Source organism: Leptopilina heterotoma, unplaced genomic scaffold (assembly GCF_015476425.1).
Source record: "Leptopilina heterotoma isolate Lh14 unplaced genomic scaffold, ASM1547642v1 Lhet_57, whole genome shotgun sequence".
Lineage (NCBI taxonomy): Eukaryota > Metazoa > Arthropoda > Insecta > Hymenoptera > Figitidae > Leptopilina > Leptopilina heterotoma.
The window spans coordinates 361,421-505,599 of NW_025111127.1; the positions used below are offsets into that span (position 1 = coordinate 361,421).

The following is a 144,179-nucleotide window of genomic DNA, read 5'->3' on the forward strand; positions in this document are numbered from 1 at the left end:
TCATTCGACTAAATGACGATTCAATGTTTTTAGCATTCGGCTTTTTTATCATTCGACGTTTTGAACATTCGACGTATTGGCAATTCGATTTTTTGAGCATTCGACAAATTGATAATTCTACATTTTGAACATTCGACATGTTGACGATTCGATGTTTTTAACATTCGATGAATTGATAATTCGACGTTTTGAACATTCGACGAATTGAGAATTCGATGTTTTTAGCATTCGATTAAATGAAGATTCGATGTTTTTAGCATTCGACTAAATGACGATTCGATGTTTTGAACATTCGACAACTTTACCATTCTACTACTAGATAATTCGAACAGATGGCGTTTCGACTTTTTGTCCATTCGACTACTTTACCATTCTACTACTTGGCAATTCGAACAGATGAGGATTCGACGTTTTGAACATTTGACAACTTTACCATTCTACTACTTGATAATTCGAACAGATGGCGTTTCGACTATTTGAGCATTCGACGAATTGAGAATTCGATGTTTTTAGCATTCGATTAAATGAAGATTCGATGTTTTTAGCATTTGACTAAATGACGATTCGATGTTTTGAACATTCGACAACTTTACCATTCTACTACTAGATATTTCGAACAGATGGCGTTTCGACTTTTTGTCCATTCGACTACTTTACCATTCTACTACTTGGCAATTCGTACAGATGAGGATTCGACGTTTTGAACATTCGACAACTTTACCATTCTACTACTTGATAATTCGAACAGATGGCGTTTCGACTTTTTGTCCATTCGACTACTTTACCATTCTACTACTTGGCAATTCGAACAGATGAGGATTCGACGTTTTGAACATTTGACAACTTTACCATTCTACTACTTGATAATTCGAACAGATGGCGTTTCGACTATTTGAGCATTCGTCGAATTGAGAATTCGATGTTTTTAGCATTCGATTAAATGAAGATTCGATGTTATTAGCATTCGACTAAATGACGATTCGATGTTTTGAACATTCGACAACTTTACCATTCTACTACTAGATAATTCGAACAGATGGCGTTTCGACTTTTTGTCCATTCGACTACTTTACCATTCTACTACTTGATAATTCGAACAGATGGCGTTTCGACTATTTGAGCATTCGACGAATTGAGAATTCGATGTTTTTAGCATTCGATTAAATGAAGATTCGATGTTATTAGCATTCGACTAAATGACGATTCGATGTTTTGAACATTCGACAACTTTACCATTCTACTACTAGATAATTCGAACAGATGGCGTTTCGACTTTTTGTCCATTCGACTACTTTACCATTCTACTACTTGGCAATTCGTACAGATGAGGATTCGACGTTTTGAACATTCGACAACTTTACCATTCTACTACTTGATAATTCGAACAGATGGCGTTTTGACTTTTTGTCCATTCGACTACTTTACCATTCTACTACTTGGCAATTCGAACAGATGAGGAATCGACGTTTTGAACATTTGACAACTTTACCATTCTACTACTTGATAATTCGAACAGATGGCGTTTTGACTTTTTGTCCATTCGACTACTTTACCATTCTACTACTTGGCAATTCGAACAGATGAGGAATCGACGTTTTGAACATTTGACAACTTTACCATTCTACTACTTGATAATTCGAACAGATGGCGTTTCGACTATTTGAGCATTCGACGAATTGAGAATTCGATGTTTTTAGCATTCGATTAAATGAGGATTCGATGTTTTGTCCATTCGATGTTTTTAGCATTCGTCGTTTTGTCCATTCGATTACTTGGCATTCGACTATTTGATCAGGGTGGAGTCCCATGGCACCGTTTTGCGTTGCGTTTTGTAACTAGGCCATGAGTGTAAAAGAGATATAGATATATGTTTGCTCTATTTGCACTCATTGCCTAGTTACAAAACGCAACGCAAAACGCTACCATGGGACTCCAGCCTCATTTGACGAGATGGGTGCGTATAATAAGGAGAGTCCAGGGGTGCTATTCTCGAAACAAGTTCCGTGCACGGATTTATGACTTTCGATTCACTTTCTCGAAAACCCTATTCTCCAACTGTCCACCAGGCGTTCGTATGCGGAACGATTCGATTGAAATACTTCGAGTGGTCAAGACCACTCGAAGTAACAGTTCCGTCTACGAATTTCAAAGTTTATCATGCGCAGTAGTGACATATCTACTTGATTGTGAGGAAAACAAACAGTTTGAAAAAAATAAAATTAGAAATATCAATTATTTTAAAAGTGCGAAAGTGTGTGATTGTATTGTATAAATACAGAAGCCAAAAATAATGGAAGATAAAATTTCGCTGTACTCCAAAGACAATAGCCTGCAAAATATGAATAAATTTATTTAAAAAGAACCACCAGTACACTTAAACTATTAATTATTATTGAAATACAATTTTTCTTTATATTAAAATATTTATTAAAATTTAAGAATGCAATAATAATATAAATATAATAAATATTTGGTAATTTTAAAAGGGACAATAGTTGTGATCACGCAAAATAAAATTATAGTAAATCATTATTTTGAGAAAAATAAACTTGACCTTATAAGAAACAAAATTAAAAAAATGAATGTTAAATTGATAAACATTCAGGTTGTTTTGTTTTTATCTTCGTTTATACTTATTAATAAAATTATTCTCTTATGAAAGAAACAAAAATAATATATTAGTATGTAATCAGTTTACAATAATTTTAATTTAAAGTAAAGAATAAAAATTTCATTGTAAGGAAAAAACTTTTAATTTGGAAACAGATTAAATAATTTTAACATTATTTAAAACAAATTAAATATCATTCAATGCAGGACGACTTTTTTTATTTAGTCAATTATTTTTATATTAAAAAAATTTAAACAATATTCACAAAATTATTTAAATATAAATTTATATTAATTTAAATTAATTATCCAATTTTATTGTTTTAAAACGAAAATAATAAACTTACCCTTTCGCATATTAACTCTTACTATCACTTTACTATGAACACTATCATTATCAATGTCACGCCAAAGTAATATCATTGGTACATTTATAAATCTACAAGAAAGTCACTATAAGTTGATGACGGCAACACTGTATAACATATTCGTATGCGAACGACAGTCGAATGCTATTTCGAGTGGTGCTTGAGAATAAGACTTTCGATTCGTACACGAAACTTGCCCATCGAATTTGCTCGTACACGAACGAGATTCGTGCGGTTTCAACAAGAAGACTATATACAGGAGGAACAACTCGAGTATTTCCGATGGTCCCGATTTTAACGGACGATTGGGCGTACTACCCCGAGGCGCACTAGTCTTCTGCACATCTCAACACATGCATAACTGTGTATATTTTATATATATTCCATCTGACAGCTGTAACAGCTGCAAGTTTTTATTATCTCCTCCATATTGAATAATAAGTGTAAATATTAAGTGAACTTAATATTTTTAATACAGAAATTTCTAAAAAAAGTGAGAAGTGTATTTAACACTATATAGTGTTTTTAATTATGATTCGTCTGGATGAACATGAAGAGTGTTAATTTAAATAATAAAAGTTGTAATGGGATTTTCATAACCATTTTTTATCTTACAATTAAAAAAGGGTATGTTATATTATAAATTATTATCTATCCTATTGTAATATATAATTTATTATATATTTATTATTGCTGCAATTATATTTATTTCTGTTATAGCATTGTATTTGAGGTTAACCATAACCTCCAAAGAGGAATTTTTCCAACTGAACTAAGTTTTCGGATTTAACGCTCTACGATATTTCAAAGATTTTAAAAGGGATATATAAATTATAAAAACTAATGAATAATTATAATTGTAAAGAGTATTTGTAATAAATGTTAGTTTTACGATTTATGAACAGAATAATTTAAAAAAAGCATTTAAAAAAATTTTTTACTTACGGATTACGTCAATGAATTTAATTTGTTTAATATTATATATTTTCATTAGTACTTACCTCATTTTCTGGAAATTTAAAAAGATGACGATAATTTTCTGTACAATTTTTATCGCCACTTGTACAATTATTTATGCAACACTGTCTCTTTTGGGGCATTTCATTTAGTGTTTTCAAAATCAACTGTCACAGAACTTGCACATAACCAAGAAAATTGTAAACAAAACAAACACACATTTATTTAAAGATACACAGATAGGGAGCGTTCACAAATTACGTAACGCTAATTTTTGAAAATTTTGACCCCCCCTCCCCCCATGTAACACACTGTTACATACATTAGCGCCATTTTTTCTGCTGTACATAACAAATAGCTAGACCCCCCCCCCTCCCCTTTATAATGTTACGTAATTTGTGAACGCTCCCATAGAGTTTATACAGTTATGCATGTGTTGCGATGTGCAGAAGACTACCCTGTAAAAAAAAAGTATTGGGAGATACGGGATTCCGTATTGCAAGTGCCAACCTGCCAATGCGGTATTCGCGAATTACCGCATTGGGTGTCGTGGTGAATACGGAAATCAAGGGGTCCCAATGCGGTGCCAGTTTTAAGCTTTAAAAAAACGAAAATACGTGACAGGAGGAAATAATTAGTGTCAGTGCAGAAATATGCGAGTTAAAGGAATGAGAAAATAATAATAGTGAGTGTAAAAATGAAATTTTAAGAAAAAAAGGTAAGTTGAACTGTCAAATATGAGTCCAATGCGGCGTAGGCTGCTTTCAATGCGGTACACAATCGGTACATAGTGCAAGTCGTCAGTAGAGGGCAGAAGCAAGCAGAGCGAATCGAGCGAACACAGTGGCCCAGCTGACATATGATTTGCATTACATTACTTTCCAATTTTTTATTTTATAACCACGTTTCTGCATGAATCTAAACAATATTTTCGATTATTGTAATTTAGAAGATGCTTACCAATTGTACGTTGGCAGATTTAGTGAAAAGTGTCTGTGTACGGAGACAAATGTGTTAGAAAATGTTTGTTTACCTATTTCACGCCATTCAAACCAGTCAAAGTTGCTTTTGCTGTGGCGCATTGAAATCAGCCTATGCCGCATTGGGCCCATATTTGACAGTTCAACTTACCTTTTTTTCTTAAAATTTCATTTTTACACTCACTATTATTATTTTCTCATTCCTTTAACTCGCATATTTCTCCACTGACACTAATTATTTCCTCCTGTCACGTATTTTCGTTTTTTTAAAGCTTAAAACTGGCACCGCATTGGGACCCCTTGATTTCCGTATTCACCACGACACCCAATGCGGTAATTCGCGAATACCGCATTGGCAGGTTGGCACTTGCAATACGGAATCCCGTACCTCCCAATACTTTTTTTTTACAGGGTAGTGCGCCTTGGGGTAGTACGCCCAGTCGTCCGTTAAAAACGGGACCACTGCTCTCTATGAACAAGCAGGCGAGTTGGTTCTCCTGTATATAGTCTTCTTGGGTTTCAAGAATAGCGCCCCAGAATAGAGTCGAAGTCGGTATGAACGCGCTGATATTAACGCGTTCATACTGACTTCAACTCTATTCTGGACTCTCCTTTACATGATGTATAATACGTGGTTTTATACATGTATAATACTACGTATATTACGTCCTAGGTTTTCTACATTATGTATATTATATTAAAGTGACCATATGGAAATAGTGTCAATGCGGGACGTCCTCTTATTTATATCATTTAGTAAAAAAAAAAGGTCATTTGCCACAAGAAAAAAGGAACAGAGAATTTGTAGGAGTAAATTTAAGGGGAATTGAGAAAGCGCGCGTCTTATGGCATTTACATATTTATATTATGCTTATTTTGTAACATTAAATCACATATTCTTCTGACAATTGAATTTTTCTTAAAATATCACGAAGTCTATCTCTCTCACTCTTATACGTTACTGTGCTAACATGTAGAGGCAGGATATTCTTAACTATTTTCCGGGATATGCAGGACATTTTATGTCAAATGCAGGACGTTTTGCGGGACGCTAGCCTTTGCGGGACAAAGGGATAAAATCCGGGACAGTCCCGCACAATCCGGGACGTATGGTCACTTTATGTATATTTAAATACATGTGATGACGTAACTCAGTAACTGAAAGGTGATATTTTGAAATTTCTTAGTTTTTAAATTAACAAAATTTTTATCATTTTGTTAATGGTAAAATAAAATGGTTATTAATTAAAATCTTTACATATTTAATTTCTTTTATTTAGAAATTTAATCATAGCCGTCACAGTAATATATGTATATTATGTATATATAAGCATACAACATAACCTATATTCACTAGTGTCATAGTAGTGCAAAACTTTTTTTATTAATTAAAATTTTGTTTTAAATTTAAATATAGGAATAATGGGAATATAAATAATAAATAACAAACATTTGAGGTTATGGTAAAGAGGGTAAATATGTTAAAATAAGTCTGCCATCATGATTATGTATTTTACCTAGTTTTATACAGTTTTATACGTATAATACGTCGAAAATGTATTATACGTATGTATATTTATCTAAGTACGTATAAAACCTCGAGTGACGCGTCAAAACCCATCCCTGTCGACGACTTGGCGATTAGGATATGCATGCGTCTCAAAGAGAGAGAGCCCAGTAAAAAAAGAAGTATTGAGTGGAGCGTTTAGGAATTGAGTGAAGCTCTGAGCCAATACGGATTCGAGTAAAAACCGTATTGGGACGTTTGACTCAATCTTTTTTTCATCCGCCGAATACGGTCTTATTTTAGCATTAAAATTAAAATCACATGAGCAGAGTACACATTATAAATTGAAAGCACAATTGTCCTGGAATGTAAAAATGCCGATCTAGATAAGAAACTGTGAATATTTTTTATTTTTTGTTAAAAATTGGTAAAAGCAAAGTTTGATAAGCGCAACTGAATTTACCATGTGAATAAATGAAGTGGTAAGTTTAAATGGACTAAAAGAAATCTACTGTTACCGACAGAAAGTTCCTAGAGAATTGTAAAACAATGAAATTTTATTGTTTTGTTCAAGATTTGTTGAATTTACCACAATTCTCTAGGAACTTTCTGTCGGTAGAAGTAGATTTCTTTTAGTTCATTTCGTCCATTTAAACTTCCCACTTCATTTATTCACATGGTAAATTCAGTTGCGCTTATCAAACTTTGCTTTTACCAATTTTTAACAAAAAAATAAAAAATATTCACTGTTTCTCATCGAAATCGGCATTTTTACATTCGAGGACAATTGTGCTTTCAATTTATAATGTGTACTCTGCTCATGTAATTTTAATTTTAATGCTAAATTAAGACCGTATTCGGCGGATGAAAAAAAGATTGAGTCAAACGTCCCAATACGGTTTTTACTCGAATCCGTATTGGCTCAGAGCTTCACTCAATTCCTAAACGCTCCACTCAATACTTCTTTTTTTACTGGGAGGGAGTGAGTTTTTCTCTTTCTATCTCTGAAAAGTGGCGTCGTCCGACAACAAGTTGCGGTACTACACGGAGAGAAAAATCAAGCGTTTTTAGTATGGAGACTTCCTATGGTAATTTTGTATAAACGCCCTGCTTAAGAGGCGTGTCCTTATACCTCAGTTGCATGAAACATATACTAAAATAGCATGGATCTCTTGCAATCGTAGTATACTGACGTCCCATGCGTTTAAAGGTAGAACTTTTATGCTGATAACGTAGAAATTGATACAAATACAGCAGAAATTTTACGCCTATTGCGCATGTGCATTCTTTTACTAAATAAGGTTAACTGTCCATACTAAAAACGCTTGATTTTTCTCTCCGTGTACAAGTTGTTATATCTTCGAACAAGTTATTCATATAATTATGATCGAACTTCACTTGTAAGTTCGTTTAATCATTAAATTCTGAAGGTTAGCCAATCAACATTCAGAATTCCCCTAGCCCAGCCAACCACGTTTCGTACTTTCAGAGCGCTCAGAGTGTCAACGTCGAAAACACCCCATATACAATAAAATTTAAAACAATCTTCAAAAATTTTTTTAATTTGTTTTTTGGTTAGATATTGTTAAATATAAAGGTTTTTATTATTGGTGGGTCAAACCATTTTATTTCGCCTAATGTATTTTTGACCTTTATAAAAAATTTCAATACTCAGGGAAAATATTCTTACATGTTCTGGGATGACGAAATGAACAATGATTTGTAAAAGATAATTACATTTCGTATAAAAAAAGATATTATAAATTGAGAGTACATGAAAAAAGGTTACATTGACAAACATTACAAAATATTTAAAAAAGGAGTAATCACTTTAAGAAATATAAAAAAAGCGATTGATGTTTATTTTCAAAGACTGAATTTGTGTTTTGAACTTGATAAAAGTATCAAAATAATTTATAATAAACTGTAAAATATGTTATTTAAGTTTCTGTATGAAATGTCAAATATCGATCATATTTAACAATTTTTTTTGGCAAAGTAATTTACCCACACAGCACATGATATTTCCTAAATATTTCCTGAATATTTCACTGAAAGATTGAAATATTTCAGTGCAAAGTTCTAGAAATATTTCTGCAAACAGGAAAATGTCCGCTTATGTGGGAATATTGACGCGAAAGTTGAGAAAATATTTCATTGAAATATTTTGGAAATATTCAACTGAAATGATGCGCACTGGTCGAACTCAGTTTCTATGGCCTGTAGAGCTGCGCAGTAGTTTTTGGCTTACTATTTTTGGCCGATTGGTTTGAGGTGTTTAACAAATTTTTCCATTTTGTGAAATATTTTCACAATATTGCAGAATCTTTATGTGTAATATTGCAGGAATATTTCAATGAAATATTTTCTCAACTTTCGCGTCAATATTCCCACATAAGCGGACATTTTCCTGTTTGCAGAAATATTTCTAGAACTTTGCACTGAAATATTTCAATCTTTCAGTTAAATATTCAGGAAATATTTAGGAAATATCATGTGCTGTGTGGGTAATTTTAACAAATTAGAATTATTTAAATAATAAGTATTTTAAATACACTTTAATATTATTTAAATACTTTTTTGATTATCAACTGAGAAATATAACAAAACTTACCTTAAAAATTAACCATTCTTCATTTTCTCGGGATTTTAAATGTTTGTAACTTCGTTGGAGAAAAACTGATTTATGCCAAATTTTTGGAGCAAGTAGATTGAAGCAATATCTTTCTGCTGCTAAAATTTCGCGATGGGTTTTGCACTAGTCTGCAAAAGAAATTGATTTAAAAAAGTGTTGATTTTGAAGGTTATTGACATAAGTATTATAGCTGACTTGAAGTTGGTTTGTTTTAAACTGACTTTAAAAAAATCGTTTTATTTTGAATTTGACTTTTATCACAAGTAGCAAACCAACTTCAAGTTAGTTATAATACTTGTCTGTAACCTTCAAAATAAACAATTTTTTTAAATCAATTTCATTTGAAGACTAGTGCAAAACCCATCGCGACATTTTAGCAGCAGGAAGATATTGCTTTAATCTACATGCTCCAAAAATTTGGCATAAATCGGTTTTTCTCCAACGAAGTTACAAACATTCAAAATATCTATAGAAAATGAAGAATGGTTAATTTTTAAGGTAAGTTTTGATATATTTCTAAGTTGATAATCAAAAAAGTATTTAAATAATATTAAAGTGTATTTAAAATACTTATTATTGAAATAATTCTGATTTACAAAAATTGAATTACTTTGCCAAACAAAATTGTTAAATATGATCGATATTTAACATTTCGTACAGAAACTTAAATAACATATTTTACAGTTTAGTATAAACTATTTGATACTTTTATCAAGTTTAAAACACAAATTCTGTCTTTAAAAATAAATATCAATCGCTTTTTTTATATTTCTTAAAGTGATTACTCCTTTTTTAAATATTTTGTAATGTAATTAAGGAAGATTTCGACTATATCAGCAATTAGTGACATCTATTAGACGTCAATTGAACTCTTTGGTTTAGAGTCAGGTGTTATTCTTAAGATAATTATTCCGATATGGTTGTCGGTAAATAATTATATTTTTGAATTTAATTTTTGATCTGAAAAAATAAGCTGCGTGAACGACTGCACTGTGCATCTGTGAGGACTCGAACCCCAGTTAATAGCTGCCTTTCGCGGGACTAACGCCTACCAATGCACCATGCCAACACAGCCTGGACGTTCACGTTTCTTATAATCTCAGATCAAGCCCATACACTAGTCGAAGAGCTGTATAGTTAATGTAGGAAATTATTTGCTGATGAAGAATTTTAATTAAGGAAGATTTCGACTATATCAGCAATTAGTGACATCTATTAGACGTCAATTGAACTCTTTGGTTTAGAGTCAGGTGTTATTCTTGAGATAATTATTCCGATATGGTTCGACTAGTGTATGGGCTTGATCTGAGATTATAAGAAACGTGAACGTCCAGGCTGTGTTGGCATGGTGCATTGGTAGGCGTTAGTCCCGCGAAAGGCAGCTATTAACTGGGGTTCGAGTCCTCACAGATGCACAGTGCAGTCGTTCACGCAGCTTATTTTTTCAGATCAAAAATTAAATTCAAAAATATAATTATTTACCGACAACCATATCGGAATAATTATCTCAAGAATAACACCTGACTCTAAACCAAAGAGTTCAATTGACGTCTAATAGATGTCACTAATTGCTGATATAGTCGAAATCTTCCTTAATTAAAATTCTTCATCAGCAAATAATTTCCTACATTAACTATACAGCTCTTCGACTAGTGTATGGGCTTGATCTGAGATTATAAGAAACGTGAACGTCCAGGCTGTGTTGGCATGGTGCATTGGTAGGCGTTAGTCCCGCGAAAGGCAGCTATTAACTGGGGTTCGAGTCCTCACAGATGCACAGTGCAGTCGTTCACGCAGCTTATTTTTTCAGATCAAAAATTAAATTCAAAAATATAATTATTTACCGACAACCATATCGGAATAATTATCTTAAGAATAACACCTGACTCTAAACCAAAGAGTTCAATTGACGTCTAATAGATGTCACTAATTGCTGATATAGTCGAAATCTTCCTTAATTAAAATTCTTCATCAGCAAATAATTTCCTACATTAACTATTTTGTAATGTCTGTCAATGTAACCTTTTTTCATGTACTCTCAATTTATAACATCTTTTTTTATACTAAATGTAATTATTTTTTACAAATCATTGTTCATTTCGTCATCCCAGAACATGTAAGAATATTTTCCCTGAGTATTGAAATTTTTTATAAAAGTCAAAAATACATTAGGCGAAATAAAATGGTTTGACCCTGGTACTTTTTCAATATCTTTAAGGGGATGTCCATGTCAATTGAATTTTTAAATTCAGTTCCAATTAGGATAATCGCATCGAGTTTAGAATCTCCTTAATTTTTAAATTATGGGCATATTAAAAATCTATATTTTATTACCTATTTAGTATATATGGGCAATTCCACGCAAGATTTACCTATGACCTTGAGAATTCGGTTAAACATATTTTTTTCTCAATCTATATGGAAAAAAAATAAATACGTGTTTTTTTATTTTTGTTTAATCGCCCAAATTTTCGAGTTATGAATTTTCGAAATTTTGGATTTGTAACTGTAGACATATTTTCAGTAGCTTATAAGTCTGAAAATATAGAGTTTAGAAAAAACTTGTCAAGCAATGAAAGTTTTAGTTTTCTTTTAACTTTTAAGAAATGTAAAATAAAAAATTTTTTTTTATAAACAAATTAATTTTTTTTAACGTTGGACCCTTTTTTTAAATTTATTTATACCTTATAATATACAGAAGATTTTCCAAAAAGTTTTGGAGTGGGCCGACGCGTTTAATGAGTTGTACAAAATTTTCAAAAATCACGTGCAAGGTGCTCGCGTTTTACGAAACGCCTCACAATGGAATTTTTTTACAATTTACTTCTCAAAAAATGTCTACAGACTAAAATTTTGAATCGATTCGAGTGTTTTTTGTTTTAAATAAAAGGAGAACAATTTCTGAAGATATCTCTCCATGCAAACCTAAGAATCTTCAATTGTTTATAATTTTTTTTAAAAACAAAAAGTTAACAAATTAATTGTGTAGTTTCCTTTAAAAATGAAAGATTATTTTCTTATTTTGCTACTACACATGTCCTAAATCAGATTCAATTAATATAATATACGACCACCAAATAAATAGTAAAACATAAAATAATTTATCTAAACTGTTATAAACAATATTAGTTAACAAATAGTTAACTTTGGTTCCTCTCCATAAAAAAACTTTGTTCTTTCATATTCATATTGTACTTTAGGTTCATTTAATGAATACATCTTCCTTTCGTTAAAAAACAATTTTTAATTGTTATAAACAATAATAGTTAACAAATAATGAACTTTGGTTCCTCTGCACCAAAAAGAATTTTTTTCATAGTTTTCATTGAAGTTTATTACAAAGAATATATGTTAAAAAATAGTGAACGTATGAAATAGTTTGTTCAATAACTATAAACAATTTAATTTATATAAATTTGTATTAAATGTTTTTTTTCCTTGTGTTTTTGAAAATTAAAATAAAAAAATTAATCAAAATAAAATAAATGCAATTAATATATATTTTACATTAAAATGTTTATTGTTTTATTTTGACACAAACATTCTTTGTAATAAACTTTAATGAAAACTATGAAAAAAATTCTTTTTGGTGCAGAGGAACCAAAGTTCATTATTTGTTAACTATTATTGTTTATAACAATTAAAAATTGTTTTTTAACGAAAGGGAGATGTATTCATTAAATGAACCTAAAGTAAAATATGAATATGAAAGAACAAAGTTTTTTTATGGAGAGGAACCAATGTTAACTATTTGTTAACTAATATTGTTTATAACAGTTTAGATAAATTATTTTATGTTTTACTATTTATTTGGTGGTCGTATATTATATTAATTGAATCTGATTTAGGACATGTGTAGTAGCAAAATAAGAAAATAATCTTTCATTTTTAAAGGAAACTACACAATTAATTTGTTAACTTTTTGTTTTAAAAAAAAATTATAAACAATTGAAGATTCTTAGGTTTGCATGGAGAGATATCTTCAGAAATTGTTCTCCTTTTATTTAAAACAAAAAACACTCGAATCGATTCAAAATTTTAGTCTGTAGACATTTTTTGAGAAGTAAATTGTAAAAAAATTCCATTGTGAGGCGTTTCGTAAAACGCGAGCACCTTGCACGTGATTTTTGAAAATTTTGTACAACTCATTAAACGCGTCGGCCCACTCCAAAACTTTTTGGAAAATCTTCTGTATATTATAAGGTATAAATAAATTTAAAAAAAAAGGGTCCAACGTTAAAAAAAATTAATTTGTTTATAAAAAAAAAATTTTTTTTTAATAAAAAATTTTTTAAAAAAATTTTTTTTACATTTCTTAAAAGTTGAAAGAAAACTAAAACTTTCATTCCTTGACAAGTTTTTTCTAAACTCAATATTTTCAGACTTATAAGCTACTGAAAATATGTCTACAGTTATATAAATCCAAAATTTCGAAAATTCATAACTCGACAATTTGGGCGAATAAACAAAAATAAAAAAACACGTATTTCTTTTTTTTCTATACAGATTGAGAAAAAAATATGTTTAACCGAATTCTCAAGGTCATAGGTAAATCTTGCGTGGAATTGTATCTGATCATCTGTTTTTATTCTGTGTTTCTTGAAAAATAAAAAGTTAAATATTATTGAGTTTTCAGTGAGTATTGTGTCTTACAAGTTGTGAAAAATTTTGCCATGCAGTTTTATACGAACAGTTCGGTTTGTAAGTTTAAGTGTGAAAAAGAGTGTCAATATTTAGGTTATATAATAAGAATACATTTTTTATAGGTTAGTTGATAAGTGTCAAAGTGGATACGAAGAATTATTGTGCACTATAAAAACTAAATTCTTAAAGTATTTACAACTTAAACGTGTTTTTTCTTACATTCGACTCATTTTTGGGGTTAAAAAATTAAGGAAATTTCCTTATAGGTCTTGAAATCAATTTTCAATTCAGAATTTTAGTCAATATATGGACTAATGGTAGGTTGTTTTTGTTAATCAAAAAGAGTGTTGTAACCTGTGTTCTTGTTAAAGTCAGTGAATAATAAAAAAATTTCAGAAAAACTGTAAACAAGTTGAAATTATTATTTCTTTTATACAAAAACCTACTATTTTTTTGACAGTCAATAAATAACTCTCAAAGAAGGTGCAAGGAATTTTCATTGACTTTTTTGAATCTCTCATATGCAGGACTCTATAACAAAGAGTATAACATTAATTCGCTATTTCAATAAAAATATTTATGGAATTTAATTCAATTTCATATTTTGTTTATTACGGATATTTTCCTTGCGAGTTTTTACGTTGAAGGAGGTTGTTTACAGGTATTCAGACATTCAGAAAAAATATTAAATTGACATTAAAGGATTTTTTAATATTATTGTTACTCGTATCTTCTGGAAGAACAAATATTAATTTTGAAGAAAAAAATTTGAAACTTACAAAAATTGTTTATTTAGTCATTTTGCATATGATCAAAGTTTTCTTCATATTAAAAGGTTAAACTTTTTAAAAACTGATTCGATTTAAGTCAGTGATGGTTTATTTTCTTCAAAAAATGATTCTCTATAACTTGACCGCTCAGATTTATAAACAAATAGGTACACCGTTTTAAAAATATGCCTATTTGTTTTTAAAAAGTGATTTAATTTTAAAACATTTTTTAAACAAATAAAAATATTTTTAAAACGGTGTATTTGTTTATAAATCTGAGCGGTCAAGTCATAGACAACCATTTTCTGAAAAAAATAAGCCATCATTGACTTAAATCGAATTAGTTTTGAAAAAGTTTAACGTTTTAATATGAAGAAAACTTTCTCTCTAAATTTTAATCAGTTAAAAATAACTGATTTAGAAGCAAAGTAAGTCACTAATTCAAATAGTAATATTTCTACGTACTGACAATTAGTTAAAAATAACTAAAGTTTCAGTAAATTTTTTTTTGACTGATTCAATAAGTCAAGTTTAACCAAATTTTCAGTTATTTTTTTACTGAAAACAGTGGCGGATCCAGAATTTACTCCAGGGGGGGGTCATTTATAGATTCGGCGAGCAACGACCATAATTAGCTGACCTTTTTTTTTTTTTTTATGTAAATTTTTCGCCCCAGGGGGGTCATGACCCCTATGACCCCCCCCCTGGATCCGCCACTGACTGAAAATCAGTTGTTTTTAACTGATTCAGAAGCAAAAAGTCAGTCACTGATTGTCAGTTAAAACCACTATGTTTAACTGATTCAAATTAAGAGAGTTATGATCATATGCAAAATGACTAAATAAACAATTTTTGTAAGTTTCAAACTTTTTTCTTGAAAATTAATATTTGTTCTTCCAGAAGATACGAATAACAATAATATTAAAAAATTCTTAAATGTCAATTCAGTATTTTTTCTGAAGGTCTGCATACCTGTAAACAACCTCCTTATTACAGGCAATTAATTAATGGGTGATTAAATTTAAAATGTCATTTTCATGTCCTGCCCAAAAATCTGGAATACTAGTTCATATATAAAAGTTTTTGAAGTCAATTAATTTTCTTAATCACTCCTTCTACTAAAATTAATAATTCTTAGTCGCTAGAAATTTTCTGAAAAAATTTGGCAGAAGAATTAGAAGCAAAATGTCAGTGGTGTCCCTTGTCCGCACTTAAGAAATCAGAACTTTACCTAATAATAAAAATTTTGATTCTCACATTTTTAGTACCAGAAAAATTATTTTGTACAGCTAAGAGTCTATATTTTTATATAGTAATTGTGCTAGCAGAATAATTTTGATCCAGTGCTCGAAAAAAAATCAAAATCGCCTGTCCGTAAGTTTCATATTTTTAAGTAATTATCGCAAATTTTCAATATCATGTCTGATATTTAAATAACCTAGTGCAGATAATTGCCTTATTAAGCGTTAATAGTATTGGCGATATGTAAAGCTTCTTAAAGAAAAAACATTACAACATTTTATCACATCTATAACTTGTACGGTTGGTGGCAGAAAGCAAGTAACACTTTGTCGAGCACACCATGTCAGTGGTGTCCCCATCAAAAAATTGTTCATAATATTAATATTTTTAAAATTTTATTGTATCTCGTTTTCAGTTATTACACGTACTTTAAAAACCGCACCGACTTGAACTTAAAAATAAAGTCTTTCTTTTTCGAAATTGAGAAATGAAGCAAAATGTCAGTGGTGTCCCATCAAAATTCTGTTTCTTGCATCTTATTATTTTATTTTTAATAAATTTGTGTTAAATTTACTCCTTATATGCAGTTAATGAAGATTTGATACTGGATTGTAATTTATAAGCTGATTTTATTCTCACTATTCAAAAAAAATTATCAGTGAAATCTTTCAAAAATGTCAGTGGTGTCCCTCAATGTTCATATGTCTTTTTAGTCTTCAAAAGTATATTAATTTATGGCAGAACTCATTACAAATATTTTTTAAGTCATGTTGAAACATTCATTATTGTAATTTGAAATATTTTAACTTTTTAAAGTTGTAAGAATTTATTTGAGAAAAGAATAAACGAAAACAGAAAATTTCTTATCATTTCTGCCTATCGTTTTTCACCTGGTGAAAATTAAAATTTGCTTCCACCTGCTCGACCACTATTATTTTTGTCCATCATATATTCTAGTCAACCAAAATAGAGTATCGTTAAGTTCAAAATCCAACATCGAAAAATCAAAGTTAGTACACGGAGAGAAATTTATAGTAGTGGGTAACATAATTGTGGTTAGGGTGACCATCTTTAATGCTACGTATACAGACAGCTATCTAGATAGTCACCGTTACCATCAATATCATCAGGAGTAACATCTTGGTAGTACGGGGTAGCATAACTATATTTTTTTTAGCATCTGTGATGGTTGGCAGTAGCATAATGATAGTATCGTGTAACATCATCTTTTTAACATCAAAATCTGACTATCCATTTCTCTCAGTGTAGGATCAAAAATGACATTTTAAATTTAATCACCCTAATATTCATAATATTTCATACAATTATACTGAATTTGGAACGCATGAACATTCCCCACATTGAACTTGCAACAATTTTTGTGTATCGAAATAAAAAACTTAATATATTTACTTATTAGAACTGCAATAATTCGAGTTTTCTTTTAAACAAATTTTTGTCACAAGAAATTAGTATTTGAAGAAATATTTATTAACTACTTTTTTCATTTGACTGTATTTTAATTTATAAAAATATCCATGTAGGGAAATATGAAAGAATAGAACATTTAGTTGTTCAGAGTTTTTTTTAGTATGTATTTTAAAAAATAAAAATTTTGCTTAAATTAAATTTTAAGTACATAAAAGTTTATTTAAAAGGATTATAACCTAAAAAATTTGTCAATTATCAGAATTTTTATATCGTAGTATTTCTATATTATCGAATTTTTATGTAACGTAAAATATATGTAATTGAGTTATAATCTCACAGAATTTATATTTAACATAATTTTGATGTACAACTATTTACATTTAGTTGAAATTATATTTAAAATAATTTTTATTTTATCAAATTTTTATTTAACCATATCTGTGGTTAACCGAATTTTCGTATGAGTGAATTTCCAAAGTTCCAAATTTATAAAACATAGAATTTTCAAAACGTCGAATTTCTAAAGCATTAAACTTTTAGAATGTCGAATTTTCATTTGTCCTAACTTTTTTGCCACAAGAGTTTCCTCTCTATAATTCTTATTGATATGGTTGATTTAAATTGTGTGGGAAATTTGAAATCATATGTTAAATCTAATTTCGCGCGCAATTTGAATCTACCTTACCGACTAACAACATAGATAGTAAACTCTATAGTGACAGAAAGTTAGGACAGATGAAAATTCGACATTCTAAAAGTTTAATGCTTTAGAAATTCGACGTTTTGAAAATTCTATGTTTTATAAATTTGGTACTTTGGAAATTCACTCATACGAAAATTCGGTTAACCACAGATATGGTTAAATAAAAATTTGATTAAATAAAAATTATTTTAAATATAATTTCAACTAAATGTAAATAGTTGTACATCAAAATTATGTTAAATATAAATTCTGTGAGATTATAACTCAATTACATATATTTTACGTTACATAAAAATTCGATAATATAGAAATACTACGATATAAAAATTCTGATAATTGACAAATTTTTTAGGTTATAATCCTTTTAAATAAACTCTTATGTACTTAAAATTTCATTCAAGCAAAATTTTTATTTTTTAAAATACATACTAAAAAAAACTCTGAACAACTAAATGTTCTATTCTTTCATATTTCCCTACATGGGTATTTTTATAAATTAAAATACAGTCAAATGAAAAAAGTAGTTAATAAATATTTCTTCAAATACTAATTTCTTGTGACAAAAATTTGTTTAAAAGAAAACTCGAATTATTGCAGTTCTAATAAGTAAATATATTAAGTTTTTTATTTCGATACACAAAAATTGTTGCAAGTTCAATGTGGGGAATATTCATGCGTCCCCTGAATTTTACATCAGTTTTTTAAAAATTTAGTATTTTTATATTAAAATTAATAATATATTTCATTTATTTAAAAATAAGAATAATTTAATTCATTTTATTTTTTCAGGTCTACCCTTTTGGCTGAATACACTGAGAGAAATGGATAGTCAGATTTTGATGTTAAAAAGATGATGTTACACGATACTATCATTATGCTACTGCCAACCATCACAGATGCTAAAAAAAATATAGTTATGCTACCCCGTACTACCAAGATGTTAGGCCGCAGTCCCATGGCAGCGTTTTGCGTTGCGTTGTAATGAGAGAGAATGCAGCAAACGTATATTTGCGTCTTTTTTTATCCCATTACGACGCAACGCAAAACGCTGTCATGGGACTCCACCCTTACTCCTGATGATATTGATGGTAACGGTGACTATCTAGATAGCTGTCTGTATACGTAGCATTAAAGATGGTCACCCTAACCACAATTATGTTACCCACTACTATAAATTTCTCTCCGTGTAAATAACAGTGTCATAAAGATTATTTTTTTAAACAGAATTTAATTATTAAAATAATATTTGATGTATTTGTCAACAATTATTATTTACAATTTTTTCAATAAACTATAAATACTTAGTTTTTTGCAGCATTATTCAAAGACGAATAAAAAAATAACTTAATTTTTTGCTAAAGTATCTTGTTTTCTTTCTGAGTGACAAATGCATTGATTAATATTTTAATTTTTAGTCCAAAAAATAATCTTTTAAACAATGTTATTTTTTTAATAACAATGTCAATTAATAAATAACCCTTTTTAAAATTTTCAAATCTCCCACCAAGTAGTGCATGCAATGTAGCCGATAGGGCACGATTAAGAACGATTAAAAAGTCAATCGTCCCCAATTGTAAGAACGCGATTAAGAAACACGATTGAGGACAATAGACAATTCTTTTTAATTGTTTTCAATTGTTTCCAATCGATTTTTTCTAGAAGGGATGACAATGCACACTTGACACTGCGCATTAGGCCTACTGCGCATACTCCCTACAGAATAACACTTCTTAACTCTCAATTGTTCTGAATCGTGTTAAATATACCCCAATTGGCGACAATTGAAAACGATTAGCTCTGAATCGTTCTTAATCGTGTTAAATATCTTACAATTGCCGACAATTGAAAACGATTAGCTCCCAATTGTTCTGAATCGTGTTAAACTGTATCCCAATTAGCGACAATTGTAAACGATTGGAGAGTTGATAACTTTTTATCGTTTTGAATCGTGGTCAATCGATCTTTTCTAGAAGGGTACTTAGTAACTAAATAAATCAAATGAATAAATAGAATTATTGGGGGTAACTTAAGCTGAATTCGGTTTGTATACCCGAAACCGAAATTTCAGCTTAAAAGTTATGCCTAATTATTTTTATTAACTATTATATATATCATGTAAAAATTTTTCTCAAGAATTTAACCCTGTACAATGATAACCTTACCAGCAGGCACGCATAAACTATAAACTAAGTAGAAATTCTTCTTTATTGCAGTAATTTTTCTGTACAAAAAATATATGTATGTGTATATACAATATAATTAGCTTTATGGAGTAAATGGAAAAAATTATTTTTTTTAGTAATAAAAAATTATTATTGAAAAAATGCTAGAAAGCCCCTGTTGTACTAGCAACCCACTCTCCACGGAAGAATTTAAAGTCATTACCGACTATAATTATAATTCAATAATTTCACTTGGTAAAATATCAATTTATTCAAAGCAAAATAAAAACATAAAGTCGATTGTCTCAGTTAAAAATCACCTCTTTATACATCATGCATATTTAACAAGTATTAAGTCATAAAATAATAATAAAAAATTACCCAAGAAATGAGAAATCACCTGTTGTTTTTATTCAAGGCTATTTCAGGTGTTTCTCGTGTGTCTTCGGATACCCGAGAATAGACTCGGTACAACTTCGTACAAAGTCGGTATCTCTTCGGATATATTCGCTTTTCGAAAAGCATGATTAAATGTAGAAGGCTTGTCAATTATAGTCTCAATCATCATTGGTGTGAATAATCTCTTTCATTCTACAAAGCCATGTATTGTACAGTAAAGTATGTTTTCTTTTTATATTACTAATTACTTTCATTTCCGTCAAACTATTTTCTTTCTAAATAATTCCTAACCTCTCTGTTCTAACCTCAAAATTTTTGACATATTTACAAAATATTCAAAATACATGTTCTTCTTTGAAAATTTATTTTTTTAAGTTAATAAACCTTAATTTATATTGATTGTGTATCAACTAATTAATCATAATGTTAACATTAGAATAACAAATATTTATATAGAAAGTGACCTCATTTTCAAGGTTCTGGAGTCGTTTAATATTTTTCAAATGTAACGTCATATTTTTATAGATTTTCTCACTGAAGTTAGGAAAAATTGTAAGAAATAATTATTGTTAAATATAGCATCAAAAGCAACCCACCTGTTCCTCTTAAATTGTGCAATTATCTTATCGAAAAATTATCTTTCAGTCACATAGTTATTATAGCTGGTTATGGGATTACTTGTACTCCTTAACTTAATCTTTGCTATATTAGACCAATAATAAGAATTGTTAATTGGTTTATAGCCAGATCGTGTTTTGTTTTGTTTATTATGATTCACTATAATAATTTATTGAATTTAAAAGTTTAATGACGTTAACAAAGATACTTAGAGTTAAAAATGTTGATAGTGTTTTTTTAATGACCACTTATTATTGTACCTTAATTAACAGTGCATTGTTTTCTAATGTGTGCTTCCATATTAACAGATTGTGATAAATCCAAAGAAATTTCCCATGAAATGTCAACTGACACAGTGCATGAAGGCTATCCTAAAAATGTGGCTGAAGATTCAGCCTTGTCACACGATTCTGAGTATGATGATTTTCTTGGTGTACCTGAATCCTTAGAAATAACAATTAACGAGGACGGCGAAACTATTAGTATTCGAAACAGTAACGTGGAACTTACTGACAACAAAGGTAAAATGATTATCAATCAATCTTTTAATAATATCAGGGCTCGAACCAGTAAAAGTATTTAACAACACGGACTTTAAGGACCAATAATGAAAAATTATAAACAGTCCGAATCAAATAAGAGAACATTTAACATCAAATTATAAATTAAATTTTTCGTAACTATAAAACATGAAGATATCGATAACTTCATGTGATGGATATCTTCCTGTTTTATAATAATTAAAGATGACCGAGTGATAAAATCATTATCAATTCAATTAATATTTTCAACAATTTCTAACTAAAATTCTTCTTAAAATCGATAAATTTTAATAATTTTCGAAAAAGTTCTTTGACAATTTTCAAATTCATTTGTTTACAATACTCAATTTTACGAAATTTCAATTATTCGTAAATTCTTCAATTAAATATAATATAAAAAAAAATTAATTCCACAGAATTGTTTGTTAAAAATATGAAAAATTCAAATTTTCAAAGATTTTAATCTGAAACCTTTTCAAAATTAAATTATTTCTAAAAATTTATGTTCTTATGCTTTTAATATTCAATTAAAATCTAAAATTTTAACTGAAAGCCATTTTTAAATCAATTTTTATGAGAAAATTCCACTAGAATTCAATTATTTAAATACAAAAAAAATTTATTGAATAATTGCATGTTTCTTAAAATTGAATTCTTTTGACGAATTTTAATAAAATTTTTAAGAATAATTTATTACATTTTTTCGAGGAGTTCGATTAAAATTGTATTAAAATTAATTGAAATTCTGCAATGAGTTTTATTATTTATCAAAATAATTTAATTCCTAATAAGAATTTTATTATTTACCAAATTAATTGAATCCCTGTAAAATTTTTATTATTTATGAAAATAATTGAACGATTGCGAAGAAATTTATAAAAAAAATTGTAAATAATGAAACTCCTGTGAAATTTTAATTATTTAATGAAAATAATTAAATGTTTGTGTAGAATTATATTAAATTGTTTTTTAAATACTTGAATTCTTTTGGAAAATTTTATTAGAATAGTAGATACCTATTAAAAATCATTGAATTGAGGAAAATTTTTGAAAATGATTGTAATTTTGACAAGAATTTTATTAAAATTTTTGAAAATAATTGAATTTTGGAGAAGAATTGAATTATTTCTAAAGATAATTGAAATTTTGACGAGAATTTTTAAAAAATTTTTAAAATAATTGAATTTTTGCGAAGAATTTTATTATTTTTGAAAATAATTGAATTTTTACAATCATTTGTAATTTCTCTAAAATTATCCAAATTATATCGTAGAATTCACGGACTTTACGGACCTTTTTTCAAAAAAACGGACTTTACGGACTTCAAGCTAAGTTACAGACTTTTACGGGATTTACGGACCTAGTTCGAGCCCTGTAATATTAATCTAACGAATTTGAAAATTATTTGCAGATCACTCTGGCGTTTTGCCTTTCACGATAATTCACGATCCGCCAATCAAGTTTAGGAGTCAAAATCGAAATGTGTTCATTCCAGGAGTGCAAATACAAGTAAAAGTCATAGATATTGAACGTTGTGTGACAACTCATCCTTTAAATCCAAATTTGTATACAATACAGTTTAAACATGGAACATTCGAGTGGACTGTAAAAAAACGATATAAACACATACAGTTCTTGCACAATCAACTCAAGATATTTAGAGCGAGTCTGAATATACCGTTTCCAACAAAAAGTCATAGAGAGAGAAGAAACAGTTTTAAAAATTTATCAACAGACAGAGCCCAACGACAAAGAAAAGTGGCATTGCCAAGGTTTCCTAATAAGCCAGATGTTTTAGTACCTTATGAACATATAAATCATAGAATGAAAGCCTTGGAAGAATACTTAGACAATTTGCTGACAATTGAAATTTACAAGCGACATCCAGAAACTGTAATTATTTATACAAATTTAAAACTAACATTTAATGTAAAATGTTTTATAATTTTAGACACAAAAATTTTTAAAATCAACGTCTTTAAAAATATAAATACTCATATTAGCAAATTAATTTTCAAATTAATTGCTACCTAATATTTTCGATAATTTTACATAACAATCAAATTTTAATAATAAATTTAAACTCTTCTGAATAAGTACCAATCAAAAAATTTATATATTTTAATTATTTATGTACTGTTTCATTAAATTCTAAGAACATTAAAAATTATTTCTACGAAGATTAGAATTTGTATAGAGAAAATAAAGTACAATTGCTATGAGTAAAATATAATGCACTAAGCATTATATAAATTTAATTTAGAAAATCATATTAAAATAATTTAAATATTGAATTAAATATTAAACACAACATTTATGGTTAGCTTAGCTTTTTGGAACTGTCTCATCTTTCATTCGTTGGAGACCTTGGCGGAAAAGGCAAAGAAGGTTTAGTTCAAAAACGGACTGGATCTGGAGCTAAAACTGGATGTAATCTTTTGGGTTTACTCGAAGGTATCTATGCAAATTAAAAGTTCTTCCTTTTTTCACAAATCTTCTGTTACTTCAGTTGAGAATATTTTTAAGAAAATTGATTAATATCTTCCCTAAAAACACTATTTTTATTTTATTATTATTTATATTTATATGTTTATATATATTTTATTATTTATACACATATATTAGTAAAATTTATTTGAAAATAATTGATTTTTCTCATGTATTTTATTACAATTTTTGAAAATTATCTTTTGAGGAAATTTAATTGAAAATTTTGAAAATAATTATTGAATTCCCAAAATTTAAAAAAAAAATCTTCAAATGTAAATTTAATGATAAAAATTAGCTTCTTAAAATTGAAGGGCTGAATGCTATAACGTGTTACGCACCATGTTGAGTAAATAGCGCGTAACACCTTTTATCATCCAGGCCCTCAATTTATATAAAAATATTTTTGAAGCAATTAATTTTTAGAACTTTTTCATTATAATTTTTTAAAATTCAATTATTTTTAATATTTTCAATTAAATATTTACGAAAATTCAAATATATAAGAATAACTAATAACATTAATGTTCTTTAAAACTATTTCTAACATTTTTAAGAAAACAATCATGTTCAAAGTTTTTAATTAAAATTCTTCAAAAAAATTAATTAGTTTTTTTAAATTATACAAAAATTCTTTTAAAAAATTTTTAATTATTTTCAAAAAATTACATTATAATATACCTATTTGAAACATTAATTTTTAGAATTGTTTTATCATAATTTTTTACGAATCAAATATCTTATTGACTTACGTATTAAAATTTCAGAGAAATCATGTTATTTTATAATTAAAATTCTTGAAAAATTTGATAATTTTCTATTATATTTTTCAAAAATTCAATGACTTTGGGGCTATTCAAGTATTACGTAAGCATATTTTTCAGGTTTTTAGACCCCCCCCTCCCCCATGTAAGATTTTTTATATGCATTAGCGCCATTTTTCTAATAGAAATAAGCAATAGCTAGACCCCCCCTCCCCCTTAAATGCTTTTGTAATACTTGAATGGTCCCTTTTAAAACATTTTATCAAATTTCAATTGTCAGGAAATTTTTCAATTATGTATAATAAAAAAACCTTAATATTTTTCAAAAATTATTTATAAACTAGCAACAATTCGCGCGGCTAACTTCTTGCTTACTTTTTTTAAAAAAAAGTACGCGGAGAGAAATCTGTTGCGAATAATGCATAAAGTAGAGGTTATGAATATATAGCATAAGCACTTACTAGCGAAAAGTATAAGAGGTCCGCCTGAATATCAGTCGACTCCGCCTAATATTCAGGCGGACTCGAGCAATAAATACCCAATCAGCACATAAGCTTGCCACAAACTTGCATTAAGCTTGCTGTGCAAGGTGTGCAAGCTTACAGAGCAAGCTCGTGACAAGTTTGTGGCAAGTAACAAAATGTCCTATTGCTGCAAGCTTGCACTGCAATCTTGCTACAAGATTATGATATATGCTTGCTGCAAGCTTGTGGGGCAAGTTTTCGACAAGCTTATTTGGCAAACTTGCTACAAGTTTGTAGTGTAAGTTTGCCAAATAAGCTTGTCGAAAACTTGCCCCACAAGCTTGCAGCAAGCATATATCATAATCTTGTAGCAAGATTGCAGTGCAAGCTTGCAGCAATAGGACATTTTGTTACTTGTCACGAGCTTGCTCTGTAAGCTTGCACACCTTGCACAGCAAGCTTAATGCAAGTTTGTGGCAAGCTTATGTGCTGATTAGGTAGGCTCTCTGTTAGGATTTTAGCATCAAAGAATCTATGGAAAAAGTATATGAAAAGTTTCGAGCATTAATACTAACAGATTTCTCTCCGTGTAGCATTTTTAAAAATAATAGAATTTAAAAATTTATATTTCAAATTTTTATTGAAAACAATAAAAAAATTTTCAATTTTGGAGAAATTACAAATAATTGCAGAAATTCAATTACTTTCAAAAGTAATAAAATTCTTCTCATAAAATTAAATTATATTCAAAATTTAAAAAAAATTCTCGTCAAAATTCCAATTATGTATATAAATTACAAAATTCTTCCCTAAAGTTCAATTCTTTTCAAAAATGTCAATAAAAATCTTGTCCTAATTTCAATTATTTTCAAAAAATTTTTTCATTTTAATGATTTTCAATATCTACAATTTTAATAAAATTTTCCAAAAAGAATTTAATTATTTAAAAAAAATTTTAATAAAATTGTACGCAAACATTTAATAATATTCATAAATAATTAAAATTTCACAGGAATTCAATTATTTATTATAGAAAATTTTTTTATAAATTTCTTTTCAAAAATTCAATTATTATCATAAAAAATAATTAAAAATTCTAGAAAATAATAATTAAATTAAATTGAAATGAAGAAAATAATTTTGAAGGAATTACAGTAACAATATTTTTATAATATAAAATAATGATTTTATCACTCGGTCAAGTATAATTTATTATTATAAAACATGAAGAAAGTGATCATTCCGAGTCTTCGACTCAGAGCAATTAAATCGATATCTTCATGTTTTATAACAAATATACTTTTATAAGTTGTTTTATTTCAAAAAGGTTTTAATTTGAAATTTTTGAATGTCTCAATTCCTGAGGAAAAATAAGAACAATTAAATATTTATTTAAAAAAGAATTTATTTATGTTTTCGAATAATTTTATAATTAAAGAAATTCGTAAATAAAAACGAAATTTGTCATAAAAAAATCATATAAAAACAAAATTTATTTTTAATTTTTTAATTTCAAATACTTTATTATGAATCATGAAACACTACATATTTTCGATTTGTAAAACAATATTTAAAAAAAAACACACAAAAACTAACTTCAGATTGTGAGGGACAGAAAAATGAAAAATTTGTCAAAAATTAATTTTAAGAATTTTTATTACAATTTGTTGAGAATATTTTGTCTTAGTAACTTTTTCAAAAAATCATCAGTTACAATTATTATAAAAAATTGAATTTTTGTATTTGAAAATTTGTAAAAATAATTTATTTAAAGATGAAGTTTAGTTAACTTTATTTCCCGTGAAAAACATAAGTATTTAAATTTTAAATATTTATTTTACAAAATTATTCGATTTTTAAAGAATTGAATTTAGAAATCAGTGAAAGTCAGAGAAATACAAAATAAAATTTTTGTTACAACACTAAATTAAATAAACGACTTTTTCGACTTTTTTTGCGCCTTAAAATCGATCCGAGGCCTAGAAATATTAATTACATTGTAATAATTTCAGGGACGTGTTGCGTAAGACTCAGTCAATTTTGCACCTCACTTTGTGGAAAATGGCATAAAAGGCATTTAATCGTGAAGGATACTTTCGTGACATATATAAGACCTGGAGATGGAAGAATAAAAGCCGTGATTTTAATGGACAATGGTTTTGAAGTTAGTTCAGGAATGTACTCAACGGGTTTGAGGAATGGATTACAAATTATGAATCTCAATAGGCATATTGTTATGAAATGTTGGACTAGAAGAAAAGCAAAAGAATGGTTGGATTACATCCAACGCCTTTCTGTCGAGGAAGGTTAATATCCAATGCATAAAATTAAATTTATAAAACTAGAAACTGAACTTCTGTTTCGTTTGAACCTTAAAAATATACTTTTCTCTAAAAATCGAAAATGAGTTAAAGCAATAATATTACGTATAAATTAATGAATTTCAGGTAAGTCTTTTATTCAAACAAATCCTCACAAGTCCTTCGCTCCAGTTCGATGTTCAGTACCTGCAACGTGGTTCGTTGATGGATCAAGTTATATGTCGGCAGTTGCAGACGCTCTAGAAGCAGCGACTGAAGAAATTTTTATAGCAGATTGGTGGCTTTCTCCTGAAATTTATCTTAAGAGACCTGCTAATGAAGGGGATTACTGGAGACTCGATAAAATTTTGGAAAGGAAAGCTGTAAGTCATTAAATTTATATGTATTTTCAATGAAAATAAGTTTGTTAATTCCACAAATTAATTGTTTTATTCTAATGTAATTAAAGCTGCAAGGTTTTAAACTTAAGGTAAGGTAAGATCTTAAGGTCTGGGTAAGATTTACTTGATAATTTAAAAAATGGGTCTTAAAATTTTCCTTCAAATTCTAATTTACTAATCGGATTCTTAAAAAATGTTGTACCATTTTGAAGGATAATCTTACGTTCCTAAATTGATAATAATCAGGGCTCGAACTAGGTCCGTAAATCCCGTAAAAGTCCGTAAATTGTACGATATAATTTTGATGATTTTAGAGAAATTACAAATGATTGTAGGAATTTAATTATTTTATTATTATTCAATTATTTTCAAAATTTTTTTTAAATTCTCGTCAAAATTTCAATTATTTTCCAAATTTTTTTCAATTCAATGGTTTTTAATAGGTACAGTTGAATCTCGGTTATCCGAGCCTCGATTATCCGAGATTCCGGATTATCCGAGGCACTAAACATGCTCGGATAATGCGGAATAACTCGGATAAAACGGATCGAGCGACTAAATTTGAAAAAAAATTTTTACAAAACCACTATTTGCGATCATTGCATTTAAAATTTCGTCCATTTTTGTCGTTTAATATTATTCTAACACTTTAAACACATGAAGAATAATTTAAAATTTTGAAATTTTCATTTGTTCCGTGTTTTCCGAGTTTTCGATTATCCGAGGCACCTCTTCCCCACATTACCTCGGATAATCGAGACTCTACTGTATCTACTATTCTAATAAAATTTTCCAAAAGAATTCAATTATTTAAAAAAAAATTTTATAAATTTCTGCACAAAGCTTTAATTATTTTTACAAAATAATAAAAATTTCTCAGAAAATCAATAACTTACAAATTTTATATAAATTTCTTAGCCATAATTCAATTATTTTCATAAATAATAAAATTTATGGCAGAATTATGATTATTTTTAATACAATTTTATTCAAATTCCTCAAAAAATGTAATTATTCATAAATATTTTATTAACATTCATCAAAAGAATTCAATTATTTAAAAATTTGTTGATAAAATTCTTTACGACAATTTATTTTTAAGAATTAATCAATTATTCAATAAATTATTTATTTTTGTATTTAAATAATTGAATTCTCGTAAAATTTCCTAATCAAAACTGATTTGAAAATTATTTTTTACTCTCTTCATATGAGAAGGTATTAGTTTTATGCAAATTTTGACTTTTGCTAATTTTATTAAATCTTCACGTTTTGGGGTCCCCTGAACCCAAAAAACATGGTTTGGTGATGGTGTCTGTCTGTATGTCTGTCTGTAGACACAAAATGTTGTTCCCATGATAACTTTTGAAAAACTTATCGGATCGTTTTTAAATTTAACTCTCTTAAAGTTAGTGTAAAAATGAAGGCTAAGTTCGTTAACCAGCCATTTTCGTTGAAAAATACAAAAACTACAGTAGTTTCAAAATTTTGAAAACTCAATTTTTTCAAATTTTTAACTTTATATTATATTAGGTTAGGAAAATACAAACAACTTTTCTCTACAACATTTTTTAATAGAAACTTTTTTTTTTTTTTTTTTTTTTTTTTTTTTTTTTTTTTTTTTTTTATTTATTAAGTTTTTGGGTCAGGCTAGCTTAACAGAGTTAAAAAATTTTTTTTGATTTTCTAAAATGTTATAACTAAAATATATTCATAAAAGTTTTAACATTTTAGAAAATCAATGAAATTTGTTTAACACAGTTGGTCTTGTCTGACCCTTTTTTACATTTTAATTTTTGGTCCTATCTTGTTGAAAATGGTTTTTTACATTCTTATCACATTAGAAGGTATAAAATAATATATTATAATATTCTATAAAATTTAAATATTTTTTTACAAAAATAAATTTCGTCTTTTCTGAAGGACGGTTGCCGTACTGCCAACAACACGCCGTAATGTGCAGAGGCGCGTCCTGCCGGAAGGCCCTTCCAAAAGTTTAGGCTCTTGGACGTTCTTTTAAAAAAATCATGCAGAATATTTATCTAATTGTTCATTTTTAAATCTTCAGTAAATTTAAAGTTTGTCTTATAAGAATTAAACTATCACATCCACTGTATCTGGATTTACATGTTTTTAATCATACATTTGATATCATATTTACAAATCACGTATATAGGGGGAACGGGACATAATGGCTAAGGGGCGTAATGAATAATTATAATATTTAATGAAAATAATAATTAAACCAAACAAATTTTTTTCTGTTAATTACTGTAAAAACTTCTTTAACGATTAATAATTATATTTTATATTATTGTATGTTATTATGTTTTTAATTATTTTGAATAATATGATTTGATATATTATATATTATTATAATAATCAATAATAAATTATAATAATTCATAATAAACAATCCTAAAAATTTTGAATATAAAATCTGTAAATAAATATTAAAATATAATTCTACAATTTTTATAAATTTATAATGTGCGTATTAAAAGTATTATTTACAATTAAATTATAATGAAATAAGCTAGAGAGTGATTATATTTTTTGATAAAACAAAATATTCATTTAAAGTTGGTATTTAATTGTTACAAATTATTTTAAATTTCTTACCAGATTTTCAAACTCCTCCATCGTAAAGGTGCGCGATACCAATGAAAATAAAAATAGTCACTTTCTCATTGAAAAGTAATGATACCTGTACAAACTGTTTTATTTTTTATAATTTTGTTATTTAATAATTGATTTGAAATCGCTAAGAAAAAAATAAAAAAAAATAAATAAAAATAATAAATAAAGAAAAATAAAAAATAAATAAAAAAAATAAATAAAAATAAAAAATACGTAAACAAAGTCAGTCAAAATTATTTCACGTGACGTTTACCGTCTGAGAGTTTGCGCATCTTTTCTGGGCATCATTTTCCGCGACTCGTCGACGAAAATTTCTATCAAAGTGTTACAATAATTCTACGACTATTTTCCGCTACTAGGTTTATAAAAAGTCCTCAACTTTTTTCAGAGAATTTCTGCTAAAAGCGAAGAGTATTTCAAAAAGTCCGTAAAGTTTTTTTTCATATCCGAGAGTCTTACTTTTTTTTCTACAATGAACAGACACTTCGTCGGTATCGTACACGTAGAAAATAAGAATGACAAAAATTTTTCGTATTTTTTTCCTGAAAGCTAATGAAATTATGAAAAGACGGACACCTGATCGAAGAATTTTTGTTGACTATTCTGTCAGATACAGAAAAAATACTGGATTTTGCATGCTTTTCGTAATATTTTAATTTCTCGAAAACTAATTAACTTTTTTTAGCGTTCTTGGTCTTGTTTTAATCTCTATTCAATGTAGAATCTAAATTAATTAATGGTATTGTGATATAAATTTTTCCAAAAAAATTTGAAACTGTGAAAGTCGGATAAAAAAATTTTGAAAAACAGATTGACACTTTTTCAACAAAAAAAAAATTTTTTTAAATTAAATAATTAAGTAATTAAAAAGCTTTTTTGAATTTTAGTATATCTATTAAATGAACATATTTTACATTGACCTTTTTGACACTTTAATATTCATGATAATTTTTTGAATTTTTTTAATCCGACTTTCCCAGTTTCAAATTTTTTTGGAAAAATTTATATCACAATACCATTAATTAATTTAGATTCTACATTGAATAGAGATTAAAACAAGACCAAGAACGCTAAAAAAAGTTAATTAGTTTTTGAGAAATTAAAAAATTACGAAAAGCATGCAAAATCCAGTATTTTTTCTATATCTGACAGAATAGTCAACTAATATTCTTCGATCAGGTGTCAGTCTTTTCATAATTTAATTAGCTTTCAGGAAAAAAATACAAAAATTTTTGTCATTCTTATTTTTTACGTTTTAAGCATTTTTTCACTCATGAAAAAAGGGGCGTCCTAATACTCACGGACGGTAGTGTAGGTTGCTCTTTATGCATATAGCGTGTTGCATTAGCCAACACGCCCTAGGGGTACTTGGGAAATATTTTGTAATTTTTATCAATACAGTAAGTGTGAATCAAAAATCTCAAATTGACCCTCAAAAAAAGTTTCAAGCTTAAAACGCGATTTTAGTTTCTTTTTTAAAGATATTTTAAAAAAATTAGAACGAACAAATGAAAATTTTGAAAAGTTACTTTCATATGTGAAATACAGTTTTTCTACTATATTTCTTACAATAGTGATTGAATAATAAATAATCAAACTTTGTAGAAACTTGCAGTACATCAAGTTGTTTTTTGAGCGAAATCATTTCGATTTACGATTTTTAAATAAATTACAATTCTTTTATACATGTGATAAATTAAAAATAATAAAATGGAAATAAGTGTAAAATAGTCCTTAACGCATACTCAAATACTCTTTAAAATTCTAGAATATGTTGAGCAGAAATATTTGAGATTTATAATTTTCAAAATATTGCACTTTTTCTCGCAAGCGGTAAAGAAATGTTTCATTTAATACATAAGGACGATGAAAAAGTAGATTTGTAGCGTGCGAAACTGCGAAAGCGTAGGGTAATATGCGTGTTAGTGTTAGTTATTTAGTTTGACGTAGGAAATTAGTGTTTAAATAGTGTTCGATTACATGTGATAAGTGTCGTGATTATGTATAAATGTACGAGTGTAATTAAATATAAGGCATAATAAGAATAAAATAAATAAGAACTGAAAGAACTTTTTTTTTATTGGTCGGCCGAATTTTTCATTTTCCGCGACTATCATTGAAAGTTTAGAATACTATAGAACAAGATTTCCGCGACTGTCGCCAAATCGTTCGCGAGCCGGCTGTGTTTTCATTTTCCGCGACTGACTCTGAAAGTTTCGAATCCTTTTTGTAAATTCTCTTCGAATGTAGTTTATTTTTCCTGCAACCTGTTAATATGATTTTTAAAACTCAGTGATTTTAAAAATTTAAATACTTTCCACTAAATCCGAGAGTCTTTTACAAAGTCGCGGAAAATTTCAGCAACTAATTTTTTCCGTGTAACATTTTTAGAGAATTAAGTAATTTATTTTAAAAAGTTCTCATCAAAATTTCAAATAATAAAATTCTTCGCAAAAATTCAATTGTTTTCAAAAATTTAAATAAAATTCTTGTCAAAATTTCAATTATCTTTAGAAATAATTCAATTCTTCTCGGAAATTCAATTATTTTCAAAAATTTTAATAAAATTCTTGGCAAATTTTCCTCAATTCAATGATTCTTAATAGGCATCTACTATTCTAATAAAATTTTTCAAAAGAATTCAATTATTTAAAAAACAATTGAATAAAATTCCACACAAACATTTAATTATTTTCAACAAATAATAAAAAATTTCACAGGAATTTCAATATTTACTATTTTTTTTATAAATTTCTTTGCAATCATTCAATTATTTTCATAAATAATAAAATTCTTATTATGAGTTCAATTATTTTGATAAATAATAAAACTCGCATTGCAGAATTTCAATTATTTTTAATACAATTTTAATCGAATTCCTCGAAAAAATGTAATTATTCTTAAAAATTTTATTGAAATTCGTCAATAGAATTCAATTATTTAAAAATTTATTACTAAAATTTTTATGAGAATTTAATTTTAAGAAACATGCAATTATTAGAATATTAGAATATTTTCACCCAATTTTGAACTTAGAATATTTTCGTCCAACTTCGGACTTAGAATATTTTCGTTCAACTTTGGACTTAGAATATTTTCGTCCGAGCTCCGATACTTAAACTTTTTTCCATCGATTTGTACTTTGAAAAATAAATTGTCTTTGAAATTTTACATGCTTTTGACTCGATTAAATTCATTTATTTGCATGCACAACACCCCCCCCCCCCCCCCCGCCGTCTTTAAACATAGCACAGTATTGAGTCGGGTATCCTCTCAATATTAGAGTACCCCGAGCTGGTTGCCTCTCGGAACTCTAATTATCGGAAAGTATCGAGCTGGTTGCCTCTCGATATCTTTTAACGTTGAGTTGGATATCCACCCAATATTATATTACACCGAGCTGGTTGCCTCTCGGCACACTAATTATCGGAAAGTATCGAGCTGGTTGCCTCTCGATATCTTTCAACATTGAGTTGGATATCCTCTCAATATTAGAGTACTCCGAGCTGGTTGCCTCTCGGAACTCTAATTATCGGAAAGTATCGAGCTGGTTGCCTCTCGATATCTTTCAACATTGAGTTGGATATCCTCTCAATATTAGAGTACTCCGAGCTGGTTGCCTCTCGGAACTCTAATTATCGGAAAGTATCGAGCTGGTTGCCTCTCGATATCTTTTAACGTTGAGTTAGATATCCTCTCAATATTAGAGTACACACACACAAACATACAACGTGAATACCGAACTGCGCCGTTATGGTTATTCAATTCGAGCCTTTTATTTTTTATTTAATTTGTGTTAATTCAAATTTTATTTAAAAATTTAAACTGGCCTTTGATCCAGTTACTCCCCTCTCTACAGTGACCGGTATCAATTATTTGAAGTTTTTGTTTTCTAATATATGGGTGATTCTTCATTCAGTGGTCACTTTTGCTTCCCCACTGTTCCCTATTTAATAACTTGAAAAATTGTTATCTAATCTACTTCAAACTTTTGCATAATTAATCTTCAATATGTTTTTTAGTAATATCATAATCGAAAAAAATTTTTAATTTAAAACAAAAGTTGTAATTCAATTGCAAATGTTCAAAAAATGCACATTTGTCGTTTCTCCACACATGAATCATGAAGTTTAATATGTTTTATTTTGCACAAACTTTATTTTAAACGTTTTTTTATTTATTCTATTCGAAAGTTCATCTCAAAAACTAAGTTTTTGTGTGTCGTTTTCTAATTTCCATTAACAAATCTGTGTAAAAATATTTTTTCAATATTTTCCCCACTCTTTTTTTATTTGGAACTGGAGTTTACAATTTCATTGATTTTCATTAATTTTGTTCCCTTTTTCAGTGCGATTTTATTTGCCATTAATATTATTAAGTTAATAAGTTGTATTTATGTTAAATTTGCAAAAAGAAATATAATTTTTAGATTTAAAACTACAAAAGTTACTATTATTTTATAGCGTATTTTAATGGTATGTAAACTCCAGTTCCGCCAAAATTACCGAATTCTAAATGTATAAAAAAAAATAAAAATAATAGTGATTTAGAGTAAGCAAATCTCTTTAATAATCTGCAAAAATTATTTATTTTTATGAATTTTTACGGTTTTAATTAATTTTTTTCTTTGATTTTTAAACTCCAGTTCCTAATTTCGTTTCGCGTAATGGAAGTGTTTTGTTTTTTTGAATGAATATTATTAACCTCGATTAACCTGTATCAAAACATGTAATTCCAATAACAGGTATGAGTAAAAATATTATTTATTTATTAATTAAAGCAGTTTAAAGTAACTATTTGCTTATTTACACTATTTATAATTATTAACAGTCGAAAATTAACTTTTTCAAATAAATTATTTAACCTTTAAATTACAAATTTTTAAATTGTTTGTATATAAAACTAAAGAAAGAATTAAGCTCAAATATCTATAAAATAATCATTCTCAAGCTTTATTAAAAAGATCTAAATAAAAAATTTTAACATATTCAAAAGTTACCACTTTGTGGAGAATCACCCATACATTTAATTGAAGAATTTACGAATAATTGAATATTGTAAAGAAATGAATTTGAAAATTGTCAAAGAACTTTTTCGAAAATTATTAAAAATAATCGATTTTAAGAAGAATTTTAGTTAAAAATTGTTGAAAATAATAATTGAATTCATAATGATTTTATCACTCGGTCATCTTTAATTATTATAAAACATAAAGAAATCGGTCACTCACAGAGTTATCGATATCTTTATGTTTTATAGTTATGAAAATTTTAATTTCTATTTTTAAGTAAAATGTTCTCTTATTTGATTCGGACTGTTTATATTTTTGTCAGTTGGTCCGTAATTTTTCATTTTTGGTCCTTAAAGTCCGTATTGTTAAATACTTTCACTGGTTCGATCCCTGTAATAATTGAAAATTAATTTTAAGGCTAAAAATATAAATTTGTTGCAGATTGCCGGTGTAAAAGTGTTTGTGATGATTTACAAAGAAGTAGAGTTGGCTTTAGGAATAAATAGTTTTTATAGCAAACAAAAACTAGTCGAAAAATGTCCGCAAAATATAAAAGTATTGAGATATCCCGATCATGCTCGAGTTGGCGTTTTCCTTTGGGCTCATCATGAGAAAATTGTGGTTGTCGATCAGTCGGTTGCCTTTCTAGGTGGAATTGATCTCTGTTATGGTAGATGGGACAATTCTGAGCATCGACTGACAGATCTTGGTAATAAACAAAGAATCAACCTTAATTTTATATTCAAATAAAAGTTTAGTAATCATTACATTATATTTCACCAAAGAGTCACTATTGTTTTTAAAATATTTTTAAACGATTCCAAAATTAAATTTTTAAACTATTAATTACATTTTTTTAAATAAAAATCTTGTCTTAAAATTAGGATCAACTCATCAGTCAACGATTTATATACCTTCAAAAGGAAAAGTGACCAGTACCAGTAGTAAACCGATCACAGTATACAAATCGAAAGAACATGTGTTACTACCTCTAGCAATTGCTACGAATACAATTGCTATGGCAACGACTAAATGCCTTTCAGTTTTGTAAGTGAAACTATTTCTTACTTTCTCAAGAATTCTTGACATTCGAATATCTAATTCATAAATCACTTTTAGGCCAGTAGTGAGTAAAGAAAAACAAAGTCCAGAGCCACTAAGTCAAATAAAAACATTAGATCCATTACTACTATCACTTCCCGACGAGAGTTTCAAATGTAATACACCTGATCCACAAAAAAAGAATCTGTTCGAAGTGGCAAGAACAAAAGTTGACAGAGTTAAATATAATATGAGAATGAAGAGAAAAGAATGGATCAATATGGTTTATAGTCCTCATGAATGTAGTAGCGACGAAGAACAAGACACAGTCGATAAGTAAAATAATTTATATTGTTTCAGCTTATTAAAAGATAAAAAGATGTTTCTAAAAATGTTAATGTTTAATTTTTAGATTTTCCTTAATTTGAATATTTCTGTTTTAGTGTCGTGATAAAACTTCCTATAGACGACGAAGAGGAATTGTTTTACGAAAGTCGAGATATTTATCCAGAACTGAATGGAATGTCAAAACTTTGGCTTGGAAAGGATTATACTAATTTTATTGTCAAGGATTTTAATAATCTGGATAGCCCTTACCAAGATTTAGTGGACAGAAGTACAACACCTCGAATGCCTTGGCACGATGTGGGAATAATGGTCCAGCAAGCGACAGCTAGAGATGTAGCTAGACATTTTATTCAAAGATGGAATGCTATAAAGGTGAGATTCACTTAGTTACAATTTACAGAACATTAAACTTTCAAATTTTATCCAAAAATTAGGTTGAATAACATATAAGTGTTTACATTAATTTCGTTCATTGAACAGGGTTGCCTCAGGCCAGGGAAATCAGGGAAAAGTCAGGGATTTTTATTTAAAGTACTGGGAAAAATTAAATAGGTATTTAGAATTTATAAGAAAATTCTGAATTTTTGTGTCTTTTTGATTGTCTCATAAACTACGAAATTACCACGAATTCTAAAAAAGCCTTAAATTTTTTCTATTTCTGACAATAATTTATTATAAATAACTTAATTTTATTGAAGAACTGACATAAAGTTATTACTTACCAATAAATCATTTAATAAAGTATTTTTTTAAAAAACTTTAATTTCAATTCTGTTGAATTTAAGTATCTTAATAAATATTAAAATTCTTTACAGAAGTTCAATTATTTTCAAAAATTTTTTTTTAAATTCTCGTCAACATTTTAATTATCTTTATAAATAGCAAAGTTCTTCGCCGAAATTTAATTATATTCAGGAATTTTTATAAAATTCATTGTATAATTCAATTATTTTCATAAATAACAATATTCATCACAAGAATTCAATTGTTTTCAAAATTAATCAAATTCATCGCAGAAATTCAATTATTTTCAAAGAATAAAAAAAAATTCTCGTCAACATTTCTTGAATCTTTATAATTGAATAGCAAAATTCTTCGACAAAATTCAATATTGTTTTCAGGAATTTTAATAAAATTCATTGCAAAATTCAATTGTTTTCATAAATAATAGTATTCGTCACAAGAATTCAATTATTTTTTATAGAAATAAAATTTCAATGATTATCAAAAATTTTAATAAAATTCATGGTAAAATTTCAATTATTTTCAAAAATTTTAATAAAATTCATGAGAAAATTTCAATTATTTTCAAACATTTTTCTTAATTCAATGAATTTTAAGAAACATTTAATTATTTAATAAATTATATATGTTTGTTTTTAATTAATTGAATTCTCGTAGAATTTTCTAATAAAAATTGATTTATAAATGAATTTCAGTTAAAGTTTTAGATAATAATTGCAATTTTTAGAAATAATTGAATTTTGTAAAAGTTTCAAATTAAAATCTTTGAAAATTTAAATTTTTCATACTTTTAATAAAAAATTCTATGGAACTAATTTTTTCAAAAAGCTTAATCGCAATTTTTTAAAGAATTATTTCAAGTTTTTATTTTCTAATATTTATATTGAATTGAAGAATTTCCGAATAATCGAAATTTCGTAAAACTAAATTGTAAACAAATGAATTTGAAAATTGGACTTTATCATAAATTATTAAAAATAATTGATTTAAAGAAGAATTTTATTTACAAATTTTAGAAAATAATAATTGAATTGAAACGATGAAAATAATTTTTAAAAAGTTACAGTAACAATATTTTAATATTATAATATAAAATAATAATTTTATCACTCGGTCACCTTCAATTGTTATAAAACATGAAGAAAAGGATCCTTTCTTCATGTTTTATAATAATATTCTTTCAAGTTATTGAATTTCAATAGGTTTGAATTTGAAATTTTTTAAATCTTTTTTCCTGTGAAAAAATAATAATGATTAAAAAAGAAGTTAAGTTATTGATATTTTCGAATAATTTTACAATTAAAAAATTCGTAAATAAGTGCGATAGAACAATTTTTTGAGTATCTAATCATTTTTAAAGTGAATCAGAATATTCTTTAGGGTCAAGGAAAAAGTCAAAATTTTGTCTGAAAATCAGGGAAAAGTCAGGGAAAAACAAAATTTTTTTGTGGCAACCATGTTGAATGATTCTAGATATTTTCACGTATTTCAGTTTTTCTAATTTAAAAATAAAATTCTCTTAATGAAGAAGATTTAGAAAAATGTATTTAAATTTTTAAATAGCACACAAAAATGTAATCATCTTTTGAAATTTTTTACCTAAACAATTTTTGTATTTTGTGGTGAATTTTCTTATTAAAATTACTTTTGGCGAAAATAATTATGTACATAGTACTTACACAATTTAAAAAACATTTTAAACCAGTGTAATTGCCGAAATGAGATTGAGAGAATTAAATAGCTTGACATTACAGATTGAAAAGGCGAAACTGAACCCAACCTATCCATTTCTTCTACCAAAAGCATATAAAAATTACGCAGGATACTCGATTAATTTCGATGAAAGTAAAATGCATAACGTAAAGTGCCAAGTTCTGCGATCCGTCAGTTCCTGGTCTGCAGGATTTTTGGACCCGGAAACGATAGAGCAAAGTATTCACGAAGCTTATATTCACGCAATCAGCAATGCTCAAAGGTACTGTATGAATTTCAAGTATTTAATTTTTTTCAATTCTCAATCATCACAATCATTATTTATTTGTACTGGGTATAAAATTTGTACAAATCCATAAAAGTAATAGAATAATAATAGAGTTTTACAAAAATTTCGAAACTCGAAAGTTATTTTTTTTGTTCTTTTTTTCTAGCTTCTTTTTGAAGCACAAATATTTTTTTTTTACTTCCTAGTCGAGAATTATTTTCACTCTTTAAGGCTTAAAATTTTTAATAATTGTTTGATTTTCATTCCTCATGAAGAGGATTTATATTGTTGGCGATTTTGATTATCCAAAAGAAGATTATATGTAATCATTTTTATTTAGAAAAAGATATACAAAGTTAAAAAAGTGTCCAGATGTATGTGTGTGTATGTCATAAAAGATTGTGTACAAAATATCTCAGACACGCTTTGACGAATTGCAATCATTAATACCTTAAATATGAAACAAGGATTTTCGAATATATCCACACAATTTCTTTTACCATGATTTAAAAATTTCAAAAATAAATGTCTTGACAAAAAAAATTAATTTTAATGTAAATTTAATTTTATTTGTTAAAAATAATTATATCTTTTATTGAAATGAATTGATTAATTAACCTATGTACATATAAAGTTCAAATTTTACTAAAATTTATAGATTTAATCTCTTTTTTTAGTATAAAAAAATCGTTTTTTATATTTTTTAATGAACTTTTTTCTATATAGAAAAGTTAATTTTTGTCAAAATTATATTGCTGACATGAAAACGCTGTTTGGCAATAATACGGAGAAATTTATTCTGAACTCTTTCATTCTCTTAAATTTGAGCGTTTTTATATGAAGCTTAAAAATCCCCGAAGCATATTTAAGATTAGATCTTACTAGTGCAAAAGAAATAGTTATAAAAACTGAAAATAGATACTAATTTGTAGTGGTTGTAATTGACAGTAATTTTATTTAATTATGTAATTAGAGACATAAAAATTTAATTTAACTGTATGTTACAGGTATATTTATATTGAAAATCAATTTTTCATAACACTTGCAAATGTCGATGGTACAATAGTAAAGAATCGTATTGGCGAAACGCTATTAAAAAGAATACTCAGAGCTCACAGAGAAGGTTCAGTGTTTAGAGTCTATGTGGTCATGCCACTGTTGCCAGGATTTGAAGGAGAAGTTGGAGGAGCTACTGGAACAGCTCTTCACGCTATAACTCATTGGAATTATGCTTCAATTTCCAGGTAACAATAATTTTTTTAATTGAAAGAAAAAATAGATTATTTTTGACGTTTAGTTGAATTAGCACTTGAAAAAATGCCATGCATTTTTATAATTATACAGCCGAACGAAAATGAAAAAAAATTCAAATTATACATACATTTTTAAATTGGATCGGTTCAAATATTAACGATTTAAATTCTACGAAATTAAAACCCTACACAGTAAACTGAATAATGTTATTATGGATGAAAAATGTACAATTTTTATCTCTACACAATTAATTTTTTAAATCAAATATAATTTAATTCTACTTTATTAAACCCAAAACACATCGATTTAATTGAGAATTACAGGGCTCGAATCAGTGAAACTATTTAAAAATACGGACTTTAAGGACCAAAAATGAAAAATTTTACTTAAAATTATAAATTAAATTTTTCATAACTATAAAACATGAATATATCGATAACTCCGAGTCTTCGACTCGGAGTGATCGATTTCTTCATGTTTTATAATAATTAAAGATGACCGAGGGATAAAATCATTATAAATTCAATTATTATTTTCAACAATTTTTAACTAAAATTCTTCTCAAAATCAATTATTTTTAATAATTTTCGAAAAAGTTCTTTAACAATTTTTAAATTCATTTGTTTACAATATTCAATTCTACGAAATTTCAATTATTCGTAAATTCTTCAATTAAATATATATTAGAAAATAAAAACTCAAATAATATAAAAAAATCCGCAATAAAACTTTCTAAAAAAAATTAATTCCACAGAATTGTTAGTTAAAAATATGAAAAATTCAAATTTTCAAAGATTTTAATCTGAAATCTTTTCAAAATTCAATTATTTCTAAAAATTTACGCTCTAATGCTTTTATTATTCAAATATAATCTAAAATTTTAACTGAAATCCATTTTTAAATCAATTTTTTAATAAGAAAATTCTACTAGAATTCAATTATTTAAATAGGGGAAGTGCGCCGGTTGTGGGCACCCTCCGGTTGTGGGCACCCCTACGTAAACTTCGACGGCAAGCAGACTTTACTGAACTAAGTATTGCAAGTCGTGTTCGTTGACAATACGGACTTTTCGTATTGATAACGAAACAAATATATGCATTTGTGTAATAGCTGTGAGCATAATAAAGAAAATTTGCATTAAATAAATAAAAAAGTAATTTTGTATTGTTTTCGAAGAGCAACATATGGGTGTAGATTCGTTCAGAAAAAAAAGGTTTAATTTTTTTTTTGCAGTGTTGTCATTATATTTTGTGATTTACCTTCGTGTTTAACCAAAATCCTGCATCACAAAATGTGTTGGTCTTTTTAAAAAATGACTGTCATTCCCGGTTGTGGGCACCTTTATGTTAAGGAGGCTCTACCATCTGACAATGATGAGGACTACTGTCTCATCTATCTAAACTTTCTGCCAAGGAAAGTGACAGCCGCAAACTCCATTAAATGCGATGAATATAGTCGTTCAATGCATTAGAAGTGCGTTATGGTATGCGTACTAGCTACTTCACATGCAAGCATTATGCTTTTGTTAGCGATGAGCATAGTGTGAAAACGTGTCATCATTTTTGTTCTTTATCCCGGCAAATTCTCTTAAAATAAAGAAACTTTCATTTCTTCTTTATTTGTGTTGGTTTCCTTTAATATTTTTCCATTTTTAGCGGATTTTTCAAGGGTGCCCACAACCGGGTACAAAATTTTTTTTGTCAAAAAATTCCTATTTCACTAAATTTCTAATAAAACTTTTTTATTTAAAGGAATCAATTTAATTCCTTCACTGACAGTCACCTTAGACCACTAGCTTTAAATTCGTACACATATATTTGAATAATATGCACATGGACAAATGTTATGAGGCAAAAACAAAAGGGTGCCCACAACCGGAACACTTCCCTTACAAAAAAAAACTATTTATTGAATAATTGCACGTTTCTTAAAATTGAATTCTCATAAAGAATTTTATTAATAAATTTTTAAATAATTGGATTTTTTTGACGAATTTTAATAAAATTTTTAAGAATAATTACATTTTTTCGAGGAATTCGATTAAAATTGTATTAATAATAATTGAAATTATGCAATGAGTTTTATTATTTATCAAAATAATTGCATTCCTAAGAAGAATTTTATTATTTACCAAAATAATTGACTCCCTGTAAAAATTTTATTATTTATGAAAATAATTTATGGTTTGCGAAGAAATTTATAAAAAAATTTGTAAATAATGAAATTCCTGTGAAATTTTTTGAAAATAATAAAATGTTTGTGTAGAATTTTATTAAATTGTTCTTTAAATAATTGAATTCTTTTGGAAAATTTTATTAGAATAGTAGATGCCTATTAAAAATCATTGAATTGAATTGGAAATCTTTGAAAATAATTGAATTTCCGAGAAGAATTGAATTATTTCTAAAGATAATTAAAATTTTGACAAGAATTTTATTAAAATTGTTGAAAACAATTGAATTTTTGCGAAGAATTTTATTATTTGAAAAGATAATAATTGAAATTTTGACGAGAACTTTTTAAAAACAATTAATTCTCCTGAATTGTTGGTTGAAAAGTATGAAAAACACACATTTTCCAAGATTTTAATTTGAAACCTTTTCAAAATTCGATTTTTTTTTAATATTCAATTATCTAAAAATTCAAAAAAAAATTAATTTTCAAAACAGTTTTGATTAGAAAATTCTACGAGAATACCTATTAAAAATCATTGAATTGAGGAAAATTTTTGAAAATAATTGAAATTTTGACAAATAAAGTTTTATTAAAATTTTTGAAAATAATTGAATTTCGGAGAAGAATTTAATTATTTCTAAAGATAATTGAAATTTTGACGAGAGTTTTTAAAAATTTTTAAACATAATTGAATGTTTGCGAGGAATTTTATTACTTTTGAAAATAATCGAATTCCTACAATCATTTGTAATTTCTCTAAAATCATCCAAATTATATCGTACAATTTACGGACTTTACGGACCTTTTTTAAAAAACGGATTTTTACGGACTTCAAGCAAAGTTACGGACTTTTACGGGATTTACGGACCTAGTTCGAGCCCTGACCATTAACATTTTCTCAAAATTTGAAGAAAATTGATTGAAAATCGATTTTTTCAAGAATAGTAGCAGGAGAACCTCTTCATTAAATGACCAATTTTTGAACTTTATATGTTCTGGAATGAAGAAATTACATATTGACATTTTAAAAATTAGAAAATTTAAAAAAAATTGCCCTTTTGTGTTTTTTTGGTATTCAGTTACAATAATGTATGCAAAAATAATAAAACTTTCCCATAATATTTTAAATCCAAAGGAAAATTGCAGAAGAAAAAATGTCTTAAATAATAAAACAAATTTCATATATGAATTTGTGATTTTACAGAGGAAAGGATGCACTTTTAAATCGACTAATTGCTGCCGGAATTGAAGACCCGAGTGAATACATTACATTCCATGGTCTGAGGACCCACGCCAAGTTAAACGGCTCTCTCGTAACAGAACTTATTTACGTTCACAGTAAATTAATGATTGTCGATGATAGGGTCGTGATATGTGGATCAGCGAATATTAATGACAGAAGCATGATTGCATCAAGGGATAGTGAAATCGCTGTTATTATTGAGGTGATTTCTTAATCAAACTTTTTTAATACCTTTTTTGCGGGATAAAATTAATACCGGTAGCAAATTCTAAAATCTGCATCAAATTTGAGAGAATTTTTTTTTTTTTTTGAAAAAACAAATATTTATAAATAAAAACATAAGAGATTCAAGTACAAATGCAGTTTTTCTTAACATTTATTTTTTGTTTACTTAAACAGTAAACAGGCTGAATATAAAATAACTGTGGATTTCTTTTTATAAAAAAATTATGTTTCGTAATTTCATAACAATTATTTTTGAATTTTTTTATTTGAAGGAATGTTTTTTAGAAAAAAAAAAGAGTTTTTTATTAATTCATTAACTTTTGCTTTAGGACCAAGATTTCACTGAAGGAAGAATGAACGAAATGTCATTTGATTGTGGAAGATTTGCTGGATCCCTAAGAAAGCAACTCTTTAAAGAACATCTTGGACTATTGAGGTCTAAGGATAAAATTAATATTGATGATATTGTCAAGAAGTCATTCTACAGAGATGTGTGGTGTGAGAGAAGTAAACGAAATACTGAGATATATGAAGAAGTCTTTCGTTGTATTCCAACGGATAATGTGGTTAATTTTTCAATGCTGAAAATATACCAAAATGAAACACCATTATGTTCCTGTGATTCTGAAATGGCAACGACTATGTTAACTGAAATTAGAGTAAGTATCTTATGCTTAAAAAACAATTTTATTATTTATTTTTCTCTTCAATTTACGTTATGAAAATAAAATAATTTTTTAAGGGACATTTGGTAGACATGCCGCTTAAATTCCTATGTAACGAAACGCTGAAACCAACTGCTGGTACAGTTGAAGGAATGATGCCAACTTCTTTGTGGACTTAAAAATAATTAAACAGTATTAAAACACTTAAAAGAAACATTTGTTTCTTTTTTTAGACAAATGAATATTGATTCCAAAAATGTTTTATTAATGTCATAAAATTTATTTTTTAAATGTTAAATGAATTAAAAGAAATTTATTATTTGTAAAAGAATGAAAAGTTGAAATATTAAAAAATATTTCAACTTTCGTTTTTTAAATTCCATTTAAATTAAGGGAAAGAAGAAACAGTATTTTGTTTTACTGTAAAATTTAGTCTAAAAATTTTAAGTTATTTTTTACTATTGCTCCATATAATTTTATAGAAACTAAAAGTAGGTAAATGAGTGATAAAAAAAAGTATAATTGATTTCCTATATATTACTATTTACTTAAAGTTCCGCATTTATTTATTAATTTTCGTTTCATCATCGAATGTAATTAATACTCAGGAAATTTTAATTATTGTCTAAATATTAAAGAGTAAATAATTTTATACATATTTTTACGATTTTTAATCTTTTATTTTTAAATTATTTTAAATTAATTGTAAATTAATGTCATCTTCTTGACTCTAGTTCTAATTGTATGACTTGTGAAAGATATACGATAATATATTTTTTAAATATAATTTATTTATTTTCTACATTAAACTTTATGTCGTTTTATTGAAAAAAGAAGCAACGCATAACCAAGAGGAATATTAATTGTGAAAAATATTTATTCAGTAAAAAAATATTGGAAATTATAAGAAATAAAATTCTATTCGTTTATAAAATTAATTTATTTTAAAATATATAAAAATTATTTTTTGCAACACTAACTTCTGAAGTAAATAATAATTAACGTTCTTATAAATGTTTTAAAACTACTTTAACCATGACAATGAAACAGGAACCAATAATGATGTCTTTTTGAACACTTTCCTTGGCATCCAACAAAAAAACAAGTAAATATGTATATTTCAAAATGTATTATTATTATTAAAAGAAATCATTTTAAAGTAAAATTATACTGTTTCAGGTATTTAGTTTTCTACCAGATGGCATTGGAAAAAGATTAAAATCACTATATAGCGAATGATTTAAGACTTTAAGAAACACTAAATCTATCGTTTCGTCTACTGGTATGTTACTCAATTATATTTATTTATAATAAAGTCTACACAAATTTTGAAAAGAAATTATGTCTTTATTTCGAAATAACATTAAAATTCAGACAGTAAAAAGAAAGTCTTACTTTAAGGCAAAAAAGAAGTCTTAAATTAAGATGCAGGATTTTTAAAACAGAGACTGTTTGCCATTAATTTGGAAATTTCGACGCCTCCCGTTCATATAATGCTTATTGAAAAACAAATGCAAGATCATTCTTATTCAGTTTTTAGTGCAAGACAATTCTTATTCGATTTTCCGTGCAATAAAATGCTTATTCAAAATTGTGTGCAAAACAATTGCCACTGACAGAACAATAAATGTAACCCTAAATCATCTTTTTAATATTAAATTGCAATTAAATATCTGAGAATTTCAGTGCGTATCTATTGTTATTAGAAAATTTAATACTTGATTATCTCTTACGTATTAAGAAATATTGTTTAAGCAATTGTAATTAAAAATTATATTCAATTGAAAATTTTATAAAACTCATAGTGTAAGCTAATTTCAGATTGTACTTTTTAGCATAGAATTTTGAATAAGCATTTTATTGCACGGAAAATCGAATAAGAATTGTCTTGCACTAAAAACTGAATAAGAATGATCTTGCATTTGTTTTTCAATAAGCATTATATGAACGGGAGGCGTCGATTTGTACAGAAAAATTTTGACCTGTTTTTGCTTCGACCATTCGCAACTAGGTCCGTAAATCCCGTAAAAGTCCGTTTTTTAAAAAAAGGTCCGTAAAGTCCGTAAATTGTACGATATAATTTGGATAATTTTAGAGAAATTACAAATGATTGTAGAAATTCAATTATTTTCAAAAGTAATAAAATTCTTCGCAAAAATTCAATTATTTTGAAAATTTAAAAAAAATTCTCGTCAAAACTTCAATTATCTTTAGAAATAATTAAATTCTTCTGCGAAATTCAATTATTCTCGAAAATTTTAATAAAATTCTTGTCAAAATTACAATTATTTTCAAAAATTTTCCTCAATTCAATAATTTTTAATAGGCATCTACTATTCTAATAAAATTTTTCAAAATAATTCAATTATTGAAAAGAAAATTTAATAAAATTCTACACAAAGCTTTAATTATTTTCACAAAATAATAAAAACTTCCCAAAAATTCAATTATTTACAAATTTTATATAAATTTCTTATCCATAATTCAATTATTTTCATAAATAATAAAATTTTAATAATAAAATTTTAGATAATAATTGAATATTAAAAGCATTGGAGCATGAAATACGTGTCGGGAAATTGCTTTCGGGAAAAACATTTGTCGGAAATATAGTTGTCGGGACAATAGCTGTCGGGAAACTGCAGTCGGAAAAACTACCGGTAATCTGAATTTTTAGAAAAATAAAACAAAATTCTTCGCATAAATTCAATTGTTTTCAAAAATTTTAATAAAATTCTGGTCAAACTTTCGATTATTTTTATAAATAATTAAATTCTTCTCCGACATTCAATTATTTCCAAAAACTTTAATAAAATTCTTGGCAAAATTTCAATTATTTTCAAAAATTTTCCTCAATTCAATGATTTTTAATAGGCATCTACTATTCTAATAAAATTTTCTTGAAGAATTCAATAATTTAAAAAACAATTTAATAAAATTCTACACAAACATTTAATGATTTTCAAAAAATAATAAAAATTGGATGATTGCGAAGAAATTCATCAAAAAATTTGTAAATATTTACAAAATTTTTTCATAAATTTCTTCGCAATCATTCAATTATTTTCATAAATAATAAAATTTTTACAGGGATTCAATTATTTTGGTAAATAATAAAATTCTTATTAGGAATTCAATTATTTTGATAAATAATAAAACTCATTGCAGAATTCCAATTATTTTTAATACAATTTTAATCGAATTCCTCGAAAAAATGTAATTATTTTTAAAAATTTTATTAAAATTCGTCAAAAGAATTCAATTATTTAAAAATTTATTAATAAAATTCTTTATGAGAATTCAATCTTAAGAAACATGCAAACATTACTAGAAATTTCTCATAAAAATTAATTTAAAAATGGATTTCAGTTAAAATTTTAGATTATAATTGAATATTAAAAGCATTAGAGCGTAAATTTTTAGAAATAATAGAATTTTGAAAAGGTTTCAGATTAAAATCTTTGAAAATTTGAATTTTTCATATTTTTAACTAACAATTCTATGGAATTAATTTTTTTTTAAGAAAGTTTAATTGCAGATTTGTTTTATATTATTTGAAGTTTTTATTTTCTAATATATATTTAATTGAAGAATTTGCGAATAATTGAAATTTCGTAGAATTGAATATTGTAAACAAATGAATTTGAAAATTGTTAAAGAACTTTTTCGAAAATTATTAAAAATAATTGATTTTGAGAAGAATTTTAGTTAAAAATTGTTGAAAATAATAATTGAATTTATAATGATTTTATCCCTCGGTCATCTTTAATTATTATAAAACATGAAGAAATCTTCATGTTTTATAGTTATAAAAAATTTAATTTATAGTTTTAAGTAAAATTTTTCATTTTTGGTCCGTCAAGTCCGTATTTTTAAATACTTTCACTGGTTCGAGACCTGCAATTTGTAAAAGTAATAGTTCGAATAAATGTAGATAGAATTATCAAGTAAAAGTTCTCTGGATTAAAAATTTGGTTTAGTAGAAATTCTAATGATAGATAACTCTTCTAAATAATATTTGTTTAAATAAAAAGTAGATTAAATGAAAATTCTGCGGAATAAAAATTTTCCTAATTAAAATTTCGTTTAGAAAAAAATTCTGTTTAATAGAATATTCGTTTATTTTAAAGTAAATTAAACAAAATTCTAAAATGAAATTAATCCTATGAATAATATATTTTTTCATTAATCTTATTATTATTAATTGTTTTTTAGTTACGCGGTTTTAGCTGTATTAACTGCATAAATTTTAATTCCTTCATCAATTATTCAAAAGTTTTATAAATATACAAATCATCAATACCTACGTAAAATCTAAAATGCTATTGAAAAAAAGTCTGCAATTTAATATAAATTTTAGACTATACTAGCGCCTCAGACGGCCTTCGGCCGTCTTCGTTGCTTCTATTCCATGTTCATTTTTGTTCAATTTTTAAAAGTTTTAATGTTAATTTTTTCAATTTAATAATTTTTTAAATAAAATTCTATTTTACTTAAAATATTTTTTTGCTCAAGTGTAAAATTTTCTATTAATTTAATTATATTTTTAATTACAAATTATATGTTATTTATTATTTATATTATTATTTATTTAGTAGTAAAAGAATAATTTCAGACTGCAGCTCCATCTCTTAAGTATATGTGAATTTTTAATGTACTACAATTTCATTTGGAAACATGAGTTCGCCCTTCTATTCATATTACCGATGCTTAATCTTTTCGATACTTTTCGAGTTACACTTTCGAGTGCATTCGATTCTTTTATCCCATGTCTTTTTTTAGAAAGGAATGTCTTTTTTTAGAAAGGATTCATATAAAACAATTAGGATAAAAAAAATATTTCGAAAATGATATTTTAAAATATAAAAAAAAGATTTTCTTTTAGTTCAAGTGTTGTGGAGCTGAAAAAAATATACTTTAATTGGAGTAAAAAGAAGAGTTTTCAGCCGAAAAATAATTCAACAATAGAGATAATCTTCTCGGATGCTTATTATGTAAACTTTCAAATTCTTGATGTCTGAAGTTCGAAGAAGACATTAATCACAGGTAAATAATGAATTAAAAAAGATTTTATTATTTTAGTAATACATAAAATTAATCACTACTTATTAATTTACTATTTTATATTACTCATGCATGCAAAGATAACACAATTGTACGTGAGAAGTTACAATTTGTTTTAATGTTTTTATGCGTATTCTATCTCCAAAAATAAACAACTAACAAAAATTTTAAGCCCTATCTCATAAAGAAAATTTGCAATCGTTAATTTCATGAAAAGTGGCATTTTTCAAAACGAAGATTGCAAAATCCATTTCAGCTTGAAAAAAATGTAAATTTTGGTCTAAAAAAATTGTAAAAGTACTAGTCGATGGGAAATTTTCCAAAGAATCTAATTCCATTGGAATTTTTGAGCTATCTCCAAACGCGTGCGCAGTAGATTGAAAAAACTGCTTATTTAAAAGAAGTAAATAAAAAAAACACCTATTTCGATTTGGCTCAAATTTTTTAACATTATGCGACCTAGAATATTGAAGTTATTGGCGTTTAAAAACTAGAAATTTTGAAAAAAATGACTTTCAGTGGTTTTTTGGTATTGAATAAGAAAGCAGAGTATTCATAAAATTAATACAAAAATTTGAGTTTTAACTTTGCAGCGGTTTTATATTTCTAAACTTCTGTTTGCAATTATTTCCGTTATGAGTTATAAAGAACTATAAAGAATTTTTCTTAGTTTAAAAAAATCTTAAATAGATTTAACCGTGGAGTCAGTATATTTAATTTTTCAAGGATTATAATAAAAAGGTTTCTTTTTCAAACCACAGGTTCATTAAAACAACCATTTCCATTAATATACTCATTAGATTTCTATAAAAAAGCATTTAAATTTCAATAAACGAAAATCGATGCTTCAAAAGACATGTAGATAGAAATTTTAAATTTTACTTGAAAAAAAAACAAACACAATAAATTTATCTGCAATGCAACTGAAAAGAAACCGGAAATTGTCAAATGCTAAAGAATATTAAATTATTTGTTTGCTTCTGCTTGAATAGAAGAATAGAGAACTAAATTAAATAAAAATCTGCTTTAACGACATAATGACATCGTCTTAAATGCTTGACTCTATAATTGAAGTTGAAAGGTACTTTTAATACTGTTGCATATTACGCTAAAAGAAATATTTTGAATAAAATAAAATAAAATTCTATTTCTTTAACTTGAGTCTATTCAATTTTTAAATATTTTCAAAATATTTTTCTTAGTTAAATAAATTTAAGACTTTAATTAAGTAGAAATTTATATTTTCTTCCTTATGAGACTTTATTACTTCCGTTTCTATTTGTAAGGAATAAAATATTCATTCGTTAAAATAGATATTATTATTATTGACAATATAATGAGACAATAATTTTTTTTATTTATTTATAATAATATCTTTTCAGAGTATTTATCGCAGTAAATGGCTAATTAGTTGACACTAATGAACTCATTGAATTGTAATTTATTAGCTGTTAATTTTTCAGAATGTTTTATTGTTCTGAAAATAATTTATCAAATAGTGAAAAAAAATTAAAAAAAAATTTTTTTTTTAAATTTTTAAAAATAATGTTTAACCGTTTTTGATGGTAAAAATTTTATTTATTATTTAAACGAATATTTTTTCTAATAAAATCTCTATAAAAATATAGGAAAATATTAATTGAATTATTTATTGAAAATACAAGAGCAATGGCTTTTGTATTTAGTACTCTTTGTATTTAAGCTCATGATGTCAACCAAGAGTTCTTATTAATTATTAATAATTACGAATAAAAGATAATAATTAGTTGTACGTAATAGGAATAAGTCTAAAGCTCAATGACATTCTTTTCACCTGAGAACAATAACGCAAAAGCAGTTGCCTTTTTTTGAAATAAATTTACTTCATAATTTGCCAATTAAACGCTTGGTACAATTAAACCAGTCATAAATAATAATAAAAAAAGAATAAATAATTAGAGAAAATATCGATGAAAACAAAATTGACTAATGAAGGAAAAATAAATTGTTATTGTAGACAAAATATCCAGAGAAAAGAAGAAATTTAATTAGATGGATAAGTCAATTCCCAACTGCTACTTATCAAAAAAATTTGATTCCATTATTGCCTACAAAATATCGTATCATAAAAGGATTACTTACATGACACGGACATTCTTTTCTACAAAGGTGTGTTAGTATTGTCGCAAGTACATGACGACATGAAACATTGCCATTAGCAGAAGGAACCGAGCCAGCGTCAACGACACACGTAGTGACTCGTTGATACGCGGAATTGGTTTGTCTTAAATTCAGGTAAAAATGAAAGAGAGATAGCAAAGCATTTTTTCACAAATTTTATCGATAGTTGAGAAAAATTAAAAGTGCCAAGAACTCGTTTTTCTACTATAATCGAACAAGAAAGAAAGTAAGTGAGACAGCCTCCAGTTTAGTTTTGCACAATCCTAAAGGCTCGCGAGTGTTCGAATCGGCGCCTCCATTGAAAAACGATAAAAATAAATAAACAAAATGTGGTTTTTAATTTTTGCGCTTGTGTGTTGTGAAGTGTCATCTGAATTACAACAGGATTTAAGTGATGTTAATTTTTCTACAACAGGAAGTCAAAGGAGAATAGTACCTGACAATTCTAGTATTACTTCGGTAATTTTCAATCAAACTTTCTCTAAAATTACTCAATTCAAAACAAAATAATCAATTAACTTATGATAAGACTTGATGGAAATTCCGAGATAAATAGTATATCAATATATTGTGCTGATAAAAAAAATGATTTGATAAGGAAGTAAATTCTTTATTTAAATTCAGTTAATTTTTATTTAGACAAACAAAATTTGAATTCACCTGTGCAATCAGAACTAAATGTTATTTCATTATCTCTATATGTCGTTGAAAATCTGACTCATGCTTAAGCGATGAAATTGGTTAAGTGTATCCTCAATTTTATTACAACGTAATGGGCATGCAGATTTACCTTAATAAAAAGATTAGCGCAATTTATTGAGGTAAATGAGTAACCTAATACTAGTACACTGCTTGATTAAACCAGTTTTACTAGATCTTAAGTTATGTGCTCAATTTAATTCAGTTCATAAAATTAACCAATTTTTCAATTAACAAACTTATATAGAAGAATAGAAAAAAATTGTTCAATAAAAATTTTAATTAATAAATATGTCATTCGGAAGTATTGCGTTAAAATTAATTAAATATTTAGTATTGTTATTAAATTATTATTTATTTTAAATTAATTTTTGTTTAAGTTTTTTAACGTTTGGTTTTTCATGAATACTGGAAAGAGGCTTGGAAAATACAAAAAAGTTGTGTAATACTGCGACGCAGAATAATTAAGAGTGATTAAAATCATGGTTACAAAGTATTTCCGCACGGATTCCCTCTATAGCAATTGAAAACCGATTTTTATTCTATTGTAATTTCATACAATAAAGAAAAAATATTATATTGTCATTAAATTATGAATACTTTTACATTCTAAAAAAATTGTTATTTCAAATTGTTAACAATTTAAAAAAAAAAAAAAAAAAAAAAAATTTCTTGTAGCATATAAATTTTTAATCTCACCTGTTAATTTGTCGAAACATTTACTAAGAATGTGATAGATAATAATGTGATAAGTCATAAACTACTTGAAAAAAAAATTCTAATATATCATCCCAACTACTTCATTAATTTTATGAAATTTAATAATAGGACAATCAGAATACTATAAAAAAAATTTATTTCAAATTAAAGTTTTTCCACTTTGAGAAAAGATAAATTTCTTAGTTTTTGAACGTTCAAAAAACTACAAACAACATTTAACATTTTCTAATGTTCTTATTTGTTTGCGAAGGTCAGATTCAATAATGTCGAGGATACCTTCAATTTTTTTCAAATGGAATTCGTTTTTTAAATGAATGATAATTATTCCAATCCTAAAAAAGCATTGAGAATGAATAATTATGTGAAGCAACATTGTTTCATATAAAAATATTTCCAATTTTTAAATAATTAACACCTTTTTCAAATAGCTTTTTTTAATATATTCATTCACCTGAGAAATAAAAATATCCTGATAATTTTATCATTAAGATATAATATGAATCACATTGAAACTGATTCGAGATGTTTAAATGATATATTTACAATCGTAATTATTGTTGATCTAGTTATTTATGAAAAGATAAGAATAAAATATTGATTTTTTAAAAATTTACATTTATATATATGTATAATTAATAAAATTGTAAAAAATAATAATTGACTGAAATAACAATGTGAAAAAAATGGTTTTTAAGCAATTTAATATAGAAATTTTGTAATAACTGAATCAAGTTTGAATCCTTGAAAAACAAGTTTTTGATTTCAGATAAAAAGCAAAGAATGCACTATGAAATATTTGTCATAAACATCCTTTTTTAAATAGAGAAAGAATAAAACTCTTTTATCTTTTTAAATTGATGAGTGAATAAGGCAAATAAAGAATTCATTTCGATAATAGAATAAGTAATGTCACAATGAAAAGAACTAAGCTTTCAAGGATGATTCACTGGTGTCGGTACCGTTCTGAAACTTTTACAATTAGGGTACCATTAATAAAACATATCAACGCGCGAAAGTAAGAAGGTAATCACCACAGACCAAAACGACCTTGTTTCTCGTGTACAAGGTTGTAAGAAAAATCTAGTGTTACACATCCGTTAAGTGTTTCCCTTTTATATTTTACAGAAAATGTTCAACTCTAAACTTTATTTAAAATTCAAAGCTCATTAAAAATATCCTTCAACTGAAAAAGATATTCATCATAATTTCTCTCCAATTTTCTCAAAAAATTTTATTATGTTATTATTAAAACAGTCATAACCAGAATAATGTTTTCTTTTATAAAAAAAAGTAACATATGTAAATATTTACTCATGATAAAACTGTTGTGGGATAAAAATGTGTATACAATTTTTTTATGCAAAAAATACGGAATTATACACAATTAATAACTGGCATGAGGAAAAATGTGAATATTACACAACTCAAATGAATTTTTTCCTGTCTTAATTTCAAAAACGAAAAAGAACTACATGAACTTTGCTTACAAAATTCGATGGATATTTCAGGCTTCGCACTCATCTACTAAAAATTATTTATTTATTTATTTACTACTTTTTTTTACAATTTGCTACTAATTGGATACTTTTTTAGATTTATGACACTAAAAGATACTTTTTTCTTTTTTTGGGAAAAATTTGCATCAGTTTAATTTCGCTAATAGTTGAAATGAAAAAAAATTCTAAAAATTGTAATAAAATTCTTTAAAACAATTCAATTATTCTCAAAAACTTTTCGAAAATGAATGATTTTCAATATCTATACAATTTTAATTAAATTCCACAAAAGATTTTTGATAAAATTCTTCGCAAACATTCAATTTTTTTATAAGTAATAAAATTTTCACCAGGAATTGAATTACTTATTTAAAATAATTCATAAAATTTTTCGCAAAAAAATTAATTTAAAAACTTTTTTTTATAAAATTCTACCGCAAGAATTCAATTATTTTCAGGAGCAATAATATTTTTCACGAAAATACAATTGTTTATAAAAATTTAAATAAAATTCTTGGCAAAAATTTAATTACTTTCTAAAATTTTAATAAAATTCAATAATTAAATGCATAATTTCAATTTTTAACAAATTTCACAATTTGAATTTATTTCGTCGAGAAAATTTTGCAAGAATTCATTTCTCTTAAGTTTTAATATATTCTACGTAGAAATTCAATTATTTTCATAAATAACACAGCCACACAAAAAAAATAAGAAGTTCTGATCTGGGGGTCTCACTATGTAGACTTTATGTTTTTTGGGTCGCTGAATCCGAATCCGAGGTCCATTTAACCCCATCAGATCAGGATTTTGACATAACCTCAAAAAACCAATATGGTGGACATGTTTTTGAAAAGTTTATCGGATTCGCTTGAAATTCGTTACTCGGGGGTTTTTTGGGTCGTTGATTACGAATTTGAAGTCTGATTTCAAAAATTCAAAATGGCGGATCCACTATGGCGGACACGTTTTTGAAAAATTCATCGGATTCGCTTGAAATTCGTTACTCTGGAGTTTTTGGGGTCGCTGATTACGAATTTGAAGTCAGATTTCAAAAATTCAAAATGGCGGATCCAATATGGCGGACATGTTTTTGAAAAGTTTATCGGATTCGCTTAAAACTCGTTACTCGGGGGTTTTTGGGGTCGCTGATTACGAATTTAAAGTCAGATTTCAAAAATTCAAAATGGCGGATCCAATATGGCGGATCCAATATGGCGGACATGTTTTTGAAAAGTTTATCGGATTCGCTTAAAACTCGTTACTTGGGTGTTTTTGGGGTCGCTGATTACGAATTTGAAGTCTGATTTCAAAAATTCAAAATGGCGGATCCAATATTGCGGCCACGTTTTTAAAAAATTCATTGGATTCGCTTGAAACTCGTTACTCGGGGGTGTTTTTTGGGTCGCTGATTACGAATTTAAAGTCAAGTTCAAAAATTCAAAATGGTGCATCTAATAAATATGTTCTTTAAAGGAATTAAGAACTTGAGTGATCCAATTCACCCAGAATTACTCTATATCTTACGTGTGCCTGCATCCAGAGCACCAACGGTGGGCAACGGAGTTTGTCCGCTATCCAGCTATGTTGTTGGATGACAACGCCTGAGAGCCTGCTTTCTAACCCTCAACCGCTGATACTGGGGTTCCGAGTCCCTGCATTGTAACACGTTTTCTACATGTGTCTGCTATGACGGCATCGAAGCCATTACCCAGTGACTTAGCCGGATAGCGGAAAACTCCGTTGCCCACCGTCACCTCGTGGAGGCGCCCTGGATGCAGGCACACGTAAGATATAGAGTAATTCCTTGTAAATTGAATAACTCAAGTTCTTAATTCCTTAAAAGAACATATTTATTGGATGCACCATTTTGAATTTTTGAAATCTGACTTTAAATTCGTAATCAGCGACCCCAAAAACCCCCGAGTAACGAGTTTTAAGCGAATCCGATAAACTTTTCAAAAACATGTCCGCCATATTGGATCCGCCATTTTGAATTTTTGAAATCTGACTTCAAATTCGTAATCAGCGACCCCAAAAACCCCAGAGTAACGAATTTCAAGCGAATCCGATGAATTTTTCAAAAACGTGTCCGCCATAGTGGATCCGCCATTTTGAATTTTTGAAATCAGACTTCAAATTCGTAATCAACGACCCCAAAAACCCCCGAGTAACGAATTTCAAGCGAATCCGATAAACTTTTCAAAAACATGTCCACCATATTGGTTTTTTGAGGTTATGTCAAAATCCTGATCTGGTGGGGTTAAATTTTGTGTGGCTGTGTAATATAATTCTTTGGATGAATTCAATTATTTGAAATATAATTTTAATAAAATTCTTCGAAAGAATTCAATTATAGTAAAGATGTAAAATTTGTTTTTTGGATTTTTTTTTCAATTATTTTCATCATGAATAATAAAATTCTTGAGAGGAATTCAATTATTTTTGTAAATAATAAAATTCTTTACAGAATTTGAATTATTTTGAATACAATTTGAAATGAATTCCTCGAAAAATGTAATTATTTTCTGAAGCTCTATTAATATTCTTCAAAAGAAATGAATTATTTTCAAAAATTTTGATAAAATTTTTTTTTGGTATTCAATTTTAAGAAACAATCAGTTATTCTATCAATTATTTATTAGCATTTTATTTGTATTTAAATAATTGATTTTGCGTAGAATTTTTGAATAAGAATTGATTTAAAAATAAATTTGAAAAAGATTTTACATTAAAATTGTTCAAAATTTTAATTCGTGCGGAAAAATAAATAAGTATTGATATACTTAGTGAATAAAAATTTGAAAATTTGAATAATTTAATAATTATTCAAAAAAATCTGTCTTTTGAAAAATTTTAATTAAAATTAAAAGAAATAAAAAATATTTATTTAAATTTCCAATATTAATGGAAAATTTTGTCAAATTTAATTAAAATAAATTTTGTTTAAAAAAAAATTAGTTTTCTTACTTTTAAAAATTATTTTGAAATATAATCAAATTTTTGAAGAATTCTAAAATTTCTAAAATTTCTAACCAAAGTTTGAAAAATATTTGAAGTTTAAAAGAATTTAGAACTGAAGTTATTTTCCATGAAAAGAATATTTTTGATGGAAATCAGGAAAATGTCAGAGAAATACAAAATGAAATTTTTATGAATTAATTTAATGAATTATTTTTCTGAGAATTTCCACAAGTCCACCTACAAGAACGTTTAATATTCCTTGAATGTTAGGTGCAGAAAAATAAAATGGCACATATGTTATTGAGATTTGCATTACAAACGCAAACCTTCACTTGATAAATACATTAATTCTTGTCACAAAAAAAAAATAATTTAAGAAATACTATATTTTGAAGGATTGTCACTTTTTGAGAATTTAAAAAAAGAATCTTTTCTAATTTTGTTTAATTTTTAACATGATTGAAAAAACCCCTTTTTTGTAAAATAAAAGGGAAATCCCAGAAAAAAAACAAAAGTAATTTATGATACTTGAGGATTTTTATTTTTGAAGGAGAATGCATGTTTTATATTCAGCAGACGAGCGAAAAAATTTCCAATATCCTGTCACTATTTGAATGTATATAGAAATGATAAAATTCATTGTTTTATATTCAATGATTTTCACGAAACATTTTTTAAATAAATAATTAAAGAAATATAATTTCAAAGTCAATATGTGAATACTCTTAACATTAAAAATCCTTTTTAATTATTTTTTGAAAGAAACAGAGGGACTTTGATTTAAAATTGTCATCTTTTAATATAAAAAAAAATATTGCAATAGATCTTTGTGGAATAATCACCTCTCATCAAAGTGATTTTTTTTATAAATAAATGAATGGATGAGAAATTGTGAATAGAAGGAGTGACCTTTAAGGACGTAGGTAGAAAAGATTGTGATCAACAATTTCCGATTATTGACCTGTTGTAGCTATTAATAATGGTTTCTTTACTCATGCAACTTTCTGCTATTAAGATACGGTGACTCACACTATTGCAATCTCTTTTTAGGAAATTAAAAGCTTTAAGTAAAATGAAATAGTAAACATTATACCTGAACCGTTCGTTATCTTTTAATTTTTAGTTGATTTGTTTCTATTCAATAATTTGTATATAATTATTAATAATTCCTTTTTGTTAATTATAGGTCGATTGAAGATAAAATACTATGAATATTATTATGATCTACGTTTTAATTCGAAATAAGTTATGCCTTGCTTTAAAAGAGAAATAATATTTTTTTATCCATAAAGATAATATATTTTCTGAGGATTTATGAAGAAAAATTCTTCGCTAATTATTATTTTCTTATTTAAAAATAAACTAAGGAAACAATTTTCTGGAAAATGGTTTTTTTAAAGTACATTACTTTTTTTAGAAATAAATGCGACTTAGATTTTAATGAATTCCATAATTTTGCGCAAAAAAATATTTGCTGTAAAAAATAAGTAAGACTATCTTTTATCTTCGTACGTCAATACGACATGCCATTAAGTCAAGAATTTTTTACTCGGTACGACACAGAGAAATATGTGTACCTGAATCATGAACTGGAATTTCGTTTTATCTTCAAATTTTAGTTTTTTAATTTATTAATTTATTATTGTTATTAATTATTAATTATTATTATTATTATTAACTATAATAATTTTCGTATTCATTTTTTCTGTCCCTCATACTCTGAAATTAGTTTTTGTGTATGTTTCTTTTTTTTAAATATTGTTTGACAAATCGAAAATATGCAGTGTTTCCTGATTTATAATAAAATAATACTATTTGAAATTAAAAAATTAAAAATAAATTATTAACAAATAAATTTTGTTTTTTATATGATTTTTTTATAACAAATTTCGTTTGACTAATCTAAATTATGCAAATTTTTCTCCTTTCTATTTATAAAAAATATTGTTAATTGTTGAAAAATTATGATTAAGTCATAATATTTTATGCATAATTTTAATTTCTCAATAACAATATTGCTCACAAGCTGATTCTTTTCTTTAGGGAAAAAAACACATGTATTTCCGTTTCTTAATAATTTTGTAGAAAATTTTCAATTTTCATAAGGAAATAATTTGCATCATTTCTATTTCTTAATTACAATTGCTTTAATAAAATTCAAAGTTTTTTAAAAATAAAGGAAAAATATGTTTATACTATTTGTCAACTACAAATTTTAATTGAAAATGAAATTGAAACTTTTTAAATTATTAAAAATAAAAGGAACAACTTTTTTACCTCAAAAAAATGTTCTGTTTTTATTTACGAATTTCTTTAATTATAAAATTATTCGAAAACATCAATAACTTCTTTTTAAATAAATATTTAATTATTCTTATTTTTCCACACGAATTGAGACATTCAAAAATTTCAAATTCAAACCTTTTTAAAATTAAACAACTTATAAAAGTATTTGTTCATGTTTTATAATAATTATAGTTGACCGAGTGATAAAATCATTATTTTATATTAGGTATAAAAATATTGTTACTGTAATTTCTTAAAAATTATTTTCTTCATTTCAATTCAATTATTATTTTCTAGAATTTTTAATTATTTTTTATGAAAAAAAATTGAATTATTGAGAAGAAATTTATAAAAAATTTTTGTAAATAATTGAATTCCTGTGAAATTTTATTTATTTATAAAAATAATAAATTAAATGTTTGCGTACAATTTTATTGAAATTGTTTTAAAATAATTAAATTCTTTTTAGAAAATTTTATTAAAACAGTAGATATTGAAAATCATTGAAATGAAAAAATTTTTTGAAAATAATTGAAATTAGGACAAGTTTTTATTGACATTTTTGAAAATAATTGAACTTTAGGGAAGAATTTTGTTATTTATAAAGATAATTGGGATTTTGACGAGAATTTTTTTAAAATTTTGAATATAATTGAATTTTATGAGAAGAATTTTATTACTTTTGAAAATAATTGAATTTCTGCAATTATTTGTAGTAATTTCTCCTAAATTGAATTTTTTTAGTGTTTTCAATAAAAATTTGAAATAAAAATTTTTAAATTCTATTATTTTTAAAATCTACTTTTATATATATAAAGTAATTCAATTATTTTAAAAATATATTTAAGTAAAAATTTAAGACTAAATCAATCTATAAATCAATAAAATGTGTTAAAGCTAATTTTTTTAATTCAAAATATTTTAACTCTGAATTTTATTTTACTAATAATTCGATCAACTTGACTAATAAACTTGGAATAAGCAATTTTTTACACCCGGAATTTTTGTTATTTTTTTTTCTTATTAAAAAGAAGTAAAACCAACGATAATTAAATATTTGAATTTTCAATTTATTAATACAATTCAAATAAATTTATTTTCGTGTTTGTTTAATTAAACTAACTTAATTAACTCTTAGAGAGCATTCAATATTTGTATAATGTATTATTATTAACATAACTGACATTTTCATTCTTATTTCAGATATCGTTACCGATTGCGAGGACAATGAATACTTTAGGAAAATTTAATTATTCTGATCTCATAGAAGATTTTCCAGCCCCAGCAGAAATAAGTAAGTAATACTGTTTTCTAATTTAAAAAATATATTTTTTATCGAGCAACAAATTAAATAATTCGAAAACAAAAAAAAACAATTCTCAACGGATCCAGCCGTTGTAAATATTTAATAATAATAATAATAAAATGTAAAAAATTAACAAAAAAATGCATGAAAAAAAATTCATTCCATTTTAACTAAATCTTCAACCATTTCAACTGATTCTTCAATGGGCTCTTCAATGGTTTCTTTAACAGAATCTTTAGATGAATTTTGTTTTTTAATACGTTCACCCTTGTAAATAATCATATGGATCTGATAATTGAAAACAAAGTCATTTGATTCCTCACAATCGGTAATATTTGTTTTACGAAAGACAAGCTTGTTGCCCACATATTCGGGAATATAGTGATGATGCTCCGATTCAGTTTTTGCTATTTCTTCGCCGAAACTTTTCAAGAAATTATCTCTATCCTCACGAAAGTTAGTATTACGCAAATAACCCCCAAAATCATTCACATTTGGTACTAAATGATTGCTTAACTCACTTATCTCCTCAAAACTCAGTAGCCCACTGTTTTGGAACTTGAACCCAGATGACTTGGTGTTGTTCTTCACATTAATATTGGGGACTTGAGCTTTAGATTTTATAAGAGAATAGGCAATTTGCAGATTGCATGATCTCCTCCAAACACTGGCTGATGTTGCTACTGAATCATAAACATTTCCACCTAGAAATTTATTTTCTATTAAAAATATTGAATAAACTTAAATCAAACTTAAACAGGGTTGCCACAAAAATTTAATTATGTTTTTCCTTCATTTCCAGACAAAATTTTGACTTTTTCCCCTGACCCAAAATAATATTCTGATTTACTCTAAAAATTATTGGATACTCAAAAAAATGTTATATTACATTTATTTATGAATTTCTTTAATTGTAAAATTATTCGAAAATACCAATAACTTCTTTTTTAAATAAATATTTAATCATTATTATTTTTCTATAGGAATTAAGATTCTCAAATACAAACCTTCTGAAATTCAATAACTTATGATAAATTTAACATGACATGACAGAGTGATAAAATCATTATTTCATGTCATAAGAATATTGTAACTATAAATTCAAATTTTCAAAGATTTTAATTTTAAACCCTTTTCAAAATTCAATTATATATCTAAAAATTCACGCTATAATGCTATTAATATTCAAATTATAATTTAAAATTTTAAGTAAAATTCATTATATAATCAATTTTTATAAGAAAATTTTTGAGAATTCAATTGTTTCAAAAAAAAAAAAATTATTAAATAATTGAATATTTCTTAAAATTGAATTTTATCAAAATTTTTAAAAACAATTGAATTCTTTCGGCGAATTTAAAAAAAATTTTAAGAATAAATGCAATTTTCTGTAATTTTATTTAAAATTGTATAAAAAATAATTGAAAATCTGCGATAAGCTTTTGTTATTTATAAAAATAATTGAATTCTTCCAACAAATTTTATTAAAAAATTTTTTAAAGAATTGAATTCCAGTGAAGAATTTTATTTCTGAAAATAATTGAACTCCGGAGAAAAATATTAGAGGAGAACGGGGCGAGGAAGCCAATTGCTTCTTATTTCTGCATAATTTTTTCAAATCGTGCGCTATTGATAATAATGTAGACTGCTTATGGTAGTTTACTTTAGTTGCTAACAGATAGGCATTATTGCTGCAGCAGTTTAGCAATTACAGTATCATTTATGAAAACATACTTTTTGGATGTAACTTTTCTAAGAGTTATTTTGGTGATTTTAGTTAATAGAGTTACACGAATAAAATTCTTGTAAAGTGATTTTTAATGCAGAATTTAGTGCTGAAGACGATGGTGTTAATGAGATTGCGATTTTTTTAATATTACGGGTTTTGTGGATGTTTTCTTAAAAAAGTACTCGTGGGGTTAGGCAGCCAACACTAAATTTTTCGTCTTTTTGAGTTGATTTTACATATTGGATCTTCTAAATGTTTTCTCTTTTTTTCCTACTCGAATACATTTTAAACTTAACATTGAATTTTATAAACCATTTTTTTAAAATAAAAAATTTATATTTCCTTAAAATGTTAAATTGAATTTAATTAATGTTATTATTATAATATTATTCAAATGTAAATTTTTGAAGTTTACTAACAAAATAAAAGTAAGTTAAGGACAACTACCTTGTTATGTTTCACTAATTTTAACTTTAAGTTATGTTTTTTTAACTATTAAAATAGTTGGCCGCCTCACCCTACGTTTTTTCAAATATGCCAAAATATGGTCCTTTGGGAAAAGGGTTGTAGGAATTTTTAAGTGCAACCTACGTCAAAATGTTCTATGGAGATTTTTTAGCCAATAAGACAAGCTTTCTAACGCGATATTAAAATTGAAAAAACCTATTTAAATAACTGCCTCGCAAACCAAAATGTGCCGTCTTGGCTGCCTCGCCCCGTTCTCCTCTATTATTTATGAAAATAATTAATTTCTTATGAAGAATTTTATTAAAATTTTTTAAAAATAATAATTGAATTTATCAACATTTTTTAAAACTTTTTCAAAAAAAAATTAAATTTCATCGAGAAATTTCATTAAAAAATTGAAAATAATTGAAATCAGACGAAGAATATTATTACATTTTTTTTTAAATAATTGAATTTTGGTGAAAATGTTTATTTTTGAAAAGAATTGAATTCTTGGGAAGAATTTTATTTTTTACGAAAATAAATGAATTGTTTCAAAGATTTTTACTTTCCAATACTTTTAATAAAAATTCCTGACTTTTTCCTGATTTCCCTGACCAATTCTAATTTCCCTGACTTTTCCCTGAATTCCCTGACCTGTGGCAACCCTGTTAAAAAGACATGAAAAGCCGTTAATTATAGAATAAATTTTGCAATATTTAATCATCAAATATATTAAATAGTGTAAAAAAAAATTCTCATTACAAAATACTTAATTTAAGTAGTATCGTTTAGTCTAATAAAGAATTCTTCAATTAACAGAAAAATATTCTTTAATAATATATTTCAATAACTAACTTCGTAACGTTTTTTTTGTATAAAAGAGAATTTTAATTCAATTTAAAATTAATTTTAAAAGTAAAAGCTTTTTAATTGTCTAGAATTAATTGCATATTTCACCAAGAAAAAAAATCTGAGACTTTGAAAAAGTATCAGTTTTAGGATATAAATGTTTCGATATTAATTTTCTGAATTATAAATTACCTTTGCGTTTCTTCCACAAACGAAGTTCTCCATTTGCTCGAAGAAATTTGATTCCCTCGACTTGAATCGCTTTTGCAAATCTATTGCTCAGTCCATGTTCCTCCGTTGCATTCATATTTTCTTCTACTTTCAGTTGTTTAATTTTTTCAATACTGTCTTCTATTTCCGAAGCAATTGTTGGTGCGATATCTAATTTAAAAAGTTCATTAAGATCACCATAACTAAGTTCATAAGAAGTTCCTTCTTCCTTTATAAGATTCCCTTCATTGTCAGTGGCGTGCATTGAATTGTCAATGTTTTCACTGGAACTATTTGAATTTTTTGATTCATTCGAATCACTAGAACGATTGTGTTTCCTGAGAAAAAAGTTTTTTTTTAATTGATTAATTTTTCTACAAAGTCAACAGGAACAAAAAGGCATTAAAGACTAATTAATTTTTACTTTTCAGTAAAGATCGAGAATACATCATTATTCCGATCGATAATTACCTATTCGGTTTACGTTTTTTGTAATCGATAGTATCAGTTGGCGTGATATCATTAAAAATATGCCTTGAATTTACTTTATGGTAATTCAAGAAAGTATTTACACTCCTTTTGCCTTTGATTGTTTTATCAAACCAAACGAGAATAACATTGTCGGCTAAATAATCTTCCAATCCAGTAGCAAGTCCATCTGCCAGTGTAAAATAACTATTGGCAAATGACACAACTTGAGAATTTATGTCGGTCATTTTATTCGTTTCGCTTCTGCAACAAAAAAATGTTTACTATAATTTATTAATTATTTTCTTATTACAGGGCTCGAACCAGTGAAAGTATTAAAAAATACGGAATTTACGGAACAAAAATCTAAAATTACGGACAATTTACGGACCAATTGCTGACAAAAATATAACCAGTCCGAGTCAAATAAGAGAATATTTTACTTAAAACTATAGATTAAAATTTTCATAACTATAAAACTATAAAATTAATAAAAAATTAAGGATGACCGAGTGATAAAATCATTATCAATTCAAATATTATTTTCAACAATTTTTAACTAAAATTTATTCTTCTTAAAATCGATTATTTATAATAATTTTCGAAAAAGTTCTTAGAGAATTTTCAAATTCATTTGTTTACAATGAATATTGTATTTAATAATAATTTAATAATTTTACGAAATTTCAATTATTCGTAAATTCTTCAATTAAATATATATTAGAAAATAAAAACTTCAAATAATATAAAAAAAATCCGCAATTAAACTTTCTCAAAAAAAATTAATTCCACAGAATATTGTTAGTTAAAAATATGAAAAATTCAAATTTTCAAAGATTTTAATTTGAAACCTTTTCAAAATTCAATTTTTTCTAAAAATTCATGCTCCAATGCTTTTAATATTCAAATCAGTTTTTATTAGAAAATTCTACGAGAATTCAATTATTTAAATACAATGAAAATAATTTATTAAATAATTGCACGTTTCTTAAAATTGAATTCTCAAATAGAATTTTATGAACAAATTTTTAAATAATTGAATTCTTTTGACTAATTTCAATAAAATTTTTAAGAATAATTACATTTTTTCGAGGAATCCGATTAAAATTATATTAAAAATAATTGAAATTCTGCAATGCGAGTTTTATTATTTATCAAAATAATTGAACTCATAATAAGAATTTTATTATTGACCAAAATAATTGAATCCCTGTAAAAATTTTATTATTTATGAAAATAATTGAATAATTGCGAAGAAATTTAAAAAAAAATTTGTAAATAATGAAATTACTGTGAAATTTTTATTATTTTTTGAAAATAATTGAATGTTTGTGTAAAATTTTATTAAATAGTTTTTTTAAATAATTGAATTCTTTTGGAAAATTTTATTACAATAGTAGATGCCTATTAAAAATCATTGAATTGACAGGGCTCGAACCAATGAAAGTATTTAAAAATACGGACTTTACGGACCAAAAATGGAAAATTACGGACCAATTACTGACAAAAATATATAAGAGTACATTTTACTTAAAACTATAAATTAGATTTTTTCATAACTAAAAAACATAAAGATATCGATAAGCGATCGATTACTTCATGTTTTATAATAATTAAAGATAGAGTGATAAAATCATTATCAATTTAATTACCATTTTCAAGAATTTTTAATTAAAATTCTTCTAAAAATCGATTATTTTTAATAATTTTCGAAAAAGTTCTTTGACAATTTTCAAGTCCATTTGTTTACAATATTCAATTTTACGAAATTTCAATTATTTGTAAATTCTTCAATTAAATATGTATTAGAAAATAAAAACTTCAAATAATATAAAAAAATCAGCAATTAAACTTACTCAAAAAAAAAAATAATTCTACTGAATTGTTAGTTAAAAATATGAAAAATTCAAATTTTCAAAGATTTGAATCTGAAACCTTTTCAAAATTTAATTATTTCTAAAACTTTACGCTCTAATACTTTTAATATTCAATTATAATCTAAAATTTTAACTGAAATCTATTTATAAATCAATTTTTATGAGAAAATTCTACGAGAATTTCATTATTTAAATACAAAGAAAACAATTTATTGAATAATTACATATGTTTCTTAAAATTTAATTCTTTTAAAGAATAATTGTATCAATCAATTTTCAAATAATTTGAATTCTTTTGCACAATTTTATTAAAATAGTAGATATTAAAAATAATTAAATTGGGAAAAATTTTTGAAAATAATTGAAATTTTTCCAAGAATTTTATTAAAATTTTTGAAAATAATTGATATTTCGGAGAAGAATTTAATTAGAGTAGAACGGGGTGAAATAGCCACATTTTTACATTTTAATTTATAAAATCTGAATTAAAAATTTTTTTCTCAAATTTCCAAATGGGATTGAAAGTTTAGTTATTAAGCTTGAATATTCTTGACGGAAATATTTTTTATCCCATGAAAGGACTTAGTTATAAGAGTTTTACGAAACCTCTGCAAATGGCTTTTTTGTACCACCTGGTGGGGGGAGAAAGCCACCTTGCGATTTTATCAAAATATGTTATTAATTTTTGTAATTTTATAGTTTTCCTTTATTTACATGACAAATAATCTTATTTTTAAAATATTTTAATAAATTTTAAAGAGCTTTCATCAAGGAAAATTGAATATTATGTTAAGTTTACTTGTTTTCGATTTACACTGCCAAGTTTTTATACCTTTTTTTAAAGTCTTCCTTAAATTTTACCACAGATGCCATATTTTGTTGCAACCGTTTTTTCGTTGTTTATTTTTTAACGCACTTTATACTATTTTTTCGTCGTGTTTAATTAATTTTATTAATTAAACACGCGAAATTTTGGTAAAAATAGAAGGTTAATTTAAGTAGAAAACAAATGAATTTCACATAATATTCAATGGATTTTTGTCCCTGGCTTTTTCACTCCCAAGACCAGTTTTTCTAAGAGCTAAAATAAATTTTAAATTCAGTTCAATTTCCAAAAATTAATATTGAATACGTTTTGAGTATAGTTTTCTCCTTATGTACAAACATTTACTTTTATTACCCGTTCATTTAAACAGGTTGTAATATGTTCGAAAAGTTCATCGAAATATTATACGCAGAGCAACTCAAAAATTAAAATTACAATAAAAATTATATTAATATAGGTACAACATCCAAACTAGTATCAAAAGTTGCGTATTAACTGATAGTATTTGTATTCTAAATAGCTGATAAATCGGTTTAATAGTTTTCAAATAAAAGTCAAGTCAAATGGCTTTTTTGCACCATGACTATTTCACCCCGTTCTACTCTATCTCTAAAGATAATTGAAATTTTGACGAGAATTTTTAAAAATTTTTGAACATAATTGAATTTTTGCGAAGAACTTTATTACTTTTGAAAATAATTGAATTCCTTCAATCATTTGTAATTTCTCTAAAATTATCCAAATTATATCGTATAATTTACGTACTTTACGGACCTTTTTCAATCGAATTACGGACTTTACGGACCTTTTTTCAAAAAAACGGACTTTTACGGACTTCAAGCAAAGTTACGGACTTTTACGGGATTTACGGACCTAGTTCGAGCCCTGAATTGAGGAAAATTTTTGAAAACAATTGAATTTTTGCGAAGAGGTTTATTATTTGAAAAGATAATAATTGAAATTTTGACGATAACTTTTTTACAAAAATTAATTCTCCAGAATTGTTAGTTGAATTGTTAGTTTTTCCAAGATTTTAATTTGAAGCCTTTTCAAAATTTAATTCTTTCTAAAAATTCATTCTCCAATGCTTTTAATATTCAATTATTATCTAAAATTTCAAAAAAAAATTAATTTTCAAATCAGTTTTGAGTAGAAAATTTTACGAGAATTCAGTTATATAAATACAAAAATAAATAATTTATTGAATAATTGATTACTTCTTTAAAATAAATTCTCATAAAGAACGTTATCAACAAATTTTTAATTAATTGAATTCTTTTGATGAATGTTAATAAAATTTTTATGAATAATTACATTTTTCGAGGAATTCGAATAAAATTGTATTAAAAATATATTCAAAATTCTGCCATAAATTTTATTATTTATGAAAATAATTGAATTATGGCTAAGAAATTTATATAAAATTTGTAAATAATTGAATTATGGCTGAGAAATTTATATAAAATTTGTAAATAATTGAATTCCTGGGTAATTTTTATTATGTTGTGAAAATAATTAAAGCTTTGTGTAGAATATTATTAAATTTGTTTTTAAATAATTGAATTCTTTTGGAAAATTTTATTAGAATAGTAGATACCTATTAAAAATCTTTGAATTGAGGAAAATTTTTGAAAATAATTGAAATTTTGCCAAGAATTTTCAATCAAATTACGGACTTTACGAACCTTTTTTCAAAAAACGGACTTTTACGGATTTCAAGCAAAGTTACGGACTTTTACAGGATTTGCGGACCTAGTTCGAGCCCTGTTACTAGAATTTATTAATTTTTCTCTTTGGTTTTGTTTGTAGTTCGAGTTGGAAGAAATTCTCAATCTAGAGCAATAAGGCCAGAGTTTGCAAAATGCATGCCCGAGAGTACAGTTGTGCGGGTTGTCAAAAATCCTGAACCATCGACCATTTACTTTCCAGCATGTATAAGAGTAAAAAGATGTGGAGGCTGTTGCCAAAATAGTTTATTGGCCTGCGAACCAACAGCGAATAATACAATATATTATGAAGTAAGTAATTTAAATCTTCAACAAGAGACAATTATCACTCGTATTTTATTTCTCACTAGCAAAACTAACTAAGGCTAACTTCTTACATACTTTTTAAAATAAAATTATCAATTTAAAAAAATAGAACTTAAAAATTTGTAATTCAAATTTTTTTTCTTAAAAATAAAATATGAATTGGAATATAGATTATTACTATTATAACCACAATAATCATATATTCTGAGACAGGGGATTCAAGGAAAAGTCAGACATTTTTATTAAAAGTACTGAAAAAAATAAAATGTTTGGAATTCATAAGAAAATTTTTAATTTTGGTGTCTTTTTTGCTATGAAATCACCACGAATTCTAATACAAAACTTTAAAAATTTTTTTATTTCCGATAATAATTTCTTTTTTAATAACTTCATTCTTGAAAAAATATCATACAATTATTATACTTATAAATTATTTAATGAATAATTTTACCTAAATATTTGAATATTAATTGAACTTTCAAAGAATTGAGTTTACAATTTTCATAAATAGAAGAACATCAAAACGCTTTAATTTGAAATTTTATAAAATTTCAATTTCAAACTTTAAAAAAAATTCTCTGCAAAATCACAATTATCTTTATAAATAACAAAATTCTCCAGAATTCAATTATTTTAAAAAATTTTCCTCATTTCAATATTTCCTATTTCTTAATCATAATTTTTTAACAATTAACGACTTTCTAATATTTTTTATAAATAGAAAGCAAAAAAATTTGCATAATAAGTCAAACGAAATTTGTTATAAAAAACAAAATTGATTTGTTAATCATAATTTTCTTTAACTTTTCTAATTTTCCAATTTAAAATATTATTTTATTAGTTTATTATGAAATATTCTAATTTTATTAATTAAAGTATTTGTTCGTTTTGTTAAATTTTGTTTTCGCATGATAATTATAATTTCAAATACATAACTGTTTATATCAATTTTTTACAAAAACTATTTATTTATTTAACACATTAACGGCAAGGCCCTTTTGTACAAATGTACTAAAGTATAAAATAATTAAAACGCAATAATTCAATTTTAAATTTAATTCAAATTTTTGCAGATAACAGCAACAACGATTAATTACTCAACAGAGAACCATAAACCTTTTCGATTTAAGAATGCAATTATTGTACCAATAGAAGAGCATACAGCATGTAGATGTGTTTGCGCGATTAAGGAAACAGTAAGCACTTTTTATATTTTTTAAAAAACTTTTGTTTAATAAACAGAAAATGAAAAATTCATTTAACATATTCAACAGTTAATATTAAAATTATTATTTATATATTGAGAAATGTAAAATTAAAAAATGTTTCTTTACAGGATTGTAATAGTAATCAAATGTACAAGCCGGAAGAATGCAGATGTCAATGTAAAAACCTTGACGAGAAAGAAAATTGCAAAGCGGGTAACGCCAAGAAAACGTGGAACCCTGAGCTCTGTATCTGTCAATGTCAGGAAGTTGAACAATGTCCTACAAACTTCTACTTCGATCCAAACACTTGCAGGTGTGAATGAGAGTGAAAAAGGCTTAAACCTTTTATTAGAAAAAAAATTATTTTTTAGTGAAAATAATTTCTTTTTTCATAGGTTCTTTTTTTAAATCATTTTTATATAGAATTTAAGTAATCTTTGAAACTAATCTTTCTTTAATTTTAATTTTTTAATTGTAAAATCATCAATCATCATTTGATGATTTCAATATTCCATTCTAGTCAATATAATTGAATTACATTTTCAAATTTAATTCTTCTTACTATTTATATTTATTCTAAACTATTCTTCTTTACACTACTCTCCACAACATTTAAACTTGCAGCAAGATTGACAACATTGCTGCAATTTCACAATATTCAGGTAATATTATCAATGTTGCTGCAAGTTTAGATGCTGTAGGGGCACATTATATAATAAGTAGTCAAATTTGGTTGCTCGCCTTCCTCTCTCACGCTTTGGTGTTGGTCTGAATTTTTAACCATAAATTGCAATTCATTTTTTAAATTTATATAGAAAAAGAATTCAAAAATTAATTTAAATTTTACTAGTATTTTACTTTACTGCTCAAGCTCATTAGGGACCATCCATAAACCACGTAGCTCCGATTTTTGAACTTTTCGACCCCTCCCCTCCCCCACGTAGCTTAACGTAGCATATTACCGAACCCCCTCCCCCCCTACCTAATGGAACGTAGCTTTTTTCTTTTTTTATGAATATTAAATTCTCTTTTCTAAAAATAATCAATAAAATCGTATTGAAACATAGTAAACAATATTAAATGTTTTTAAATCACAGTTTATTTTTTTCTTTGACAAGTAAGAGTTTGATTTAATCGATATTTTTGTATATATATGTATATTTTTTCATCACTATATATTTTATCAATATATGTGGACGTCCACATGAAAAGGGCCTATATTGTCGGTTCTAGTTTTCGAGATAATCACAATTTAGTAATTTTGGAGCAAAATCTTAATTTTTAAAAATTTTTTATTATCAATCTACATGTTTTGACAAGTCGAATCATGCGGTTTTCATTAATTTATCGATAATTTAACTGTTTGATTTCATTGGTTCTTTAGAAAATTGAAAAGGGCCCATTTTGGCGGTCATTTGGAAAATTAATCCGTATTTTAAAAATAGAGGTGTGGAAAAAATTTAAAACCTCTTGATTTTTCATCTTTAAGGTGTCCTGGACTGTAAACAATTCTTATCTGAATAACTTCCCAGAAGAACCAGAGATATTGATGTTAGAGTCTTTTTTTCGTAATTGTCGAAATGAAAATTTGAATATTACGTTAATTTTTTCATAATAGAAACTGTCAAAAATTTTTAAATAAGTTTAATATCTATCCTTTTTCTTCAAATGACACAATTAAATTGTACCTAATAATTAATCTTGTTAAAAAATGGTTCTTTAATAGAAAAACTGTCCTTTTTAGAAAAAAAAAGTTTTTCGTATTTTCAAAATTAAGAGGGGGGGGGGGATGGTTTTAAAAATTTAAAACCTGTTGGTTTTTTATCTTCAAGGTAACCGTTTTTCTCGAAATGAGGTTTTTGGCGTTCTAAACTTTTAAATTCGTAACTCAGCGAATTTTTAACCAAAAAAGTTCTAAGACCACTCAAAATTTTCCAACTTTTGCCAGGAATACGCCCATATAGATAACTCCAATAGTGTTAAAATGGGCCCTTTTCATGTGGACGTCCACATATATTTCTCGACTTGACTTTCGAGCTGCCCGCGTAATTTAAAAAAAATGTATGTCAAATAAAAATACAAAGCTACGTTGCTCAGACTAAAAAACCCTCCCTCCCCCCATGTGGTCTAACGTAGCACATTACCGAACCCCCTCCCCCCCAAAACAGGCTACGTGGTTTATGGATGGTCCCTTATTTTTAGTTTCATTCTTACCAATCTATTGTTTTATTAAGATTTAAGTTTACAAATTATTTAATATAAATTAACGTAAATTAATCAATTTATAAAAATAGATGTTAATAAGTTTCGTATATTTGCCCTTTTTAATTATGAAAAACAATTTTTTGTTAAAAAGTACACAGGGTACACAGGGTTGCTACAAAAATTAAATTTTGTTTTTCCCTGATTTCCAGACAAAATTTTGTCTTTTTCCCTGACCCTAAAGAATATTCTGATTCACTCTAAAAATTATTAGATACTCAAAAAAATCTTCTGTTACATTTATTTACTCTAATTGTAAAATTATTCGAAAACATCAATAATTTTATTTAAAATAAATATTTAATCATTATTATTTTTCCATAGGAATTGGGATTTTCAAAAATTTCAAATTTAAACCTTTTAAAATTCAATTTAAGAATATTATTATAAAACATAACCAAGTGATAAAATCATTATTTTATATTATAAGAATATTGTTACTGTAACTTCTTCAAAATTATTTCCATCAATTCAATTGAATTATTATTTTTTAGAATTTTTAACTACAATTTTTCTTTAAATCAATTATTTTTAATAATTTTTGAAAAAGTTTTTTAATAATTTTCAAATCCATTTGTTTACAATTCAATTTTAAGTATGGAAAATTTAGATTTCAGATCTAAAATTTTAACTAGAATCCATTCTTTAATCAATATTTATAAGAAAATTCTACGATAATTCAATTATTTATTTACTTATTTATTTATTTTACAATCAATTAAATAGAAAAATAAATAATATATTGAATAATTGAATGTTTCTCAAAATTGAATTCTTATAAAGAACTTTATCAATGAATTTTTAAATCATTGAATTCTTTCGACAAATTTTAATAAGATTTTTAAGAATAATTACATTTTTTTTAGGAATTCGATTAAAATTGAATTAAAAATAATTACAATTCTGCGATGAGTTTTATTATTTATGAAAATAATTGAATTACTAAAAAGAATTTTATTATTTACGACATTTCGATTATTCTGAAATTGTTTGATTAAATACTCTGAAAGAAAAATATTTGAAATTTTCCCAAAAAAATTTAGGAGGCAAATTTCAATAATTATTTAGAAAAATTTACTAACATAGATAAAGGAATTTTTCTACAAAATTATCGAAAACTTCCTAAGAATTTGGAAACATTCTCATGAAAAAGTGTAGAAAAAATCCCGAAAGCTTGGAAAATTTCCTTATGAAAATATAGGAAAATTTCTGAGAATTTGGAAAAATTCCCATATTTGAAAAAATTTCCATGCAACTTTCATATAACTTCAAATTATTTTTAAAAAATTAAGTTAGCTTTTTTAAAAAAAATCAATTCTTCAAAATAGCCAGTAAAAGTACAGAAAATTCATATTTTCAAATATTTTAATTTTAAACCTTTTCAAAAATAATTAAATTATTTAAATACAAAAGTAAATTATTTATTGAATAATTAAATACTTTTTTAAATTTAATTCTTATAAAGAATTTTATCAACAAATTTTTAAATAATTGAATATTTTTGACGAATTTTAATCAAATTTATAAGAATAATTACATTTTTCGAGGAATTCGATTAAAATTGAATTAAAAATAATTGAAATTCTGCGATGAGTTTTATTATTATTTTTTTTTATTGTTTATACTCCTGCCCTATTGGCCTTACGCACTTCGACAAGAGTCCCCGAGAAATACTTTTTGGATTAAGCATAACCATTCTACTTATGAAATTGAGTTTTATTATTTATGAAAATAATTGAATTCCTAAAAAGAATTTTATTATTTACCAAAATAATTGAATATCTGCAAAAAATTGTATAGTTAGTGAAAATAATGGAACTATTACGAAGAAATTTATAACAAATTTGAAAATAATTGAATTCTTTGTAAATAATTGAATTCCTGTGATATTTTTTTATTTATGAAAATAATTAAACGTTTTCGTAGAATTTTATCAAAATTTGTTTTAAATAATTTAATTCTTTCGGAAAATTTTATTACAATAGTAGATATTAAAAATCATTGAATTAATGAAAATTTTTGAAAATAAATGAAATTTATTAAATTTTTTGAAAATAATTGAATTTCGGAAAAGAATTTTATAATTTATAAAGATAATTGAAATTTTGACAAGAATTTTTTAAAAGTTTTGAAAACAATTGAATTTCTGCAATTATTTGTAACTTCTTCAAATGTCAATTTCTTAATATATTTTAACTAGAATTCTTCTATAAATGGGTCACCCCACTGACTTTCGTCTGGGGGCTGTTGCGGCTATATTTTAAAAAAATCTGGTTTCAAAATATGTAAAACTAGAAGACTTCCTGATTCCATTAACCACAATATTATTCCGAAAATTTTATTTTTTTAAATGTTATTATTAATCAAAAGTTGGCCTCTCAGAGTGTTATTTTGTAACCTTAAATTTTGCACTTTTTTAAAATCGTTTTTATTCAATAATTATTTTATGTCATATAACAGAACTTACCAAAAGCATAAATCATTTGATGGTGAATCAGGAATCGAAGCAATTACTATGGAAATATATTATTTTTAATTAATAAAGCGAAATCGAAAATTTTTTTCACAAAAAAATTTTCCGATTTTCTGAAGACTATAACTTTTTTCTCAATGCTCCTAAAATTTCAATCTTCTCCGTGTAGATTAAAAGTAATATATTTTACTCAATACTAATATTTGTCGTATGTGTTTTGCTTCGTTTTTGAAAAATTAAATTTTTAAATTATTCACTTAAAAATGTTAATTTTAGAACTTGAAGTTAACCGACCAATTTCACATCACTCTATTTACACGTTGAAATTCGATGAGAATTGTATAAAATTAACCTTTTTAAGAAAATAATTTAAAAATTTAATTTTTCAAAAACGAAGCAAAACACATACGTCAAATTTTAGTATTGAGTAAATTATATTACTTTTAAGCTACAAGGAGAAGATTGAAATTTTAGGAGCATTGAGAAAAAAGTTGATTTTGTGAAAAAAATTTTCGATTTCGCTTTATTAATTAAAAATAATATATTTCCATAGTAATTGCTTCGATTCCTGATTCACCATCAAATGATTTATGCTTTTGGTAAGTTCTGTTATATGACATAAAATAATTATTTAATAAAAACGATTTTAAAAAAGTGCAAAATTTAAGGTTACAAAATAACACTCTGAGAGGCCAACTTTTGATTAATAATAACATTTAAAAAAATAAAATTTTCGGAATAATATTGTGGTTAATGGAATCAGGAAGTCTTCTAGTTTTACATATTTTGAAACCAGATTTTTTCAAAATATAGCCGCAACAACCCCCAGACGAAAGTCAGTGGAGTGACCCAAATCCATTATTTTTAATAATTAATCAGATATATATATATTATAAAATTTAACTGATTTTAGAAGAATTGGAAATAATACAATTTTTCAAAAATCTAAGTTCTTTAAAACTTCTAATTAATTTAATTCAAAATTTAAGTTTTATAAAATTTCAAATTAATACCTTTTGAAGTTCATCTATTTACGAATGAAGTTATTTAGTACAAAATTATTGTCATAAATAGATAAAATTGAAGGTTTCGTGGTAGTTTTATAGTTTATGAGGCAAACAAAAAAAAAAACATTCAGAATTTTCTTATGAATTTTAAAAATTTAATTTTCTTCAGTACTTTTTAATAAAAATCCCTGACTTTTTCCTGATCTGTGGCATCCCTGGTACATTAATAAAAGTATGAATAATTATATTTTTAATATGATTTAAAGTAGTTTTTTTAATTTAAAAATGTGAAAGCATAGAGTTAGAATTATTTTTGTTTTAATAGTTCGTCAAATTCTTACTTTTATTTAAATATTAAAGAATTTATTATTTAACAAAAAAATACCTATATAGAGTAATGAACACAATTATTAACGAATATTTTCAGTTTTCCATTTTCTTCTTGAAGTAATAATTAAAAACGGAGTTTCAAACTGTATTTTGTATTTGAATTGTTTAATTAACAAATAAATTAAGAAAATTTAGAATTTTAATGATTAAAATTAATTTTAGGGAACCTAGTAAAAATAAATATTTTATTTAAGTTTAAATTTAAAAATATGTTATCAATGTAACTGCAGTAGTCACATTTTTTATGACTTTTGGCATTAATTTTCAAATTATCATTAAATTTCCATTTAATGAATCTGCTAAAATTTTGTTAAAAATGAATTCTCTTTAATTTCAGCTGCAAGAAGATAGTAGTCGAAGCCTGGTCCAGCGACAACAGAAGACCAAATTATAGCTTTAATACACCAAGACCTAGTCAGTCGTTACCGGTTTTATATCCACCCGATGTAGACGATTCGCGAAAACGACGATAACAATATGCTGAACAGTAAAAATTAATTATGTTTTCTATTCAAGTATTTATACTGCTAAGAAATTTCGCCTTACCAGAATTGTAAAAAGTATTAACATTAAGAGATTAAAGTCTGGATAAGCGACTATTCATCACATAGATTAATTTTTAATTTCTATTTGACTATGTGAAGTACCATTTCTTCGGTTTGTTATTATGACTTTTATTAATTTAAAAAATGTAAATTTTCGTAAACTACAATGACGTATTACAAATTATGTCACATTATTCTATAATAGTAATGAATGAAACTCATGTGATAGTTTTTACCTGTTGTGAATTTAAAATAACATCCAGAAGTATTCATATCAAAATATTGTATAAAGTTACAATATAATTGACTCAACTTTAAGCTAAAGAATGTAAATTCATGTTTATTTTCATATTTATATATTATTGTAATTAAATTATGAAAGAGAATTATAGGGACATTATTTCTAACGTATATTAAAATAACGACTGCGTTTTCAGTAAACTGTAATTGTTTATAGGTTTTAAAAGCCTTTTAAATTCTTTTACTGTTTATAAATTTTTTACATGCAAATTTATGTAGTACAATATGTTGCTAGATATATTTTCACGTTAATTTTTTAACTTAAAAATTTATGTTACAAAATACATTTTTGCATTATTTATTACTCTAAGAAACGGATATTATCATTTCTCGTAAAGAATGTTTTTATCATAAAAGTGGAATTTACTTCCTTAGTAACATATATCAGAAAAAACAAACAATAGATTTGTAAAAAATATTTAAATTTTCTAACAATCTTTTGATTCACGTTTTATTTGGTCCGTAACTTTGCTTGAAGTCCGTAAAAGTCCGTTTTTTTGAAAAAAGGTCCGTAAAGTCCGTAAATTGTGAATTGTAAATTGTAAATTTGGATAATTTTAGAGAAATTGCAAATGATTGTAGAAATTCAATTACATTCAAAAGTAATACAATTCTTCTCAAAAATTCAATTATGTTCAAAAATATTTAAAAATTCTCGCCAAAACTTCAATTATCTTTAGAAATAATTAAATTCTTCTCCGAAATTCAATTATTTTCAAAAAATTTAATAAAATTCTTGTCAAAATTTCAATTATTATCAAAAATTTTCCTCAATTCAATGATTTTGAATAAGCATCTACTATTCTAATAAAATTTTCCAAAAGAATTCAATTATTTAAAAAACTATTTAATAAAATTTTACACAAACATTCAATTATTTTCAAAAAATAATAAAAATTTCACAGTAATTTCATTATTTACAATTTTTTTTTTAAATTTCTTCGCAATCATTCAATTATTTTCATAAATAATAAAATTTATAGCAGAATTCTGATTATTTTTAATACAATTTTATTCAAATTCCTCAAAAAATGTAATTATTCATAAATATTTTAGTAACATTCATCAAAAGAGTTCAATTATTTAAAAATTTGTTGATAACATTCTTTATGAGAATTTATTTTTAAGAAGTAATCAATTATTCAATAAATTATTTATTTTTGTATTTATATAATTGAATTCTCGTAGAATTTTCTACTCAAAACTGATTTAAAAATTAATTTTTTTTGAAATTTTGGATAATAATTGAATATTAAAAGCATTGGAGCATGAATTTTTAGAAAGAATTGAATTTTCAAAGGGTTTCAAATTAAAATTTTGGAAAATCTAAATTTGTCATATTTTTCAACTAACAATTATGTAGAATTAATTTTTTTTTAAAGTTCTCGTCAAAATTTTAATTTTTATCTTTTCAAATAATAAAATTCTCTCCAAAAATTTTAATAAAATTCTTGTCAAAATTTTAATTATCTTTACAAATAATAAAATTCTTCTCCAAAATTTAATTAATTAAAAAAATTTTAATAAAATTCTTAGCAAAATTTCAATTAATTTTAAAAATTTTCCTCAATTCAATAATTTTTAATATAGACATTTACTATTCTAATAATATTTTCCAAAAGAATTCAATTATTTAAAAACAAAAATTAATAAAATTCTACACAAACCTTTAATTATTTTCACAAAATAATAAAAATTTCACAGAAATTCATTTATTTATAAATTTTAAATAAATTTCTTAGCCACAATTCAATTATTTTCATAAATAATAAAATTCTTTTTAGGACTTTAATTATTTTTATAAATAATAAAATTTATGTCAGAATTTTGATTATTCTTAATACAATTTTAATCGAATGCCTCGAAAAATGTAATTATTCTTAAAAAGTTTATTAAAATTCGTCAAATAATTCAATTATTTAAAAATTTATTAATAAAATTCATTATGAGAATAAATTGTTTTTTTGTATTTAAATAATTGAATTCTAGTAGAACTTTCTCATAAAAATTGATTTAAAAATGGATTTCAGTTAAAATTTTAGATTATGATTGAATATTAAAATCATTAGAGCGTAAATTTTTAGAAATAATTAAATTTTGTAAAAGTTTCAGATTAAAATCTTTGAAAATTTGATTTTTTCATATTTTTAACTAACAATTCTGTGGAATCAATTTTTTTTTGAGAAAGTTTAATTGCGGATTTTTTTATATTATTTAAATTTTTATTTTCTAATGTATATTTAATTGAAGAATTTACGAATAATTAAAATTTCGTAAAATTGAATATTGTAAACAAATGAATCTGAAAATTGTCAAAGAACTTTTTTGAAAATTATTGAAAATAATCGATTTAAAGAAGAATTTTAGTTAAACATTCTTGAGAATAATAATTGAATTGATAATGATTTTATCACTCGGTCATCCTTAATTATTATAAAACATGAAGAAATCGATCACATGAAGTTATCGATATCTTTATGTTTTATAGTTATGAAAAATTTAATTTATTGTTTTAAGTAAAATATTCTCTTATTTGACTCGGACTGGTTATATTTTTGTCAGCAATTGGTCCGTAAATGGTCTGTAATTTTTCATTTTTGGTACGTAAAGTCCGTATTTTTAAATACTTTCACTGGTTCGAGCCCTGTTATTGGAAAAATTCTTTCAAAACAGAATACAAAATTTATAGTGTCTATTTTACGAATTTAAAAATGGCAGAGACCAAATTTCTAAATTCTTGTAAATGATATAACTCCTGTATTTAAGTATGTTAATATTTTACATATGTTCTTATTAGAATAATTTATAAATATTAAAAAATTTAAAATTATACTCAAAACACTTAAGAAATAATGTCCAATTTTAAAGCTTTAAGCGATAAAAAAATTAAATTAGAAAATTATTTTTATTACTGTAAATCGTTTTTAAAAATCAAAACTGTTGAATGTAATGTTTATATGTGTACGTCTCCATGAAAAGGGCACATTTTGTAAATTTAATTTTAGTTAGGAGATAATCGCAATTTTCTAAAAGCCGTTCAGAATTTTGATTTTATCGTATTTAAAACAATTAATAATATTATTTTTAATTTTTAATTAGCATGAGAACTAATGGTAAATTTGAATTTTAAATTCGTTTTTTTCTAAATTAGATTTTTCACATTTCAAACTTTAAATCTCTAAAAGTTGAAGAATTTTTTACTTAGAGGGGTCTAAGACTTCTCAAAGTGTTAGAAATTAATCGAGAATATGCTCATATAGGTAGATAAGTCCCATAGTGCCAGAGTCGGCCCTTTTCATGAGAACGTACACCTATAAACTTATGAATATGTATATATTATAAATTATAAGTATCACGTACAATTCTAATAGACTACATATTTTAATAAGTTATTATCCTTAAACATTTACCTTAGTTAATTTAATTTTCTTCTATGATATTCCTTTGGAAGCTTCAATTTCTTAAGAATTTTACAGAATTCAAATGTACACCGACTTTTCCTCTTAGTTATTGTAGACTTTTACTATAAGGTTTTTTTTAAACAAAAACATTAAAACTTCTTGATCAGTTTCAATGTTTATTCGTTAGGAAAGCTAAAATAATAGAAAAACAATGATTAAAAATTTAATCTGCTATTGGTGTTAACTTGGCGTGCAAAACGTGCAACTTTTAATATATAACCTTAAAATAGTTTTAAACCATTAAATATTTTTTAATAGATTATATTAGAAAATTGTTGGTAAATTTTTTAAATAAATAAATAAATAAGTAAAAAATGTATGTTCGTGTAAATAAATCTTTGTTAAATTAAAAACTATTTTGTGATTTTAGTCATTTTGGTGCACTTCTAACCTCAAATTACTGAAATGATAAAACAATTTCTGTAACACTTTGGTATTAATTAAAATTCACTACTTTCTTATTAAATGTACACTTACTAATAGAGTCTTCAATCTAGCCGATTTTCAATGATACGTAAAATTTCATTAATCTTATTTGATCTTCTATACTTTAGATTTTTATTCATAATCATAATCATAATTATAATCATCATAATTAAATACGCGGGAATCTCTGGACATAAAAAGCGGGAAATCATTTAACTACGGTAATCAAATGAAACACAATTTTAAGATTTATAAAATATTTGAATCATATTATAATGCATGAAACAATTAAGAAGAACCTAGATTTTAATAAATATAAAATCCAGTTGTATACTAATATTTTTCTTTCTTTATTAAATTTATATTCGATAAACAAAATATTTTTTACATGAACATCGATAATAATTTTTAAGCATGCGTGCCAAGTTTTTCAGTCTGTTTAGCGGGAAAATTTAAATAATTTAAGAATACAATTGAATACAAAAGATGAATAACTACTTTATCGACGTGCCAACATTTTAATTATTTTCAATAAAAATTTCACAAGAATTCAATTATTTACAATTTTTTAAATAAATTTCTTCGCAATTATTCAATTATTTTTATAAATGTTTAATTATTATCAAATTTATATTGTTATAAATTGTTTAATTTAAAAAAGGTATTTGAATTTGAAATTTTTGAATGTCTCAATTCCTATGAAAAAATAATAATATTTAAATATTTATTTAAAAAATAAGTTACTGATGTTTTTGAATAATTTTACAATTAAAGAAATTCGTAAATAAATGTAACAGAACATTTTTTTGAGTAAAATTTTTTCCTATATTTTCTAAACATTTTCAGTTTCATTTTCAATTAAATTTTCCAAATGACAAATAATTTATAAACATTTTTTTCCTTTATTTTTAAAAAACTTTGAATTTTATTAAAACAATTGTAATTAAGAAACAGAAATTATATAAATTATTTCCTTATTATAATATTGAGAAACAGAAAATATGCAAAATGTTTTTAACAATTTTCTAACTTTTATCAAAATTATGGAATTTTACAAATTTTAGGAAAATGAATATTAGAAATCATAAGTTTTTAGAAAAACAAACAAATTTTGATTTCTATAGAAATCAAAATTTGTTAGAAAAACGTTTTTTAGAAAACAGATTTCATTAGAAATCGCTTTTTTTAGACAAATAGGATTAGAAAATATTTTTTAGAAAAAGTGATCACCTACCTTGTCAGAAATATAAAAATTTAAAATTTTTATTTTAGAGGGAGCGTTCACAAATGATGTCACGCAATTTTTTTGAGATTTTTAACCCCGTTTAGTAGAGACCCCCCCTATCCCAAAGAACGTGACATCATTTGTGAACGTTGCCTTATCGAATCGCCAAAAGATCAAATTTTTTTGGTTAGTGTAGGGTATATGTGTAATTATATTTTACGTGTCCAAATGGTGATTCCGATTAATTTCATTTTTTTACTTTTTCTTTTCTAATTTTAAACTATAATAATTAAACATTTATTTAATAATATTTATTATTAAATTAAACATAATTATATTTCATCGTTATTTTTGATTTCGAACTTAATTTAGGCAGTGGCCCACAATTCCCCAAATAATAACGTTTTTGAAAATCATAAAATTGGACTCTTTTGTAAAACTGAGATTTCTTTAAGGTAAGTGATAATTTTGGGAAACTATGACTATGATATATATGTTAGTTTATACCTCCTACTGACACGAAAAATTTGAAAAAAAAATGTTGTGTGTAAGATATTGAGCTATAAAAAAGTGTGACCAACAAGTCCCCAATCTTCTATATAGTCCTTCATTTTGGGGTTAAAATAAATGACCTAAATTTGGTTTTTCGAACTCCGTCGGGAAAGTAAAAAATTTTTGCAAAATAGGTGCAAAAAATCAGTTTTTTAAAAATTACCGCTTTCCATTACATTTAAGGGTAAAAATAGTTATTATAAAAAATAAAGTGTATGAAATTCTGAGCAATTTAAGAAAAAATGAACCCTGTAGGTCAAAAATTGACCGAGTTATGCCCTCCGCAATAAACCCGTTTTTTTCGTGATTTTAGCCAAAATTCGCTATTTTTCAGTTTTTTCAGAATAACTTCTAAAATATTGATTTTTTAAAAAATGACCAACAGAGGATTTAAAGCTGACTGAACAATTTGCGATTTGCGATAAAGAAAAAAAGCATGAAGGCATGGGCAAGATCGAATATCGAAAATATCGAAGAGAAATCGCAGCGCGATTAGGAAAAAAGCATTGGAGAAAGGCATACTTATAAGCAAAGTGCATGTTGCAGATGGAGCTGCGGTTGTCCAATTGTTGGCGCTAACTTTTAAAATGTTGATAGCCTTTTTTGAAATTGATAAAAAATAAATATTTATTTTTATTCATTTTTTAATTAAAAGTAATTAAGAAAATTAAATAAACAAAAAACTTTTTTTAATATTATTAATAACAATGAACATACATTCTAATTCAGCATCAGATAATTAAAACTAGACAAATGGTATATATTTATCAATTTATGTTTATTAAAAAAGAAATTAGAATAAATAAATTGAAATCAATATTATTGAAAATAATAAATAATTATTAATAATAGTAACAAAGAATATAATTATAATAGGGCAGGAGTTTAAATCTTATATTTAAATGTAATGAAATTAAAGTTATTAGAATTAATTCAAAATTATGTAGCAAACTAAATTTAGAAATGGCGTAGAACAGTTAAAGATAATTCCCTATTTAATGCTTAGCGTTCGCCAGTTTCATATGCCTTACGCTTGCATGTTTGTGTAAGTTTAATTGTATATCAAATTCACAAAGAAAAAAGAAAAATTGTAATTAATTAAAAATTAGGCAGGGAACTGAATTGAGAAATGGCAGAGAACGGCAGAGGAGACGGCCGCTTGCGGCCGTCGACTGCGCTAGTTTGCGATAAAGAACAATAAAATAGCTTTAATAGTTTTCAAGATACCCAGGCAGAAAAGTTGGAGGTGTGCCAGCACTAACGACCGACATGGTACCGAACCGGTTGTAAAGTCGGACTTATGCCGGTACCGGCAAAAAGGTACCGGGCCGGATATGAAATAAATACCGGCCCAGTACCGGCCCGGCGGTAAATGTGGATTTGTACCGGTACTGGTAGTGTGTACCGGGCCGGTTGATAAAAAATATCTGGCCCAGCACCGGCCCGGTACTATAATTTACTTTTGTTTTTATACCGCCGAAGGAGATTTGCCGGTGATAATATATTTACCGTCCCAGCACCGGCCCGGTACTGTCATTTCGCTCTGTTTTATACCGCCGGAGGAGATTTGCCGGTGATAATATTTTTACCGGCCCAGCACCGGCGTAGCACCAGCCCGGTACTGTCATTTCGCTCTGTTTTATACCGCCGAAGGAGATTTGCCGGTGATAATATATTTACCGGCCCAGCACCGGCGTAGCACCGGCCCAGTACTGTCATTTCGCTCTGTTTTATACCGCCGAAGGAGATTTGCCGGTGATAATATATTTACCGGCCCAGCACCGGCGCGGTACTATAATTTAGTTCTGTTTTTATACCGCCAAAGAAGATTTGCCGGTGATAATATTTCTACCGGCCCAGCACCGGACCGGTACTACCATTTGGTTTTGTTGTTATACTGATGAAGGGGATTTGCCGGTGATAATAATATTTGTACCGTCCCAGCGCCGGCCCGGTACTACTATTTGGTTTTGTTTTTATACGGACGAAGGAGATTTGCCGGTGATAATATTTGTACCGGCCCAGCACCCGCCCAGCACAAAAATTTACTTAATACTTTCTACTGGCACAGAAGTTTTGCCGACAAAAATATTATTACTGGCCCAGTGTCGTCCCGGTTGTTTGCTAATGTTAAACTAGCAGAAAAAGAATTAAAGAAGAGGAAAAAACATTCAAAAATTAATTTAATAATTTAATTATTAATAATAAATTAATTAGTTAGTTAGTTATGCCGGCAATTTATATTAATACCGAGTAGGTTGCTTATTGGTGCCGGCCCGGTATTTAGTCGGTGAATAGGGCGGTTATTATTATTTATAATTACTATTTTTATTTATTTATTTTTAATGATTTAAATTGAATTAAAATGAATTAGAAAATACAAATACTGGCCCGGTACCGCACCGGTTGAATATTAGTGCCGGCCCGGTACTGCTGCCAGGTGGAATGTCGGTTGGACTTTATAAGCTCACTTTGCATTTACTTTCCATATGCAGGTTTAGGTTAGCAGATGTGGTGTCGACTTTGCAGCCTCAGGGTCCTGAGTTCAATTCCTCGAGTCTTCAGATTTTTCTATAATTGTTTATGTTTCTCTGTTTCAGCATTAAATATATTGACTGTTTCCAATTTAAAATTAATAATAACATTGATAATAATAATAATTAAACAATTAATCAGACTGAAATGTAATTTTTTTAACCGGCCCGGTACCACACCGGTTGTTTTTTTAGTGCCGGCCCGGTACTGTGTCAGATATTCATTAGTGCTGGCCTGGTACGGTTGCCGGATACCTACCGAAGTTATCATCCGGCAATTTACCGGTACTGCGCCGGTGGAATGAACAGACTTATGCCGGTACTGGACCAGTACCTAGCCGGTTGTGCAGCCGGTAATAAACCGGCACTAAATGCCTTCCAACAATAACCGGGCCAGTACCGCCCCGGTGGACAATTCGGTACCGGCCCGGTACGTATGCCGGATACCTGCCGCAGTTATCATCCGGCAATTTGCCGGTACCGAGACGGTAAAAATTACGGTCTTATGCCGGTACCGCCCCGGCACTTATAATCCGCCGTTTGTACCGGGCCGGTACCATCCCGGTCGTCAATTTCTACCTGGGTACAGTCTCTCAAAGTTGACCCTTTTTGAGGTTAAATTGCAAAAACTGTGTTCTTTGCAAATAACTTTAAGTTTTTGCTATGTTTTAAATCTAGACAAACACAAACGTTATTAAACGATTATTATGTTCATGAAAAACATGTAAATAAACTCAATTACGAAAAATTAAAAAAAGTTTTTGCAATTTAATCTCAAAAAGGGTCAACTTTGATAGACTGTATCTTGAAAACTATTAAAGCTATTTTATTGTTAATTAAGGAAGATTTCGACTATATCAGCAATTAGTGACATCTATTAGACGTCAATTGAACTCTTTGGTTTAGAGTCAGGTGTTATTCTTAAGATAATTATTCTTATTATTATTATAAGAAACGTGAACGTCCAGGCTGTGTTGGCATGGTGCATTGGTAGGCGTTAGTCCCGCGAAAGGCAGCTATTAACTGGGGTTCGAGTCCTCACAGATGCACAGTGCAGTCGTTCACGCAGCTTATTTTTTCAGATCAAAAATTAAATTCAAAAATATAATTATTTACCGACAACCATATCGGAATAATTATCTTAAGAATAACACCTGACTCTAAACCAAAGAGTTCAATTGACGTCTAATAGATGTCACTAATTGCTGATATAGTCGAAATCTTCCTTAATTAAAATTCTCAATCAGCAAATAATTTCCTACATTAACTATTTTATTGTTCTTTATCGCAAATTGTAAGGAATTCAGTCAGCTTTAATTCCTCTGTTGGTCATTTTTTAAAAAATCAATATTTTAGAAGTTATTCTGAAAAAACTGAAAAATAGCGAATTTTGGCTAAAATCACGAAAAAAACGGGTTTATTGCGGAGGGCATAACTCGGTCAATTTTTGATCTACAGGGTTCATTTTTTCTTAAATTGCTCAGAATTTCATACACTTTATTTTTTAACAACTATTTTTACCCTTAAATGTAATGGAAAGCGGTAATTTTCATAAAACTGATTTTTTGCATCTATTTTGCAAAAATGTTTTGCTTTCCCGACGGAGTTCGAAGAACCAAATTTAGGCCCTTTATTTGGACCCCAAAATGAAGGGTTTAAGCAAAAAAAATTGCGGTCCTGAGTTAAAAACTCTAAAAATACTAATTTGACTGGACATATTCTTCTGACGAGCGAAATAAAAAATTCTTATTTTGCCGTAGACGGATGATTTTTCGAAAAAAATTTGCCACTATCACAACTTCTAAATCTATACATTACAAAAATTTTCATTTTGACCCATAATATATTTTAAAAGATATCGTTTCAAAATTGAACACTTTATCAGGTTAAAACTCGTTTATTTTCTTCTAATTGTAGTTTGTTTCTTCTTGTGAATTATATTCCTCGTCAAATAAGTGCCAGCACTTACATATATATTTCTTTTGAGGTTAAGGTTCACTTTTGCCGATACTTGCACCTCTCACGGAGAAGCTGACCACTATACTTGTAAACAAAATAAGGCATGATATAACCTTTAATTTTTTTAATGAAAATGATGGTTAAATTGTTTTTTAGTGAAAAATAAAATCTTCATGTGTAGTGGATGGAAGTTAGAGAATGTTAAAATTAATATTAATCATAATAGTTATTAGATCTTGTACTAACTTGTGTTTTGCCCTTTTCTCGCACTTTTAAATTCAATATTATGTCTTACAATTCTAATTTATTTAACTATAATAAAAAAAACAGCTGAACTGCTTTTAACAGCGTACACTGAAAGAATTTTAGGCAGGCTGCTGGCTTTTTATGTCCGAAAATTTAGTGCCCCTTGCGCAGAGCTCGCAGCTCACCTCAAAAAAGCGAGCATCTACTCCAGAAACGAGAGCAGCTGCCCCTGAGGAGTTGCTGCTTAAGGCCAACGCAGAATAGATCTGTAACCGGAACCGCAATCGTAAGCGTGTAACCGTAAGAATGAGTTAAAGAAGGATAGGTATATTGTTTATCCTTCTCTAACTCATTCTTACGCTTACGGTTACGATTGCGGTTCCGGTTACAGATCTATTCTGCGTTGGCCTTTACCTTTCGGGAGTAGATTCTCGCCTTTTTGAGGTTAACTGCGAGCTTGAGGCAGCGAGCTCTAGCGGCACTCATGTAAAGCCTGCAGCCTGCACAAAATTCTTTCAGTGTAGCAGACTATAATTTATTAATAATGCCACTTCTCCCCGTTGGGTATGGCAATATGTTTTTCCTTTTCTATCATATGCTTACGTTTACGTATTACTGTTTTTTCCTGCTTTAAGCTTATGCCGTTTGGTCTACTTGTCTTATACTACTCCAAGCTTTACATCTCTGAAAATAGATGTGGGACTAAAACAAAAATTTCGGTGTAATTTAAAAGTTGTGAAAGTGACAAATTTTTATATTTTTCTTTAACGGAGATATTAAGTTGCAACGTATGTACGCAAAAATTCAGAAATTTAATACTCCATATGGGTGATTCTCCTGAAAGGGACCACTTCACGTGTCTTCAACATGAGGTTCATTATTTAAATTAATTTTTCATTAATATTTTATCAAGTTTAAATTTTAAAAAAAATTTATTTATAATCTACAAAGATTTATCTATCTTTATATAATTTTCTATTGCTTATTTTTAAAGTTCTTCCTATTTAAAAAACATATTTAATTTTGTCATCGAATTTTGGTTAAACAGAATGTATATTTTATAAATATATTTTAACGTCGATAAATAATTTCAACATATTTATGATATATATCAAATTAAAGTTCAGAACATAACGATTATTTTTTACTTACATTTGTTTAAAATAAGATAAAAAAAGTTATTGAAATTATTAATTAAAATAGTATTATCAATGAGAGTAAAAATTAAATTCATCTCCGAAGCCTCGTTTTCTATATAACAACATCATATTTTTTAACGTTTTAAACATAATATGTAATCTATGTGAAAATATTTGATGTTAAAAACTAAAAATATTGTTTAAAAAACTGTAATATTTTTAAAATTAGAAAAAATGAGAATTTTTTCATTAAATTATGAATTCATCTCCGAAGCCTTTTTTTATATTTGATAGGCGTTTTCTTTTGTTTTTAATTTTTAATCATTGTTTTGAAATATTTAACCCTCAAATTAAATTATTAATTTAATAAAAATAAAATATACAAGCAAAAAGTGCAATAAATTGAAACATAACAATTTATTATTTAAAAAAAAATATTCCTACCGAGCTTTTTTTACAAAATAATTAATTTAAAAGTTATAATTAACTATACTTAACCTCTAGAACACATGATAATAAAATGTTCCTGGAAGTCTTATTTCTGAAAATTAATTTTGCGCAACTTATATTTTTATCTTTAAACATTTTCTAAATTTATTTATGAAAAAAAAGTAACAAAAAAAGAATAATTTGATTTTTTGGAAATTCAACCAAAAAAGGGTCCCTTTCAGGAGAATCACCCATATATACGGTGAGTTTTTATTTCATTTAATAATTCCACCTTCTTGTAATTAATTGATAAAAACGTCAAAAACCAGTAGGTTATTATTTGTCAGACCAAATATAAGGGCATATTTTAAATATTATAATTTTTTCACGAGTTAGACTATTAAAAAATAATTAATCAACTATAATTTTAAACAAAAATAAACTATTTTTTTCAATTATTTTCCTATGCGTTTTTATATTTTTTTATTTCGTTCTCCATAGATTAATTCCTCTACTCTAAAACTGAATCATTGAAAATTTCACTGATTTTAATTCAGTGGACGACTTCAGTAGACTGAGAATAATGAAAATCCACTGATTTTCGGTATAATATGGGCATTCCCCTTCAAGGTGTCTACAAAACCTGGAAAACCGGGAAATGTCAGGGAATTTTTTTCATCATGACTTGAAATACTCTTGAACAATATTTTTATTGCCCACAATTAGTTTTACAAATTTTTAGTAAATAATTAATAGTACTAAATAATACCCGTGTGGAAATAGCCCGAGTTAGCCATGACAAAGTTAGGTTTCTGGTCAGGGGCTAGCTTGTAGTTGGGCTCCCCGGACCCATCAGTAAGAAGCGAGGAATTGAAAAGGATTGAAATAATTCAAACTCTGTATGGTGTAGTAGAAATTATCCAATACTTTTGAATGCCATTTCTGTCCAATACTTTTCTATACCATGATAGGACCACGTTTCGTCTAAAAATGAATGCTATTCAATTCTGTTTGTAATTGTTAACAAAGACAACATTTTTTTCTGAATGCTTTCCAATCCCATCCGAAATTATTACAGCCTGTCATTACATCACTTTTCAATTTTTCATTGGAACCGCGTTTCTGCATGCATTCAAGCAATCTTCTGGATTTTTGTAATTTATAAGATACATACAGTGGCAGATTTTGCAAAAAGTGTTTGTGTTCAAAGAAAGACTTGCTGAAAAATTGATTGTTTACCAATTTTACGTCATTTAAACGAGTCAGGGCCGTTATTCTGGTAGACAATAAATCATAACCTAAAAATTTCAGAGACCTTTAAACACTTTTAACCCTCTTAACTGATAATTTAATAATTATTCCTTTTTAAAATATCAAATAAAGTCATGAGTGCAGTTATTTGAAAGTAATTGAACATTCTATATATGTCAACAATATTAGTATTATATTATTATACTACTGTCGCGGAATTCAGAAGCATAGGACAGAAATGGTATTCAAAAGGATAGAATTTTTTTAATGCTTCTTAATCTTTGCTTTCTTACTGGGTATTCAAGAGGATTGATATCGTTACTTTTCTTATTGCTCTCACTGGATAGAAAAGTTTTGGACAGAAATGGCATTCAAAAGAATAGAATCTTTTTAATACTTTTCAATTTTTCGTTTCTTACTGGGGACATACACGGAAAGAAAAAGTCTAAAGAATATTTTAATGTTTGTATTAAAAAGTTGGACAAGAGTCGCTTTTTAAAAATGTTTCAATACTGTATCTCAAATTAATATTCATGACAATTACAATGAAGTTTAAAAAAAATAAAGACAAATATGAATAAAATTTGGATCAATGTGAAATAAATCTCATAATACTGTCTTAAAATACAAAGCCTTTCTATGAAATAATATTTAATCCTTATATTCATTGAAAGATTCTTAATACAGTATGGTAAATATGTTGAATCAATATAAAGTAAATTACATGGGAATGCTTTTTACTATTTATTTAAAAATAACTTGAAATTATGTGTATTTTATATATATATATATGGGACATTCCACGTCAACACGGACAGAGCTCTAAACAAAAATTGCTTTGATGGATTTAAACGTTCTAGGGCTTAAAAGATTTCTACGTTCATGTACTTTAAGATGCCGATGGGCGTTTTTTGCAAAATTCCATTTCCGATGCCAATAGAACTGTCAAAAGTCAAAAGGTCCAAAAATCTCAAAATACTTTTATGAATTAAAAGCAAAAAACGAGGTAAATTATTCTATAACTCATTCTTTATTAGTTTTTAGGGTTCCCGAATATAAAACTAAAGTTTTTTTTTTAAAATCCAAAATGGCGAATTCAATATGGCGGACAAAATTCAAATTTGATCAGATTCGATTAAAACTTGTTACTCGGGGGTTTTTAGGGTCGCTGATTACGAATCTGAAGTCACTTTAAAAAAATTCAAAATGGCGGATTCAATATGGCGGAAAAAATTTTCAAATTTGATCCGATTCCCATAAAACGTGTTACTCGGGGGCTTTTGGGGTCGCAGATTATGAATATGAAGTTACTTTGTAGAAATTCAAAATGGCGGATCAAATTTTTTAATTTGATCAGATTTAATTAAAAAGTGTTACTCGGTGGTTTTTAGCATATCTGATTATGAATTTGAAGTCTCAAACACAAAGTAACTTCATATTCATAATCTGCGACCCCAAAAGCCCCCGAGTAACACGTTTTAAGGGAATCGGATCAAATTTGAAAATTTTTTCCGCCATATTAAATCCGCCATTTTGAATTTTTTTAAAGTGACTTCAGATTCGTAATCAGCGACCCTAAAAACCCCCGAGTAACAAGTTTTCATCGAATCTGATCAAATTTGAATTTTGTCCGCCATATTGAATTCGCCATTTTGGATTTTTAAAAAAAAAACTTTAGATTGATATTCGGGAACCCTAAAAACTGATAAAGAATGAGTTACAGAATAATTTACCTCGTTTTTTGCTTTTAATTCATAAAAGTATTTTGAGTTCTTTGGACCTTTTGACTTTTGACAGTTCTATTGGCATCGGAAATGGAATTTTGCAAAAAACGCCCATCGGCATCTTAAAGTACATGAACGTAGAAATCTTTTAAGCCCTAGAACGTTTAAATCCATCAAAGCAATTTTTGTTTAGAGCTCTGTCCGTGTTGACGTGGAATGTCCCATATATATATATGTATATAATTATCTTTTCATCTATTCTGAAATACACAAATTATATATAAATAAGGGGAAAGACTATTGGATTTTTAATCTATCAAAATTATCGTTGTTGACAAACGTTTTTTTAGACCCCAAAAAAAGTAAATTTCGAAGGGTTGAAATTTTACTATTATACCTTCCCGTAAATAAAAATAATGAATAAAAGAGACTTATAAAAGACTAATAAAAAAGAATAATAAAATATTATTATAAATATTTATATTAGTTAAATTAAATAAATGTTTTTTGATAAAATAGAAATTATATTTACAATATATATATAACTATGTATACATATATATAGGATATACAACTGTTTAACGTTATATTGCACCTAAAAATATTTATTTTTTATATTTATAATTAAGGAAGATTTCGACTATATCAGCAATTAGTGACATCTATTAGACGTCAATTGAACTCTTTGGTTTAGAGTCAGGTGTTATTCTTAAGATAATTATTCCGATATGGTTGTCGGTAAATAATTATATTTTTGAATTTAATTTTTGATCTGAAAAAATAAGCTGCGTGAACGACTGCACTGTGCATCTGTGAGGACTCGAACCCCAGTTAATAGCTGCCTTTCGCGGGACTAACTTTTTATATTTATATTTTATTCGATTTAAATAAAATTAAAAATTTAGTAAAGAATAATCGTATAATTATTAATCTACTGATTTATATATTATAATAAATCTTGATACTCTTTGTGTAATAATGACATTTGGTTAGCGCAGTAAAAAATTATGTCCGTCATTTAGTAAACCAAAAATAACAGGTGTCTTATGTTAATGGTATATTTTATATGAAAAGTAAACACATAAGGAGCTATCCATAAATTACGTAAAACATTTTTTAGAAATTTAAGAACCCCTCCCCCTATGTAACACGACATTATTTTACCCCCCCCCCGCTCCTACAAATGTTTATTTATTTATTTAGTCAACTGGTAGACTATATATGAATTTCTCAGTAATAGCAGGTGGAAAAATATCCTCGTGTCTATTATTTATTTATCTATTATTTTTATTTATTATTATTTAATATTATATTAATATTTAATATTATTATTATTATTTATTATTTATTGTCTATTACTGTAATATTACAGTAATGTTACAAGGAAAGTTTATAAAATTCTTCTTATCAGCGGAATTTTTGAATATTTATATTTGTTTTCCCACACACCAAAAATTTCCTGAAAAAATATGAAAAATTTATTTTATTTATATATTTTATTAAAAAATATTTGAGCGTTTCGAAATATTTACAAACTTTCGTTTCGTCATACAAAAATTTTCCAGATAGGATTATAATTTTCTTTGAAGTTTGTGATAGCTTAGAATGTAACCTTTGTAGACTTTTTTAAAGTAGAGGAGAGGGCCCCAAGGTGGTCAGGGCCCTAAGGTGGTCACCCTAAGAAAATTTTTGTATATTAGTTAGTATCTTCAAATGTTTTTTGTTATTGTTATTATTTGAGAAGACAAAGATTTTAGTAAAGTTTTGAGGTAAATAGTCGTATGAGTCTCTTTGTAACGTGAACGTCGTAAAATTTCTGTTTTTAAATGATCGAGAAATTTTTTTATCAGCATGTTAAAATCATCGAAATTAACCATTTTAAATTAGTAAAAATCGTTATAATTATCTTTATATATCGTACAATAATATTCCAGATGAATATAATTAATATTGTGCTTTAAAAATTTTTTCATTAACGTTTAAAAAATTGTGTCTTGGCCCTAAGGTGGACACTTTTTTGGCCACAAGGTGGTCACTTTTGATTTTTTATGAAAAAGTGTTTATACGCTATATTTATCAACATTTATCACTGTAAATGTGAATTTTATATCAATTTTTAAGTTTTATGATGAATAATAATGAAATAGAATTATTTTCAAAATTTTACCTGTCCAATACATACACAAAAAGTATCATTTTTGACGAAAGGACAAAGTGCAAAAAAAATATGTAATATGTTTCTGTGATCCTGGAAAACAATTAATATTAAATAAACAACTTAATAATACGTTTTTTACATTTTTAAAAACTTTTTTAGTGAATTTTTGTATGCGGTGACCACATTGGGGCCACTTTTTTAAAAGTCGAATATTCAACTTTTTTTAAAAAGTGCCATGACTTTTTTTTTATTAATGAAATGAAAAAAACTTTATGATAGGAAGTTAGCTAATAAGATAAAGTTTCAAACGCCGTTTTATTCATCTTTATATACATATAATTCCATTTGAAATCTACAGTCGTTCAAAAAATGGGTGACCACCTTAGGGCCCTCTCCCCTAACAAAAATATCAAAACATTTTTTGTTCTATATATACTGTTGGTTATTGACAAAATTAGATTATAAATGTAATTAAAATGAATTATTTAATTCTTTTTTTAACGTATTTGTTAATGTCACATTATTTTTACATGCAAAGTGTAATACCTTCGAAGATGTGCTCTCGTGTAATTATTTTTTATTTGTGAGACCAAAAATTAATGTTAAATTAATTTTATGATTTGAAATAATTTACTGCATGTTTGTAAGTTTATTTATTTCTTCGTTTATGTTGTAATGCCGCTTATTTTACAATGTGGTGAGGGATTCCCTAAATACACGTGTGAAATGATTTATAATTATAAGGTGTGCGACGAAGGGTTAATATTACCTTGGAGAAGAATTTTAATATTACTTAATGTCACTGAAATGTACTATACTTGGATATATTCTTATTGCAAGTGCTCAGTAATTAACTCTTGAATGAATAAGTTATTGCTCTTGATTAATTAATAAAAAAATGAAAATTGAAGAAAGAAATTAAAAAACTTTATAGATAATGATATTATATCAACAAAGAAGAACGTGAATAAATGTTTAATTTTCGTACTGCATAAGCGAATCACTTTCAATAGAGCTTTTGTGCGAGTGATGCTTTTTCTTCCCTTTTTTCCTCCTTGGTATCAACGAACTTTATAGTCCGTCTTTGGAAGAGAAATAAAATAAAAACGCGAATACTACCTAGGAGGTGAACAGAATACAAATTCTGGGTCACTGTACTTTAAAAGAGTATCTGGCCATCTGGATTCTGCTTCTATATACATATGTACATAGTCAGTCACTGGCCAGAATCTAGAAAAACTTTTCAGTGACTGGTCAGTACTGAGTTGAAATTTCTACCTGGGTAATCTTTTTTTGAATATATGAATGTTTCTTAATCTTAAAAAACAAGAATAAGTACTATGTTTTGATATTATAAATCTCTTCACAGACTTAGCAAATTGTATTCAAGTTTCGACGCTATTTTTGCATTTTTATCGCTTTCTCCACAGCACAGAAAATTTCATGAAAATTTATTAAATCTTTACACGATTTTCGCTAAATTTGCATTTGAATATTCCAAACATTGCAAGTAAAGATTTAATAAATTTTTAGGAAAGTTGCAGTGCAGTAGGGGTTCTGTCACCTCCACGTCAATTCTGACCCCATGCCGCTCAAGTGGTAAAAAAAATGTTTTACAAATGTACTATATAAAACGAACAAAGGCACCTGAATCTGAAACTAATCCCACAAGCTGCTGTTAGAAAGGGAACGGAAATTAAAATTAATAAAAATAATGAATCTGTTTCCACAGAGCGTATAATCTTGTAGCCATAGACAGTTTTGATTGAGAATGAAAAAGGCTGGTGGTTTTATTTATATATGTATAATAAAAACGAAGGAAAAAATGTTATGCGTCACGAATCAAACCGAAATTGGGCAAAAGTAAAAAAAAACAAAAAAAGGCGCACCGTCATTGTGTCAGGGGAGGGTTGAATTTAAGTCATGCAGGTGTTCGAATCTTGTCGAATGTCGTATAGCATATATATAGTCGTCGAAGGGTGCTTCGTTAAGGAGGTGTCGAGCACAAAAAGCACAGCTCGCGTCCATTTATGGGGGTCTCGATCCCACTCGCGATTCAAGAGCACGATTTTATTGCATCTACATGCACATTTAAAAAGCGCTGCTATTCATTGTATATAAAATCGAGCGACTTTCCTCGTGTGCATCGCGCACAAGGCACAAGTAAATCCATTCAGAACGAAAACCACCTTCTTTTCTGTTCAAGAAAGAAGAAATGTTTATAAGTCGCAAGAACTTGCGGATAATTCTTAAATCACTTGTGCGCAGAGAGATCTCTCATTTCAAAATCACAATAGTTATTCCACCTTATAATATCAATTTATTATAATTAAATTTGTAAGAAACATTTTCGCATTACAATAATTTATCCAATACTGTTCTTTTATATATATCTTCCATGAAAATTGTAAAAAATAAAATATTAACCCATTACTCTCGAATACAAGCCAAAGAAAATAATAAAGTATTACAAACCAAGCAAACATGTTTTGTAACTGCAATTTTTATATACATAACACGAAAATATCACTGTTATATAACTATTGTTATGCTCGTCCTTATGGCTATAGTGTTATTTCCGTGCAGTGTTAAGATTCTATAAAAATATAAAAAATTTTATAATACTTCGCCTTTCATAAAATTAAATAAAAACGATATTACAATAAGCAAGAAGAGAAAAGCAAACAAACAAATATAAATATACAATAAGCAGGGCTCGAACTAGGTCCGTAAATCCCGTAAAAGTCCGTAACTTTGCTGCTTGAAGTACGTAAAAGTCCGTTTTTTTTTAAAAAGGTCCATAAAGTCCGTAAATTGTACGATATAATTTGGATAATTTTGGAGAAATTGCAAATGATTGTAGAAATTCAATTATTTTCAAAAGTAATAAAATTCTTCCCAAAAATTCAATTATGTGAAAAAATTTTTAAAAATTCTTGTCAAAATTTCAATTATCTTTAGAAATAATTAAATTCAATTATTTTCAAAAATTTTAATAAAATTCTTTTCAAAATTTCAATTATTTTAAAAAATTTTCCTCAATTAAATAAAATTCTACACAAAACTTTAATTATTTTCACAAAATAATGAAAATTTCACAGAAATTTAATTATTTACAAATTTTATAAAAATTTCTTAGACACAATTCAATTATTTTCATAAATAATAAATTTCTTTTAGGACATTAATTATTTTCATAAATAATAAAACTCATTGCAGAATTTCGATTATTTTTAATACACTTTTAGTCGAATTACTCGAAAAATGTAATTGAGGCCTTGGATCCAATAACTCGCCCGACGCTCGGAGGAACGCACAACTGCCAGTCAGTGAGCAGTGAGCGCCTCTGGGCCACTCACTGCTACCCGACTGGTATTACCGCGTGCCTTCGAGTGTCGGGCGAGTTATTGGATCCAAGGCCTCAATTATTCATAAAAATTTTATGAACATTCATCAAAAGAATTCAAGTATTTAAAAATTTGTTGATAAAATTCTTAATGAGAATTTATTTTTAAGAATTAATCAATTATTCAATAAATTATTTATTTTTGTATTTAAATAATTGAATTCTCGTAGAATTTTCTAATCAAAACTGATTTGAAAATTAATTATTATTGAAATTTTAGATAATAATTGAATATTAAAAGCATTGGAGCATGAATTTTTAGAAAAAATTAAATTTTGAAAAGGTTTTAAATGGAAAATCTAAATTTTTCATATTTTTCAACTAACAATTCTGTAGAATTAATTTTTTTTAAAAAGTTCTCGTCAAAATTTCAATTATTATCTTTTCAAATAATAAAATTCTTTGCAAAAATTCAATTGTTTTCAAAAATTTTAATAAATTCTTGTCAAAATTTCAATCATCTTGAGAAATACAATTTTAATCGAATTCCTCGAAAAAATGTAATTATTCTTAAAAATCTTATTAAAATTCGTCAAATAATTCAATTATTTAAAAAATTATTAATAAAATTCTTTATGAGAATTCAATTTTAAGAAACATGCAGTTATACACTCGAAGCTCGCGGTAACGAGAAGTTCGGGAGTCAAGTCTCCCTCTATTACGAACGCAAGAGGAGAAATGAAAAATCCCCACTTTAAAGATTCTTAATTTATTTTTTTTTGTGTGTACAATTCACATAATGTCAAAATTACAAACGTGACCTAGTTTAATTTGAATTTTAACATACAGAAAATTTTTATAAACTAAAATTTGAAAGATGTTCGACTCATTGATATATAATCTCAAATAAGAAGTGAGTTTTTATGCTAATTATGATATATAAATAAAATTGATTTCAACCAAATTTGAACCAACAGAATGTGCATTTGTTTATAAATAGTGGGGATAATCGGGAGGAAATTTTTCTCGTTATACCGAGAAACAGAGCCCTCGTTACAGAGAGCGTTCATTATAGAGAAGGTGGTTATAGCGAGATTAGAGTGTATTCAATAAATTGTTTTTTTATATTTAAATAATTGAATTCTAGTAGAATTTTCTCATAAAAATTGATTTAAAAATGGATTTCAGTTAAAATTTTAGATTAAAATTGAATATTAAAAGCATTAGAGCGTAAATTTTTAGAAGTTTTTATTTTCTAATATATATTTAATTGAAGAATTTACGAATAATTGAAATTTCGTAAAATTGAATATTGTAAACATATGAATTTGCAAATTGTCAAAGAACTTTTTCGAAAATTATTAAAAATAATCGATTTGAAGAAGAATTTTAGTTAAAAATTGTTGAAAATAATAATTGAATTGATAATGATTTTATCATTCGGTCAACTTTAATTATTATAAAACATGAAAAAATCGATCATATGAAGTTATCGATATCTTCATGTTTTATATAAACATGTCCGTAAAGTCCGTATTTTTAAATACTTTTACTGGTTCGAGCCCTGTATATAAATATAAAAAATTTTATAATACTTGGTCTTTCATAAAATTAAATAAGAACGATATTACAATAAGCAAGAAGATAAATGCAAACAAACAAATAAAAAGGTACAATAAGATAAGAAAATTTGTCAATACAGAAATTTTTTGTATGAAGTCAAGAAAAACATTACTACGGGAATATTAATTTATAATCCTATACAGCGATGTATAGGAACCAGGAAACCATAACTGTCACATTTTTGAATGTCATCTCAGTATGAAGCAAATCCGTTGACTCTCCATATCTTTTGACATAACTTTAAAGATGTCAATTTTCCATCGAAACTTCCTTCAATATCAAGAATTTTACGACCTACTTAGTGTTTAAGCCAAGCATTTCCTTTAACTTGAAAAGCAGAAGCCAAACATCAAATTCCTATGGCAAAGTAGAATAGTCTTTGTTCTATAAACAATAGGTATTCATTTACAGTTGGACAATATTATATACGATAATTTTTTAGAAAATACCCTGTGGGAAAATATTGTAATGATCACTTGAATTCTTTTGAAAATACAGCAGAATAAAAATCAACGACATTTATAGGTACTTAAATTTTAACCTCATTGGACAGTTATTGGGTCGTTTGTTTCTTTTATATAAGTAAGCCAAAGGTCGCCGTTTCCAAACATAATGCACTCTATTTAAACAGATCAACGTAACTTTTCAAGCACAAACAGATGTTTCTTGTGCTTTTATATACTAGTGCAATAAAATATATATTTTTATTGCCTTAAAAAATTAACTATTTATTAATAATAGTATACTAGTTGTCGTACCCGTCTTCGACTGGAATAATATTGAGGTTTCTTAAACAATGGAAAATGAATCAGATTTCAGTTTAACACCTCTAAACAATCATCATACAATGTTTTAAGTCCGAAAATAATTCAATTATCCAGTAAGGTCGACAGAAATGAATTTAATTAGCAAAGTATTTCAAACGAAAAAATACAAATCAAAGTAAAATGATTAAAAACCTTAGTTTCGCCAATTGCTCAAATTTAATATTCATATTAGGATTAATAAAAACATAGAGACCTTCCTTTACATTTATTTTTTAAGCGTAATATTTTATCATAAACATAAAAACTCCTTAAATTAAAATTATTATAAATAAAATATGTTTTCCAGTTGTTGGATGAAATATCGTGTGCAATTCTTGAAGAAAAGTGAATTTTGGTAGCTTGATTCGCTTCAAGCTCACGTGAAAACAAAAACCAAAAAATTTGAAAATTTCTTGCTCCTTAAATTATAAATTTTCGACTAACAAAAAACATTTTTTTTAATAAAGAAATGAGTAGTTTTATAAAAAATAAAACTGTGATAAAAATATAAATTATGATAATTGATAAATATTGCAAAAGCAAACTCTTATAGAAATGAAAATTAAAAATAAACTAATATTATTTATTTTATGAAAATAAAATTTTAATAAGATTAAATGTGAAAGATTATAAAAAACTTTTGTACAAAAATTATAGCTTAAGGAAGTTTAATAAAATACTTTTAAATGTATGCATTTAAAAGTTGTGAATTTTCCATGAAACTTCATAGTGGTCCTTTTCTAACAAAAACTTCTATTAACCTTCCCATGACTGTGGAATGTATTTTTTACTTCCCCCCACTTTGTCCTAAAACCTGTTTTTTCTTCACCCTAACACATGTGTTTTCTGAAGATTTTGGGGCGCATTTTCTCCCTTTTTATAACACTTCACTACCTGCTCTTAATCCCCCTCTATATTTTATTTAGAAAAAACTGAGATTTTTCTATTTGTAAGAAATTATTTTAATTTTTCTTCTGTTTTCATTTTTTATGTTAAAGCAATATAACACCTAATATTTAAATTGTCAATTTGTTTATAAATATATATTTTAAAGAAATATAAAACCAAAATAAATAAAAATAAAAAGTGGGTAGTTTTCAATTATTTTAATAATTTTATTTTTTTTAAATTTTAGTTAAAAATTTAAAAAATATGTATTAAATCAATATTTAAAATTTAAAATTATTTCGCTGCATAATATGATGTAAAAAAATTAAAACACTTTTTTGTGCAATAAAAAGTAAAATGTTCAAATTTATTTTGAAAGCAAAAGCCAAAATTCGTGTTTTTTAAAAATGTAAATTATTATTATTAATTATTATTAATAAAACAAGAAAAAATTTTATTTAATTGACAGATAATTTAAAAATGTCTTAATATGATTATTTAATTCTCAATAAATTTGGAATTCTAAATGAAATAAGATCTAAAATTTTCATAAAAAAAGATCCGAAATAAATTATCATAAATATTTAACGAAACATTTGAAGAATTAAATTAGAAAAATTTTCATTTAATATAGAATGACGCAGAAGAGCTACAATAATTTATGGTATAACGTCTGCTTTCCAAACTAGTTTTTCTACATAAGTATAGATTCTAAGATTCAGAAACTACGTGAGTGTACAACCACGCATCTAATCTTCAGTGAACCTTTCTCACATTCTGTCCTTTAAACTCATAACCGCTCTTGTCCACACAACCTTTCTCAACGAGTGATTCTCAAGAAATTACGTTGTGCAAGGTGTCAGACGGTGTTTTTGTACAAAAATAATACAATAAATTAAAATAAAATTAAAAATTTTGCCAGCCACTCGATTTAATTTAACAATTTTTAGTCAAATCATAAAGAAAAATTCAAATTTATACATAAAAAACATGGTAAATTTGACTAATACTTTTGAAATATTTTTTGTAGTTCCAGGAGGCGCCAGTAATATAAACTGTATTGTGCAAAGAACTACGACCAAATAGTTAGTGTAACTGTGAAATTTATATTAATAAATACAATTTTGATAGTAAATTTAACTACTGAAGAAGTTATTTTAACTATTTATTGTCAGTTATTTATTAACTGCTTCATTTAGTTGTAGCAATTATTTAAAGTAGTGAAATGAAATTATTTAGGGTCATTTAACGTAAATGTAAATAAGGGGTAAAAACAGTTGATTTTTCAGATTAATTTAATGATTTAAACACAGGAAAAAAAAAGTCTGACTCCGTTTACACCTTAAATTCAGCCCATGTATTTCACATAAGTCTGTCCTTGTTTAATGGGGCTGACTCCGTTTACACCTTAAATTCAGCCTCGAAAACAGGCTAAAAGTAAAACTTTTTTTTTAGTGTGAAATTAAATAAGACAATATTTTAACCACAGCTCACTTGTGTAAGAGGTTTTGAGTATTGCCAATATTTTATTTTGACAATTGCCAATAGAAGACTAATTTAAAAAAAAATTTAGATTTTTATAAAATTGAAATTTATGAAATACCGAATTTAAATATGGATTTCGTAAAAGTCTAAATTTTTTTAAAGGGCTTAGGGGGTTAAATGTGCAAAAACTGCCCCCGCATCTATTTTTCTCAAATTTGGCCCATATATTGCTATCCATATGACTATAACTTTCTGCAATTTTGAACTCAAAATTCGCTTTTTTGGGGGAGTTATGGAGGGGGAAAGCAAAATCAAAAAACTTATTTTTCTCGAAAACTACTGAACAGATTTTAATGAAATTTTAAGAGGTTGTAAATATAGATAAGACGATTTTAGAAAAAAAAATCAAAATTTTTTTTCAAAAAAAAATTTTTTGAAATTTTCAAAATTTTTTATTAGGGTTATTTTTTGAAGTGACCACTTTCTCTTTTGTTGTAAAAAGTACCTTATAATGTCCCCTTTAACATATATTTTTTCCAAATTTTTTAAAAATATAGTTTTTGAGTAAAATGTCAAAAACCATGGTCATGCTATTTGTCACGTACGGTAATGCACATATATTCATATGGGCAATTTCACGTGTTAGGGTATAGCCAAATAAGTATGGAAAAAGTGACCCGAATATATTTGTCCCATTCTTTCCTACCCACTTAAAAATAACTTTTTTTTGAAATTTTTAACTTAAAATTTTGAGTTTTTTGTAACTTATGTATGGAGGGGAAAAAATCGAAAAACGCATTTTTCTCAAAAACTACTGTATGTATTTTAATCAGCTTTGGATATGTTGAAAAGACAATTAAAGAGATTCCAAAAAAAAATTTCAAATTTTTTTTCAAAAAATTCCAAATATTTTGGGTGTGTCACGGTAAATAACTCAAGAACCCTACCCGGTACATTTTTATGTTGTATGTAAATGGTTAATTTTAAAAATCTGTCAAATATTTTTGCAACTTATTACTAGTGGGTTATTAAGGTTGATAAATACAAATCTGAAGTTGATATAAAAAAATATTTTTAGACAAACAAAAAAATTTGTAAAATTTTAAAATCAAATTTTAGGATTTTTGAAGTTTTTTTACCGTGTCGCACTCTAAAATCATCTAGGCCATTATTTTTTAAAAAGTAAGACTTTTAAAAACGTTAAATAAAAAAGTGTGATGTACCGCTTCAACGATCCAAAAAGAAAAAAAATTTAAATGCCAAAATAAAAATTTTTGGATTTTTCTTTGGAAATAATTTTTTTTGACATCGATTTCAGACTTGCATTCAGAAAACCCCTAAGTATTAATTTGTAATTAAATAAATAAATAATTAGTTAACCATTCACATACAACATAAAAATGTACCGGGTAGGGTTTTTGAGTTATTTACCGTGACACCCTGAAATCATGTCGGGCAAAATTTTTTATTAAGTAGACCACATAAGAGAATGAAATGAGAAAATACATAAAAATGTCACTTTAATAGAACTAAAAAAATTTTTTTTTGAAAATTTTCAAAAAAAAAGATTTTTGGAATTTTTTGAAAAAAAATTTGAAATTTTTTTTTGGAATCTCTTTAATTGTCTTTTCAACATATCCAAAGCTGATTAAAATACATACAGTAGTTTTTGAGAAAAATGCGTTTTTCGATTTTTTCCCCTCCATACATAAGTTCCAAAAAACTCAAAATTTTAAGTTAAAAATTTCAAAAAAAAGTTATTTTTATGTGGGTAGGAAAGAATGGGACAAATATATTCGGGTCATTTTTTCCATACTTATTTGGCTATACCCTAACACGTGAAATAGCCCATATGAATATATATGTGCATTACCGTACGTGACAAATAGCATGACCATGGTTTTTGACATTTTACTCAAAAACTATATTTTTAAAAAATTTGGAAAAAATATATGTTAAAGGGGACATTATAAGGTACTTTTTACAACAAAAGAGAAAGTGGTCACTTCAAAAAATAACCCTAATAAAAAATTTTGATTTTTTTTTCTAAAATCGTCTTATCTATATTTACAACCTCTTAAAATTTCATTAAAATCGGTTCAGTAGTTTTCGAGAAAAATAAGTTTTTTGATTTTGCTTTCCCCCTCCATAACTCCCCCAAAAAAGCGAATTTTGAGTTCAAAATTGCAGAAAGTTATAGTCATATGGATAGTAATATATGGGCCAAATTTGAGAAAAATAGATGCGGGGGCAGTTTTTGCACACTTAACTTCTAAGCCCTTTGTCAGAAATTTTTAATTTTATAGAATTTTTTTATACCTGCCTTTATAAAGGCAGGTCCATGCCTAAAAAATCAAAGTTGTCCCCTACTTCTTCGATTTTGTTAAAAATTCTAAATTTTGAAGTGGGATACATGCCAGTAAAAAGCCCAAAATCTATTTTAAAAGTTTTTGAATTTACGTGGTTGTTAAATGTTTTTTTGAAATTTTAAAAATGATATATTTCAAAGAAGAATGAATAAAATTTAATGAAATTTTCAGATAATGCTTATTATTCACTAACAAGTTCAAAAAATATTTCTTAAAAAAAATTTTTTTTTAAATAAATTATTTAAAAAATAATTTTTAAATAAACAATTTTTTGAAAAGTGCTATTTTTTGCTTTTAACAACAATGATTCGATTCCCACTTATTTCACGAGTATTTTCCAAAAAAATATTGATGGAGGGTCTGAAACTTTAGGAGATATTGAATTTTTTGTCCTTACGCGCAACCGTTAAAAGCGCATTTTCAGGGTATACTTTCCATACAAACAAATATTCGAAATGACCTACAATTCGTAAATTTTAACCGAATTCAATTGTTCTTTTTGGAAAATGCCAGGCTATAAATTTCTAAGAATACTGTCCATTTTTTAAAATTCTATTTGTATAAACAAATTATTATTATTTTGATGTTTAAATTGATCCTCAATATATAATATTCAATATTAAATTAATTGGCTTTATTACCCGTGAAAAAAAAGTCAAAGAATTTTCTTATTTCAGACGTTTCGGCATCAAAGTGTGCCTTCATCAGTGATTTTATTGTTCTGGAAATGAAAAAGATATAATTTGTACGAACCGTAGAGTAATAATTTGGTCGATAATGTTTTGAAAATTATTTTGAAACCTAATGTTAACGTTTTTTAGAAATCATATTGCATTGGTTCTGGGCAGTCTAAAAAATTTTTTTAAGTCTAAAAATAAAAATATAATTGAAATATTGAAATATGTAAAACATAAACTTCTTCTTTTTCTACACAAATGCTAATTTAAACTTAACAGTCGAATTTAATTTGAACTAATTTTAATATTCTATGCAGTCAAAAATTTTTCATTATAAAATGAAAATACAATAATTAAAATATATTGAAATATATGAAACATAAACTTTTCCTTTTCTATACAAATGCTAATTGAAACTTAACAGTAGAATATAATTGGAACTAAATTTAAAGAAATTAAACATAATTAATTGTCTGCAACATTTTCTATCCAAGATATTCTAAAATATTTATATAATAATAATAAGTAAATGAACAGTGTTATATTTACCTTATACACTGAAAAAAAATACCATTGACACTATTACGTATATTCTCAAACATTCAAAAGCATATGTAATTTACTTGATGCAATGTGTAGTTCGTTTTATAGCATTACTATTATAACAGAAATTGAATTATTTGATTCAATAGCATAGTGTTATTCACAAACGCCGGGAATTAAACGCACGCCCCTAAAATGACTTGCTTAATACTGGAGGATATTCTTGTCACATTAACTACTCCATTAAGTTAAAGTAACAATTTTTTCTATAAAGCAGTTGGAATAACTAGAATATGATTGTAAATGACTCAACAATACGGCAATAACAAAAACTACTGTTTGAAAATAAGGTGAAGAGTTGTCGCACAGTGGGTCAGAATCATGAAAACGTGCAAAAACTTCAGAACATTTTAGATTTATATGAAGCTTGATAATTTCATGTTTTCGTGGTTGAGGGGGTTTTCTGGTCTCTGATTACAAATATGTGAAGACCGTTTTTAAAAATTCGAAACTTAATTAATCGAATTTATTAAAGTTTATTTCGAATTTTTTAATTAAGGAAATTAATATGTTTTCATTAAATAATTATTATTAATATAATAAATAAAAAAATAATTTCAGTGCAAGCATTAATTTTTCATATTTTTTTATTAAATCACTGAAAAAAATTTAGTCGAAAAATTCAACTAGCATTATGTACAGTAGGTTTCAAAAATGCCTTCCTAGTATAAACGTGTCGCACTCATATGTTCCCATGGAAACATATGAGTGCGACACGTTCAAACTAAGAAGGCATAATTGAAACCTACTGTACCTACAGTTGAGTGAAAAGTAAGAAATTATACTTTTTTAGTTATGCCAACAATGTTTATGTAGTTGATTTTACTATTTCGATGTAGTTAACAACTAATACATAGTTCAGTTGATTAAAAAAGTAGTTAAATTACAAAAACAACTACAAAATCTGATTGCACTAATTACTAATTACTAATCTTAGTTCTTTTAACTAATTTATTGGTATAGTTAATACAACTTTTTAAATTCAGTGGAGGACTAATTGAATTATTTAAAATAGTTGAAAAATAGTAAAATCTACTATAATTTTTTTTGAGTGATAAAAGAGAAATGATTTATCATTTGAAATGCTGATTTGAATATGAAACATTTGAAGAAAGAAATAATGATTTTAAATAATTATTTTTTCAGAAATTGTTATTTTAAGAACTTTCTAATTTTAAAATATGATATTTTTGGTTTTCTTTAAAACTGCAAATTTCATGTCCTATCACACTAAAAATTTTCTTTGTCAAACCCATGGAAATTTTCAGATTTATTATATATACATAGAAAGTTTTGAAACCCTGACAGTGGGATCTGATTTACGATCTCTCTCGTTACTTTTTAAATACAGTCTATACAATTGTCATTTTCTTTCTTTCCACCTTTTTTTTATCAGACACGTGTCGCTTGTTTCCATTATGTCAAACCGTTCTTTATAATTTTCTTTTGAGATTTCATACAAGTCAAGATCCATATGTACATGTGTCAATACCGTTTGCTTTTCTTTATTTTCATTTGTAACGAATTCACAACTTATAGGAAATGCTGTAAGAAATCAATGATCCATTTCCTCAAGACATCGAAATTTTCTTCAATTCAAATTTTATCATGTGGAAAAAATACAAACAACTGAAAATGTATGTGGACTGATCATTATTCTAGGTCATAAAGCCAACAAAATAATAAATTTAATTTTGAACACAGTGTGTATTTTTTTAAGTTATTGTTAATGATCAGTATAATATTTTTTCTAAAAAATAAAGAAATTGTTTTTTAGTGAAAGCAAATGGCCTTTTACAAATCATGAAGGTCAATTTAATAACTAATGGACTGAAAAAAACATATTATTAAACATTTTATAGAAATAAATATTTTAACCATTTCGTTTAGTAATATTCATTTTTTAACCCCTTAACTGTTTGAGGAAAATACAACATGATTGTCCCAAAATGCCCAGCGGAATCTGATACTTTTTCAAATATACATAATAATAATTTGCTATTCCGTGAACAGAAAGTGTCGTCTTTTGTTTTTCTATAATAATTAATGTTTTGATAGATTATCTTGGTTATGAGTATTCCCATATGTGTGATAATAACCACTTGATGCAAAGAAATTTTTTACAAATTAAAGAAAAATGATCAAGACGTGCCTCTATTCAACTGATGTTAAAAATGGTAAATAGTAATTTTTTCAAGAAATCTCTATCATTTTGTAAATTCTTATAAATTTATAAGATATATTATATTTTAAAATAAATTAGTAAACTGAATTTTATTTGACACTTTTGTTTGACAAAAATAAATTGATTAATGACACTTAAATTTTGAAGTTTAAATATTTAGTATGTTTTTTATGATTCAAATGGTATTTTTTAATTAAATCTTTAGAATTTTTATTTCTTTTGGTAAATTCAGTCTCCTATAAAATGATAATCAATAAACTTTAAAAAAAATCCCGTATTTTCTACATTTTTTGATACTTTTGCCCTTCCGGTTACGCAGAATCGGGTACTTTGTATTTAATTCAGAAAAATAATACTTATAAATTCTATTAAAAATTTCTTTCCTTCAATTAGCAACATTTCAATGTATTTAATATATTTTTCGGATGAATACTAACAATTATTAGGGTAGGCGAACACTTTTTCTAAAAAAATATTTTCTAATCCTTTTTGTCTAAAAAAAGGCGATTTCTAATTAAATCTGTTTTCCGAAAAAGTTTTTATAAAAAGTTATAATTTCTAATGTTTATTTTCCTAAAATTTGTAAAATTCCATAATTTTGATAAAAATTAGAAAATTGTTAAAAAATTAAGATTATGAAATAGAAACTATTTTACATATTTTTTCTGTTTCTCAATCACAATTCTGTTTACAAAATTATAAGTTTCTTTTTGAAAATGAAGAAAAATTTTTATAAAATTACTATTTCTTATCACAATTTGTTAACAATATTCTGTTCTTCTTTGAAAAAAAATAATTTGCATCATTTTTACACCAAAATTTTCAAAGTTAATATATTTATAAAAAAATGTTATAGAAAATTTTAAATATCTTTAAGAAAAAAATCCCTATAATATTTCTATTTGTTAATTACGATTTTTGACTAGATTATTTTAAAATTTTGTTAAAAAATTTGCATAATTTCTATTTTTTATTATAATTTTTTAACGAAATCTCAAGTATTTTTTTAAAAGAATTAACAAATTTCCGTAAATTTTATTTTTTAATCATATGTACCTATTGATCGTGATTACAAAAATTGAATATTATTAGAAAAAAGAAAATTTTGAAAATTACTCTCTAAATTTGAATCAGCGAAAAGTCGCTGATTCACCAGCCCAGAGTATGCAGCTGATGAAACAGCGTATATACGCTGGAAAATCAGTGCATATACGCTGTTTTATCAGTGTATATACGCTATTTCATCAGCTGCATACTCTGGGCTGGTGAATCAGCGACTTTTCGCTGATTCAAATTTAGAGAGTACCTTTATTTGAAGACAGAAAATTTCCTTTATTAGAAAAAAGTTCTTTAGAAATTCACCTTTATTAGCAAAAAATTTTTTTAGAAAATATGATTTAGAAAAACTGTACCCCAACCATTATTAGAATCATATAAGAATGAAAATTAAAAGATTTATAAAGAAATTATAATTTAAATCTTTTGAGTTTGAATTTTATTACATTTATATGAGCTTAAAAAATGTTTGAGGGATTTCATAAGAAAATTACATGTATAAATATTACATTTGAAACTTGAGTTGAGTAGAGGCATGTTTTTCACTTGGTAATTATATTTATTTTAATAACAGAAGCCATTAAAAAAATCGCAAAAGGATCCAAAACAAGGAAAGTAGTAATATTTATTTTTTTCACGGATTTTCTTCAAACCTCGGTATTTAAACTAAATTATAATTTCCACGCCTTGGAAGTAATTTTTTTTTGTTTGCTAATTATTTATTTTAATGATACAAGTCATTAAAAAATTTGCAAGAGGATCGAAGGCGGGGAAAGCAGTGATTTTGATTTTTTTCAATAATGATTTATTTTATATTCTAGGATTTATGAAAAATCCGTGATAAAAAATAAAGGTCACTGTTTTCCCCGCCTTGGATCCCCTTGCAATTTTTTTAAGTGGCTTCTGAGACGTGGAAATGATAATTTAGTTCAAAAACCGAGATTTTTTAAAAAATTATAACTATTATAAACATGGAATAATATAAATTAAATTTATTAAACTTTTTCTGTGGAAGGCAGGTAGACAGATTGCTACCGTGATATTTCTTTAAATAATTCACGCGCGCGTAGGATTTTGCTAGTAGTATAATATATTTAAATTATAACTACACTGTTAGAAAATTCTGTTGTGATTTTACAGCAAAAGTACAAGAAACTATTATCCATCAAAATAATATTGTAATTTTACTTCACTAAAGTGCTGTAAATTTACAGTATACCATGTATTTCAAAAATATTCCCTACTATTAATTCGGAAATTCTATCATTTGAATATTTACATAAAAAATCAAAACTGTTTATATTGTTTTCTGATATGTTATAATAAAAGTAAATTAACTAAAAAAAAAGTTTTATTAGCATTTTATTATCATTATTACGGAAATGCGACGCCACGATTTGAACCCTTAGTCGTATATAGTGTTGTCTATCTTGTATGGAGCCATCAACCTTGGGAGCTGCGCCTAGACGCGCTCGACCAAGAGAGGCTATGAAAGTCTCTTGCAAAGTATTATGTATATGCGAAATAGTCATTATAATAATATCAAATAATAATAAAAATCAAATAATAATCAAATTATTTATTATATGAATGTTGAATGACTTTTCTTCGATCGACAGTTAAAAATGAATTAATTTAATGTAATAATCGCAAATTAATAAGGAATAAAATATTATCTTTTTGTCAAATTATAAAAATTAATGTTATATTTATTAAAATTATACATCTCCGAACTAAAGTAAAGTTAAATTAAAATTTTGCATAAGACAAAAAATAAAAATAAACTAAATTTGTTACAGTATCAAATATAAGAAACATGTGTACCATACTCTATTCTTCTTTTCAGTCCAAAATTATTCACTAATACTAAAATGCAATATAATTAAAAAATAGTTTTTATTGAAACTATTTTTAAGCTTAAAAAATGATTCAGCTATACTTTTAGGACTTAAAATCATATTCTTAAGGTTAAAATTCAGTCAATGCTATAGTTATAATGTAAAAAACCTCAGCTAAAATCACAAAATGAATATCTGTAAAATTCTTTGAGTTTTATACTGTGATTTCGCAAACAATTTACTGTAAATAAAAAGTACAATTTTTTTTTGCTGTGAATTATTCAAATACAATGAAATTTTGCTGTATTTGTAAGGTTTTACTGTAAAAATTACAACATTTTTGTGAATTTACTACATTTATGTGTTATTACAGCAAAAACTGTAAATTCACAGTATGTTTGTACTGTAAAGTTGCTGTAAAATTACAGAAATTTCTAACAGTGTAATTATTCAATTATTTTCTAAAATATCATTAATGACCCTTATAATTTCTTATAATATTGATATAAAGAAAAATATCTATCAATTTATATACAAATTATATTTATTTTGAGTGATAGTGAACACGACCCACGGGTGGGTCGGAAACAGTTATGGCCATACTTTTTCACGACCCACCCGTGGGTCGGAAACAGGCAACGGGTTAATAACAGAGCTTAAAAGGAATAATAAGGATATAAAAATAAGAAGTGTTTCAATATGTAATCATTTATTATTGCACTGAGAGAAAAAAAAAGCTGTGGTAACCATTTTTTCCAAGCTTATTTTTAGTTAGCACACTATGCTGCTGCTAATTTATTGGTTGATGTTATCATTTATTTATTAGTAGGATTATGTAGCTATTTTATTACATACTTAACTCAATTATAGGGAAGTGTTAGAGTTGGGCATAGTTTTGACTTTTCTTCATAACTTCCCCTGTAGAACGAATTTCGCGCATATTGTTGGAAAGATCAACTCAAATGCAATGTTTTTGCTCAACACTAAAAAAATTTGACCAAAAGATTCAGAGTTATAAGCAATAAAAAAAATGTTGTCAGAGTTGAACATGGTTGCCTTCGATTTTATTGAAACTTCTAAATTTTGAAGTGGGATACATGCCAGTAAAAAGCCCAAAATTGATTTCGAAAAATTTTGGATTTACGAGGTTATTAAATTTTTTTTTGAAATTTTGAAAATGATATATCTTAAAGAAAAATGAATGAAATTTAATGGAATTTTCAGAAAATGCTTATTATTTACTAACAATTTAAAAAAATATTTCTTAAAAAAAAATTTTTTTTAAATAAATTATTTAAAAAATGATTATTAAATAAACAATTTTTTGAAAAGTGCCATTTTTTGCTTTTAATAACAATGATTCGATTTCCACTTATTTCAGGAATATTTTCCAAAAAAAATTGATGGACGGTCTGAAACTTTAGGAGATATTGAATTTTTTGTCCTTGCGCGCAACCGTTAATAGCGCATTTTCAGGCTATACTCTACACGGAGAAAAATAAATAGTAATAATTATACTATTTTCGATGAAAAATTACTACTTTTAAGTAGTAATTTTGAAACTGCTCGAAAAATAGTAACTTTTGCTTCGTATTCAAACGATTTTTACTTTTTTGAAAAAGTATAATTTACTTCAAGGAATCTAAATTTTATTAAAAGCCGAGTAATATTTAAAATGTCCCGAGCAATTAATACTCTGAGCGAAGCAACTTTTATTACGAATCAGAGCAATTATTACTATTTCGGTAAAGATTTTTACTCGTAAAAGTAGTAATCCGTACCCACACAATGACGCGCCTCACACCGACGGGCGAAACGAATGCCGGCGCGCCTGCGCGTCTGTCCACGCCGTGACGAAAAAAAATGCTGGTGTAGAGAGCTGTATTGTCTCGTTTTATTTTAATAAATTAAAATAAAATAATCAGTGCGTTCAAAAAATATGTTTTCAAGTAATTAACAATCTGCATGTGTATTATTATTCATAAGTTTTACTTTTTTTTCACATTCTTACTTACAATTAACAACTTAACATATCGGAAAATCTTAACATCTATACAGTTTCGAACCCTACCTAACTTATATCTAACGCAACCTAAAATCGCACGCATTTATACTAAGCCTCTCGGCTACGCAATCGCTATGGAGAAAATTTCATGTTACCCGCATATATCTCTTTTCGATAAAGTGAATCATACATTATATTTATTTAGATAAGTTACTGAATTAAAATATAAACATTTATAATAATAATAATAATAAACAGTATTATTAATTTAAAATTACTTATTTTAATTATTAAATTATTAGATTATAATGTTAATGATTTCATTTATTTATATAATTTTTATTAATTAATTAGAAATTCATTAAAAATTAATTAACTAATTATTAAGTGATTATACATGAATTGCATACTTTGGAAATTGATAAATAATTAAAATGCATATAGGAATTAATGATTGCACCACTGATATAAACAAAATTGTCCAAATAACTGAACCGTGCTACACGTGCTTCTTGCAACCTAGAAATGTTGGATCACTTTGACGTTAGGTTACGGTCGCTGCGCATGACAGTAGTGACGTGATCACACACATAGGTGTGTAACAGTGTGGTACGGATTACTACTTTTACGAGTAAAAAGTTTGTTCTGCAATAGTAAAAGTTGCTTCTTGCAGAAGCAATCTTTATTTTCCGCAGTATTAATTATTAGAATTTCTACAAGTAATATTTACAACATATCGAATGTAAAAAGTAATACAAAATTTAATAAAATTTACAATGACGATGTAAAAATTAAAATTCTTAAAGCAATTTTTAAACGTGACTACTGTAATAATTACTATTAGTAATTTTTACTACCAGAAATAGTAATTTGTACTTCATGCGAAGTACATTTTACTATGAATAGTAATTTTTAATATAAAAGTAGAATTATTACTATTCTATAGGAACTTTTACTAGAAATTCAGCACCATTTTTCTCCGTGTACATACAAACAAATATTCGAAATGACCTACAATTCGTAAATTTTAACCGAATTCAATTGTTCTTTTTGGAAAATGCCAGGCTATAAATTTGTAGAATACTGTGCATTTTTTAAATTTTTATTTGTTTAATTGAATTATTATTATTGTTAATTACTAACTTTTTAAATATTGTACCTAGAGAGGTGAATTTTTTTCTGATTTTGCAATTTACCGGACCTTACAAAAGTACCGATGCAGATTTAAAACATAATTATTATTATTTAGGCAAGATTTAAACAAATTATTATTTTCAATTACTAACTATTTACAGAATAGTATACTAGAAAGATACAGTTTTTACTAATCATGCAAATTTACCAAACTTTTTTGGTTATTGTTTTAAATTATTATTATTATTAAATAATTATTGTTATAAAAATTTTTTTTACACAAAATTAATAAATTTTCTTAAATTTATATGACAAATCAAATAATGTTATCATTATTTACTTCAGATAAAACTCATCTGTTTAAAATAATTGTTTATAAGAATTGATTTGAAAAAAGCAAACTTGGTTAAAAAATTGTTTAAATAATTGTTAATAACAATTAAATTTAATATTAATTGTGTTATTTTGCTTTCCAAAAGTTAATTGCACTTAATTTTGTAAACTCAATAAAGTGTTTTTGTCTTTAATGTCTCCGAAAGTATTTAAATTTCAACAGCTTTCAATGTAGAAAGTTTGTTTTTTATTTAATATTTATAATTATGATTAACAAATAATTGAAAAATCGTTTCCACACTTTTTATTCGCATGTGTTCTGTGACAATTTCTCAAAGTTACATAGAAGTCGAAGAACTAAGGGACAACTTTGATTTTTTAGGTATGGACCTACCCAGATTAAAATTAAGAGTACAATTATTGTTTAAACAATTTTTAAACAAATTATTATTCTTATTTTTGTTTAAAATATAATTTTATTTTTAATGTAAATCAACATTTAAAAAAAGTTTGGTAAGTTTGCATTATTAGAAAAAACTGTATCTTTCTAGTATTCTATTTTGTGAATAGTTAGTAATTAAAAATAATAATTTGTTTAAATCTTGCTTAAATAAGAATAATGGTTTTAAGCATTTATATAAGTTCCGGTAAATTGCAAAATTGGAAAAAATACACATCTCCAGGTACAATATATGAAAAGTTAGTAATTAACAATAATAATAATTTAATTAAACAAATAAAAATTTAAAAAATGCACAGTATTCTACAAATTTATAGCCTGTTATTTTCCAAAAAGAAAATTTAAATTCGGTTAAAATTTACGAATTATAGGTGATTTTGAACATTAGTTTGTATGTAGAGTATAGCCTGAAAATGCGCTTTTAACGGTTGTGCGTAAGGACAAAAAATTCAATACCTCCTGAAGTTTCAGACCCTCCATCAATCGAAGCATTGTTATTAAAAATAAAAAAAATATCACTTTTCAAAAGCTTGTTTATTTAAAAATTATTTTTTAAATAATTAGTTTAAAAAAAAATTTTTTTAAGAAATATTTTTTTAAATTGTTTGTAAATAATAAGCATTTCCTGAAAATTCCATTAAATTTCATTGATTTTTCTTTAAGATATATTATTTTCAAAATTTCAAAAAAAAATTTAATAACCTCGTAAATCCAAAATTTTTAAAAGTTTTTTGAAATCGATTTTAGACTTTTTACTGACATGTGTCCCACTTTAAAATTTAGAAGTTTTAACAAAATCGAAGAAGTAGGGGACAACTTTGACTTTTTAGGCATGGACCTACCCAGGTACGAAAATAACATTTATAATTTCTAAGTTTGATTTTAAGGATGCTTAAAGGAAGGAAAGAAGGTTTGCTGTTTGGTACTATAATTTAAAAAAAATTCTCAGATCATTTGGAGACAATAATTCTCGTCATCAAGGACCAATAAAATTGCGAGGTATATGAAATAAAATAAGATCTCGTTTTCAAGTCCTCATTCCGTCAATTGTTTAATGGACCGCCTAAACCTAAGTGGTAATTCGTATAGAGTTCTTTGTTATGACGAGAGTATTATTGTATGTTTCTTGAGTCACGACTAATGATAATAATATGTTAAGGTTGGCATTACGGGCAACCCATGAATCCTTGATACATGTCATTAAAGCATTAAACTCAAGGCACTTGGGATATACTTGCATTCATACAGATATATATGTCTACCATATGCGAATACATTTGGTTTGCTCGAATAGAATTTTTATACGAACGTAGTGCGTTTATATGTGTAGTACCTACATGCTTTCATATGGTGGTTCATCATACTTGCCTGGAATACTCATTCCGCCGTAGGCTTCCCTGATCTGGTGTTATGAGATCTCTGTATCTCTTGAGGCTAACATGAGAGAATGCAACAAGGAATTTTCTATGCGATTATCATTCGTCGGTGAAGATCCAACAGGACGTGATTACGATTCAGATCGCCCGGAGAATCTTAAACGAAAATTCCAAAAAGTTACACACACACAATTTTTCCAAACAAAAAGTATTAATATTCATTTTGATTTAAACAAGATAAAATAAATCATTTTAATTGGAGTATAAAAACTTTAAACTAACAGCTGAATTTGTTGACCCCTAATGATATTTATTAAATATTAGCTAGTTCTCTCAGTTAAAAGAGTATATGTGGCATTCCACGTGAAGTGATTCGGGTCTAAATTTGAAATGTTTGGGTTCAGAATAAAAGTTTGCACCAACAGTAGTCCTATTGGATACAATTGAAATTCCAAAAATTATTAATTTATTTAAACAAATATAAGAACTGGACGCGACGTTTCGGTGGTTTGGTTCGCCACTATCATCAGGTCACTTTAATAAAAAAATTTTAGCTCAGTCAGTTTGACTAATCACTCGTTTTAATATGTTTGTGATTTGTAAATTAAAATATTTTATTTTATTGTTTGAGATGTCGATAAAGCGAAAATTTTTTTATATGACGGTTTTTTGAGAGGTTACAGCGACCTACTGGTGATACTACAAAAAATTCCCACCAGGCGGCGCTCTATAGTAAAAGAGATCCTAATAATTCCCTTCCGAGTGTACCTACCGGGTGGGGTTCAGTTGTTTGCGCTTGCCCCCGAACTAAAGTCGGATTCAAAAGTGTTGGCCCGTCACTTTCAATGCTTATAGCTTGTCCAAAAAAATCTTAGAATAAAGCAATAAAAAATTTCTGACAAATAAAGTATTCTTCACTTGAGTAATGTAAAATCTGTTTTGCAAAAAAATTTTTTACAGACTCAGCAATCGAAAATGTTGCGAAAAACACGTATTTTCAAGACATTTTTCACAAGGTCAACTTTGGTGGGCTACCAAATGAAATATAACTTTTTGAAAAATGTGAAAAAATTCAAGTGAATACATTGAATTTTCTAAAATGTAATAGGTTTTACCGAGTTAAAAAATTTTTATTAATTAACTATTATAATACACTTTTCCACAATAATGTTATCTCTTCACTTAATTGAGCTAGAGCTTTCGTTTATGTCATAAAATAATCCGTTTAATTACATGATTAATATACAAAAGAAACAAATCAATTTATGTACAAATTAAAAGAGAAAAATGAGTATAAATAATAACTCTTTTAATCAGTTGTATGAACCTGTCGGTAGGTACGAAAAAAATGTCGAAAAAAAGGGTCACTGAGAGGACAATAGTAAATCGGAAGGCCAACCGATACAGGCTAGAGATGCATGCTAGAGATGCCTTCCGATTTACTATTGTCCTCTCAGTGACCCTTTTTTTTCGACATTTTTTTCATATCTACCGACAAGTTCATACAACTGATTAAAAGAGTTATTATTTATACTCATTTTTCTCTTTTAATTTGTACATAAATTGATTTGTTTCTTTTTGCATATTAATCATATATTGAACGGATTATTTTATGACATAAACGAAAGCTCTAGCTCAATTAAGTAAAGAGATAACATTATTGTGGAAAAGTTTATTATAATAGTTAATAAATAAAAATTTTTTAACTCGGTAAAACCTATTACATTTTAGAAAATTCAATGTATTCACTTGAATTTTTTCACATTTTTCAAAAAGTTATATTTCATTTGGTAGCCTACCAAAGTTGACCTTGTGAAAAATGTCTTGAAAATACGTGTTTTTCGCAACATTTTCGTTTGCTGAGTCTGTAAAAAATTTTTTTGCAAAACAGATTTTACATTACTCAAATGGGGAATACTTTATTTGTCAGAAATTTTTTATTGCTTTATTCTAAGATTTTTTTTGGACAAGCTATAAGCATTGAAAGTGACGGGCCAACACTTTTGAATCCGACTTTAGAGTTGGACGCGTAAATTACCTTATACATAGTTTTTACAGTAAAATACCTTTAACAACCAATTTCCAATGAGAAAAAATTTTAATAGCTTGCTAATTATAATTTATATAACTCTGTCGCTGTTAAAGGAGACGCAGCGGTATCAGACGCATACAATTAACACTATACCCTTGTCTCATAAATTAATTTTTCTGAAACTTGGCACACTAATAAAATATTTGATACACAGTTTTTTATATGTGCCCGTTTTGCATTTTAAGGGTAGAAAACACCCCTTTTAATTTTAGAAGATGGAAACAGTATTTTCAAAAAAACTTGTTAGATCTTCATAAAACCTGTCACTAGAGGGTTTTCGGGGTTGCTGATTACGAATATGATGTAACATTTTCAAAATTAAAAATGGCGGATCCATTATGGCGGCCGCATTATAAAAATTAACTGAATTCGATTGAAACAGTTACTCGGGGGTTTTTGGGGTCGCCGATTACGAATCTGATGTCAGTTTTAATAGATTCAAAATAGCTGATCCAATATATGATGTCCGAAAAGGGTCCGTCCATGAATTACGTAAGACATTAAGGGGGGAAGGGGGGGGGTGAAAGTTTCAAAAAAATGTCTTACGTATAATTTATCGACAGCCTCAAAGACGTACAATAATTATATGAGAGGTATTCTCTGGAAAAAAGCCACCCTAAAAAATGTTTTTAAATATTCTTGTTAATGATATATGTTATAGTATATATAAAACCAAAAATGTCTAGTAGGGTTTTAAGTCGGTGTAATGCGTCGTTGTATATTATTAGGGGCTTAATTTTTTACAGCATAATTTTTAAAAGCCAATAACTTCTTTTCTTATGAATGGATTTAAAAGTTTCATAAGTGTATTTTGTTCATAATTTTTTAAACTTTTAGATTATAATAAGTATATGGAGTGTATAACTCCTTTTTCATTTTAAGCAAAGTATAATAATAATAATAATAATAATAATAATAATAATAATAATAATAATAATAATAATAATAATAATAATAGTAATAATAATAATATAATAATTTTTTTTAGATAATAATACTTAGTATTTTCAAAAATTGAGTTTGGTTAAAAAATATGAAATTTTTTAAAAAACTTTTTACCACTTTTATCTCCTTTGATTTTTTTAAAACTATCCAAAAATGTTCCTTTTCTATAAGGTTACATGGGTCAAAACGTCCAGACAATGTATGTTTGTTTAATTTTTTTTCATAAAATAAATAAATTTTTTTATTTGAGCATTTTTAAATCTTAAAGTACGCTATTAAATGAGTAACTTTTAAAATTTTCGTTAAACAATATTTAAAATCAGGCCCGTACCAACAGGTTCTTTAAGAACCCTCCTAAAAAGAGGTGGTCACGGTATCTTCTGCCGGTTTATCGAAAATCAAAAAACCGAATATTTTCTGTTCGTGGATGATTATACACTGGAACTCCGGAACTTTGGACTGCTATGTAATGGTGTCCAATGTCCGGAGGGGACACCTTGACGACTGAAAGTATAAATATTCAGGGCCGTATACGCTTTATTAAAATGAAGATGCGCTTAATGAATGAAAATTACATATTCAATGACAATTTTTTTGTCAATTTATTAAAACATAATTAAAAAATATTTTTTTAAATTTTTTATATTTATAATTAGCAACTGATTAACATGATTCAATTTATTAACAACTTTTTAAAAAGAGCCACAAAACGGTACAATTTATGCAGGCGCTACTGGTTCAAGTTCAACGTTTGTCCGTGCTTCCCGCCGACCCCTCATTCTACTTTGTCTAGACTCTATGTCAAAACAATCCAAAGTTCGGGAGTCCAAAGTTGGGGAGTTCCAGTGTAGCTCGTGATTGAACGAAGGAATATTTTTTTTGTTCATTAAAACCGATTTTACATGGTCTTAATGGTTCTAAAAATTGTAACTTTTAACAAAACACACTGTCAACTGATTAACAAATTTGAAATTCTTAAAACTTTTTTAAGTATTATACTCCTTAGGGTAATTTTAACCCATTAAAGACCAGACGGACGAAAAATTTTAATTGACTTTGAGGACCTCGTTTTTTATAAAAATGCAAATAGAAAAATTCGCACATACCATTTTTAACGTATAATTTACTCCTCTTTCAGATTCTGCTGTTAAAATTTGTTTATACCAAATTTTTAAAAAGTTATAAACAATTTTTTCCGAAAAAACTCGATTTTTCGAGAAAAAAATTTTATTTTAGACGTATTTTCACCGGAAAAAGCAGGTAAATACTTTTAAAAGCTCAAAATATCGCGTCCATAGACCCTCAGCTACAAAACCCTGTTAAGTTATATTCAACAATCAAAAACTCAATACTAACGACCCCACACTTTTGATATCTCTAAAAGATTCTATCATCCGACCAACACTTTCAGCGAAATATCTTGGCGTCTATTTCCATGAATCAGTTTCCTCTGACACTCATTTTAATTACCTTTGCAAAAGAATTTCCAAAATTTTAAATGTTCTGAAAGTCCTTACAGGGACATGGTGGGGAGCAGATCCCTACCTCCTTCTTCATATTTTCGATTTCTAAATCAGAAGCCTTATTGATTACGGATCTGACACCGCAAACTTTAAATCGCATAAAAATTTTGTTCGATTAGAAAAACTTCGTAATACAGCACTAAGATTAGCCATAGGATATAGACAAAGCATCCCCATTAATTTTATGATGGCGGAATGCTGCGAACCTTCTTCAAGGGCAAGGTTCAATTTTCTCGCTAAAAGATATCTCTATAGAGTATATTCAAATTCCACCCATCCCCTGCCGGCAAAACTCTCGAAACTTTTAGAACTCACCATAGATTACAACGTCAAATTTAATTACCCTCTCCTGATTGCTTACAAAAAATCAAAAATTTATAGCGAACTTATTAGAAGTAAGGATATCGACCCTTATTTCGAATTCCTCTTTGAGGATCATTTATTCATTCCAAAGATTATTCTTAATTGGGGAAAATCACTACAAGATTTGCCAAACCCTTCAGATCTATTTAAGGATCTAATTAACTCTAACTTTACTAATCACATTCTGTTTTTCACTGATGGGTCTAAATCAGAAATAGACCTTGCAGCTGGATGTGCTTTTGTTTGTCCGGCCTTAAATTTAACATACAAAATTCAAAATCTCGGATTACGCATCAATCTTCTCACTCGAGGCATTTGCAATTCTATTCAGTTTAGACCATATCATCAATTCTAATCTTTCTAACACAGTCATTTTTTCGGATTCCCTTAGTGTGCTGAACAATTTGGCTTCTGAAAAAGCATACAGAACCAAATCTTATATAATATTCGCCATAAGAAACCGATTACATGTCCTATCAAACCTAAACCGTCCGTCGACCCTTGTTTGGATTCCAGGCCATTCAGGAATCGATGGAAATGAAAAAGCGGATATAGCAGCTAAGGAAGCAACCACCAATCTTGTCCCTTTAAACATACCACTCTCATTCTCTGACTTCTTCTGCGTAGCCCGCAAACAATTAGTTGATAGTTGTAACACACACTTCCTAGAAATAGGCAAAAACAAAAGAGCCCAATACACGCGGTACTACTACAAACCAAGAAAAAACATGGTTTGCGAACTTTATCGCTCGAAGATTATAGATCACCACTTTTTGCCGAGTAAAAGCTAATCATTACAACCTAAATGCCAGCTTAGCCAGAAAAAATTATATTCGTTCGGGCGATTGTCCTCACTGCCCTAACATTGAAGAAGATTTTGAACATATTCTCTGGAACTGTCCCAGATTCGATTCCTTTCGTCCAGATTTAATAAAAGCTCTCTCAAGAGCCCTAAAATGTACTCCCCCATTTACACTACCGGCGGAAATTGTGCAACCTCTAAGACCTCGAGCTATTAAAAAACACACCCGCACAGAAACCGTAACAACTTTGTCAAAATTGAAGCTAGATGCTTTTTTTAAATTGCATTAGAAAGCTTATTAAATTTTCAATGAATTGACACTATTCTTATTTGTATTGCATAAATAGGAAACAAGATATCATGTTATAAAAAAAAGAATTCTATTTTTTCGGAATTTATTACCCTGACTTTGACTCCGCACAAAATTTAGAAAAGTTGATGAAAAGAATTGTTACTTTCACAGACTATTCCTTGTAATCTAACCTTTTAATAAAGACCAAGAACAGCAAACAATATTAACGGGTTCCCGAGATATTACAAAAAGAGTCGGACCGTGCGAAGAAAAATTTTCAATCATCGATTTCTCCAGTTCGCCGTTGAGTCAGTTGCGTGGCTGTGAAAAAAGTGTCGAAAATGAATTTTACCATGTACATGCTTACTGGGATCCACTTTTTAAATATAATTATAAATTAAATTAAAAAGTAGATCCCAGTAAGAATGTACGACAAGTAGTCCCTTGTAAGGCATCTCCAAGTTGTGAAATGAAAACAAACCAAACAGTAAAATCGCAATTTTCTATCAGCCTTTTCTCCCATAGAAATTAACATTTTTACACTTTCTTTATGTAGGAAAATTATTTTTTTGTATTAAATTGTCTGGAAAATGTTGCGCCTGTAAATTGGCAATTGCGTGGCACTCAAAAAATTTCGGAGAGACTGATGATTTTGAGCCTCATGCCGCACTCAAAGCTTAGGTTGCTGCCTGCCTGCCTGCAGGTTGTCATGGTAACCACATAAAAGTAAGAAAGTCAGACAATTCAAATTATATGTTTTTCCCCTTACTCTAGTTGTTCCACTAAAGCTGTGAGTGCGTCTTCATTTGTATTTTCTTCTTCTTCTTTTGATTGTGACTTTTTGCTTGGCAATAGGCCAGATCTAGTAGCATGTATATATTTAATTGTGTTAACTAACAAATTTGATTGGTGTAAGTTATAGAGAAAGTTATAAAGTAGTTGTTACATGTTGTCACGATGATAGATCACTGGTGGTACATAATTTTATCCTTGTTGATTGGTGGTTACAAAAGAATTATGCACATTAAACATGTTTCATAGTGATTCATATAGATGCTCTTGTCGATATTGTCCATTTATGTGTAGATCACACGTTATGTTTAAAATATAAAGGTGCTTCATAATACAGCATCACATTGATGCTCATTGGTTGATCCAAGAGTAAAAAAAGTCCATTACCAAGCATATACAAGATGGATACAACGGAAGGCGCATGATGATTGAAAGAATAAAATATGTATAGATATGTAGTTTAAAAATGATTTTTTAAAAGTGCATTTAAATATTTATATTTGTAATGATATGATTTTTTTATTGCTCCGGAATTCGCTCGCCGGATGGAGTCCGGGTACCTAACGTAGTTTCTTTAATTAATAATTACTAAATATTGGGTTGAGCATTGCGTCATTTTTATTTCTGCTGTGAATTCGAGGAGAGGTGTAGTCAGTAACGAGTCTCAATTTAAACCTTCGAAAGTGAATATATTGTAAATCAAAAGAAAATATTTAACAAACAATAAAAATAAGAAATATAAGAAAACAATAAATATAAATATAAAAATAGTGAAACATAAATTAGTATGAAAAGTAACTTAACATTTGTTTCTCGTCGAAAGAAATAATTTAGTTAACATTAGAAATTCATTTAAACAAACAATACTAATTCTTATAATTATCGGTTCTCGCGGAGTTAAGTCAAAACTTTGTTCGCATTAGATTTTAGTCACAAGTAATTCGCGGTTCAGTTTGCATTTCCGATGCAGGGATTTAATTCATATTCGCGAGACAGTTCTAGAGTAGGTTTCCACGTTACGCGAGTCCGATGATACCTATGGCGCGCGCGCACTTCTAAGAATTAACCAAGTAGCACCTAGGGGTTAATTCAAATTCCGGGTGCTGCCGAAATCCTTGCCGTATGCGGTAACGAGTGAATATGAATTACGAGGAACGGAAGTTAATTAAACTAGGCGTACTTGTCAACTTTTCACGAGAGCACCCCTGGTCAGTTGCATAGTTCCTGGTAAAAGAAAGTTCGTTCGACCTAAGAGCACCTGGGTAGAACGAACATTTGCTTTGACAGCATTTTACTCACCAGAAGAGCACCTCTGTCTGAGTCTAATGCCCAAAGTGAGTTCGTACCTGTTAGGCAAGAAGATCACCTCGAGCCAAGGCGGTAGACGAACTGACGATCTGGGATCGTGCAGCGAGGTATATCGGTTCGCTCTGCCGCGACGGGAAGATAGCGAGTGGAGGGGGGAGCGGAGGCAGGCGACGCAAGTTTCGTGCGCGGTCGCTACTCTCTCGTAGCTCTCACGCTGAACGCGACTACGATGGCTGTGTGTGTGACGTATTCTATTTCTCTATATATTAATACATAGCCCATCGTTATATATTTATTTTATTTATTTTATCCAATGAGGTTACTGTAATCATGTTTTGATGTTAACGTTACAATTTCATTTCCCAAAAGGCCAACATGACCTGGAATCCACATAAATTTAACTTTTTGATTTTGACTGTCTAAATATTGGAGCAAGGATAGATTATGAAAGGGTAGGGAAGAGTGATTTTGAGTTATTCTTTCTTTATTTTCTAGTAATTTAATTGCATCCAAAGAGTCAGTCAGTATAATAGTCAATTGTAATTGATCATTAACGATTCTTTTTAAAGCATAATTTATAGCTAAGAGTTCCGTAGTAAGTGGGCTTAATAAAGGAGGCAAAGCAAGATCAAATTTAAAATTATTTTGTGAGATGTAATATGCAAGTCCTGAGTTTTATTTTTTGGCATTGTTAGATCCATCTGTGTAAATATGTGTCTACCCTGCATAATTTTCTGTCAAGTAATTATGTAATAGATGGTTTCGTTGTTTGGGTTGTTTTAAAGTGTAACCGAAAGTGGTGTCACAATCAATTTTCAAATGGTGAATATTCCAGTCAAAATCAAAATGTAATGGCCTTTTAGGTAGAGATCCCAAATTGAGCAAAAGTGCAATTCGTTTGTGTGTGGAATATATTACAGAATTAACTATATAGGCTTTTGGTTTTTTAATTTTAGTAATTCGTTGATTTAATAGTTTAAGTTTGTGTACAATTGGGTTCTCAGACCAAGCAAGTGATCTGACCATGAATCTGTTGCAAAGAAATCTGCGTCTATATTCGAGAGGAGGTGCAGCACTTCAGATAAAAGAAAGTATCTTTGAGTGGTGGACATGCAGCCTAAAGCTACTCGCAAAGCTGCAAATTGTACTCAATCAAGTCTAGATAATTCTTTTTTACTGGCTCCAGCAAATACAATAGCACCCCACTCTAGATATGATCCAATAAGACCTCTGTAAATAGTTAACATCGTGATAGGGGATGAACCCCAAGAAACTTTGGCTAAGGCTTTAAGTATGTTTAGAGCTTTCATTCCTTGCAAAACAATATGTGATATTTGTGAGGACCAATTAAGTTTAGCATCCAAAATTACACTAAGATATTTAACAGTTGTTTTACAATGTATCGGTTCATTATTAATGTTCAATGTGATTTGATTAGGATTGTAATTTTGTTTTGTAAAAAAACATAGTTGTGATTTAGATGCAGAAATATTCATTCAAATAGATTGTAACCAAGGATTTAGTTCAGTCATTGAATTCTTAATTGTTATGAGTCCCTCTTTATGATTATCACAGTTAGTTTAAAGAAAAACATCATCAACATAAATACCTGCTTTGACATCAGTTCCCACATGGTGCATTATTCGACTTGTATAAAGGTTAAAAAGCAAGGGTGCAAGTACTCCTCCCTGTGGGACACCTATGCCCACTACAGAAGGTTCAGATTGATTAGAAGAAAAGTAAACGTCTCTTTTTGAAGTAAGAAAGTTGACAAAATTTATATCAAGTGATAAGGCAAGTACTTTTTTCTAGCATTGAAAGCCTGCATGACATCAGTGGTGACCATGGCAACACAATCCATAGAAGAACGAGTCTTTCTACAGCCGTACTGACATGTTGGAAGCCAACGATGATGCTCAACATAATATTCAAATCGGAAATGTACCATTTTTTCAAGAAGTTTACAGAGATTTGATGTTAGGGAGATTGGGCGGAAACCTTTTCCTCCTGGTTTAGGAATGAAAGTGACTTTAGTTTGTTTCAAATCATTAGGGAATTCAGAAAATTTATATATATTATTATAAATTTTGAGTAATAATTGTAATCCTGCCCTAGATAGTTTTTTGATAATTTTATAAGAAACAAGGTCCATACCAGGTGATGTATCTTTAATGCAGGAGGCAAGAGCTTTATTCAAATCCTCTTCAAGAAAGGGTTGATTCATTGCATTGTCCATGTCGGAGTCATCAGCATAAGGAATGTTAACAGGAGGAATATCAGGACGGGAAAGTTCATTTTGAAGGTTTGTCAATTCAGGTGAATTAGGATCATTAAAAACTTGGGTTGATTTAGCTAGATTACGAGAATTGAAAGCTCTAATAACACTCCAAATATGTTTACTTCCCGTAGAGGGCTCTATTGAATTGCAAAAATTACGAAATGAATCACGTTTAATATTTGTAAGTGTTTTTTTTTGACATCTTCATCAATTCTAGAATATTCAGCCAAAGTTTCTGCTGTTTGATTACGGAGATAGTTTTTAAGTGCTTCTTTTCGTCTATTAATTGCATCCTTACATAGTTGATTCCATCAGGTAGGTTGTATTTTACTCGGGCCATATTTAGTAGTAGGACGAGTAGCACCAGAAGTTTCAAGTGCAGAGATGATAGTTTTCATAAAGTCGTCATAAGTATTTTTAATAAGAAGAGTAGAATTAAACTTATTTTCAATATCAGGGATATAGAAATCAAATCTAGTCCTAAATTCATCCCAGTTGATTTCAGTGGTGTTAAATCTACAACCACTGTATGTGATACTAGATGGTACGAGATAGAGGTCCAAGAGAACAGGGAAGTGATCTGATCCATATCTTTCATCATCAACAATAACCTCTGCCACGTTGGCAAGTGCTGGAGTGATTATAACCAAATCTAAAATAGGTGCTAGTAGTTTGATTGTTGTAATTGTAGTAGGTGCGTTGTGTATAATTTAAAACAATAAATGGTGAGGCTTCTAAGGTGGGATAAAAGTTACGACCATTTTGATTGAAGATAGTATGTCCCCATAATGGGGCATGTGAGTTGAAGTCTCCACAGAGAATAATATGGTTATATGTTTGTGTATACATAAAAAATTCATTCCATTGAGCAGTGGTGACAGCAGAATTAGGAGGTAAATATAAAGAAAATACAATTATTTGACCCATTGATGTTTGAATACCTATAGCTGTAAGTTTAGCGAGATTGTTAAATATTGGTGGGACATCAATTTTAGAAATCTGAAAAAAAAATTTGCAAAAAATCGCCGTACCACCACCTTTTTCCAATTCTCTATCACATCAATAGGTATTAAAGCCTCCAATTTCCCAAGACAAGATTTCAGCATTAAGCCATGTTTCAGTAACACAGAGTAGGTCAACTTCTCTATCTATAATTAAAGTTTCGGTTTCAAGTTTTTTATTAATTAGACTGCGAGAGTTCCCAGATCAAAGTCTAAGGCCTCTAGGTGCCATTGTATAGTAAAGTATTAACAATTTAACCTACAATTTATAATCAATTAGGCAAATACACCCATACACAATTACATAAAATTAATCAGAATTAGATTCAGTTTAGTTTGCTTAACATTAATAAATTTAAGAACTAAAAATTTAAATAATATAAATTTACAAGTAAGCCAGCATAACCTGGCATAAAAAAGGGAAACAAATTATTGTTCACGTTATTAATAAATTTAAACTAAGATTTAATCATTTTATTTATTTTTTATTATTGAAATCCCTTAAATCCCTCCCTTCCTTGTTTAACAAGTGGAGAACTGGTGACAAAAGTTTGAGGTGGTGATTGAGGTATCAACGATTTAGGTGGACATTTCTGCATTTTGTTAGGGCTACTGATTCGTTCACAATGAGAAGAAGAGTTAATATGTATAGTAGGTGGATAAATTCCCTTTTCAGCCAACCAAAATTCTGCATCAAGAAAATTTAAATGTCTTAAGTAACTCACTCTGGCAACTTGAAATTCATATTTGAACTTGGGACACAGATTTGATGAAGAAAAATGGTCACCCTTGCAATTATTGCATTTGGGTTTAGGGTTGCGATAAGGCTTGCGTTTTCGACATTGTTCTGACTCATGTCACTCTGAACAGTACTCACAGATTGGATGAGTAGAGCGACACTGGTCAAGAGTATGACAAAACATTTGACATTTATAGCAACGTCTAGGCGGTATAATTATAGGGTTGACTTTAAACATGAAGTTAATAATTGAAACCGTTCTTGGAATATAAGTGGTAGAAAAAGTAATTTCAACTGAATCAATTGTACTTTTATTACTATCAACCCTTCTCTTCAATTTAATTATATTAACTAAAGATTCTTTATCTATAATCATCGCCAAATCACTCATTAATAAATCTAAATCAATAGAACCTATAAATCCTCTTTTATTAAAAAGAGTTGAAAGAGGAGAGGCTAAGTATTTCGATAGAGGATGAGAAAAATGATCCAATAACTTATTAGCATCAATATATTTTTCACAAAAAATTGTAACACTATTGATTCCATTAGGATGTATTTTAACATTATTAGGTATGATTTCTTGGATCAATTTAACCAACGCTATGGGACTGTACTTCCCAACATTTTTATCCTGTTCAATGCTTTTAAGAAAAACTAAAAATGGGGGTGGAATTGCTACAGTATATCGATGATTGTTGGGAGGATTAGAGATAATCCAGACATCTTGTGTATGTATTTTTTTATTAATATGTGATGCTCCTGAGGGAGGTTGAGTTGGAAGATTGTTTGATTTAGAGTTATGTGCTGTGTTTTTATTGTTATGTGATTGTTTAGTTTTACTTGTGTTAATTGTTTCTTTAGCCTTTTCAGCAAATAATTGTTGCTCTGTAGAAGGGGAACCAGATGAAATAATGAGAGAGTGTACTCTCTTTGATTGGTCAGTGCGTTCAGTACTTAAATCCTCCATAGAAAGATCACCATCAAGACTTTCATTTGCCGATTTATATATGCCGGTGCGAGAAGCAGCAGAGTAGTCATTATTAGGAATATCCATTCTAAAAAAAAAGTTTTATTTATTTGATTTATCAATATTGTATTATAAATAATACCATGTTAATACTGGCTTACCCAAAACAGACTTAAGTCTCCATCCTGAAGTGATAACAGGATAAAATGCTGATATATATAAACAAAATTAATAATATTAAAAAAAGGAAAGGAAAAAAAAAGAAAAATTCTTTTTTTTTCTTTTTTAAGATATAAAAAAATAAAATGTTTAAATAAAGGGTAAACAAAAGGGGACGAATCAATATATGTGAATATAAATTTTATTAAATCTCAATTTTATTTAGTTTAATACATATTTATACATGTTATTAAGTAGTGTCTGAGTGATGGATAAATTTAGATAATAAGAGGGAGAAAAAAAATTTAGAGAAAATATTACATTTGGAAATTTTGAAGTAAATGTGCTTAAAATGCCTTGTAGCAACTCAAGGTGATTTTTGTTTATGAGTTTACCTATATTTGATGTAGATTGTAACTGATTATTATTACTTATAAGCAACCTCAAATATACTGTCCAGGTGAAAGTCCCAAAAGTTTCAGTCAGATTATACACTTGCACTATTGTTTAATAGGTAAATTAGTATTTAATTATTTTAAAAAGGTTTATTGACATATTAAGTAAAATATTTTAGATTGCCGGTTTAAAGGGATACCCGCTTAAAGTTTAGTTATATATTTAAATAAAAAGTTTGTATAGTAATATAAAATTTCAAAAGTTAATATTTAACCACTTCACAACAAATTTAGTTAATTATTCACACCAATCTTAAAATCTACAAAATAATTAAAACAATACAACGGGCTTAGAACACAATTTTAAAAGCGGGAAAATTGATCCCGCAAACATAAAGATAACAATACGTCTACGCTGCGCAACAGTCACAACGCCTCATTTGTATTTTGTTCTCGTAAGGGGATTTTCCGCGTCATACTTTGAAATCCGATACCGTAGACCTCAAGGTAAAAAGTGCATTCGTTTTTAATATTAAATTTTCTATTACTTAATTTTCTTTTTGCTAGTGTTCTTTTTTTATAATATAAAAACTAAATAATATTATTATTTTGAAAGGTTATAAAATATTGAAAATTGTGTAGTGTGGCGTTAATCTGTAAATGGGCGAAAAAATTGTTGGAGCGTCGTTTTGGAGCTAAAAAAATCTATGAGTATTGAATATCGAATTTTAAATTTTATTTGCAAACAAAATATTGTTTTTCATTTTATTTATAATTATCTTCATGTCAGAAATTTTATGTTTAAATGTGTATGAGTGTGTGTGACTGTGACGAGGACTTTTGCTTAATTATAATAATTCTTTTGGCTTGAGTCATTATTTAAATAAATTATGTAAATATATTATATCCATTGAATAATATTTTGTGTTTATTTCTTGAGTTTAAATTTAATCTATATCGCCTTGATTTCGTTTTTGATTCTTTTTATTGTTTAATGGGAAGGGGAAATTTTTCCCTTTCCTCCTTGTAATTACAAGAAGAATGGGTAAGGACTTCTCCATCGTCCATACATTCAGTTTCAACTACTGATTTGATTTATAAATTTGGAAATTATTTTTTATTGAACAAACATGCGCAATACTAGAAGACAAAATAATGAGGCATACTAAGGCGTAGTAAGGTCTGCTCATGCGCAGAGAGTAACAGAGTTCTCTCCGCGCAGGAATCATCTCACGTCGCGAAAAGTTAAAAGTGTTTGACAATATCAACCGCACGGACGATAAAGAAATCTTTACCCTTTCCCCTCGTAATTACAAGGAGTGAAGGGAAAAATTTCCCCTTCTACATATTGAGCTTCCAATCACTCTCTGGGTCTTTCACAGGGTCCGTACGTCTGACATCCTCAGTTTAAGTTTCGCGACGTATCAATAATGCTATTTTAGTCGTCATTTTAATTTGTTATTTTACTAATTGCTTTTAAATGATTATAGCCAAAAATGATTTCACTGTAAACTTTGACACACCAATTTACCATTTTCGTAAAGAAAGTGTAAAAATGTTAATTTTTATAGGAGAAAAGGCTGATACAAAATTGCGATTTTAGTATAGTACGATGTAAGCTTACTACTATAGATAGTTTCGATATATTTAATTACTTAGGGCAAGTTTTAATATACTGTCTTTTTAACAGTATGTGTGTAAGATAAATTTAGCGTCGAAATCAATTTAATATCTAGTCAATTTAGCGCCAATGTTAATTCGAATTTGAAATATAAATATATTTTACGTCAAAATGAGTCGCCTTTTTTGGTCGAAAGAGACTCCCGAAATTATAGAGAACAGTTTATTGAAATTGTACAGAGACCATGCTTCACCAGAATAAGGACAACTATTATCGTACCTAGACAGTGTATAGTTATTATATTGAACTATATAATTACAAATAGTTTGACAAAAAGAATAAAAATATAATAAACAAATGTAGAATTATTTTAGATTATTAAATTTAATTTTCATAAAACTAGAACATAATGATATTCTATTAATAACAAATTTTCTAAAAAAATAATAAAATTACAAATTTATTTTTCTTTTCTTTAGAATGATAAAAGATACACATATAATTTAAATATAAAAACTGTCCACCTGTCTCGGTACGATAATAGTTGTCCTTATTTTGATTAAGGTACTAGTATACTTTAGAATTTTTGAAAAAATTATTTTTTTTAACTGTTTAAGGCTTCAAAAAACACCTCCTAAAGTGTTCATCACCAATTGTAAATAATAAAAATATAATATTCAAAAAGTATCCAATAAATATAAGGAGCCATTGAAAACTTAAGTACGGCTTTAAGGGGATGGTGGGGTCCAGCTATTTGTTGTGGTTATTTAAATGTCCGAATATAAGGAAATATTGAATATCAAAACTTAAGAAAAAATTATACTAGAAATACTCACTTGTCATGTTCAATTATTAAAATTTCGTCTGCTATTACAATCGTAAAAACCAATATTGTCTAAATATTGCCTGAAAATGTCAAATCAATATTTGCAGTATAATTTTGGCTCAAGTTTGATATTTAATATTTCCTCAAATGCTAACATTTAAATAACTACAGTATTCCCTGAGCTTCGCTAATACCCAATATTTCTAACCTCGCTGAGCGAGGTTTTGTCAAGTTTCAGGAAATTCTTGGTGCTGTGTGGGTAAATATAATCAAAATTATTTGCTTTTTAACTTATTTAATTTCCAATTATTTAACAATCATTGTTTAAACCAATGCAGGAAATTTATGTGCTAATTTATGGAAATTATATTAATAAGTAAATGAATTTACTTGATTCAATTAATTTTTTGTTAGTGTAATAGAACAACATTTACATTAGTGCATTTTTTAAACAATTATTATTAGGTAGCTGTCTAAAAGCAAACTTCTAAAATTAAAACAAAATCTTATCTTTTTTATTTACATAAAAAATTCATAACAAATTTAAAAATAAAAAAATGTTTAATTTTGTTTGCAATTAAAATGTTTGTGAATTAGTGATCCAAATAGAGTAGAAATAATGCATTTTTAAAAAAATTCTTGTTTTTAATCCACATTTACTTACTCAATTCTTGAGGGTATTTTTTTACTGTTCGAACAATGTAGTTATTAAGAAAAGAAAGAAAGCGAAAATGAAGAAATACCTTGAGAAGAAAACATCTTTCAGGACTAAAAATATTATAATTAAATTACGGTAGAGAGCCCTATAATTAGGGGAGAAAGAAAAATTTAAAAAGTGGCAAAAACTAGAAAAGTGCGTAAGCCCAGAGGGATGCCTCTTATATGAAGGAGTTGCTTTGTGTTTACGCTCTATCAAGGATCGTACACAACAGTTGTAAATTACCACGTGTCGAGACAAAATACCCTCTTTCACTATCACTATGATAAAAGGAATGTGTAGACGAACGCACATGTACATCATTGTGAATGCATCATGCAATTTTCACACAGCCGAGGAACGCTCATGTAGATGAGATGAATCGTTGATGCAAGAAAAGACTGGTGTGTTTAAAACGAGCCAATTGGATCCTCTCTCGTATGTATACATGTACTTTTTTAAATTATTTTTCTTTCCTACTCTGCGCTCTTCGTTTTTATTTCATTCTTTTTCTTGTTTGCTCGCACTTTCTCGGATCGTCGACTCTTCTTCCATTTCTTCGACGTCTTGGCCGCACTCGTTTAAAGCAACGCCCAAAAGACAGCAAAACTCTTTTCAATTCGGTCGTATAGGCTTTATCGTTCATTAAAACGTTGTTAACAGTCTAAGAGCCTTATAATAAATTCATCTACTCTTTATTGCAGTTCATTGACCATGCGTTATTTCTTATCGAAATTGGCATGTAATTGTATGTTGGAACTCAATTCAAATTTCCATTCTCAAATCTAAATTAAAAATGTTGACAATTCAAACTGAGTTAGAAGTTTACTCTTTTGATTATTTTTCTCAATAATGATATTTCTTGAAAATATAAAATACAAAACTATAGTAGAATTCGATACAAGGGGCGCAAAGTATTTTGAACACAACTACACTGAAAGCAAAATGTTTTGCACATCGGTTGATTGGACTGTGAGTAATCGGATATTTTTGATTGCTGTCAGTGGTTGCCAAACAAGGGTTTTGTATGCATATTAAAGAAAAAGTTATTAACTCACTTGCATGTGCGCCCTGTTTTGTGACGGGGCATTTTTAAAAAGCTATTAAATCGCCATTACTTAATTAAAGCTGCTCGTCGATTTACCACATCTGATTATAAGTAAAAAGGAAATTAAAAAAATGTAAGAATAGTTTTCAATCATTCATTCTATATAATTTTAGTCTAATTAAGAATAATTTTATTGACAATAATATTTCGCAATCTAATCCATGAGAACGTCAACAGGACCTTGTTCTACTTGTAATCAATTCTGTCTCTTTCGCTAAATGTAGCTAGAATGTAAATTTTCCTTTTAGAAGTATTTACGTACTCTCTTTGAATGTAAAGTAACTGCTAAAATAATAATTCCATTGTAAAATCATCAATTACTAGCGTCAAAGCAAGTTTCACAGAACTCTCATTGCTCCTTTAATGACACTCTTCGTTATTAAGATAATATCAGAGACTGTCATTCTTTTATACATAATATGAAAATAATGCTTTTCTCAGTAGTGTACTGAATATATATAAACAATCATTATTCCCTCATTTTAAAGGTGTTTCAATAACCACTAAGTAGTTTCTCGAAAATAATAATTTGAATCAAACTCATCTTCAGTATAATAAATCAAATGAAGATGATAAAAAAATTCTACACATAAAATACCAAATGCTACTTAATCGAATCTCTTTATCTTCTGACTAATTCGGTGAGTCACTTTTACTCACGGGAGCATTAATATCATCTTTGTCTTTGTTTCTCTCTTAAAATCGAAAGAAGATGGGTATAAAGGCAAGTGTGGGGGAGGAAAGAGAAAGGAGTATATCGTGAGTTTCAAGCCACTATATACATATACGTGTTTATATATACGCCAAAAGACGAGTTTGATCCTGCATCCCGCGTGTCGAGACACGCTTCGCTCAAACTGTATTCAACGGTTTGCTCCTTGGAACATAAAGGAATAAAAAATTTTAAGAGACAAGAGGGTAAGGAAGGAAAGAAGCTGGAGATGAGCGAGAGAAAAAAACGAGAGGTGAGCCCTCAAGGAATAGGAGCAGGGCCGGCGATATTTTGGTTCCACGTGCCATATAGACCACTCAAGACAAATTTCAACATTGAAATACAGTATTTAAAAATACAAATAATTTCTTTTATTATAAATAGTAGACTTCATTTTTTCATATCAAATAGATTTCTTTCAAAATAAATTAATTTTTTAGGGTTCCGTACACTGTAGGTGTACTGATGGAACCCTTATCCCAATGGGAAGTAAACGATTGGTTCAATAATGGGCCATGCTTGGCGAACTCCGTTCCATTATTGGAACATTAATGGCAACCATCATTGGACCACCAATGGTTTAAACTTGGGATGATCACGCTACTGCCAATGATCGGTAGCCAAGCATCGGGCCAATATTAGTTGCCAAGGAATTGCCAAGGAAACAAAATCGATTTTCAAAAGCTTGATTTTTTATTGGCAGCCAACAAAAAACCAAGGTTTTGAAAATTGATTTTTTTTAATTATTAATTAAAATTTATTTTTAAAAAATATATTTTTCAAAAATTTATTTAAAAAAATATATTTTTCAATAATATATATTTTTTTAAATTAATAGAACATATTAATTTAATTTTTCACCTCTGGTATAACAAAGGTGAAAGACTGATAAAAATTCCCTCCCGTATCTCACAGTGGAGGGATAACTGTGAATGTCTTTGCGAGAGAGGAGCAGGTACTTATAGAGCCAGTGTAACAGGTCACAAGCGAGAAGAAATCACTAGCATGCACTCTGGCGGCGATTGTCGGAACTGTTTTCTGGCGCGCATGCATATCCTGACATTATTGACACAGCGCTTGGCAACCAGCGTTGCGCCACTTCCGACAAGCGCCGCCAGAGTGCATGCTAGTGATTTCTTCTCGCTTTTGACCTGTTTCACTGGCTCTATAAGTACCTGCTCCTCTCTCGCAAAGACATTCACTGTCATCCCTCCACTGTGAGATACGGTGTGGGAATTTTTATCAGTCTTTCACCTTTGTTTTACCAGAGGTGAAAAATTTAATTAATATGTTCTATTAATTAAAAAAAATATTTTTGAAAAATATATTTTTTTAAAATAAATTTAAATTAATAATTAAAAAAAATTAATTTTCAAAACCTTGGTTTTTTGTTGGTTGTCAATAAAAAATCAAGCTTTTGAAAATCGATTTTGTTTCCTTGGCAATTCCTTGGCAACTAATATTGGCCCGATGCTTGGCTACCGATCATTGGCAGTAGCGTGATCATCCCAAGTTTAAACCATTGGTGGTCCAATGATGGTTGCCAATTGTTTTGCCAAGAAAAAACCATTGGGCACCAAGCATGGTCCATTATTGAACCAATCGTTACCATTGGCAACTTCCCGTTGGGATGGTATCACTTGTGTGCCCGTCCCAGCCACGCAAAATGGGTCGCAGATTACGTGCAGATTACAGAAAAAATATGTATAGCGAACCTGATTGGAGGACATATTTCGTCGCTTGGGTGGTAAACCATACTATTTCAGCTTTGCGCTGAAAACCATTCTATTTCAAATGCGCACTGAAAACCATACCATTTCGCGAGTGTGATACAAAACATTCATTTTCAAAAGACAGTTGAAAATCATACGATTTCAACAAAGTTTTGAATTCAATAATTCCATTTCGGGAACACACAATTTTTTTCAGGTTGAAAACTTTAACATGATATTTATAAGGTTAAGAGATCTTAAAGAAACTTGCAAATCACTTGAAATGTATATAATTTATCACAATTTGTATCATTTTATATGTAACCTACAATAATTTTTTTAATTCATTAAAAGAAAATACATTTCTAAAAGTCAAACTATTGTTTGAATTCTGAATATAATCCAAAATTAGAAAATTGATTATTTTGTAGAATAAAATTATCTCAAAATTGTTGCTTTTACTTTAATCCAGAACATAAAATCTTAAAAGGATTTGCTGATAAAATATTATTTTTTGCTAATAATTACGTTTATAATAGAGCATTAGAAAATTTATAAAATTGAATAATTGCAAATTTAAAATAATTAATAATAATAAATAAATTGATTAATAATGAATTAATTATTAATAATTAATAATTTAAAATTTTAAATCGATTTTTCCAAAATTAAAAATTGTTTAATAATAGGAGTTGTTATTTTTAAAATATTAAATTTTTTTTAAAATAACAGTATATTCTGCCTTTTAAATTAAACATTTATATTTTTAATTTTTAACAATTAGTCACTAAAATTGATAATTTCATAAAATTTTATATTTCAGTCTAAAATTTGCTATTACACACTGAGATACCTTTGGGTCAGCCGCAGACTTTCGATAGGTTGCTACTGACCATTTTGGAGGAACGCTACAGGACTATACTTTTGGGTTGCTGCGGTAAAATCTTGGGCGCGTGACAGTCCAAAAGTTGTTTAGCTGCAAACCAAAGGCGGCATTCCCACTACTTTGGTGAGCTGCTCACCAACAGTTGGGACTGTCACGCGCTTAAAATTTTACCGCAGCGCACCAAAACCATAGTGGAGCTGCTGTAACATACCTACGTTGTTCCGCTACAGTCCCAAAGGTCTCTCAGTGCAGAAAATCATAAAACATTATTGATTGATTGTTTTTTAATGGGAAATTTCAGACTAATAAAATGTCATTCAAATGTTAATTTGAGTGACTTATGATTAATTGATTAAAGTAGAAAAATTGTATTTCTAGAATCGGAATGAACTGTAAGTGCTGTTCTATAATATCTAAAATATATGATTTAGTAAATAAAAACTCGTTTTGTTTCCTTATGACCAATAAATTTATTTCAGCAAATCATTTTAACATTCTGCGTCCTGAATGGAGGTTAGAACAACAATTTGGAGATAATTTGTTTCCAGAAAATGAACCTGCAACATATTTGGATATTTCTCGAAACATAGTTTCTAGTCTTGCTCAACATCCTGATAGAAATGTCGATATTGAAGCTGCTAATGGTAGGATTATACGAGGGATTATATTAATTTTGAGTCTGACATAATAAGTAATAAAATGTTCATTGCTTCTAATTTTTCAAGTGAAATCTTTAAAAAATTCCTTTTTTAAATTTAATATATATTTGTGAATTAGGAGAGAAAGAAATTGAATTTTGTTTGACAAGTTTTATTTAATTGAGTTTTATTTAATTGAATTTTTTTTAATTGAATTTTTTCGAAAAAATTTCAAAAAATGACCCTGTCTCCCTCCTTTAAATGTAGATTGCAGGAAATATATAACAAACCTGATGGGGGGACACATTTGCGAACTAGGAGGAAAGAATTTGAATTTTTTCAAAAAAAATTGCAAAAAATGATTATGTACCCTCTTAACTTCTACATTTTTAAACGTAGTGAGCTGAAATTTGTTACACATATGTATTTTTGAGTTACTTTTAATAAAAAATAATGAACAATTGAAGAATACAATTAAAGAGAGTAATTATACTATCGTTTTAATAATTTTTTTATTTTGTGGGTTTGACCAGAATTTCTGGCCAAAACCCCAAGTGAGGTGTTCACTAGATATTAAATAGGGCTCTGATCAGGGCCTCGACAGTTTTCCTCGTTTGAATAAAGTGTAAATGAATTAAGTTTTTTAAATTAGTTCCCATAATAAAATTATAAACACTTGAAGAAATTAATTAAATGGAGTAATTATACTACATTTTTAAGAATTCTTTTATCTTATGGGTTTGACCAGAAATTCTGGCCAAAACCCTAAGTGGGGTGTTCACTAGATATGAAATAGGGCTCTGATCAGGGCCTCGACAGTTTTCCTCGTTTTAAAAGCATGTAAATAAATTTAATTTTTTAAAATTAACTTTTTTTAAACAGTTATTTAAGTTAAAAAACCGTGTTCTTTTAAAACACTTTACAAAATAATTATGGTAATATATTTAAAAAACGAAAATACATATAATTTTTTTTTCTTTAAGTACAATATTATAATAAAGTTTATTTATTAATAATAACAACTAAATTATAAATAACGAATAATAATAGTTATTAAATAATTAATTATTATACATTTATTTAAAAATAAAAATTATGAATTTAAAAAATAATAATTAATAAACAATTATTAATAAATTATACTTAATGAATTTTAATAATTATTAATTTATAGGATGAATTTATCATTTGGTTTGTATGTATATATATTATTTTAATAATAATAATTATTTTATATTATATTAGCTTAAAGTGAGAAAATGATTCGGAGAGATTGTTAAATTTAACACCTTCAATATTTAATAACTATTTTTTAAACATAATTAATAAATTTGAATAAAATATTTATTAAATAAATATTAATTATTAAGTACTTATACATTTGAAAACAAAAATTATAACCTTAATAATATTATAAAATTAAGGAGGCAGAAAGGAGCGACAACCTCTAAAAGAAAAATGAATTAATTATAAGACCAAAAATTATATTTCGCAAAAATTTTTAAGTTTTTCTATTCTTGAAATTATATTATTTTTATCATTTTCACTTTTAAATTAGTCAAAATGACTATAATACCTCATTATGTTATTTATAAATATGTTGTATATATACACCCAGAGAAATGGTATATTTGTCTCAGAACCAACTAGACTTTTTATTTGTTTGAAATAAATTTTATTTGGTTTAAATAAAATTTTATTTATCTCAAATATATGTTTTATTTGTGTCGAATAAAATTTTTATTTAAAAGAAATAAAAAGTCTAGTTGGTTCTGAGACAAATATACGTTTATTAAACTCAAATAAAATATATTTGGTTTAAATAATATTTTTCTCTAGGTGTAATGAATATGTTCATTATGTTTCTAATATAATAATATTTTTAATTACAGTAATTTTATTGTAATTTATTTTGAATAAAATTAGCCTCACAAAATAGGGCAATATTAAGAAAAACTGACGAGGCCCTGACCAGTTTTTCCCTAAGTAGGGCATTGGTCGGGAACAGCGTCACACACTAGTCGGGCACTGGTCAGCTTCTCTACCCAGAGCCACACCAGAGATCGGGAAAACTGTCCAGTACCCTATCAGGCCCACATTTTAATTTGCGCACGGGATATTGAGATTTATTGAGCAAAATTCTGATAGTTAGCGTTTACAAATGATGTCACGCAATTTTTCGAGATTTTTAACCCTACCTCCCCCCTATCACGCAATTTTATGCAATATCACATGTAAAAATACATTGTATCACGTTTAGTAGAGACCCCCCCCCCACCCAAAAAAACGTGACATCATTTATGCATGCTCACGTAGCAAAATTTTAAATAAATTTTCATACACGGAGAAAAATATAAAGTAACTTTTACTACTTTTATAATGAAAAATTTCCGGTAAAGCATTTCTGGTAATATTTACTACTTTTGAAGTAAATTTTGCTACGTTCGAAGTAACTTTTACTAATTTTTACAAATATGTACTTTAAACGTAGTAATATTTACTCTGAAAGTAGTAAAAGTTACTTTATATTCTTCTTCGTGTATATGTAGGAATGTTGATTTGGTATTTTGTAAAGAGGATAATTAATGGTTATAAACCATTAATTGTAATTAATAATTATTTGCGTTCTGAATATTTTTGTTCTTCGTAAAACTGCTAATTATAGTCTAAAATTTTTCTACTTCGCCAATCAATAAAAATATGTTATTTAAAAATCATCATAAAATAGAATTACAAAGAAGTTCATATTATATTAACTTTTTTGTAATTATTTATATATTACTTCCTCATAGAGGAAGTATTGTAATACCAAAATTTTTCGAGTCAGATCTTTGACATATCTTTATGTTATTCGACCTCAGGAGTTCAAAATAGTATATTACATTATAAGGGCAGAAAGTTCGAAATTCCTGCACTGCGCGAAATGATGCCCGAGGCGAAGCCGAGGGCATTATCGCGTAGTTTAGGGCTTTCGAATTTCTGCCCGTGTAATGTATACTATTTTTCTTTATATGCGGTCGAAAGTACGCTGGGTAATTTATTTTTTAAGAAAATTGCAATCGAGTTTCATTTGACAGCCGGCCATCTTTTTTTACTTTTGCTCCTCGCTTCAACGCCTCTAGCGGACACTCGTGAAGCTCTGGTTTTTTCTCTGTCTCTCTCTTGCAAACAATATTCGCCTGCCCCGACATTTGATGCACGAGCGAAGCGAGTGCTTCTGGTCGGGGGCAGGCACGAAAAAAAATGTGAAAGATAAATTAATATTATATTTTCAAAAGAATTTTTCTGGTGGTACAAAATTAATTCTATGTTTCTAAAATTCTAAACATTCTAATGAAAACACTTTCATTATTTCTTCAAATTATTACAATTTTATAATATCATTTTGGTACGTATTAAAATAGTATATTGTGCAACAAGTACAGAATAAAGCTGTTTTCCGACGAGTGCAAAGTTTGCTGTCCCGAGCGAAGCGAGGGCAGCAATTTGCACGAAGTTGGAAAATCTTCTTTCGTACGTGTTGCACACAGTACTTTGTGCAACACCTTTTGGTTTTGATAAAAAAAGCTGTTTGGAAACGCTAGTTGACGCCAACATACGTACTGTTTAGCAGGGTTTGGAACGTATGTTACCGCACGTAATATACGTGGTTTTCTACGCGTATATTACTGTAAAAAACAGGTATTCTACAAATAGAAAACAAATACCTATGTATATCACCAAAAAAACCCAAAAGTTTAAGAACTTTGCTGCACTAGTGCAGCAAAATAAGCACTTTGCCGCACTAGTGCAGCAAAGTAAGCTCTTTGCCGCACTAGTGCAGCAAAGTACTGTTTTGCGCCTACTTTACAGGCATGCAAAGTATTACTTTCCTTACAGGTGTTGCACAAAAGAAATTACAAAATTATTAATTATTTTATTTTTGTTTTTAATGTTTATTAAAATAATTTTTGAAAATAATTATATCAGCAAAAGATTTCGTTCATTTCAATATTCAGAGCTTGTGGATAATAAATTTATAAAGTATAAAAAGTTTTCTTGATAATTTTTTTTCTCATTTTATATTGTGATAACAATTACTCGTTAAATTGTCATTGAACTCGAAATTTTCTTATTTACCGACAGTGGTGTTTTTACCGACAGAGAATTCTTTTACTCCCGCTGTAATAGAGGTTGGGTATGAAAATCAGCCAAAGCACAAATGTTTAACTTTCTGCTGCGAAATCGCAGCGGGAAATACGTACTTTCGACCGAGGTATGAAGAAAATGACATTTTAAAAAAATGTCATTCCGTGTGTGTGTGTGTGTGTGTGTGTGTGTGTAAACATCACATTTTCATAAATATCTCGAAATCATGAAGAGCTTTTGGGTTGAATTTTTTTTAAATTGTAGATCTCAC

At 27.0% G+C, this 144,179-nt stretch overlaps 3 protein-coding genes across 7 annotated transcripts; 2 read left to right on the forward strand and 1 right to left on the reverse strand.

The window, feature by feature from the left end:
• Positions 1-20,470: 20,470 nt before the first annotated feature.
• Positions 20,471-45,934, forward strand: LOC122508798 (phospholipase D2). 3 transcript variants are annotated; one of them, XM_043622348.1, is made up of 16 exons: positions 20,471-20,627; positions 21,335-21,547; positions 22,980-23,461; positions 23,893-24,022; positions 27,296-27,589; positions 27,731-27,966; positions 28,053-28,073; positions 36,077-36,344; positions 36,520-36,682; positions 36,755-37,012; positions 37,120-37,396; positions 39,523-39,743; positions 40,757-40,993; positions 44,383-44,623; positions 44,976-45,305; positions 45,389-45,933. In XM_043622348.1, the coding sequence occupies exons 2-16, from the start codon at positions 21,367-21,369 to the stop codon at positions 45,488-45,490; spliced, it is 3,441 nt and encodes a 1,146-aa protein (XP_043478283.1). In that variant the 5' UTR covers positions 20,471-20,627; positions 21,335-21,366; the 3' UTR covers positions 45,491-45,933. The 3 variants fall into 3 exon arrangements, with proteins under 3 accessions (XP_043478283.1, XP_043478285.1, XP_043478284.1); XM_043622349.1 differs by lacking the exon at positions 20,471-20,627 and adding an exon at positions 20,742-20,960 and having other exon boundaries at positions 45,389-45,934; XM_043622350.1 differs by lacking the exon at positions 28,053-28,073 and having other exon boundaries at positions 45,389-45,932.
• Positions 45,935-46,484: 550 nt separating this feature from the next.
• On the forward strand, positions 46,485-79,214 carry LOC122508800 (vascular endothelial growth factor A). 2 transcript variants are annotated; one of them, XM_043622355.1, is made up of 8 exons: positions 46,485-46,593; positions 50,197-50,357; positions 52,372-52,994; positions 61,904-61,994; positions 70,225-70,433; positions 71,522-71,644; positions 71,785-71,914; positions 78,126-78,272. In XM_043622355.1, the coding sequence occupies exons 3-8, from the start codon at positions 52,863-52,865 to the stop codon at positions 78,137-78,139; spliced, it is 699 nt and encodes a 232-aa protein (XP_043478290.1). In that variant the 5' UTR covers positions 46,485-46,593; positions 50,197-50,357; positions 52,372-52,862; the 3' UTR covers positions 78,140-78,272. The 2 variants fall into 2 exon arrangements, with proteins under 2 accessions (XP_043478290.1, XP_043478289.1); XM_043622354.1 differs by having other exon boundaries at positions 46,493-46,593; positions 71,785-71,969; positions 78,126-79,214.
• LOC122508799 lies at positions 61,750-82,710 on the reverse strand. Of its 2 annotated transcripts, none has more exons than XM_043622353.1 (5): positions 82,572-82,710; positions 82,044-82,226; positions 65,716-65,976; positions 65,227-65,582; positions 61,750-62,710 (listed from the first exon to the last, which is right to left on the reverse strand). In XM_043622353.1, exons 3-5 carry the CDS (start codon positions 65,958-65,960, stop codon positions 62,163-62,165), a joined length of 1,149 nt encoding a protein of 382 aa, XP_043478288.1. In that variant the 5' UTR covers positions 65,961-65,976; positions 82,044-82,226; positions 82,572-82,710; the 3' UTR covers positions 61,750-62,162. The 2 variants fall into 2 exon arrangements, with proteins under 2 accessions (XP_043478288.1, XP_043478287.1); XM_043622352.1 differs by having other exon boundaries at positions 82,486-82,639.
• Positions 82,711-144,179: the final 61,469 nt, after the last annotated feature.

Coding starts and splice junctions, on each gene's coding strand:
- LOC122508800 (XM_043622354.1), top strand. CDS start 52,863: ATGTGGTTTTTAATTTTTGCGCTTGTGTGTTGTGAAGTGTCATCTGAA. Junction 52,995..61,903: donor ACAATTCTAGTATTACTTCG/GTAATTTTCAAT, acceptor TTCTTATTTCAG/ATATCGTTACCGATTGCGAG. Junction 61,995..70,224: donor TCCAGCCCCAGCAGAAATAA/GTAAGTAATACT, acceptor TTTTGTTTGTAG/TTCGAGTTGGAAGAAATTCT.
- LOC122508799 (XM_043622353.1), bottom strand. CDS start 65,960: ATGACCGACATAAATTCTCAAGTTGTGTCATTTGCCAATAGTTATTTT. Junction 65,583..65,715: donor AAAAAACGTAAACCGAATAG/GTAATTATCGAT, acceptor CTTTTTTCTCAG/GAAACACAATCGTTCTAGTG. Junction 62,711..65,226: donor TTTGTGGAAGAAACGCAAAG/GTAATTTATAAT, acceptor ATAAATTTCTAG/GTGGAAATGTTTATGATTCA.
- LOC122508798 (XM_043622348.1), top strand. CDS start 21,367: ATGTCAACTGACACAGTGCATGAAGGCTATCCTAAAAATGTGGCTGAA. Junction 23,462..23,892: donor ACAAGCGACATCCAGAAACT/GTAATTATTTAT, acceptor ATTTATGGTTAG/CTTAGCTTTTTGGAACTGTC. Junction 36,345..36,519: donor GCATCGACTGACAGATCTTG/GTAATAAACAAA, acceptor TCTTAAAATTAG/GATCAACTCATCAGTCAACG.